This window comes from Hemicordylus capensis, chromosome 5 (genome assembly GCF_027244095.1).
Source record: "Hemicordylus capensis ecotype Gifberg chromosome 5, rHemCap1.1.pri, whole genome shotgun sequence".
Taxonomy (NCBI): Eukaryota; Metazoa; Chordata; class Lepidosauria; order Squamata; family Cordylidae; genus Hemicordylus; species Hemicordylus capensis.
In genome coordinates this window covers 250,258,120-250,402,298 of record NC_069661.1, presented here as the reverse complement: position 1 = coordinate 250,402,298, position 144,179 = coordinate 250,258,120, and the positions used below count along the sequence as shown (strand labels likewise).

The 144,179-nt window shown below is 46.0% G+C and overlaps 1 protein-coding gene across 13 annotated transcripts; it reads left to right on the top strand.

The window, feature by feature from the left end:
* Positions 1 to 52,926: 52,926 nt before the first annotated feature.
* Positions 52,927 to 138,676, top strand: GATA3 (GATA binding protein 3). Of its 13 annotated transcripts, XM_053258297.1 has the most exons (8): positions 71,265 to 71,610; positions 72,617 to 72,699; positions 72,976 to 73,298; positions 73,497 to 74,070; positions 82,638 to 83,177; positions 115,965 to 116,110; positions 129,723 to 129,848; positions 137,401 to 138,676. In XM_053258297.1, the coding sequence occupies exons 4-8, from the start codon at positions 73,830 to 73,832 to the stop codon at positions 137,683 to 137,685; spliced, it is 1,338 nt and encodes a 445-aa protein (XP_053114272.1). In that variant the 5' UTR covers positions 71,265 to 71,610; positions 72,617 to 72,699; positions 72,976 to 73,298; positions 73,497 to 73,829; the 3' UTR covers positions 137,686 to 138,676. The 13 variants fall into 13 exon arrangements, with proteins under 13 accessions (XP_053114274.1, XP_053114278.1, XP_053114272.1 ...); XM_053258301.1 differs by lacking the exon at positions 72,976 to 73,298; XM_053258298.1 differs by lacking the exons at positions 71,265 to 71,610; positions 72,617 to 72,699 and adding an exon at positions 72,767 to 72,785.
* Positions 138,677 to 144,179: the final 5,503 nt, after the last annotated feature.

Sequence of the window (144,179 nt, the reverse complement as noted above, 5' to 3'; positions counted from 1 at the left end):
TGCCGGTTCTCCTTCAGCAAGGCCTGTTCTTCTATATGTTTAACAATGTTGTCCTTAAGTATGCTTTCCATCAATATACCTGGCACAGAAGTTAAGCTAACCGGCCTATAGTTTCCTTAGGGAGGAGAGCTGGTCTTGTGGTAGAAAGCATGACTTGTCCCCTTAAGCTAAGCAGGGTCTGCCCTGGTTGCATATGAATGGGAGACTAGAAGTGTGAGCACTGTAAGAGATTCCCCTCAGGGGATGGAGCTGCTCTGGGAAGAGCAGAAGATTCCAAGTTCCCACCCTGGCTTCTCCAAGATAGGGCTGAGAGAGATCCTGCCTGCAACCTTGGAGAAGCTGCTGCCAGTCTGTGAAGACAATACTGAGCTAGATAGACCAATGGTCTGACTCAATGTATGGCAGCGTCCTATGTTCCTGGATCCCTTTTTGAAAATTGGAGCTACATTAGCTACTTTCTAGTCCTCTGGAACAGAGCCTGACTGTAGGGGCAAGTTACATTTTTGTGCTAGGAGATCAGCAATTCTCTATTTCTGCAAGGTCTATGGAGGAGGTGTCCAGCGATCCCTCTTGCAGTATTAGATTGGATCAGTTTCAATCTGTGACTCCCGAGGATGTGGACAAGCGGCTTGGGGTGGTGTGGCCTACCACCTGTTCTCTGGATCCTTGCCCAACTTGGCTGCTTCTATCTAGCAGGGAGATTGTTGGAGGTGGCCTAGTTAATATCATAAATGCATCGCTGAGGGAGGGTAGGGTGCCCCCCTGTCTGAAGGAGGCAATGGTTAGACCACTCTTAAAGAAGCCTTCCCTGGACCCCTTAGTGATGGACAGTTACAGGCCAATCTCCAATCTCCCTTGGTTGGGCAAAGTGATTGAGAGAGTGGTGGCCAACCAGCTCTAGGCAGTCTTGGAGGAAACTGGTTATTCTAGACCCATTTCAAACTGGCTTTACAGCTGGGGTTGAGACAGCCTTGGTCAGCCTGATGGATGACGTTTATTGGGGAATCGACAGAAGGAGTGTGACTCTACTGGTTCTTCTGGATCTCTCAGTGGTGTTCGATACCATCGACCATGGTATCCTTCTGGATTGCCTGGGGGAGTTGGGGATAGGGGGCATTGCTTTGCAGTGGTTCCGTTCCTATCTCTTGGGTAGATTCCAGATGGTGGACCTTGGTGACAGTTGCTTCTCAAAACTGGAGCTGTGATATGGAGTCCCTCAGGGCTCCATTCTGTCACCAATGTTTTTTAACATCTGCATGAAACCGCTGGGTGAGGACATCAGGAGGTTTGGTGCTGGATGTTATCAGTATCCTGATGACACCCAAATCTACTTCTCCTTTTCATCTTCAGGAAATGGCACTCATTCTCTAAATGCCTGCCTACAGGCAGTAATGGGCTGAATGAGGGATAACAAATTGAAGCTGAATCCAAGCAAGATGGAGGTGCTCATTGTGGGGGCTCAGATTCTGAGGGGTGTGTTAGATCTTCCTGTGCTGGATGGGGTTACACTCCCCCAGAGGAGCAGGTGCGCAGCTTGGGAGTACTCCTGGACCCAGGCCTCACCCTGGTATCTCAGGTGGAGGCCATGGCCAGGAGTGCTTTCTATTGGCTTTGGCTGCTTCGACAGCTATGCCCATTCCTTGAAGAGGATGACCTCAAAACAGTGGTGCATCAGCTGGTAACCTCCCCGCTTGACTATTGCAATACGCTCTACATGGGGCTGCCTTTGTACGTAGTCCGGAAACTTCAGTTAGTTCAGAGTGCGGCAGCCAGATTGATCTCTGGGGCAACCCAGAGAGACCATATTTTTCCTGTTTTGAAACAGTTACACTGGCTGCCGATATGTTTCCAGGCAAAATACAAAGTGCTGGTTATTACCTTTAAAGCCCTGAATGGCTTGGATCGGAGATATCTTAGAGAGCACCTTCTTCTACATGATCCCCACCGCACGTTAAGGTCATCTGAGGAGGTCCGTCTCCAGTTACCATCGGTTCATTTGGTGGCGACTCAGAGGCGGGCATTCTCTGTAGCTGCTCCTGGGCTGTGGAATGCACTCCCAGAAGAAATTCGCAATCTTAATTCCTTACTGACCTTCAAGAGAGCCCTTAAAACCCATCTGTTTGGCCTGGCCTTTCAGGCTTTTTAATTAGTTTTAATTGTTTTAATGCTAACCTGGTTTTCACAGTTTTAATTGTTCTGATAGTTTGTTTTTTTAAATGTTTTAATTGTTAATTGGTGTTCATATTTATATTTTAATTGTTAGTGGTTGTAATGGTTTTTGTTTTAATTATAAACCGCCCTGAGCCATTTTGGAAGGGCGGTATAAAAATCGAATAAATAAATAAATAATTTCACATTTGAGTTATTTGAGGACTCTTGGGTGGATGCCATCTGGCCCTGGCAATTTGTTAATTTTTAGTTTTTCAAGACAGTTTTGAACATCCTCTCTCATCATCTCAAATTGGCCCAGTTCTTCGACTTCCAAGCCTGAGAAGCTCAGTTCTGGAGCAGGTATGTGGTCAGTCGTATCCTCTCCTGTGAAGACGGATGCAAATAACTCTTTCAGATTCTCTGCAATCTCCTTATCCTCAATAATCCCTTTCACACCCTCATCATCTAAGGGTCAAACTGCCTCCCTGGCAGGTTTTCTGCTTCTGATAGTTTTTGTTATTTCCCTTGACACTTCTAGCTATATGCTCCTCAAACTTCTGCTTCCCTTATTGTCCCTTACATTTCTTTTACCAGAGGACTTCCATTTTTTGAACGAAGTCTTCTTCCCTTTTATAGCTTCCCTGACTGTACTTGTTAGCCATGCTGGCATCCTCCTGAATTTATTTATTTATTTATTTATTTAACATATTTTTATACCACCCAAAACTTACGTCTCTGGGCAGTTTACAACAAGATAAAAGCAACATTAAATAATTAGTTAAAAACAAAAACAAGAAATTTTAAAAATGACAATTTAAAATTTTAAAATATATATTTTAAACAACATTTAAAACAATCAAGACTATCAGTTAAAAGCCTGGGTGAACCGGTGAATCTTTAAAGACTTTTTAAAAATTGTCGGAGATGGAGAGGCTCTTATTTCACTAGAGAGCACATTTCAAAGCCTCGGGGTAGCAATGGAGAAGGCCCGTTCCTGAGTAGCCACCAGACGAGCCGGTGGCAAATGCAGATGGACCTCTCCTGATTATCTCAATGGGCAGTGGGGCTCATAAAGAGGAAGATGTTCTCTTAAATACCCAGGGCCCAAGCTGTTTAGGGCTTTATAGGTTATAACTAACACTTTGTATTTTCCCCCGGAAACATATCGGCAGCCAGTGTAACTCCTTCAATACAGGAGTAATATGGTCTCTCCTAGATGCCCCAAAGGTACAACATGGTTGTACCTTTCCTCCTTCCTGGTACTGAGCTTATTTTATTGTGGTTTTAAATAGGTTCCATGCTTTTTGGAGTAATTTGACCCTCCTGACTTTCCTTTTCAGTTTCCTATGATATCTGCTAGCAAACTCCTGTTCGCAAAGTTCCGGATAGCAAGGCTCCCCTGTTCTGAGCCTTGTCTTCTCAAGAGCTGCTTCCAAACTGAGCTGCCTCAGATATGTGGGCACTCCCACAAGCTGTGTGACTCACCTGCAGCTAATTCCCACTGACTGTCTTCATAGGCACAACTGAAATTGAAACTGAAACTGCATTGTCAAAAACAAGCCCTGGGCCAGTCAGAAATCAAACCCTAGAAAAGACTAGCCCTAACAAACTTATCTTATCCTTCCCCCCTTGTTTTCTTACTGAATTATTTATCTGTTTGTTTGTTTGTTTGTTTGTTTGTTTGTTTGTTTGTTTAAATAAGTAAGTAAGTAAATATGTGGCAAGCATGAATTGTACACTTTGCTAAGCAGGGTCCACCCTAGTCTACATTTGACTACATGTGAGGGCTATAACATATTCCCTGTACATTTGCCCTGTAGTTTACCTATTTGGTTTTTTTCTTTTTTGTTAGTTACTTTAGTTTTTAATTTAGATTGTAATTATAATGTCTTGCTTTGCATGTTTCTGTACACCACCCAGAGTCTTCGGAGTGGGCGGTATATTAAATGTTTCAAATAAATAAATAAATATATTCCCCATAGGGGCGGGCCATAGCTCAGTGGAAGAGCATCTGCTTTTCATGCAGAAGGTCCCAGGTTCAGTCCCTGGCAGCATTCAGTGTAGACAGTACTGAGCTAGATGGACCAATCGACTGACTTGGTATAAGGCAACTTCCCATGTTCCTATGGCTGGCTGGCTGGCTGGCTGGCTGGCTGGCTGGCTTCCTTCCTTCCTCTTCCCCCTTTTGCCATTAGGAAGAGAAGAGGGACACAGAGAACATAGGAAGCTGCTGTATGCCGAATCAGACCACTGGACCATCTTGCTCAGTATTGTCTACCCTGACTGGCAGCAGCTGTCCAAGGTTTCAGACAGAAGTCTTTCTCAGTCCTACTCGGAGATGCTGCCAGGGAGGGAACTTGGAATCTTCTGCATGCAAGATTGCAGATTCCCTTCCACTGAGCTATAGCCCCATTTCCTAAGAGGAATTTCTTACAGCACTCACATGTAGTCTTCCATCCAAACGCAAACCAAGGCAGACCTGCTTAGCAAAGGAGGGGGATTCATGCTTGCTGCCACAAGACCAGCTCTCCCTGCAGGGGAGGAGAGTCACTGTGGCACTCTTGCCTTCTTTCCTGTGGAGGAAGTGGTGGGTGGGCTGCCCACAGCCTGCCTGCTTCGCCTTGTTTCGTGATAAGGTTGACCCTGCTTTACCCATGAAGGTGCAATTTTATGCAATTTGATTGTAAACCCCTTGGGGCAAGGATTGTGAAACTCTAAACAGCTTGTGCTTGTGAAACTCTAAACAGCTATGTATGTCAATGGTGCTCTAGAAATAACAATGATAATGATAATGATAATAAAATAATAGCAGTCTATGTGCTAATTGCATTTGTCACATGATCAATGCAATCCACAGTGACTCACAGCAAGGCCATTTTTTTCATCAGGAACAGCAGCTCAATGGTTACCAGCCTCCCACCGGAAGATGTTCTTAACAGGGCATTGATGTTGGGGATGGTCAGGTTTGTGCGATCTCCTTTGTCTTGCCTTAGCACAGGGAGCCTGGCCCATGTTGGAGACTCAGGAGGCGGGTCTGTTGCACTCCATATAAAAGTACAAACCGACATCTAAGTTGACTTCAGGCTTCAGGCAGAAAGATTTCCAAGCAGAGGCTGGATGGCCATCTTGTCAGGGAAGTTGTAGCAGTTTCCTGCTCAGAACACAGGGTTGCCAAAGAGGACCTTTACAGTCCCTTCCAATATACATGGAGGCTGGAACTGGGCCACCTCCCATGTGGGGTGTGCCAGCAGGGCCAAGTAGGGGTGCCAGGGAACCACCGCCGTGAGAGCCAGTAAGGTGCCCTCTTGCCTGTCCCCCAACCCATTTTTAGATCTGGAATCCTGCCCGGCCCCCTTTGCTTGGAAAGGGAAATCCTTACCAGATTCCCCTTTACAAGCAGGACAATCAAACCAGGTTGACCCGGTTCGACAGCTTGAACTGAACCGCTGCTGGTTCTATTGAACTGGCTCACGGACCGGGCAGCTCAGTTGGAGTTTGGTTCGAATTTGAACTGAGCTGTTCTGGTAGAGGTGTGTACAAAACCAGTTGGCCAGTTCAAATCAATTTAAGTTACCGTGAAAAAGCCCTATTATGCCACAGCATGGACAATTTTTGGACACGTGCAGCAGTATTGAACAGCCTGTGTTTTGTGTACGGTATGTAAGTCAATATTAATAATAATAATAATAATAATAATAATAATAATAATAATAATAATAAATAAACAACTCTTACTGCCCAATGGAAGCAAGATCAAGAACCTGGACGAGAAAGAACCTTACAAATACTTGGGCATTCTCCAGGCTGATAACATCACACACATTGAAGTTAAAAGAAAAATTGGAAGTGAATACATCAGGAGATTTAGAAAAATCCTCAAGTCCAAACTCAATGGCGGGAACACCATACAAGCCATAAACACCTGGGCTATACCTGTTATCAGATACACTGCAGGAATAATAGACTGGACCCAGGCAGAGCTAGAGACGCTAGATCGTAAGACCAGGAAAATCATGACCATCAATCATGCTCTGCACCCCCACAGTGATGTCGATAGGCTATACCTCCCTCACAGCTCAGGTGGAAGAGGAATGCTGCAAGTCCATCAAACAGTAGAGGAGGAGAAAAGAGGCCTTGAAGAATATATCAAGGACAGTGAAGAAGATGCACTTAAAACGGTCAATAATGCGAAACAAGTCGAAAATCAGACATCAGCAAGACCTGGCAATGGCTTAAGAATGGCAACTTGAAGAAAGAAACAGGGGGTTTAATACTGGCTGCACAAGAACAGGCACTAAGAACAAATGCAATAATAGCCAAAGTCGAAAAATCCACCACAAACAGCAAGTGCCGCCTTTGTAAAGAAGCAGATGAAACTGTGGACCACCTAATCAGCTGTTGTAAAAAGATCGCACAGACTGACTACAAACAAGGGCATGACAAGGTAGCAGGGATGATACACTGGAACATCTGCAATACCAGGGGATAGCAGAATAGAAGAAAAACAAATAGAAAAAAATCACCAAATACCAAGATCTACAAATTGAAATTGAAAGGCTGTGGCAGAAAAAGACCAAAATAATCCCAGTGGTAATTGGCACCCTAAATGCAATTCCAAAAGACCTTGAAGAGCACCTCAACACTATAGGGGCCACAGAAATCACCATCAGCCAATTACAAAAAGCAGCTTTACTGGGAACAGCCTATATTCTGCGACGATATCTATAACAATTGACAATAAAATTCTGGCATCCCAGGTCCTTGGGAAGGACTCGATGTCTGGATAAAACAAACCAGTCAATAACACCTGTCTGACTGTGTAAACAAGAAATAACAATAATAATATGGTGAGACGTAACTTTGGACCACCTAATCAGCTGTTGTAAAAAGATCGCACAGACTGACTACAAACAAAGGCATGAGAAGGTAGCAGGGATGATACACTGGAACATCTGCAAAAAATACAAGCTACCTGTAGCCAAAAATTGGTGGGACCATCAAATTGAAAAAGTTAAAAAAATGAAGATGTAAAAATATTATGGGACTTCCAACTACAAACAGACAAACATCTGCCACACAATACAGCAGATATAACTGTAGTCGAGAAGAAAGAAAAACAAGTCAAAATAATTGACATAGCAATCGATATCTATAACAATTGACAATAAAATTCTGGCATCCCAGGTCCTTGGGAAGGACTCGATGTCTGGATAAAACAAACCAGTCAATAACACCTGTCTGACTGTGTAAACAAGAAATAATAATAATAAAATTTTATGAGCACTTATATTTTGCTTTTCAAAAGGACTCGCAGTCTAAAAATTAACATAAGGTAGACACCAGCAACAGCCACTGGAGGGATGCTGTGCTGGGGTTGGATAGGGTCAGCTGCTCTCCCCATGCTAGATATTAGAAAGCCTCCACTTTAAAAGGTGCCCCTTTATCCAGTTAGCAGGAATTATTTTCCTGGCCTGGTCCTGCACGGGGGTCCAGGAAGCAAAGTGAGGCAAGGCTGGTCTTCAGGACCACGGAGAGCTCAGAGGAAGCAAGTTGGATCCCAGCTCCAACTGACCACTTTTCTCTCCCCTGGCCCCAAGTGCGTTTCCAGTAGGGCAGTGGTGGTGGGGGAAACTTGACTGAAGTGGGGGGCACTCCATAACTTCTGCAACAAGGGCCCCATGTCTGTTTTCCATGAGGCACCACATTTAATGGGTGGTAGGAGCACCTCTCATTGTGTAATCATCCCGGTATGGCACTCCTTTCATGCCACGTAGCATCCTGTTGACGAAGCATGTAACTTACAGTGGGCATCCACCAATGTCCTTCTGTCTCTTTAAATGCTTTGTTTGGAGGGACATGGCATCCCTGTTGCCAGGCAGCAGTGGGAGGAGAAAGGAGAAGGCAGGGGGTGGAGCAGAGGCTCTTAGAGGGGGCCAGTGAAACGTGCGGCAGGCATGGAGCGGATGTATTTCTGGGCTGATCTGAGCCGCTCCCTCTATGGTTTCAGGAGCAGCCACGGCACAAAACCCAGGTTACAATGGTGGCAGAATTCAACACCAAAGTAGTGATGTGCACGGAACCATGAGGCGTGGTTCAGTGCCAGCAGGGGTCTCCCTTTAAGGGCGGTGGGTTGCACTTACTCCTCCTGCCACTTTTTCCTCTCCGGCACTCTGTTTTTAAAAAATGTTTCCAGGGCAGCAGCATTCCTTGCTGCCACCCCTGCCCCTGTTGTTAGCCAGAAATACTGGAAGTACGGGCTGCCCGTGTACGCCTGCCTCGCACGTTGCACGGTGCATACACGTCACACACACAATGTGCGCATGTCACGCACACAACATGCACACGCAATGTGCAACGCACATGACAGGGGCGCACACATAGCCCATACTTCCAGTATTTCTGGCTAACAACGGGTGCAGGGGCAGCAAGGAGGAATGCTGCCACCCCAAAACCTTTTTTTTAAAAAACGGAGTGCCGGCTGGGGGGGAGCAGCGGGGGGGGGGGGGTAAATGCAACCCCCCTGCCAGCATCGAACTGCGAACCAGCACCAGCACGAACCGGTTTGCAGGCCCCTTGCATGGCCTGCAGACCAGTTCTTGCACATCCCAACTCCAAAGCTGAGGTACAAGCAGCAAAACTCGCTACAAACCAAAGGTTCAGTTCACAGCTTGGGAAGTGAAACCTCGGGTCACTTTGGGGATGAAACCAATGGTTCCATGCATTTGGATGGCCACGAAGTCGATCCTCTGCCTCGCTCACCTCCCATTGGGTGTTCTGTCCGAAGGCGGCCATAGAGTGTGGCTCCTTCAAGGGGCAGCCTGCAGGGCTGGAGCCAAGCACTCTGCGGCCGCCTCTCAGCCACCTCACACCTGATGTGTTCCCTGCATTGGCAAGTGGATGCTGAAGGGAGGTTTCCAGGCTGTTTGGATCCGACCTCTCAGGTGAGTCCATCTCAGAGGGGACAACCTCTGGGGCACCAGGTCCGGCTTCTCCTGCCTGGTTTATCCTAACAGCTGGGGTCTAGGTCCTGCACAGTGGCAGCCGCTGTTGGTGACAGGGATTTGCTTGACTGCTCCCGCTCAGGGTCTGAGACCTGGCGGTCACTCAAAATTGGGGCCATGGCATACATGGCTGAGAACAAGGATACTTAGAGGGCCACTCTCTCTTGCATGAGACAGTGGTCTCATACCTGCCTGTTTCACTGAACACCTCCCATTAGCATCAGAGTCTATGTATTTATGTATTTAAAATGTTTCTCTCCTGCCCCTGAACCATAATAATGCCCAGGACACATAACAATAGTAATAAATTACAATGAAACACCTTAGAAATAACACCAGCCTGGCAGAAGAGCAATGCAAACTAGCTAGAAACTGTAAGCAAGCGAAAACCAAGTTTAAAAGCCTATCAGATTCAAAGAGCACATGAAAACACCAAACTGTCTCTAAAGAGGAGGGTCTTAAATTATTTGGGGGGACCCTCAGTGAGGGAGCATGGCAAAGCTCCTCTGGGAGGACATTCCAAGCTGTGGGGCCACAGCTGAAAAGGCCATGCCTCTAGTTCCTGCCAACCAAATCTCAGCCAGAGGCACGGCTGAAAGTATGGCCCATGAAGTCCAACTGATACTCTGCCCCCCAAACCATGTAGGGCTTTAAAGATCAGAGCTCCCTCATTAGTGTAGTGTTGTAGGTGGTGGCCCACAGCTATATTTTTTAGTGGCTCCTGCCACTGCCACCACCACTAGCCTCTCCCTACCTGTCTGCCTTCTTCCCTCCGTAGTCTCTGCTCAGCCACAGATTCCTTGCCTGTCGTGGTGTAATGACATCACTGGTGTGTGGCACTGGGCAGTGATGTCATTTAACTATGTCACTGCCGCTAAAGAGAGGCAAGAGAATGTGCCGGAGGAAGGGAGGCAGACGGTTGCAGAGTCATGCAGAACATAGCTTCCCCTGATCTTGCCCTACTGGGTGGCCCGTGTCCTTTGCACATGGCTGCCCAATGGTAGATCTGCCTCTGAAGCCTGCTTAGATAGGTCCACTTCACCCTTCTGTCATCAAGAGAAGGGCTTTTTAGGCAGATTTTTGGCCCGTACACTGTTTCCATTTGTCTGCCAACTGTCTCCTCAATTGAGTTGCTGCCGATTGAGTTTATCTGCTGTCTCACTTTTGTGTTTTGTAATGCTGTTTAAATATTGGTTGGTTGTGTTGTGTGCATTTTTAATGCTATTTAAATATTGGTTGGTTAGTAGTGTTGTGTGCATTTTTTTAATGTGGTGAGTGCCTTGAACAGTTTAATGGAAAGGCAGGATATACATATTTTTATTTAATTACTCGCAAGTCATCCAAGCCTCCAACCAGCCAGCATGATGCATCCTACGCCACATTTCCCAAGAGCCAAAGGAGGGGGCGCCCATCCAAGATGCCAAAGGCGCTGACAAGCCTCTGCCTTTGTGAGTTCCTCATCCTGCCAATGCTTGGGCGATGATACCGGTGCCTGTCTTGGCAAGGGCCCTGCACAGAAGAACACTTTTAGAGACTGAAACAATTTGGAAAGAAAGCGCATCACCACCTCCAGGCTGCACAGCTGCCAACCCTGGCTGTGTGCATGAGAGAGAGTGTACACCGTCTCATGCATGGCAAGAGGGCTACGCTTTGTCCGTATCTGGGTCTAGCAAGGCAACCTCTGGAACAAGAGCTCACGGAAAGAGCTGTGGACCAGCAAAGGCTAGCTGCAAATGGAGGGGAAATGGAGGGCCCCTTTCCAGAGACTAGGCTGGCCCTGATCCGAAGCTGGTCTCCTGCTCCTCCTAAGTAGGCCCATGGAGGCCCCAGGTTCGCTTTTAAAATGAATGCATGGACACTCATTCACACAAATTGCTGCTGCTGCTGCTGCTGCTACTAAGAATATCCATGGACATGTATTCAAACATATGCACACAGAGTGTAATGTCTGAATAGGGCTTTGATCTGTCTGTCTTCTTCCAAATGGGCACGGAAAATCAACTTACAGATGTGGAGTATCTCAACTCCACAAACTCAAACTTGTTTGTTTTTCCTTCCACCTTCTTGAACTGTTTTGTTTTGTTTTGTTGTTTTGTTTTGTTTAGGCGCTGGTGATCTCTAACACAATTCTCAGCTCTGTTACAAAAACACAATTCCTATGGTTCTTTGGGTCTAGGGAACAGGGAGCTATGACAGTTAGTAATACAATAGCTTGAATCATCCCCTTTGCTAAGCAGAGTCTGCCCTGGTTTGCATTTGAATGGGAGATTACATGTGAGCACTGTAAGTGATTCCATCTCTTAGAGGATGGGGCCGCTCTGGGTAGAGCATGCATGTGCTTGCATGAAGAAGGTTCCAAGCAGCATCTCCAGATAGGGCTGAGAGTGTTAATGAACCTATTCCAAAGTGCTGGCTAAACACTCCAATCAGGCTTTGGAGCTAACGTAGGGAATCAGCGTGACTAAATGGGACAGTTTATTACCATGTCAATTTGCGCAAAGTTTTGGTCTGGAAATGATGAGAAGAGAGAAATCTGGTACAATCAGATGTATTTAGGGATAACTGGGGTACAGGAAAATAAAAGGATTGGTTAGGTGAGGAGGCAATAAAATCTTAACTCACAGTATTATCTAGAGTCTTACGTAAAGGTGTTTTAGCTTAAGGTCTGAATTGGCCATTAAATCAACTTAAGATTTTACTTGAGAAAGGACCAAGATGTAGACTTAAAGAGTTGTGAGAAGGGAGCGAGGAGATTTAAAGGGATAGATGGTTAGTATTACTGGTCCCAATCCATTGGTCCGTTGGTGCACTTTCAGGTTGGCATGCGTAGGTGGATTTCCTCACAGGGACAAAGCAGAAAGGCAGGAAAGAGAAGAAGCAAGTGGTGAAGAACCAGCGTGGTATAGGTCCGTGTAAGTGTGGGAACAGGATCCTTTCTCCTTGGGTCCAGGGTAGGTTCTGAGAGTTCTCTGGATGTTCTGAGTGCTTCAAACATGTGCTTGGATCTAGGATACCAAGGCAAATTCATGCCCTGGGACTATGCATAAGTCAGGCGCCCTTACTGAAAGGGCTGAAACCCATGTGTAACAAAGAAGTTCATATTTGCATGATCCAATCAAGTAGGTGTGATCTTTAAAAAAACAAAAGCTGGAATGGCTGATCCAGTGGCGTGTGTAGAGTATGGATGAACTCAAAAGCTTGATCTGAGATAGATTTTAATTCCCTGTTAATGATCCTACCTTGCCAGCTCATTAACGTTGTGATAGGAGATTGGGTGTGTGCCATGCTTATCTGGGCAGTTGTGGGAGCAGTTAGCGAGGCGAATCCCATTGCAAAGGGAGTTAGCTGTTTTGCTTGTGAAGCTCTCTTTGACCTGGGTCTGCTTGCTAGCTTCATCCTTTTTACAACAGAGGCCATGGTGGGGGGTCTCCCTACAGTCATTTGTTCTTCTCACCTTGGGAAGTGCTGCCCTATGTTTGCTTGTGCCAATGACCAAATTGTATAGTTTGCCAAACAGGGGCAAGTGTAGAGTTCACAATCCCGTGAGCTCAGGAATCCAAGATGGAGGTTGCAAGCCTTCAACTCCAAATCCCATAGAGGGGTGCTATTTGCAGCCCCCAGACAAGCTGTTTCAGCAACAAGAGCCCCCAAACAAGCTTTTTCCCTGCCTGCAACCTTGGAAAGCCCGTTGCCAATCTTGGTAAACAATACTGAGCTAGATGGACCAAGAGTCTGACTTGGTATATGGCAGCTTCCTCTGTTCTTGTGTTCCTAATACCAATATATGCTTGCAGTATGGATCTCTAGTATCAACTTGTCAAGCCAAGGTGATGGAAACCCGTGCATCGAGGTGCACTTATATAGTCAGATGCAAGTCTAGAATTCTGTTCTGGGCTGAATGTCCTGTCTGAAGTTTGAACAGGCCCATAGCCAGCCTAAATTTTAGGGGAAAGTGGGGGAGGTTTTTCCAGGTTGGTTGTTCTCCATTGCATTGCACTACAATACAGGTGGCCCTGGTTATCCGTGGGGGTTCCGTTCCTGCCAATGTCCACAGATAATGCAACCACAGATAACAAGACCTTAAGTCAATGGCAATTGGGGTGGTTAGGTTCCTGGAAGGCAAAAAAGCAATAAAAAGGGAGAACTGGAGAAATAACATACCATGCCATGCTCTGCTCTCCAGCTGTCCAGCAATGCCCTGCTCCCCAATCCTGCAATTTTTCTGCAAAAAATCACTGTGTTTTTCTTTTAAAAGAAAGAGCCACAAAATGGCTCTGCTCAGAAAATGGTGGCCAGAAATGACCTTGGAGGTTATTTCCAGCCACCTAGGAAATGCAGATAGGCAAAATTTAACCCTTCTGTATCCACAAATAACGAGGTCGGCTTTCAATTGCCTGACTGCAGATACACAAAAACATGAGTGTCAAGACAGTGGATAATGAGGGCCACCTGCACAGCAGTTCAAAAATTATCTGTTTGTAGAAACTTGCATGCTGTGGGGAGGCAGGCAGAGAAAACATTAGGGGATCCTTGGTCACGGCTTCTAGCCCTGCATGTGTTACATAAATGGTATGTAGGCTATGAATAAGTGCCACATTCCCACCCCCAAACTATTATCATTCTTTGGGCAATGAAATCAAGTATTATTAGTCTGTTTATCTCTGCTCAAGGTGTCCTTATGACTCAAATGCTCTTGCTCAGCTTCTGATCAGATTATCTTTCTCACACTTTTACTAGTTCAAGAAATACCAGTGGGATCATTATGCTTAGTCACCTTCTGGAGACGCTCCCTCGGGAAGAACCAGAGAAACTGTCATTAATCCATCTATCACAGTTCTCTCTCCTCTGACGGGCAGCAACTTGTGAAGGCCTCCGTGGTGGTGGTGTTTCCAGTCCTACTATCTGTGATCGTTAGCCAAAGATGCCAGAGATGCTTCTGGAAAGTTCAAGCCAGATGTTTCTAGGAAGTTCACAAGCAGGAGATGAAGGTGTGCCTTCTCTCTTGCTGTCGCTCCCTGCTGCAACTGGTATTCAAAAGCACCTTGTCGCTGAACCTAGAGGTAGCCCATGGCCATCAAGACTAGTGGCTATTGCCCACCACGAATTTGTCTAAGCCCCTTTTAAAGCCATCCAAGCCGGTAGCCATCACCATGTCCTGTGACAGAGAATACCATAGACTAATTGTGTGCCGTGTGGGAAAGTGCTTCCTCTCGTTGGTCCTAAAATTCCTGGCCATCAATTTCATAGGATGACCCCTGGCTCTAGTGTTGTGAGAAAGGGAAGAAAATGTCTCTCTGTCCACTCTCTCTACTTCTTGCATAATTTTATTTTTATTTATTTCATACGTATAACCCGCTCTTCCTCCGGGGAGCCCAGAGCAGTGTACATGGTTATGTTTACCCTCACAACTACCCTGTGGGGTAGGTTAGGCTGAGAGAGATGTGACTGGCCCAGAGTCATCCAGTGAGTTTCATGGCTGAACAAGGATTTGGACTTGGGCCTCCCTGATCTTTGTCCAACACTCTAACCACTATGCCACACTGGGCAGAGGAATTGTATAATTCCTTTTAGCTACCAAGGCTAATAAGCCTATCAGTGGATCCCCACCCTGAATTTGTCTACCAAGGTCTTTTCACACTTATCAGAGCTGAAGGCCATCACCCATATTAAGAACATAAGAACATCCCTGCTGGATCAGGCCCAAGGCCCATCTAGTCCAGCATCCTGTTTTGCACAGTTGCCCACCAGATGCTGCTGGAAGCCACAGGCAGGAGTTAAGCTAGTGAAGGGCCTGTAGCATATGTTATAAAGGGGCTCTAAATTTTAAAAAATGCACATAAATATTAAAACATAAATTATTTACTTGCATAGTAAAGTAATTCAATTTTTTCATTTGCTATATTTTGGAGTATGGGAGACCAAGCCACAAACTCACACGTACTACAATCGTGAACATTTATATACCATTTTCCAATCAAAATTCTCAAAGTGGTTTACATAGAAAAATAAAGATTGGATAGATGATTCTCTGTCTCCAAAGGGCTCACACTCTAAAAAGAAAAATGTGGTAGGCAGCAGCAACAACCACTGGACAGATGTTGTGCTGAGCCCTCTCTTAAAAGGCACATTTAGCAGGAAAGGGATATTTAATGGAAGCCAGGTGTGCGGGGCTCTCGAAAATGCGGGGCCCATAGCAAATGCTGCTTTTGCTACTACGTTCATCTGCCATAGCTTCCTCCTGCTGTGACTCCCCTGAAACTGGTACTCAGAGGCATCCTGCCTCTAAGGCTGGAGGTGGCCTTTAGCCCTCCAGCTAGTAGCCAATGATAGACCTCTCCTCCATGAAGTGATCCAAACCCCTCTTAAAGCCATTCAGGTTGTTGGCTGGATATTGTGGCAGCAACTTCCATAACTTCATGATGCATTTTGTCAAGAAGCATGTGCTCTTGTCTGTCCTGAATCTACTGCCAACCAGTTTCTCGGCACTAGATTCCCTCCTCCACTGAGCTACAACCCACCCCCCTCCCCAGGAGACTTCTGTGTGCTGACTTAGGCATGGTAAGAACAAATCCGATTCATCCATGCATTGTCCATTGGTTCACTCAGTCACATACAAATGAGCAACCCATGTCATCAAGCAAAAGAGTCCCCCTTACAATCAGATTTCAAATAATTAGCTTTTGTCTTTTGGGTTGCCGGAGTAAACAATGCTACACATTAGGAAACTCCGGCATCATGGTTCCTGACAGTGCATAACTACCTGAGCAAAGTAGATGGAGCCTATCACATGGATTTTCTCCCCACCCCCCAGACATCACCTTTCTAGATAGCAATCAACTGGAAAAGATCCATGTAAGACACCTGTGCCCAAATGGTTAGAGGACTGACATATTTTGTGGTCATGTTGGATTCCAGCATAGGGGTAGGTCCAAAGAGGCTGGGTGTGTATTCAGGGGGCCTAAATCAGTGGTCAGTCATTAGCACATCTTGTGGCAGCCAGTTCCATAAGCTGATATGTGCTGTGTGAAGCTCTACATTCTTGAAATTGCTGCTTATTGTGTGTTTGTATTTAAAATATTTCTACCCTGTTTTTCTGTGAAACTATCTGAGGCAGTTGCCAGTTTTTCAAAAAGCATTGCAGATAAGTGGTGAAAGCCCAATTAAGCAATTTAAGTAGAGGCACTGAGAAGAGGCCATCTAAAATCAATTTTAGGCACCTCAAGGCTTTCTGGGTTTTTTGTTTAAAAAGAAAGGTAGAATATAAAATTTTAAGCTAAATAAATAAAATAAGCTCAGGAAAACAGTCCGAAAACAAAAACAGTCCAGTTTGCGGGCATTCAGAGGATGGAAGACTTCCCCCAAAAGCAGAGTTTGCATTTCAGACATCATCATCATATATGTTTCTCCAACTGCTCAAAATGACATCCATAAAATGATCCAAGACCTGGGGAAAGAGTTTTGCCTGGAGCAGGGAAGACTCTGGGGAGATCTCATAGCTGTCTTCAAGGGCTGTCCTGTCAAAGGTGGAGTGAGCTTGTTCTCTGTGGCTCCTGAGGGCAGGACCAGAACCAGTGGGTTGAAACCAAGTCAGGCTAGATGCCAGGGGGTGTTTCTTAAGTGTAAGAGCTGTGGGACAGTGGGACAGTCTGCCTCATGCAGACATGGGCTGTTTGTCACTGGAGGTTTTCGAACAGAGGCTGTTTAGCATTGTTATGTCTATGCAAGGTTGCAGCAGCAACCCCAAGTCTGGAGGGCAAGACCAGCCCTCAAGTTTCTGGTGCCCTAAACAAAGTATGACTTTGCCCCTCGCCTTCATTGAGCTATGCATGTGCCCAGAAGGGCTGAATGCACATCAGAAATAAGATTTTAGAGTCGCCTTTCCCCTGACATGCAATTTTTGAGTGTGTGAGAGAGGGAGAGGAAAGAAAAAGAATAGAGTTTCATGCCATCTCAGTCCTTTTTGGCACTTCCAGTCTAAATTTGAATTGATTTCCACTCTGTCTTCCGATGTGAAGGAGACAGCATTTTCATCATAGAGCTGCCAAGCCAGAGAGATGCACACTCTGTGCCTATAGGCATGAATCATGGCCAGAAATATGCCATTCTAGGTGTTTTCCCCATCTCAGTTCTTTGTGGTCAATAGTTGAAGCATGTTCCCATCTCTATAGTTAATCTATCCCCGCAACCCCAGTTTGTGGCTTACTCTGAAGATAGATATGGAAAGTTAAAGCTTTTGTGTTTAAAGAATTACTCTGATCATCACAACAAAAGGAAATACATTCCTTTGGCTCTGGGGTTGGAAAATGATGTTTCTTGCTTCAGTTTCCTGTTCTGTCCTATATTATACAGTCGGGTGACCAATCAAGGGGTTGGAGTATTATTTATTGCATTTGGGTCTTGCCATCAGTCATGGGTGGGGGGGAACCTTAACAAAGACATGATTTGGGTTTATCTATAGGCAGCTAAACAAACATGTCTTGCTCCTCTGTTATCTTCTTGTTAACAAAATGCTATCGGGAGGCTCTAAACATCAGCGTTTACTGCCCAAAGGCCCTTTATCTAGGATGATGTATAGTGAGGCCGTCAATTAGTGCAAGGACTGGTAGATACATGCCATATATTCTCTTCTCCAAAGGCCCCTGGCTTATTTTTTGCAAACAATGCTCCAGTCTATCTCATACTCCGGGTGGCTAAGCAAGGAGATGTTTTCTTTATTCAGTGACATAATACATAAGGATACATCTCATCTATACATGTAAAGCTGCTTGGACCTCACTCACTCACTCACTCACTCACTGACATGAAACTCCCAGACTAAACCACGAAAGATAGAAACATGCAATTTTCACAGGTAGGTTCCAGACCTCGCACACACCTCCAGGAAATTGCAATTCTGACAACATCTACTTGTACTCTTTGCCACCTAATGGCAGCCATCTAGGGATATGACAGGTTGCTGGTTTGAATCCCCACTGGTATGTTTTCCAGAATATGGAAAACACCTATATTAGGCAGCAGCGATATAGGAAGGCGTCAGTGGTCAGTTTTTTTCATCTCTGTGCGGAATGAGTTTTGTTCTGGGTGGCAGTATCAAGGCAATGTGTGCGCACCTACATTCAGAATGGGGCCTTCCTGATTCAACTTGAGCGGGTCCTAAAATGAACTGAGCGGACATCCAAAAACTTGTCCTTAGAGGAAACAGTGGAAGGTGCTGAAAGGTATCATCTCATACTGCACGGGAGATGGCAATGGTAAACCCCTCCTGTATTCTACCAAAGAAAACCACAGGGCTCTCTGGGCACCAGGAGAAGACACTGACTTGAGGGCCCAGCTCTTTGTACTACTTATGCTATGTTCTGTGTTGTTCCTGTGTTGTTGGGTCAAAGACCATAATAAAGTATTCGTTCGTTCATTCATTCATTCACTTCCAGGAAAATCAACCACCCGGAAAAAACGGGAAAACTCTTCCATTGGAAAAGCATGGAAAGTGATGCCCTCCAACAAACTTTGTCAGTTTTCCTGGATACTTTTAGAGAAAGACTGTCTGGACTTTCACAGAATGACGAAGAAACAAAACAAAACAAAACAAAACAAAACAAAAAGTGATATTGTTTCAGTTCAATGCCTTCCAATCCGTGTTGGATTTCCATGAAACTTGCTTCAGTAATTGAAAAACACGAAAAATTTTGCACTAAATATCCTTGTTCATCCATCTTATACAGTCTCCTAGATTTTGTATTTTTCAGGATTCTTGGCAGCAACATGGTTACATCCTCAAACCCAAGCTGCTCTCTCTGCCATCAACTAGCAAGGCGTGAAGGGCGGGTTCATGGACATTTCATGGTACAGGACGAATGCTTGCAAACTGCAAGCCTGTGGGTGTGTGGGTGTGTACACAGTTATAGTTATTTGGGTACCTCTAATGATATAGACCTAACATGAACTAGAAAACAGAAATTTAGTACTCATATAGTCCAAGAAATTGATTCATAGAAACATTTGGATCCAGATGTGCACCTATCTTCCTCAAAATGGGGAGGGGAGAAAATGTATTTCATTTATTGATTTCAAACACGGAGATACTGCCTTTCAAATCTCTCCCCCAGCCCCAGGAAGTTTGAAGTAAAGTTGTGCCCTCAAGTCTGTGTTGACTCCTGGCAACCACAAAGCCATGTGGTTTTCTTTGGTAGAATACAGGAGGTCAGAGGCGTAACTACCATTAGGCAAGGGGAGACAGTTGTCTCAGGGCCCCACTGCCTCGAGGGGCCCCCTAGAGGCATGTCACATGACTCCCCGCCTGCCCGTGTTGCACCCCCTATGAATTATGTTGAGTCTCTTGGAGATCGGCAGTAGCAGAGAATAGCAGAGAGTAAAAAAACTAGATTCAAAGTGAACTAGATATTCACCATATTCATAGTGGGGATGTGAGTGTGAGTGCACTATATATTGTGAAGTGTGCTAGCATGTGTATATCAGCTAGGGGCCCATTTAAAAACCTTGTCTCTGGGCCCACTCCAACCTTGCTACGCCCCTGGGAGGGGTTTACCATTGCCTTCTCCCATGCAGTACGAGATGATGCCTTTCAGCACCTTCCTATATCGCTGCTGCCCGATAGAGGTGTCTGGGAAACATACCAGCAGGGATTTGAACCAGCAACCTCTTGATCTCTAGGCAAGTCATTTCCCCACTGCACCATTAGGTGGCTGCCAAGGAAGTTTACAGTTCGCACAATGCAAATGTGTTGCCTTGTATGACAGGGATAAAGTAAGCACACAGACTGTGTCTCAAAGTTGAGAAAGGGGTTACTGATGTGATACAAAATAAGATGGGTTTCCCCTCCCCTAACTGTTCAACTGTTTCTTTTTTATGGAGAATGTATAGGCCAATTCTCCATATGGGTCTGTGAGACTAAAGCCTTATTCGGATGATATGAGTGCCAGCCTTGATCACACTTATAACTGCAAAAGCGGGGAGAATGTTCTGCCCCCCGAGCAGTGACTCACCCCCTCCACCTGGCCCATTCATGGCCCATTCACGCTTATGGTCCCAATTTGTCTGAAGTGGAAGGCACCATAAGCAGGATGGCCGTTGCTTCCATGAGATCACCTGAGGTTCTCTCATAACATCTGAATGGTGCTTAAGGGTTGCCGAAATCCAACACAGCAAGGATCCAATGCATGGTCTGCAGTGGTTATAGGACCAATATGAGCATTACTAACTGAAGGCCATAAAGATGAGGTGCGAAAACGTAATCGAAACAAGAATACAAGTCTGGAATCTAGGGGAGAAAAAAGCACAACCCAGTTCTCCATTGTATCATCTCCAGGTATCTTCTAGATGCAGGATTGTATAATCTGCTGGAATTATTTTCACTAAAACGTTAAAAGCTAATGCAATGTAGGGATGCTAATAATATTCTGCACTTGGAATGCAATTCAGTGCAAGGCCAGGTTTGATCTCCAAATGGCTCTCCTGATTCTTCACACCCTCCAGGTCTAGATTCAAGCACAGCCATCTAAGGCACCAAGGTTCCAGAGCACAAGCTTGCCTTAGGAAGCCCTGCCTGCACATCCCAGAATTATTATTTCTTTCTTTCAAACTTTCCCTCTGCTATCCTTCAGTACCGAGGGTGGCACACACATTAGCAGATAAAGCACACTATGAAAAGATCACCTCTAGGAAATGACAACCATCACAGGAGCAGCAATAAAACCAGGAGGCTAGATTAAAACCAACAAATCAAACACAGATTAAAAGCCACTACATTACAAGCTCAAATGCCCGGACAAATAAAAACATCTTTGTCTGGCACTGACAGGACATTGCGGTTGGCTCAGGCAGCTCCTCAGGGAAGAGCATCTATATACAGGGCACTGTAGAGGGGGGAAGGCTGTGTGTTACTATGGTGACTCAGCGGGCAAAGAAAGGCACTTGGCACATACCTGTCTCTCCCAGAATTGATCCCTGGCATTGGAACAGGGTTGCCAACTTCTGAATTTAAAAATGAGGCTGTGGGGCATGGTGCGGGGGGGGGGTGAGCCTGCAAGTCTAGCATGGAGTCCAGCAGCTTTGGGCATGTTTGAGGGTGAAGCCTTATGCAAAAACAGAAAAATCCCAGGTGGTTTTCTCTATTCACCTAAAGTGCACACGGCAGGGGGGGAAACGACTGTGGGGAAAGCAACCTACCTTGGAGTATGGCCGGCCTTTCAGTTATTCTTAAAAATCTCCTATGGGTCAGTTCAAATGAGCAAAACAACAGTGGCTAAACCAAAAATTGAGATCATGGCAGCACAAAAATGTCCACGTTCACATGACACGATCCGTGAGAAAGTGTGTGCTGCCAGGATCTCAATTTCTTGTTTAACTGCCATTGTATTGTTCATGCTAACTGGCCCTATGCGATTAAACCAATGTGCTTTTATCTGTTTAAATAATGGCATGAATTAATAGAGAAGTCCAGGGACAGGAGGCAGCTGGGCAGAATCCCGCCTGCAGGTCTGTCTTTATATCTTTATAAGCAAAAAAGCTGAAAAACTCAGCCTTTGGAAAACTTTTCTACCTTTTGCCTTTTTGCCTTTGAAAAAATCTGACATTTCAGGGAGAGCTTTGGACTCTCCTGAGGGAAAGTGGCTCCCAAGTGCCCAGGCCCACCCACCCTGGCCTCTAGTTACAGTTCTGAGTGTGTGAGGGCTCATGTCTGTGTGTCCATTCTATTTCCAGTTCAGTATCTTGTAGCATGTAGATGTGATGGTAAATGGAAAGAAATAGATATGGAGGAAATGACTTGTTTTCCATGGTTCTTCTGTAACGAGAAGGACTAGGAACTTGCTCTTCCATTAAAATGAAATGGAGATTCTGGGCGAGTGACTTGATTTTTCATTCAAAAGAATTTTGTATCATTCTTGGCATAAATGAAGCAGCAAATGCAGATTCTTCTCTTCTCTTCATTTCTGGAGGTCACCAATGGCTAATCCCAGTTGGCAAGAAGTTGTCATCTGTCTTAACAGGTGATTGATCCATCATGAGGACATTGCCAGCAGGGCACTTCTGGTTTCTGGGCCTTAGGCTCATGACCAATGGGCATGTCCCTCAGTTTGGGACTTGCCAATCTGGGTCATGGACGGATCCTGTTTATATATGCCAATGCAGATCACAACAGAAAAGATTACGCCAGGAATATATAAGCCGCTGGTGACAGATGTCCTCAACATCTGTGTCAGTTTTCAAAACCTTAGGATTTTCACCCAAAAGTTGGCCTAAAACTTGTTTGTACACCGCCCTGAGTCTGTGGATTGGGCGGTATATTAAATCTTTTAGTAAGTAAACTGAATGGCTGGACTAATAGTGTGCCCTAAGATCCTTACTCTTTTGTATCGTGAGGTTGATTCAGGAAAGTACAACAATGTCAGAAAAGCTGGGGGGGAAACAGGGCCGGCCTGAACATGGGGCAACCTGTGGTGGAGAATGGTCAGGGGGCAAGGGAGTGCCTGCCCCCTCCCACTTACTGCCTTTGAAAAGGAACATGGGGTGGAGCCAAAGAAGAAGTCTAGGAGAAAAGAAAGGTGGGAAGACTCTTCCCCCCACCACTTGTTTCATCTGTCTCTTCTTCTGCTCTGTACGCCTCTTCTTTTTCAAATCCATCAAAAAATCAGGAGAATGGGCAGTTTTTTCTGCCTGCTGGCATGTCACGGAGCAAGCCGGGGGTGCTATTTGGTACACTGCACCACCAGGTAAAAGGGCACAACACTCGATGTCCTGCCTCAAGCACCCAAAGATCTTGGACTGCCCCGGAAACAACAGAAAAAGTTGTTGATTATTCATCCATCCTTCCACCCACCCATCCATCACATGTGTATATATGTCTTGTTTTATGAAGAATTCTTCAGTACAAAGAGAGTTGCTGTGTTGGCTCTATCTGTATGATGCATGATCACCTTATTCTCCTGTCCTTCTAGCTCTGATCAACCCTGGTCACACTTTGTTAATCTCTCTCTCTCTCTCTCCCCCCTGGAGTTGCATGTATGACAACTGGAGTTGCATGTATGACAACTGTACCAGTGACTATCTTATTGTTTTCTCCCATCAATCTCCACCCCTGAGGCCTCAGGTCTCACCAGGCTCTTCCCCTGATCCATTAGATGAAGCTATCTACCTACCCTGGACGCCACCCCTCTCCAGCCAAGCACATCCCCTGACCTGGCAGGCACCACATTTGCACCCTGACTCTGCTCACTAGGGGTCTGAGCTTCAGGTAACACCAACAATGCGACACACTAGTCCGGGGGTCCCAACCTTAGATCTCCATTTTGTTGTATTACAACTCCTGTTATCACCAGCCACAATGGAAGAGCTGGTCTTGTGGTGGCAAGCATGAATGGTCCCTTTTGTTAAGCAGGGTGCACTCTTGTTTGCATTTGAATGGGAGACTACATGTGTGAGCACTGTGAGATGTTCTCCTTGGGGGATAATGGGGCCACTCTGGGAAGAGCACCTGCAGGTTTGCATGCAGAAGGTTCCAAGTTCCATCCTTGGCATCTCCAAACAGGGCTGAGAAAGACTCCTGCCTGCAACCTTGAAGACGTTGCTGCCAGTCTGTGTAGACGATACTGGGCTAGATGGACCAAGGGTCTGACTCAGTAGAAAGCAGCTTCCTATGTTCCTATGTAAAGTTAAGGTAAAGTTGTGCCCTTGAGTCAGTATCAACTCCTGGCAACCACAGAACCATGTGGTTGTCTTTGGTAGAATACAGGAGGGGTTTACCGTTGCCTTCTCCCATGCAGTATGAGATGATGCCTTTCTGCACCTTCCTATATCTCTGCTGCCCAATATGGGTGTTTCCCATAATCTGGGAAACATACCAGCGGGGATTTGAACCAGCAACCTCTTGCTCCCTAGGCAAGTTACTTCCTCGTTGTGCCATTAGGTGGCTATGTTCCTCAAAACCCGCGTGAAAGCATTGATCCAGTTGCTTCATCTGTGTGGGGGAAGCACTGCGCCTTATGCTATCCCTTTCTTTCCTGCAATCATGAGCCATAGGATCAGATCTTAAAGTGATATCAGCTAGGGGGTGAGAGAGGTGACCTCCTTATAATCGCCCCCACTCTGCTGTTCATGCTGATCAAAGGCATGAATCTCCTCTTGCTCTGAATCATTTTTTTTTTTTAAAAAAACAACAACATTTTAATATCCCTGTTTTTGTTTTTGTTTTTTTGAAGTTTTCTATTGTCTAGGACAACAAAAGGCAAATAGACATCGTTGATGTGAGATCTGCCCATGTAAATATGATCTGTTTGGCCTCCAAGTTCTTGAATTTTTTTTCCCCCTCTTAGTTTTTTCCTTCTTCTTTTTTTGGTGTGTCTGCAATTCAGGAACAATATTATCTGCTCCCGTTATTGTGGTCTATTTTGCAAAGCCTCTCCTTCTCCCTGAATACAAGTGCCAACTAGCTTCTCAGTTAGGAAAGCGGGGTCGGGGGTGGGTGGGGAGAGAGGGAGAGAGAGGGGGGGAGGGAGGGAGAGAGCAAGGAAACAAAGAATAAAAGTTTAATAAACGTGTGCTGTGTTGGGGATGACTTTGTGGCGACCTTTGTTGCAAATGGCCTATGCACGCGGAATAATGGTCTCCTTGCAGAGAGGGAAATGGCTTAGCACTATCATGGTTGCCTCGGTAACCATCAGAGTCTCCATCTAGCAGAGAGAAATGAGTTATGAAAAGGCTTGAGTGAAGAAGGGATTAACACATGATCCCAGGGACAGCATGTCAATCAAAATCAGCGGAGAAATTACACTGCTCTATTTGAGACATTTCTCCGGAAAGGCAGTCTTAGTGGGTTATGGAATATATGTATATATTACACACACACACACACACACACACAAACACACACCCCTCAGGAGAAGCATCCACATGTGTAGGCAACCATCTCCCTTTGCATCATGTATGATTACATGAGAATATGTGGAGACCCAAAAATTTCTAGGAATGTCTTTCCATCTTGAGATATGTAAATGTTGCTATGTTTTTATTATAACCTAGCAAAATGCCCATCACTTGATGGGAAGGTTGTCTGTTTCAAGGACCTGGTAGGCATTGCTGGGGGTCCTGCATAAAAAGACATGTGTACACACACACACACACCCCCTCACAGTCTGTCAAGCTGGACCACCCCGTGTCTGGAACAGAGGGCAGGTTTTGCTGCCATATCAGCATTGCCCCCATAGGAATGAATGGTCACCATTTGCTTATGTTGGAGAAAGCCAAAGATGTGACTGGGGACATCATGGGGAGGATATACTGCTGTCTCCTCCCCATGATTTCAGATTGTGAATCAAGCCTGTGATTTTCTGTATAGGCCCATCCTGGGTTCTCTTTCCTGGTCACACCCAAGTGGGGTGTGTGTGTGTGTGTGATGGGAGGAGGGGGGGAGTAGGAGAGAGAGAGAGAAAGAAAGCAGTGAACACATCAGACTAGGAATAGGGAGAGAGACCCAATTGGGGTCAAACCCTACCTCACAGAGTTGCTGTAAGTATAACATAGGGAGAAAACATTAGCGGCATTTGCACGTAATGCAGAACTGCAGTTGAAGGGGCCAGAGGTTCCACAAGTGTTACATCCAAATGCAGGCAACTGTGGTCCCAAGTGGCAACATACCCAAGGTTTCAATTTTCTGCCTCCAATCTGAACCCTTGGGTTGTAGTGAGTTAATTTCATCACTGCAATCAGAGTTTTGTGTTTCATTGAATTTGGAACCGCAGGCTGTGTCCCCTGGAACGGGAATTGAGGGAAGAAGCTCCTCCCTCAACTCTGGCCATGATTGGCTGTGTGGGCTGTTCTTCACTGAAGAAGGAAGCCTGCAGAGCCACTTCCCCCTCCTCTCTGCCGTCTCACTTATTGCAGAGAGGGTGCTCTCAGTTATGTCCAAATTCAGAAAGGAGAGCTAGGGAAGCGGGAAGCAGAACCGCAGGTCCATTGGACCCACGGTTCCACATTACGTGTGAATGTGGCCATTGTCTGCTGCCCTGACCTCCTTGGGGGAAGGGTGGGATAAACATCAGAGATAGATAGATAGATAGATAGATAGATAGATAGATAGATAGATAGATAGATGATGTACACATGCACAATTTTCCATATAATTCCATATAAAGCTATAATTGAGCGAAAGGGTTCAAAGAACACGGGCCCCCAGCTCCTGAGTGCCCTCCATCTCCACACCTCCCTATTTTATTCATGATCTCCCTCACTCTGGGGGTCTGCCAGAGAGAGGGATGAACACGGGCCCCCTCTCCCCTAGCTACGCCCCTGAGCTCAACAGTGTACAATTCCATATACATATCAGTAAAAATCACACACAAGAACAACAACAGAAATCACACACAAGAACAGAATGCATGATGGAAGGAGAACATAAAAACAACAGTACAGACCACTATATATGTGCTGCCACAGGGTGAGGGCTGCATTCTGAGATCATTCATGTTGGAGCAGGGGCGTAGCTATAATTGAGTGAAAGGGTTGAAAGAACACTGGCCCCCAGCTCCTGGGGGCCCTCCAGATCCACCCCTCCCTATTTTATTCATTATCTCCCTCACTCTGGGAGGCCGCCAGAGAGAGGGATGAACACGGGCCCCCTCTCCCCTAACTATGCCCCTGTTGGAGCAATTCCCACTGAACTCACTGGGATTGACTTTGAGGTGCAAGAGCGCAGGATTATATTATTATTATTATTATTATTATTATTATTATTATTATTATTATTATTATTATTATTACATTTATATCCTGCTCTTCCTCCAAGGAGCCCAGAGCAGTGTACTACATACTTGAGTTTCTCTTTCACAACAACCCTGTGAAGTAGGCTAGGCTGCATGCATGTGAACTGGCAAGTCCCTGTTTATATAAATGTGTAAACTGCTTGGCCACCAACTCAATGGGTGGCCTTAGTCAGGCTCTCATTTTCAGCTGCTTTCTTGCAGGGTTGGAGTCATCTGTGCTTTCTTTTATGCTCTTAGCTGCAGTTCTGGTAGCTTTAGTAGGGAAAGCCATTATGATGGGTGAATGGCCACATGGTCTGATGAACAAACTATTTTGATGGCCCGGCCCTGTGATCATTCACAGTGTTTCCCCCTATGGAGGTTACTAACAGTTTTTGCACACAATAGAAATTGGGAACCTGTGTTATAAGCACACAGGCAGGATTAGCACATATACAAGATCTGTTAGTAGTCCCCTGCTAAGTGAGCAAAGAGGCACCTTTTTAACATGGTGATTTCCTTTATTTTGTAGGAGGAGAGCAACTGGCCCTATCCAGCCCCAGCACAACATCCCTCCAGTGGCTGTTGCTGGTGTCTAGCTTATGTTTCTTTTTTAGATTGTGAGCCCTTTGGGGACAGGGGACCATTTTATTTATATATGTGTAAACAGCTTTGGGAACTTTTGTTGAAAAGTGGTATATGAATACTCATCGTATTCGTGTAACAGTTCACACCATCATAATAATGTACCCTAAGATCAATGCAAAGGCTGACACATTTATATGCAGTCGATAAGGTGGTAACACACCCACAAAAAACAAAAGAGATCCACCCACCAAACTGAACACACACAACTTAGTACAATAATTCTGTTGTGAAAAATATATGTAATCTATAACAAGACAAAACCATGAAAAATGATATTGGGGGGAAAATTGTAAATCATAGGCGAAATAATAAAGCCCATGATGTGGAGAATGGTAGAATTATAAGTCCACACAATGGTGACCTGGTGGCCTCTGTTTCAAAATATCTTTTTCAAGTGAAAGTTTGCCCTGGTGAAATTACATAGTCCACATACTTCAATGTCCAGTGTCCATTTCTCTCTTACAAACCCTTCTAGAATGTTCTCCCACAAGCAAATTCTCATCAGATACAAAGATACTGATGAGAATTTGGTATTGTTTTGCAATCATCTGTGTCTCATGGTGTGTACCTGTTACATATTTTTATGTATTTGTTGTTTTAAAAATCCTAGGATGCCTTTCCATCAAAGCTTCCACAATAGTCAACAAAGCAACAAATTTTAAAAACAATCACATCCCTTCTTTTTGAGAAAGAACTTTCAATTAAACAAAATTCAATGATAAGCCTCCAAATTAGGTTTAAAACAACTGGAGCCAAATGTTCTCTTCCTCCAAAAGAAAGAGCTTCCTCTAGAGGAGGGGTTCTGAGTTTTGGATCCCCAGATGCTGTTAGACAACAGCCATTGTTCCCTATAACAATGTTGTAGCCAGTGTTGTGGCAGACCACATCTGGGGATCCCTGTTACAGGGAACACTGACTATAACTCCCTTCATGCCCAGCCACAGAAGCCATTGTGGGAAGAAACCCCTGCTTAGAAGGAAGGAGAGCTTCTGTAGACAGAAGACAATTTCCATCAGCAAAAGATTCCTCCTGTCAGGCGGAGGGAACCTTGGGAACCAACCCAATAAAAGCAGACACGAAGAACAGAAGCAAAAACAATAAAACTAGAAGGGAGGGGGAAGCTATCTATTTAAAGTCCAGCAGAATAGAAGCAGCTTCACCTGGTGCCAAAATGTTCACAAACATGGTGGCAGTCATATGGTCCTGGGAAGAGTGTTTTGCAGTGGGCACCGCCACTTTAAAAGGTCCTCTCTGTGGTTGCCACCAGTTGTGGCTTGGTAGATGGTTGCACCTGAAGCAAAACCGCTAATGCAGATCTGAATGTACAGGCAGGTTCATATGGGGGAAAGTAGTTGTTCTGATATCTGTCAGTCGTGTGTGCTTGAAAGAGCTTTAACCACAGACTTTCATTTTCAGTTATTGTTTGCTTCTCTTTCTCCTTCTCCTCCATCTCCATCATCAATCAATCATCATCATCATCATCATCATTGATAGTGTGATTTAGAGAGCACTATCAATCCACATAGAGCTTTGGAGAATGGCATAACAAACAAACAAACAAACAAATAGAAAGATCCTTGCCCCAGGGTCCTTACAATCTAAATTTTGACATAGAAAGAGAAAAAGGAAGGAAGGGTCCATAGGGCAGTATGGATAAGAAGGCGTGAACATGAGCAGGTGCTGCCACGTGTGTCTTTTGTCTGCTATGACTCTATTAGACTATGTTGAAAGAACTTCTTTGGTTACCAGTCCATTTCTGAACAACGCTGAGGATGTTGGACTTGACAATAGAAAGCCTTTAATGCAGCAGTACTCAAATTTTGGCCTGTAGACTGGGGCCAGACTATCTTGGAGAGACCCAACACACCAACACCCGTTCGAGACTCCCCATACCTTTGGATCCTCTGATGAGGCTCTGCTCCATCATATCAGGGACTGAGGTCTACTAGGAGCAAGGTCCTCCCACCTGTGACACCCTCTCCTTGGAACATCCTCTCCCCAAACTTCCTCAGGGCAAGTGTATGGTGGATTTTCAGGAAACACAAGAAGCCTCTGTAATTTCACCAGCCTGGTGGTGATGGGTGGGGGGCTCTGGTTTTTTGAATGAATGAATGAATGAATGAATGAATGAATGAATTTTACTTTATGCTGCCTAATATTTTTTAGATTCATGTGTAGGTATACATCCCGAATGTTCTCTCAGAGTTTGTATTCGCTGAAACCTAACACATTCTACCCTCAGTGTGAAGTTTGGTGAAAATGCATCCAAGAAGAACAAGGTTCCAAAATAGTGGAGAGGTAGTAGATTGCAGGCTGATAATTAAAAATAAGTAAATAGCTGTATTTGCATGTAATGCAGAATCACGGGTCCCCCGCTGCTTTCCTGTCTGAACTCAGACATAGTGGAGAGCATCCTTTCTGCAGTCAGTGAGACTGCAGAGTGGCGAGGTCTCTGGCTGTGCTGGCTTCCTTCTTGACTGAAGGACAGCCCACACAGTCAATCAGGGAGGAAGAGAAGGAGGAGTTTCCTCCCTCAACTCCAGTCTGTCCTAATGCAGCCTCCAGTGCTGCATTCAGACTAAATGGAGGCTCCCTGGAACCTCAGTCTGGAGTAGCGAAACTCACTACAAATCAAGGATTCAAACTGGAGTCTTGAGAGCGTGACTTCGGGTCACGCTACAGATGGAACCAGAGTTGCATGCGTCCAGACATAATGGCAAGGAAACCACGGGTCCCTGATACTCTGGTCCTCTGTTACGTGCAAATTCGGCCAATATATCTGTTGTTGGAGGTCTCCTGCTAGTGTTACTTATAGGCTGATCATGTGTGCTAAACATCTTCCACCTAATTTGTAAGATGGTAGAGGTCACCCTGTAAATGTTTCACCAAGAGGGATATGTGGAATCAGCTTGGAATGAGATGGAAAAGTGCATGGAAACAAGCAAAGATAATCAACTACTCATCAACTCCCCCTGCCCATTGTATTTGCAAAGGGACTGGAGGGAAATTTAGAAAAGAAGATGACTAAGTGTACAAATATGAATACATATTTGTATTCGTAAATGGAGGGGAACATTAAAAAGGGTTATGAATGGTATGAAGAAAGTGCGGACAAGGACACTGATCTCCCCCTTGCATAGCACTAAAATATGGAGTCACCTAATGAAGCTGTTGACAGGCAGTTCAGGACTAAGAGGAGGAGCTTGTTTGTTTGTTTGTTTGTTTGTTTGTTTGTTTTATAAACCACCTAACACCTAGATCTCAAAGCGGTGTACACAACTTAAAACAATAAATAAAACTCCATAAAAACAATTCTAATGCACACAACATGTAATTTGCTTCTGAAATTCACAGCCTCAAGGTGCATAGCCATGAACTTAGTTGTGTTTTAGATAGGATTATGATAAATCCCTGGAGCACAGGTGTCCTCTTCTGAAATCAGAAACCTTCAGGGCAGGGCAGTTCATGCTGCAGTACCCTGGAGAGCTCCCAGTAAGCTCCAACAAAGGCTCAGTGGTTTAGCATCTCCTTTGCACACAGAAGGTCCCATGTTCAATCCCCAGAAGCATCTCCAGGTAGGGCTGGAAAAGACCTCCAAAAGACCTCAAAGAGCTGCTGCCCATCAGTGCAGACAATACTGAGCTGGATGGACCAAAGGTCCAATTTCATGGAGGACCAATGGATGGAGCAATTTCATGGAGTGACCCCTGGTTCTAGTGTTGTGTGAGAGGGAAAAGAATTTCTCCCTCTCCACTTTCTCCACACCATGCATGATTTTATAGACCTCTTTCATGTCTCCCTGCAGTCGTCTTTTTTCTAAATTTCTAAACTAAAAAGCCCCAGGTGTTGTAGTCTTGCCTCATAAGAAAGGTGCTCTAGGCCCCTGATCATCTTGGTTGCCCTCTTCTGTACCTTCTCCAGTCCAACAATGTCCTTTTAAAGATGTGGTCAGGGGTATGTCGTCCAGCTCCTTCCACCAGTGTCTGAATGAGGCTAGTACATCTATCTCTAAAGACCAGGTGCTGGTGACAAAACTGCATTCCTGGATTACTGCCATACACTCAACTTGGGGCTGTGCTGATGAGTTTTCTTCTGGTGCAAAATGCTGCTGCCACGAAGGGGCCGCCCAAGAACTTGCAGCACATGCAAAAAGCTGCCTTGCCTCATGTCCCTGGCGGGGGTCCCAGCCCCCTTCCAAAACCAATGCCAGCAAGCTTTGCAAACGCATGGTGAGTGGGCAGGGAGGGAGGGAGGGAGGTTCTCTTCCTGCAAGCTTTGCAAAGAGCCTGAAGGAAGGGGGGCGTTCTGCAAAGCTTCCAAATGTCAGATTTGCTCCAGTGGCGGTGACAGGGAGCATCTTGCTGGCCTGCTGGTCCCCCTCTAATCTGCCACTGGAGGCAACTGCTGCACTTTGCCTCATGAAGGTGCCGCCCCTGCGGCCAGGCTACTATCAGGAGCTTGGCATGTGGAACATATTACACACAGACAGAAATATAAATTTAAATATTCTTTAAGGCATACCTGTCCCTAATCCCATGTGTGGCAGCTCCTGCAAGAGTTTGAGAGCAAGCTGCCGGCAGGGGGAGAGGAAAGCAGAGATGGACAGGCTTACAGGTGAGGTGGGAAAGATGGCGGGAGGAAGAAAACAGTGGCAGGGGTGGGCAGGCGGGGAAAGAAAATAGCAGTGGGGGCGGCGGCAGGCAGGGAGGGGGGGAGAACTTGAGGTGCAGATGCTCTGTACCCAGCCCAGCTGGTATCAATTAATCTGTGCTGGCTTCCCGTTTGCTTCTGGACCCAATCCAAAGTGTTGGTTTTGATCTTTAAAGCCCCGTGGTCTGGGCCCCAAGTACTTGACAGCCTTCCTTCCTCCATATGCTCACTGCTACCTGATATCATCTGGAGAGGTTCTGCTCTGGATTCTTTTGCAGGCCGAGCAGCAGCTGGTGAGGACCTGCGACAGCACCTTCTCCGCTGTTGAACCCAGGCTGCAGAACACTTTCCCATGAGGCTCTCCTGATTTCCTGTCTTCAGAAGGTTGGGAAGACCACCCTGATTTGATAAGACTAAATTGAAGTCTTGGGGATGATGGGAGTTGTAGTTCAACAGCAACAGGAGAGCCTCAGGTTGGCCACCCCATCCTAGGGGCATATCTACAGTGCAAATTTAGATAGGTTTGTAATTGCCATGGCTTATTTTATTTTATTTTATTTTATTTTATTTTATTTTATTTATTATATTTTTATACTGTCCAAAATTCACATCTCTGAGTGGTTTACAACAAAAATAAAAACAGAAAATAAAACACAAACAATAAATTTAAAACACAACATTTTAAAATTTTTAAACAATATTCTAAAAACAACAATCAAAACAATATCAGTTAAAAGCCTGGGTGAACAGATGCGTCTTTAAAGACTTTTTAAAAGCTGTCAGAGATGGGGAGGCTCTTCTTTCACTAGGAAGCGCATTCCAAAGCCTCGGGGCAGCAACGGAGAAGGCCCGTCCCTGAGTAGCCACCAGACAAGCCAGTGGCAAATGCAGACGTAGTCCTCCTGGATCAGACGAGGTCCACCTAGTCCCATATCCTGGCTCCAGCAGTGGCCAACCAGATGTCTCAGAGAGCTCACAAGTTGAAAATGAAAGTTACAGCCCTTCCGTTTTTCTTTGTCACCAGCATATGTATTCAAAGGGAGGAGAGCTGGTCTTGTGGTAGCAAGCATGAATTGCCCCCTTTGCTAAGCAGTGCCCATCCTGGTCTGCATTTGAATGGGAGACTACATGTGTGAGCACTGTAAGATATTCTCCTCAGCAGATGGGGCCATTCTGGAATGAGCACCTGTATGCTTGCATACAGAAGGTTCCAAGTTTCTTCCTTGGCATCTCCAAGATAGGGCTGGGAGAGACTCCTGTCCTGCCTGCAACCTTGGAGAAGCCGCTGCCAGTCTGTGTAGACAATACTGAACTAGATGGACCAAGGGTCTGACTTGGTATTAGGCAGCTTCCAATGTTCCTAAAGTCTACTGGCAGACATACAGAGCAAGGATACACCAGTGCAGCAAGAGAGCAGCCCAACAAAACTTCCCAATTCAATGCACCAGTGCAATGGGGAAGCAGCAATTTATGACACCCTCTCCTTCCCCTGTAAGTCTGTCACCTACAAATATGTCCCCAAGGACTGCACAACCCTCAAAGACATATTCTTTGGTGTCACAGAGGGCTTCCTGAGGAAAGGGAAGGCGTCAAAAACTGCCACCTTCCTGCTGCAATGATGCAGTTAGTTGGGGAGTGTCATCAACTGCTCTCTCGCTTCTCTGGTGGACCCTTGCTCTGAGGTGCAGAAGAGGGCAGCCAAGATGATCAGGGGCCTAGAGCACCTTTCTTATGAGGCAAGGCTACAACACCTGGGGCTTTTTAGTTTAGAAAAAAGGTGACTGTGGGGAGACATGATAGAGGTCTATGAAATCATGCATGGTGTGGAGAAAGTGGAGAGAGAGAAATTCTTCTACCTCTCACATAACACTAGAACAAGCGGTCATCCCATGAAATTGATTGCCAGGAAATTTAGGACAAACAAACGGAAGTACTTTTTCACACAACGCATAATCAACTTGTGGAATTCTCTGCCACAAGATGTGGTGACAGCCAAGAACCTGGATGGCTTTAAGAGGGGTTTGGATAACTTCATGGAGGAGAGGTCTATCAATGGCTACTAGTTGGAGGGCTATAGGCCACCTCCAGCCTCAAAGGCAGGACGCTTCTGAGTACCAGTTGCAGGGGAGTAACAGCAGGAGAGAGGGCATGCCCTCAACTCCTGCCTGTGGCTTCCAACGGTATCTGGTGGGCCACTGTGTGAAACAGGATGCTGGACTAGATGGGCCTTGGGCCTGATCCAGCAGGGCTGTTCTTAATGTCAGCCTCTGAACACAGAGGTTCCTTTTATCTCCCATTCCTAATAGCCATGGATCATCTATCAGTTAGTATCATTGCACTTTAAAAATAATAATAATAAGCAGTCATTAAGGTCAGATCCCTTGCCAAAGAAGTTGTGGCAAGGAGGTCTTAGGTTCTGCATGAATTGTCCCTTTTGCTAAGCAAGGTTTTCCTTGGTTTGCCTTTGGATGGGCGACTACACATAAGCAATGTTGGTCACATATATTCCCTTTAGGAGATGGGGTGAAGAACCCAGGTTCAATCCCTGGCATCTTCACATGGGTCTAGGAAAAAAGACTCCTGCCTGAAACCTTGGGGAAGCCGCTGCCAATCAGGGTAGAGACAATACTGAGTTAGATGGACCAATGGTCTGACTCGGTCGGTAGAAGGCAGCATCCCATGTTCCTGCCTGGTACCTGCGTGCATGTAGGGCTGCAGCCTTTAGGGAGGAAGGGAGCAGAATCTTGCCTGCATTTTGCTCATCTCTCCCAAAGTAAAAGGGCTAGAATTTTAAGTTCTTTAGAAAACCGACGCTGGGAGAAGCCTTCTTCTTCAGAGAAGAAGAGGGAGAGGGCCGGTTCCCCCGGGGCGGTGGTGTCCCTGGTGGCGAGCTAGCCAGTGGACCACACTGCCTCCCTCCCCTTCCCATCACCTTGGGCGGCGGCAGGCCCGTTTCTCCTGCCTCTCAGGCGGCTGCCAGAGGCCTGGCCCCCCAGCGCCGGCGGCCGCGCGGCCTTTCCCCGGCGCGCCAGCGCCGCCGCCACAGACGGTTAACCAAAGCGCCTTGACCTCGGGGGCCACCCGATATTGGCCCGGCCGACACTTCTCGCGGAGGCTCGCAGCGGTGGAGCAGACATCGGACAAGCCCAGCCTGAAACCGGAGCCCTCAGCCCAGGGCGGCGCGGGGGGAGCAGATCGCCAGCGCCTGATAGCTGGAAACTCGAGTGCGCGCCGAGAGCTCCCTGGACGGCCCGAGCCCGGATCAGGAGTCCGGCGAGCGCCAGCGAGTCGCCAGGCCGGGTGTAAACGCTAACTGTTCGCGATTTGCTCCGGGAGATTGGCCGGCAGATCGAGTCGCGCGGCCTGCGTGTCTCCGCCTCCTCCTCTTTCCTCCCGCCTCGGATCTCACAAGCCCTCATTCATTAAGCGCTCTAATAACCCTGGCGGCTAATGAGCCCCAGCCCGGCCCGCCCCCCCGCCACATGGCCAGACACGGCGGAGGCCCGGCCAGGAAGGATGGAAAAGGATCCTCCTCTCCGCTCTCCCACCCGCTCGGCCGTGAAAGTCTCTTTTCTTCCCCGGGCTTGCTTTTGGGAGGTGGGCTGTGCGCGCGCGTGTGTGTATGTGTGCGCGCGCGCCCATGTCCCTGCGTGTGGAGCAGCTCTGCCGAGCAGGCGAGCCTAAGCGCGCTTACTCGGGAGTAAGCCCCATGCCCCAACCGAGCGCAACGGGGCTTTTTCCCAACCAGTGCAGCCTGCCTTGGCCTTTGCAGACCACTGTCAAGCGAGGCCACGATCCAGCCTTCCAGCCAAGGTGGGTTCCTTGGGAGAAAGCCCCACTGGCATCGGTGACTTGCTTTTGAGTAGACCTGACGGTGTGTGTGCGTGTGTCTCTCCGCCTTCTTGGTTTCAAAGGAAGGGATAGACGCGCAGCGAATACTCAAACCCCCAGAATGCGTATCCAGCAAGGAAGTCAGCCGTTGATTTCAACAGGATTCATTTCCAAGAGGCTGGTTTAGGGTCTTCCCCACTGAAATAAATGGGACGTCCATGCATTTCGTTCTGGCTGTTCCAGTGCCCAGAGCTTTAAAAGAATCTCTGGACATTTAAAAGAGTGTTCAGTGGTCATAATGAATACACAATAGTGGTGTGATGCAAATGAAGATAACCCATTCCATGCAGAAGTGATCATCAGAGGGGCACCTAGGTAATTTTGGAGCCTGGACCTAAAGGCCTTTGGAGCCCCCCCCCTGCAAATTAAGCATCATCATGCTTGGCCGGGTGACCCCACCACCCAGGACAAACCTGGCCGGGTGACCCCACCACCCAGGCTTTAGGAGGGCCCTGGGGCTGTGGAGGCCTGAAATCCAGGGGTAAGAGCTCCTCCGAGTGGGCATCAATTAATAGGTGCATGTTGCCAGAGTAGACGCCTCTAATGGCAAAGGTTTCCTTGCTCTGAATGATGCTGGGACAGCCACCCAGTTGGGGCAGGTGCATCCTGCTACCAACACAGGCTTCTGACTTTCAAAACACGCTGGGCACAATCCAAAGAAGTCCCACTCAGTTCAGTAAGAGAATCCACACATGTTTGATCTCTCAGCTTGCAGTCCGTGGGACGTAAAGGAGTCTAGCTTTGGCCAGGCTGCACTCAACCACATTTAGGACTGGGTGCCAACTGGTTTTGAATATGCCTGGGAACATGTCAGATTATTATTTTTTAAACAAAATTGCTTTAAGTTATAATAATAGCTATATATAATATATTATATATTATATAATTTTAAAAGCCCTTTTGGTGTTTTTCCCCCTTTTGATCACCTTGGGATAACCCTAACCCAAAGTAAAACGGTGCAGAGAGGATCCGTTCTGCACTCCGCACTTATGCTGATTCAGACCGTTTTCTTAACAGGACAACTCGGGAGTAAACAAGCAACTATCGCCTGACCTCTAAACACCATAATCTGATTTAATTCTAAACTGCGTTTAGTTCGGTGAATGCATTGGGTTCACCCTACCTATGTTTAGGATTGGTGATTCCAACCAGGGCTGTCCTTAGGGCATAGCAGGGAGGGCAACCGCCCCGGGCCCCACTCTTTAAACACCCAATAGAATTAACTGGAAGGGGGTCCCACACTGGCTGATTTGTGCCGGGCCCCACACCCTGCTAGGGCTCTCTAAGGAGGACAGCCCTGATTCCAACATGGGAAGAGCCTGCTTAAGTCTGCAGAGGTGATGGAGAGGAGAGGAGAGCTGGTCTTGTGGTAGCAAGCATGACTTGTCCCCAAAGCTAAGCAGGGTCTGCCCTGGTTGCATATGAATGGGAGACTTGATGTGTGAGCACTATAAGATATTCCCCTCAGGGGATGGAGCCACTCTGGGAAGAGCAGAAGGTTCCAAGTTCCCTCCCTGGCTTCTCCAAGATACGGCTGAGAGAGACTCCTGCCTGCAACCTTGGAGAAGCCGCTGCCAGTCTGTGAAGACAATACTGAGCTAGATAGACCAATGGTCTGACTCAGTATATGGCAATTTCCTATGTTCCTGTTGTCAATTTGATCTGCAGCCTCTGTGAGCCAAATCTCTTGAGGGCACATCTCTACAGGGAGCAGATGGGGAATCTTTTACAGTCAGGTCCACAGCCGCCTTGTTGTTGTTGTTTGTTGCTGCTGTTGTTATCATGACCAAGCCACAAATGTTTCAGAAGAGAAAAAGGGACAGTTCTCTGTCCCCAAAGAGCTTACTATTGCTCTATAATTTCCCTCCCTCCCTCCCTTGTGCAAATTCTGTAAAACGCAGTAGGACGTCTTAACTCTATTACCCCTCCCTTTGGTTTTCGATTAAAGGATAGAAAAAGGATACCTTCGCTGACACCCATGCTGAAGAAAAGAGGATTCAGATCCAGTTAAGTGATGGTGAGTGTAGAATCAGTGGGTACCAGGATGTCCAGATTCATCGATCCCAAGTAAAAGAGCATGGCTTGGGGCATGCGCCTGCCTAGATCCATTTGCATCAACAAAACTAAAATGGTTGAAATTACATATACACAGTGATGTAGTTGCAAATTCAGAAGTGCAGGAGGCGCTCTCCATGACAGCCAAGAAGTACTGGCGCTCTGTCCCTGCGCTCCCCCCTCCACTCCACCCCTGCATATACGTGCTTTAGATAGATGTGGTTTAGTAATCCTTAGCAGTCATATATAACGCATGAAGATCATGGCCTACCAGGAAGTTTTTCGCTATTGAAAGGCACTTACTTCTGAGTAAATGCATTCAGGCCTGATGTGCCAGTGTCTGCTCTGGTGTGTGAGTGTCTGTGTCAAAGGGGTTTTAATCTCCTACTTCACACATGACGTTTTCCCTACAAGAGCGAACAATGACACAGGAGCAAGCAGGCCTGCCGAGAGGTTACCTGGGCCGGGCACAGCATAATCTGGGGACTCTACACCTGCACTTCCCCCCACTATGCTCTCAGCAGATAATAATAGTACTCTGCATCTGAGATGTTCCTCCAGGTAAGCAGAGATGGGAAGAGACATTAGGAAGCCGCGGCCAGTGAGAAGAGGTAGACCTGGGCTTCCTAAACCAACACGCTAAAGCAGCCTCATGTTCACATGTTCATACAGGGAACATATCAGAGGAGGCTCCTCATTTGGGGCAGTGGGGATGTTGCCCTCCTTGCCAGCCCCATATTCTTGCCCCCCCCACCTTCTCTCACTAAACATACCGTCTCTTTCTCTCTGTGAGTCTGGCCCCATTTGCATGTAACACGGAACCAGAGTAGCAGGGGCCAGAGGTTTCCCTACCATAATGTCTGAATGCGTGCAACTCCGGTCCCACTCGTCGGGCGACCCAAGCACTCTGCAGACTCCCACTTGAACCCTAAGTTTGTAGTGAGTTTCACTGTTCATAACCAAATTCCCAGCTGCGGAGCATGTCATCCGAATGCAGCACTGGAGGATGCATTTGGTGAAACTGGAGTTGGGGGAGGAAGCTCCTCCCTCTTTCTGGGCGTGATTGGCTGTGCAGGCGGTCCTCCCAGCAAGAAGGAAGCCCGCACAGTCAGTTCCTCCTTCTCTCTACAGCCTCCCTGACTGCAGAGAGCCCACTCTCCATTGCGTCCAAATGCATTGCGGACGGGAAAGCAGGCTGGGGGGTGTTTCATATTACATCTTAATGCAGCCTCTGTCTCTCTTGCTTGAATGTTGCTCTTGCATTTCCACTGCTTGCCAGTAGATGGTGCTGGCTCTTGGTCGTCGTCCCCCCACCCCCCATTCCTTTGTAAACTCATGTCCTCCATCTTAGGGTGTTCAGTGGGATCCCTTGCCCCCAAATGAAATAATTACCATACTTTGTCACTGCCCAAATTGCATATTTAGTGCCCCTTGCATCAATTAGGATGTGCTTTTCTTCCCCCCGCCCCGCAAAGGTGGGCAGGGCCTAGCCCTGCCCCTAACCAATCAGAATAGCTTATAGGCACCTATTCTGAACAACACCCAACAAACAAGACCAGCCCAGTTGTCTGATCTTTTGTGTTGATGAGTTGTTTTCTGTTTTGCCTCCCCCCGCCCTTTGGGTGATTGGTAGTAGTATTGAACGGAAAGGTCTTCAGCATAAGTTGTTTGGACAGGTTTGTGAGTTCTATAGCTTAATTTCAAATCTGATAAAGGTAAGTAAATGTTGCTTAGAACTGTAGCCAAGTCTATACTGTTTATTCCCAGTAAATCATTAATGAACTCATTGGGGCTTACTCCCATGTAACTGCTGTGTGCATAGGATTGTAGCCCAAGGACATATCCCAGAAATGTTTATATTGTGAGAAAGGGAGAAATAACGCTTGCTTTAAAAAAAGCGGGGAGAAGGATTGTGTGTGCATAGTTGTGAGAAGAAAGGAAACTAGTAGGCTCTCTATGTGGCCAAATACATTGTGGGATATGTAAGCAGTGTGAAACCTGCAAATAGGCACTCAATACTCCTCCCCGCCCCGCCCGCAACTTCAATTGATCTTCAGGGCTGGTGCTAGGTTATTTTGTTCCCTAGGCAAAGCTAAGTACTTGCACCTCCCACCCCTACACTCCATGCCCATCTGAGGTCTGCAGCGCCCTAGGTGGCTGCCTAGTTGGCCTAATGGTAGCACCGGCCCTGTTGATCTTCTTAGCCTGGTCCTGCATAGGGTGAGGAGAGAGCTGAGATTGCAAGGAAGGAGGGGAGAAATCAAGGCAATGCTGATAGAAGAAGGGATGGGGGCTACTGAGGCATGGGGACTCTCAAGAGAGAGGAGGCATTGCTACTTTCCACGTTAACACTCACAATGAACTAGTGGTGTGCACGGACTGAGGTTCATGGTCCGGTCCAAATTCAGACCTAACTTTGATTCTGCATGCTGGTTCAGCCCAAATGTGAACTGGTCTAGCGGTTCAAGGGCCGGTGAGGAGGGCTCTGGGCTGGGGCGGTGAGCGGCATCGTTAAAAGTCAATAAGCAGGTCCTTACCTTAATAAGCAGTGCCACACTGGCACTTACCTGGCCTCTGTGCGTGAGGAGCTACTTATTTTCTTTTAAAGGTGCCACTTGCCACCCGCTGGGCACTGCCCTCACTGGCCCTCAAAACTACTGGACTGGTTCACAGTGGGGCCTAACCAGGCTGAACTGGTTCACAGAACCGAGGTTCGGTCCCAATTTGGACTGGACCACGAACATAGGAACGTAGGAAGCTGCCATATGCTAAGTCAGACCATTGGTCCATCTAGCTCAGTATTGTCTTCACAGGCTGGCAGCGGCTTCTCCGAGGTTGCAGGCAGGAATCTCTCTCTGCCCTCTCTTGGAGAAGCCAGGGAGGGAACATGGAACCTTCTGCTCTTCCCAGAGCGGCTCCATCTCCTGAGGGGAATATCTTCCAGTACTCACACTTCTAGTTTCCCAGGTCCATGCACACCCCGACAGTTAGCCAGTCTGAGGGCAGGATTCCTTTACTCACAGCCAATGAAGGGGCAAATTTTGCTCTAAATTAGCACTAAATAGCCAGCTGCCAAGTGCTGATTTGAATGATGGAGATTTTGGTTGAGACAAGTAAGCAACTTTACAGATTGGCCAAATCCCTGGGCAGGTGATTATCCTTCCACTTCTTTTTAACTTAGGGTTGGACCTGCCTACTATTAGCCCCGCCTATGGTTACCCTTGGTCCCTTCCCCTCCCCTCTGCCCCCCAGCCCTAAGAGATGGCAGCCACCATCACTAGAACATATGAACGCTTCACCCATGGCTACAACATTGATAAGGACGCGTGTAAATGGGCCGTTGCTGGCTTACAATATCACCGATAGAATGTTTGTGTCCCTGTAAATGAAGCACGTTTCAGTAGCCCTATTCAGCCTTTATGTTCTACTCGTACAGTTTGTGAATAGATCTATACACACTGGTGCAGTTATCCACACGTTTTCCACACTTCTTATCTGTAGCTTGCACATGAAGGGGGGCTGTACTCAGGTTAACGTTTAAAATTAAGGGCAGGTGCAGTCACTCATATGCACGTGTACAGAAATCTGAATGTAGGTACAATATAATGTCTGTATAGGAGGACTAGTGAGGTCAGGGTGACATGTCCAAGGCCGCTAAAGGCAAGAAGTAAAGTGTGCGGCCGCAGTATGAGATGATGCCTTTCAGCATCTTCCTATATCACTGCTGCCTGATATAGGTGTTTCTGGGAAACATACTGCGGGGTGGGGGGTGGATTCGAACTGGCAGCCTTCTTATGGGGGGGATTCAAACTGGCAGCCTTCTTATTGTTAGTTAAGCATTTCCCCCGCTGTGACACTTAAGGTGGCTCCAAGGTCACTAGTCACAAGAAAAGAAATCAAGTTAACCAGCTCACCCATCATGTATGAATTTAACTCAAGTATTGAGTTAACCCCTGCTAACTGAGCAAAGAGACACCTTTTAAAGTCATGATTCTCTTATATTTAGCAGAGGGAGAGCAACTGATTCTATCCAGCCCCAGCACAGCACCCCTCCAGTGGCTGTTGCTGGTATCTGCTTTATGTTTCTTTTTGGATTGTGAGCCCTTTGGGGACAGGGGACCATTTTCTTGATGTATGATTTATTTTTCTTTGTAAACCGCTTTGTGAACTTTGGTTGAAAAGCAGTATATAAATTTTTGTTGTAGTAGTAGTACTGGTACTTGTAAAGAATCTGCTATCCTAACCCCTTAACAAGTGCCCAGCAAGCAAAAGACATGATCTTAGGTCAGCTTACATCCTTGGAAGGAGAGCATTATGAAGGATTGCTCACTGGGGCAGGTCAAAGTGAAGAATTATCGTATCTTTAGAGGTAATAGTCGAATTGACCTACCACCAATGGAAGGGATCCCATTATTACCTGTAGATACGGATTTTAAACACATTTACTTGCATGTCATGTGAAGATTGGTTCATACAAAAATAAATAATACATAAATAAGATGTATTTGAACCCGCTCCTGGCCGCTGAATGTGTGAGTTGACTTCATTCCAAAGTGTTGCTTTTGGAGGCCCTCTGAACGTTCACTGGGTGATGATGACCAGGTGAAGGTCATCACAAGCCCTTCACGAGTACCACTGGTCTACTGCTTTCCATGATTTCTCCAGAGCCCACAATTGTTTAGGTTTGCAGCCTAAACAATAGAAAATGGAGACTGAAGCCCAATGCCCGATTTACTTAGAAGTAAAACCATTGATTCCAACTGAACTTACTTCCAACCAAACAAACAGACTCCATTTTCTGTGTGTCTTGGAGTGCAGGGCCGTCATGTCTAATAATCTGACCACAAGCCTTTTTGTTGTTGAGGGAGGGGTACCCTTTTCTTCTCCCATGTTCTCATTATATTCTCCCCCCCCCCTTCCTTCTCCTTCTCCTTCTCCTTCTTTTTTTGGCAATTTGAGGTAAGGCTGTTATGAACGGCAGATGTAAGATATTTAATAACCTATGGGGGACAGTCGCAATACTGAAGATCCAAACCTGCTAGTTACTGAAAACTGCAGGCAAAACAAAAGCGGGGAGGGGAGAGCAGGAAGGAGGGGGGGGGGAAGGCTGGGAGATGCTCATCAGCTAATTACAACTGCAAATATTATGCAAATAGCGCTTGGCAGCGCAACTGAGAAGGCGAGTTTAAGAGCGGAGATAATGCGAGAAAATTGAACATCCATCTTGGCGTGGGAAGAGATCCAGAAAGCGGCGCCTCCGATTCATCTGGAAGGGAGGGAGGGGGAGGCTGCAGGGAGAGATTTTGATAAAGATTGAGATCCAAATGCGATCTAGTGGTATCGCCTATAAACAATAGGTAATCTATAACACACGCACATACATAATCACAGGCAATAATGTATGAAGATTACCGTCCAGACAGAGATACATAGATGCACACAATCGTATGCATGCAGATATCGCGTACTTTTATATCTGTAGGCACACAAGGCGTTTGATACACGGGCGCCAACCAGGCAAACAGCGCGATCCTATGCCTGTCTACTCGGAAGTAAGCTGTCCTTTGTTCAATGGGATTTGACACGCAGGCGTGTGCACAGCCCGGGTGAAGCGCTGTTTAAGCCCTATGGGTTTAAGTGGGGGAGTTTGCTCGATTTTCTCCAGCTGGTGCAAAGAGGGGCGGTGCAGCCCGATCCTATACTCAGAAACATATCCCATTGTGTTCAGTGGGGCTTCTAAGTATGCAGGGGGTCGCAGTTTTAAGCACTTGGGTTGGTTGGCCAAAGCAGGATCGAATGGTGAATGTGCATAAACTTCGGCTGCTGACCAGACATTGTGAAGAATGTGCGCAAATTCATGCGCATTGTGCAGTTCATGCGCATCTAATCATCGACCTGTCTATCTAATATCATGCATAGTGGCTATTTGAAAATAACTCCAATTAATTTGGAAAGTCTCGTTTATTTAAAGGAACAAATTGCTTAGAATAAGTTGGTTCGGATAACTCAGGATGGAGTTAACTATACTGGCGTTTTCTGAACACTGAATTTTGATCTTCATAAGGAAAGTTGCACACGATACGTCCAGCCCCTTGCTCTGCTCATTTGAGCCGAAGTGCGTGGATTTAAACCGATCTAAGCCCTGATAAATTACACTGAGAACAAAAGGATTTACTGCTGGTAGTAGAAACAGGGCGCTAGTCCTCCTGGTTTCAAGCATATTGAATTCAATGAATTGTGCATCAGGCCGACGCTTTAATGAACACGTGGACATTTAAAATACTCTTGTGAATGGCTTCTCGCGGGATTGCATGCATTGAGAAGGAGTCGTCGTATTATATCGGTAGCAAAAAGAGCTGAATGCTATCGCGCCTTAAAGATCAACAATCTGATTGTGGTATAAACTTGCGTGGATTAGAGCACACTCCCTCAGATGTATGGAAAGCATATACAAGCCACGATGAAGCGTTTATGTCGCAATGAATTGTAAGCTTTTTAGATGTCACATCTTTGTCATTTGCATGTAGCTATATTCAGTTGGATAGAGGGATGCGGATACAGTACATTCATCCATGCTGCCTCTTAAGCGGACATGTGAACACTGTGTATACGCTGGGCCGGCCCGGTGTTCAGATCTCCTATCAGAATCAGTGGGTTGAACTTTGATTGGATCGTGCCCACCTATATATTATTTTCTTGTGGGTCTAAGACCAACCCAGCGCATGCCTGCTTTCATATGTACATTCTTAAAACATACCTTGTTTGAAACCAACCCACCCACCCAAAACAAACCCCATCTCTTTTACATTCCTAGTAGGAGACTGTGTAAGTCTTTGATAGGAAGTCATAAGGAGCAACGATCAGAAACATCTTTTAAGAGATTTGATCAAAGTTGCCCAATATGATGGCAGAGAGAACGACCTGTGTTTAGGGTTAGGGGAAATAAAAGGTATGAGCGCCCTGTTTCCACTTTCCTGGAATCATCCTTGGATGGCTTTCCCCATTCCTGATGGGGAAACAGAGCATTAGGATATGATCTTGTTCTTCATTCGGGGGTCTCTGTGTCCCTCCTTACTCCCTCCGCCCCCCACCAGTGACGGCACTAGAAAAAGGGGCAATGTACATTTCTGGGTGGGCGACCTCTGTCCAGCACGCTAGATTTATGAAACGGAAGTGGGGGCAGGTGAGGAGGCAAATTACCTGTCTGAGGGGGCCCCCCCATCCAGCCACGCTCCCCCACCCCACCCCACCCCCCCTCCTCCGAGGAAGCGCCGCGTTTGACGCTCTGCTCACACTCGCATCCTTGGCCACCGGGGCGTGTGAGCAGAGCCCCCGAAAACCGTCAACCAATCAGCGCCTAATGCATCCCATTGGATGCGTTGTCGAGGGAAGCTGGCAAAGGGGCACAGTGAACGCGAGCGCCTGACACTGTCTTCTGTTCAGGCAGTCGAAACAAAAAGCACACAACCCACCGTTCGCAAGGGTGCCCCCCCCCCGCTTCAGACGCGCCCCACCCCATCCAGCCAATTAAGAACCAATCTGCAGGCTGCGTCAAGGGCAACCGAAGCAGCGACCTCTTTAAAGCCACAACAATAACAATAACAATAAGTTGACCCCCTTCCACCCGCCTTCAGCGTTTTGGAAGCGATCCGGAAGATTTTCGACTGGCTTCCCCAACGCCTCGTTTCGAACAAAGCCCAATTAAAGAGGCGAGGCGCGCGCTTCGATTTTAAGGGATTCCTGTTAGAATGTAAACCGAAGGCGGCAGGAAAATAAAGCTGTGACCTGCGGGGCTGGTGGGGGGACGTTTTTCTGTGTTGGAGGGGGAGAAAGGTAAGCAAAGGAGAGATAAATTGAGGTTGGCTGTTAAGAGCAAAAAGGAAAGAGAAAAGTCTAGGCCATTGGGATTTTTTTTAAAAAAAAGATTTTGGCTGCAACGCCCTGCATACTTCCTTGGGAGTAAGTTGCGTTTAAAGGGTCCTGTAGTCATAGGGCTGCGGTCCCGAACAGGCTTACTAGGGAGACCGTGTCATGGGATTTACTTAAAAGATGAAATTAAGGCACACTTGCTAGAGAGAGAAAGTGGCAGGGAACTCAGGGGGACCTACTCTTGAGTAAACACGTTTAGGATCGCGCTGCTGCGCAAGGGTAAAGGCTTTTTGAAGTACAGCGAATGGATTCCAATACCCTGCACTTTTCATTTCAAAATGCTGCATAAAATTTTAGGGGAATACCTCTTTAAGACTCGCAAATGAGAAACAAACAAATCTCTTTGCACTCATTTGCATACAAAGCAGCCCCAAGATTTGCTTCAGTGTGGGACCAAATGAAAAATAAAAAATAAATCTTGCCTTTAGAAAAAGGAAAAAAAGAAAGAAACTGTTTTCCCCAAATGGCTAATCGATTTTTGCACCCTTTCTGCAAGTATGTTTTGAAAGGAGTGAAAGAAAGAAAAAAATCTATAGACAATCACATTATTAAAAAAAGAGAGAGAGAGAGATGCAAATTACATCTTATCTTGACTTGGCTCTGTGGTTTCCAACATATATATATGATTAATTATCGCCCTCTCTCTTCACTTTCCATGAAGTAAATAATATAGAATTAAAACCTTCTCCTTTCTGGGGACATAAGCAAGTTGATTTTGTTAATTTCATTCTGAAATTGACACAATAATTAAAGGGAAGTGTACATTCGGGTGTTTTGCTTTTTAAAAAATCAGATCTACTTTATATTTCCCCAATTAAAAATTGTTTTTAAAAAGGCAGCAGCTTTTTGCTGTCCCCAAAATGGAAAAAGGTGGGGGGGGGGGAGAAAAAGAGCTTCTCCCCTTTTCCAGCGTTGCCCATCGCTTTCTGCCATCAGATTCATTGTGATGTATTAGATGCAATAAATTATCCCAAGTAACAAAACACTGGGAACTGAAAGGTTGATAATCTGGAAACCAGAGATAAGAATTCATTATTCTGAATCATTATGAATCCAACGTCGCCTCTGACTCCTTTCTTAATCAGCTCCTCTGATCCTGGATATGTGAGCAGCAAAGATAAGGGCCAAATCATTTATAATTCTTCACCTCGCCTAATATTTTAAAATAAAGTCAGAGGCAAGGAAACGTCATAAAACACACGCGCGTGCACACACGAAGAGAGGCAAAAGGAGATGCCAGACTCGGCATGAAAAATTACTTCTATGTTACTTGAGTCAAACAGTAAGATTTAATTAACACCGCCAACAGGCCCTTCGTTCTCCCCCTCTCTCATGCACACGTGCGTGCATTTCCACGTGTCTGACGGACTTCCGATTGAAAATAGCACGGAGGGTTATTTTTCAAGGCAGTGAGTTTTTAGCTATGTTTTTATGTGTTCGTAGGAATTATTTGTTTGTTTGTTTGTTTGTTTCGAAGCCCTGCGCGCGCGTATACATACACACACACACAGTCACACACACTTACTTTTCGTTCAGTCCCTACGCCAGTCGCAGGCATGCGTGTTAAATCTAGGCTTAGCGGAAATCATTTTCAAAGGGACAGACACAAAACCAGCCAATCGATCTTGAAGCAGAAATGGCGGAAGAACAGTGATAAGAGAACCATTGATCGCTGCGGATTTCTAAAGAGCGCGATCCCGCAAGAGAGTCTCCTGCGCAAGCCCCGTTGAAATAAATGGGACCCAGTCATTCCCGGTAGTGCTTGCGCAAGAGAACTTCTTGTTTGTTTGGGGTTTTTTTGGAGAGTTTGTTTTTGTTGTTGTTTGTTTTGGGTTTCTTGCCCCTGATGGCCAGGGTCTATTTCTGTGAAGAGGAACGTGTATGTGTGTGAGAGAAACAGAGAGGAGGGTGCGGAGAGGGGGAGCAAGAGAGAAGGAGAGAGAGAGAGAGAGAGAGAGAGATTTCCACTTAAGCCGTGGAACCTTACGCACGCTGCAGTCCAACACACAAATAATAGACTCAAAAGTGACTAACACAGATCCCTTCAAGAAATAAATGTATGTCTGTTTTGTCAGCCTCTTTTTTTAGAAAAGACAACAACCATTCAACATACGTGTATGGGGGTTGTGCGAGAATTGTTACACTCAAACTGAAGGACGTACTCGCAGGGCTTTCAGTCGCATTCCATCGAATTAGGGGAACTTCGTTGAGCGGCGGTCCGTTTGTACCGCGAAGAGCTCGCGGGAGGTCCAGTCTGGCGCAAGAAGAAAGAGACTCTGTCTGCGCCCGTTTGTGGCGGGCTGTTTTGGGGGAAAGCAGCAACAAAAAGCAGACATGGGTGCGCGCGTTCTACGTTGCGTTCTTTGCCCAGAACTGGGCGTCTTCTCTACCAGCTGATTGAGCCGAAGTAGCCGGATCTGGATGGAAGCCGGCCTCCTACGCCAAGAGAAGGAACAGCAATCATCCGGGTGTGCTTCCCTTTCTGTAAAACGTGAGGATCGGGGTTCTGCTGACCTTTGCAGTCGCTCCGAGAGTACTTATTTCAACGGGATATACACTCAGGCTTAAGGAGCCACCCTATGCCCGCTTTCTTGGGAGGAAGTGGCATACTTCCGTGTAAACACACATAGGGTTAGGCTGAACATCGGTTTTAACTTTAGGGCTCGGGGTGAACTTGATTTCTGGGTCGTGGGTTTTTATACCATTCGGTTTCTGTCCGGATTTCTTGCTTAATTGTGCGTGTGAAAAGAAGAACGGGCTGCTACTGCAACGGTTTCATTTCCACCAAACACATATCCGTTATCTTGATTTTAAAACTCTCTTTCTTTCCCCCACACCTAGCAACCTGCCTGATGTCTGTCTTTTTCTCTCACTGTCACAAGCGGCTTCACTGCTGACTCTCCTAGGTGAACCATCTGCGCGCCACTTTAAGCCGCAACAGTGGATTTGTAACCTCCGGGTCTCCTGCCAAAGTGTGTGTAGGGGCGGGAAAGGGAAGACGGGCATCCTCAGTTGTGCGGCTGCTCATAAAGAATAAAGCGTCTAGGTCGGAACGTTTGGGTGCTAAGGACACAGGAAGGATCCAAAGGGTTTTTTGATGGGTTGTTTTTTTTTAAAGTGGGTGGGCTTGCAGAAACAAAAGCGATGGAGACGAGGGTCCTTCCCTTAAGCTTTGCAAACTGGATCCGTATATTCCTGAGACCCATTCTCCAATTCCCATCCCCTGCGGTGGAAATTCCTTAAAATGTCAGAATAAGGGAAATATATGGATGTCTGTTTTCAGACCTGGTAGTTCGGCGCTTGTTGTTAGCAATGCTAGTCGAAATGAGTGGAGACTCCCGCTTAATCGTGGAGCACATCCATCTTATCTATCTATCTATCTATCTATCTATCTATCTATCATTTAAGTATATTTTCTCCGTTTTTAAGATGTCGGTAGTGGTCGATTCTTTGTCCTTCTCTTGCATTTCCCCCTCTTTGCGGGCTGTGATTTTTACGCAAATCCTGAGGTTATCCGTCCATTTCCAACGCCATTTCTCCTTGCTGGGCTCTCTGAAAGGGCCACCCCTCCCACGGGGGCTTTATTTGACTGTTAACATTATTTTTAAGGTTAAATATGTGACTGAACGGCGTCTTCCTACACTCGTTCTCCAGTAGCCGCTGCCCACAAAGGATCTTTAATGTATTACCTTAATTGAATTTGTTTGCTAAAGATAGAATTGGGCGTCAGATCACGTTACCTTTCACCTTTAGAAAGGGAGAGGAGATACTAAACTCCCCACATCAGCAGAGAGAGCAAACGAGAGACCAGGAGGGTGGGAGAGGGCATTTGTTTTTGCGCAAATGCGACCAGACCATTTACACCCTGATTTAAGGTTTTTATTGAGGGGAATAAAAACGCTTTCAAGCTTCTTTAACATGCCCCCACCCTTCCAAGGTGGAACGTAGCGTTGCATTGAAACCCACGCAGAGCCTTTTCCAAAAGGTGTAGAGCAAAAACGTACGGTTGGTTTCATCCTTGTTAAATTAAGCCTATAAGCAAAGGATTAAATTTGCATTTGAGTACCACTCCCCTCCTTTTTCCCAGCGACACTGGTGCTAAATATAATCCTGAGTCCAAGAGGGGAAATAAACAATATTAACCCGGATGCTGATTCTATTGGCCAGTGGAAATCCATTGCTAAGGACGAGTTTGTTTAAAAGAGAGAGCGAAAGGCTGCCCCCGTCCCCGTCCCCGCCCCCCCCCCCCGTGGTCTTTCCTTGTTTTTTCCGGATTGTCCTTTGCGACTATGAACCAAATTCTAGTGCTTACAATTTCTTGCGGGAGTGGAAGGAACTCGGTATCTGGGACATGGGCGAAACTTGCTTTTGGAGAGGTGGGGGAGAAGGAAGGGAGGAAGGGAGGAACCCTAGGACTTGTGTGAGTCTTTTCCACACGGTCGCAGTACTGCCAAACTTTGAAAGGGCAGGATTGATTGATGTGCGTGTGCGGGTGTGGAAAAGAAAGGAAGGAAGAATGGAAGAATCCCTGAGATCTTCCTTCAGTCCTTGCTTGGCTTAATTTAAGCGCGGGCCAGGCGCGTGGCGGAGGAAAAGGAGGGACCATGCTCGCTCTCTCAAACACAGACACAGGCTTCCTTCGCGCACACCCCAACAGCTGTATTTCCTATGCAAAACCCTCTTTTGTTCTCCCTCTCCGCAGCTGTCCACAGAGTCTCTGGTTATTTTCTTTTTCTTTTTCTTTTTGGGGATGAGAGAGGAAAAGGCAGGCGCGGAAGGGATTCCCAGAGAAAAACATTGTGGGGAACGAGCGAGGGAAATTGACAAAGCGTTTGCTTCAGGTCTCCAGCCCAATTTGCTTCAAACAAATCCACAGAATAAGCGATTACATGAAAAACGTTGATCTCTCTCCCCTCACCCCCTCCCTTTGCGGGTGTGTATGTATATGTACATATCTAACTTGATCATCAAAAATGTTCAGTGTTAAAAGATCTCTGGAAGGACACAAAAGTTGCCATCCTAAAACACCTCCTTTCTGGAAAGTAACTTCAGCTGCAGCCAGAAGGCTCTTACTCCCAAGTAATTATATTTAGCATCAGGTTGCAACGATGGGTTTGCAGATTCCAGAACGTTTGGGGGCTGGGAGCCCTTTCAAAAGTTGCAACTGTCTCGCACCTTTAAATGTTGGATGTATACATGTCTTCTTCTTCTTCTTCTTCTTCTTCTTCTTCTTCTTCTTCTTCTTCTTCTTCTTCTTCTTCTTCTTCTTCTTCTTCTTCTCCTCCTCCTCCTCCTCCGCCTCCTCCTCCCCCCCCCAACTGAGCAAATAAAACTGAAGAGGCTGGGGAAGGGCCGGACGGGGGAGCCCGATGCTTATTGATATACACAACCTTTAAAACACACACACACACACACACACACACACACACACACACACACACACACTGTTAAGCGGGTTAGAGCACAGTGGAAACGAAACCGATGTCAATTCATTGTCTACGTCTTTGAACGGTTCGGAGCAGAAGTGTTCCGTGGGAAGTCGAGGCCCTGCTGGTGCTGAGGAACGAAAAGGCTTGGTTGAGGATAATAGCTAGGGAGTTACCTCGGCAAGGGCTGCTGTCTCAGTTTCCCAAAGTGTAATTTGTGTGATGCGCCTGCAAGCGGTTTTAATATGGTCAGGGGCTTGAAGTAGACCTCTCTCTCGCTCTCCCTCTACACACACACGAACCTAGGAAGCTGCCATATACTGAGTCAGACCATTGGTCTGTCTAGCTCAGTATTGTCTACCCAGACTGGCAGCGGCTTCTCCAAGGTTGCAGGCAGGAATCTCTCTCAGCCCTATCTTGGAGATGGAACTTGGAACCTAGATGCTCTTCCCAGAGCGGCTGCTCCATCCCCTGAGGGGAATCTCTTCCAGTGCTCACACTTCTAGTCTCCCATTCACAGGCAACCAGGGTGGGCCCTGCTTAGCTAAGGGGACAAGTCACGCTTGCTACCACAAGACCAGCTCTCCTCTGTCTCACACACACCCTTCTTACAATGCAGTCAGGAAGAAGCTAATCAATGAGACTGGCTTCCAAGTCCACCTTGGGGGGTGTCCAATCGATTTCAGAACCGCTCCCTCTGCGCGCCTTGGCTGAAGGGAGCGTGTTTTGTCTCCCAACTCCTTCGTTGTTATGTCTGGCTTTGGGCGTGGGCTGCTGCCTGCCAGGGGCCCTTTTCTCTCGCCACCTTCCGCTCCCTGACGCGGCGAGCGTTGAAGGTGGGAAGAGGGAGAAAGAACCAGGAGAAGCGGGCTGCGTGTCCATTCCAGACCTTGCACTCCGGGACACAAAGGGAGCCTGCATCTCTCCCCCTCTCCCTCCCCGCCTCTCTCATATATGTGTATATCTATCTATTCACTCTCCGTTGGAATCCAAGCAGCCGTTTAGCAAATGTCGTTTCCTCGGAAGTGTTGGGTGCGAGTCCATTCAGGCGGCCTAGGCTTCCCGCCCTCGTCCCCCCCACTATCTGTGCCTGTCTTCCTTTCCCAGTCCTTCTGGGCTCCAGGCACTGACAGTTGCGCCCGGCCCAGGCAGGCAGGCCGGTCCCATGACATCACACACTCTCCAGTCGACCCCCCGGCTCCACAGAAGCCGCCTGTTCTCCCCTCCCCTTCTTCTCAATCCTCCTTCCACCAAACCCCCACATGCGGTTCGCAGGGTGGGTGTGTAAAGAAATGCCCATCATCTCTCCCTCTCTCAGTGTGTCCTTTTTACAACCCGGAAGAGCTCCCAGCTCTCTCGCAGGGCGAGGAAGAGGAGGAGGTGGTAGTAGTGGTGGTGGAGGAGGAGGAGGAGGAGGAGGAGGGGGGGGGAAGTCAGAGAGATTTGGGCTGGGTGTTTGGAGGATGCGGATCGTCCAGATTCCTCTGTCTCCGCCTGGGAGCAGCTTCAGTGATGCGCGCAGCCTCAGCAGCCACTGCGGATCTCGCTGGTCATTTCTGAGCGCAGACTTTCGGCGGCGGGAGATCCATTAAACAGATCGACCACAGCCGCTTCACAGGTTAGTCCCCGCCAGTATCTACCCCCCCACCCCGCCGCCTTTCCCCTCCTGGCGACTTCTCCAGCACCATCCTTTGCGCGCGCTCTGCTTTCTGCCCCACGTGGGCCAAGCCAGAGAAAGGACCTCTCCTCGATGCTGCTGCTGCTGCTGCTTGAACTAGGGGACACTTTCGGTTCGCGGCGCTCTCCCTTCGGTCCCTGGGTCGCCGTGGGATTCCTCCCCTTCTGCTCCGGTGACCTTGGAAGGGAGGCAGGATAGGGCGGGTGAGAAGAGAGAGGTCGGGGGGACCGGACTTCTCCTTTGGGATCGGGTCCGAGGGGGCTGCAGGGAAGAGGGTTGCGGAAGCCAGACCTGTCTCGCAGCTGGTCAGAGGGTGGGGATGAAGGCTGTGGAAGAAAGCTGGCAACGCAATGCCTGGCTTGATAGCAGGGGTTGCAAAGACCAGGGTGGTCAGTTTCAAAGCGCCGGCAGAAAGGTGGCGGCGGGAAACTCCAGATTTGCACGAGAAATGGACGAAGGGAGCGTCCAGGCGCCGACCACCGATAGGGACCTCTGCAGAGAGAGCGAGCGCGACCCTCGGCATGGGATGCTATCAACACCGATCGTGGCCCAAGAGAACGTTTCTTTTCTGTGTTGTATTTGAATAAAGGAAAACGAGTTACGTGATCCTACCTCCCTGTCTATCCTCTCGGTCTAGCTATCCGTCTGCCTAGCTGTCTATACCTATAGGAAAATACAGTTACTCGCCCTGAGTTCTTAGGAAACAGTGGGCTATAAACAGATACATTCTTCAAGATGCATTCTGTTACAACTAAATGAAACACAGATCTATGATTATTTAATGTCTATAACTTTAGGTGGCATGTTATATAAGATTAGAAGACAAACGAGAAAAATCTAGATAAAGGTATCTAGCCTCAATTTTTTCCTTTCATGGTCTGCCTTTGTCCTCCTCCATCTCCCCCCCGCCGCCGTAATATTTGCTAAGATATATGTATTTTCTCCTACAGTCTTTCCCACATGTGTACTTCTAGGTGACCTACAATTACATCCGTGGGTCCAAAGGTCCGCATCAGCATAACTGTTCTGTAATTGGGCATCTGTGTTGACCTTCCTAAAACCATTGTCTACTCACAGCTGTGTGTGTGTGGTGTACAATTCAAATTTCACCTTTCTACAATGTCTCCCAGCAGGGTGAATTATAACTGACGCCTATTGGCTGGGAGAAATAACATTACAATTGCTTTAAATACCAGGTCAGGAATGTAAATGGATAGAAATCTAATTTATGGGAGCGAAAGGGGGAATTGATCTACCGACAAATCAAATTAAATCGAAGAATTACTTTTCCAGAGTATGACTACAACCGATTTAAATTCGCGTCCTCCTTGCCTAACTGATGTGTGGATCCCAGAAATACTCTCCCTTTGGTAGGCATTATCTGGATCAAATCTGTGCCAGCCAACGTCAGAATCTGGATAGCGCCGTTTTCTCAGTTCTGTTGTGCGAGGGAATGAGGACAGAGTTGTGGAAGGCAAGCGACAAAACACTAGTCGTCCGAAATGCCTTTCTTTAAATGGTTACGGTTTAATTCGTATAACTGAAGGAAGTTATGTAGTTTAGAAAGACCCAAGGAAAAGCCGGGTCGGATTTATTGAGTAGTTCGTTGTCTGAATCGTGGGGATCGGAGTGGATTTAGCAATACTGCTGACTGACCTTTTGTTAGCTTCCAAGGTATTGCCACTTAAGAAACCCAGCTGGAATCTAGGTCATTAGATAAAGCTAACAAGAAAGAAAGAAAGAAAGAAAGAAAGAAAGAAAGAAAGAAAGAAAGAAAGAAAGAAAGAAAGACTTCATTTGTCCACTAACAAACATGTGAGGTCGTAGATGAAGACTTTTTATGTAAGCAAATCGGGCTATTAATAACCGGAGCTACTTTCGTTTTCATCAACCGTTTCAGAGCTGAGAACTGAGGCAGGGTATAAAGAGACGTCTTTGATCTAAGGAGTGCATTTGTTTGCAGAAACGGGTAGAAGCGGTTTCTTCTGCCCCTCTGCTCTCTGTGCACGATTTTGAATGAAGCTTGAAGAAAGGACGCCTGAATCAGTGATTCCGCAGCCGCTTACTCCGAAGCAGCCCCGTTTACTTCCCTGTGAAATCCACGAGGCTACGCTGGAATAAGTGGTTGGAAGACTGAGGGTAATTCTGTACAGTCAGCCCAGCTATCCCTGGTTTAAATGCTTCCGGATTCTAACCTTGGTGCGCCTGCCGGTCTGTGTAGGTAAACTGTATCGTTTCACCCCGGTTTGCTTCTCCTGTTCAATGTCTAGTGTTTTTCCCTCTTAAGGGAGAGACGTGATCATCAGATCCAAGTGCTTAAGTGGGGTGTAGGTTGACTCTCAAGGGTGTTATTGACCCCAATCTCGTGTATTTACTTGCAAAGAAGTTCACTGCAATCAACGGAATTTCTTTCCACATAAAAGGGGGGGTGGGTGTTAGAGCTTCCGTTACTTCCTTCGGCAGTAAGTTGATTTCCACGATCTCCCTTTCAGGTAGGTGTGCTTAGTTTAGGATGCCTCCACGGCCTTCCTGGTTATTAAAACGCAATCCGTAGTCCATTTTAATTATGGGGCTGCTCCGGAGGAACAGCCGCCTGTCTACTGCATATGCGTAAGTGCGCATCGGAATGGTTTGCTTTCTGAGGGTCGGTCGGTTCACAGCGCTATGATTTCCGCCTGTCAATCAAGCTCTTTCGCTTCTCTTTCTGTCCCGACTGCTTGCCTTTGCCTTATGTTGGGTGTTCTTTGGCTTTTGGTTTAGTGCTTTTGGTTTAGTGCCATTTGTAGATTTTGCCGAGTGTCTGGGCACGCACGCATACGTTTATATTTCTTTGGGGTAAAATCCCCCGGGAAGTTCTCTTGGACAGGCTCCACTGAAGTGAATGGGAGAACTTCCCGCAAGATTGTGTATTTCCTTATTTCCATGAACTTCGCTATTGTATGGGATGCAGATGTGTCATCCAAGTGTGTGTGTGTGTGTGTGTGTGTGTGGAGAGAGAGAGGGAGAAAGAGAGAGGTGGAGGGAGGGGGATGGAGCATTTAAGCCCCTGCATGTTGTTATTCCGCTACCTGTGTGTGTTACTTTGCATTTCCACCTGGGCAATTTTGGCTAATTCATGCTGTCGTCTCCTCCCAAGTGTTCGCTTCCGTCAGTTTCTCTTTTGGGCCGGAGTAACGGCTGTGGATCAATGGCTTTGCTGCCTGCCATATGGCCCCTTCGCGGGGGTGTCGCTCTTGTTAGAGAATTGTGCCCCAGTGCGCGCGCCAGAGCGCACGTCCACTTCTCCACAAGCTTGATTACAACCTCTTAAACTGCGTGGAAAGATTCGCGTGGAAACCGGTCGGAAACAGTGGCCCACAGCAATGGAGTTTTGGATCGGGTAGACTGAACTTGCACTTCCCAGAGTTGTCTGCTTGCGTGGGTTTGCACGTGTGGAGCGTGAGAGCATGTGAGATTTAAACCGGGCTGCTCGGTCCACAACCTAATGAAGCCGGAGTACTTGGCTTAAATCAATGGGTGGACTTATAGTCCAATCAGTGGGACTCGGGAAAGAAAGCGATCCCTGTGGGGCTTCGCTATAACTGGGTTGTGTCCGAGCGCTTTTGGACAAGGTCTGGGGGGCGGGTGTCACCTGTATTCACCTCGTCTTTTTCTTGATTCAAATCTGGGCCACTGAGCCATTTCACGTAGACTAGAGCCACTCTGGCTTTCAAAGGGCACCGATCCGAATCAATCCAAATGATCAGCACCCGTTGGCTTCTGATAACCGATGGCAGCGATTGGCTGGAAAGCCCCCTCCACAAACATCTTTGTGGCCTAAAGAAGGCCATAGAGACCAAAGGCTGCTTCAACCAGAAAGACACATTGTGTGTACGTGTGTGGTTGTGAGAGAGAGAGAGGTGCTGCATAGGGACCGAGACTGCGCGGTCCCACTGATAATTGTTGATTACTGACTTCAGACAAGGAGTCTATACCGGGACACCGATCCTTGTTGTAGCACCCGCCGTGACACCCCTCCCTCTCAATTCAAGAGGGAAGCCTTCCCTTTGCTCCTCCTCTCTGTAGCTGTGTAGGTGTCTTAAGGAAGCCCCAGGAGAAAAAGAGGTCCACCGAGAAGGAGAGAAGCATTGCACAGAGCACACAATGCCCTTGCCAGAGATACAGACCAGGGAATAGGAACATAGGAAACTGCCATATACTGAGTCAGACCATTGGTCTATCTAGCTCAGTATTGTCTTCACAGACTGGCAGCGGCTTCTCCAAGGTTGCAGGCGGGAGTCTCTCTCGGAGAAGCCAGGAAGGGAACTTGAAACCTTCTGCTCTTCCCAGGGTGGCTCCTCCATCCCCTGAGGGGAATATCTTACAGTGTTCACACTTCAAGTCTCCCATTGATATGCAACCAGGGCAGACTCTGCTTAGCTATGGGGTCAAGTCATGCTTGCTACCACAAGACCAGCTCTCCTCCTTTGGAGGGTATGACATGCCACAGGGGTTAAAAGGAATCCTTCCACTTCCTGGCTCCCCAGATGGCCAGCTTACTCTGGATCAGTTCCGTGGGCCTTTAAGCAAATGTGGACTGTCACAATCAGAGTCAGGATAGAGGGACCCCCCCCCCCACACACACACCCCAGACTAGTAAAATACATATACAGAATTAGTAATGGTGGCGGTGGTATCAGTATACAAGCAGAGATCTCTCTAAATAACAGATAATATTTGTATACTCCTTTGGTGTTCAAGGTGATTTATCTCTTTAAATCAGTAATCTGTACAGTAATGTTGTAAGGAATAGTACCTCCATATTGAGGATGGAGCTGAATCTGGAGAGTCGCTGCTTGCCTAAGGGCACCTGGGCAATTCATGGCATAGGCAGGATTTGAATCAGGATTTGAATTCCATTCACCCTCCCCACCCCCCTTTCCTGCTGCAAGACTCCAAAGGGACCCACTGGAAATGTCCTTCCTTCCTTCTTTCCCCTCCCTCCCTCCCTCCCTCCCTCCCTCCCTCCCAGCACAAGCCCTTTTCTTCTCTCGCACACAATATTTAGAATTTAGTTTAAATACACCTTCTTTTATTTACTTAACACTAGAAAGTAACAAACGCGGAACCTAACTTCTTTGTGGCAGTCTCACTTCTGAAGCGATTCAGAAGGTCTGAGAATAATCAATGATGTCGTTGCAAATTCAGAAGTGCCACAAGGCACTTTCCATGACAGCCATGTTCCATGGCCACTCCCATCCCAATGGCCACACCTCTCACTTAGATAGATGCAATAATGGGGGGGGGGGTTCTGTTACAAGAAGTCAAGGATCATGGGGACTCTAGGGAATGTACTAGAATGAATGACAGGGAATGCCTACTGAAATACATTGGTTCCTTCCAAATGGCCATAGGAATGCATGGAAATTCAAAGCATTCCCTGGCCATTTGGAAGGAACCAGTGCATTTCAGTGGGCATTCCCTGTCATTCATTCTAGGATATCCTGACACTAGTCCACCCTAGGACTTGCATGTTGACAGTCTCAGGTTCAATCCCTGGCAGCATCTCCAGGAAGGGCTGGGAAAGACTCCCACCTGAAACCATGGAGAGCTGCTGCTGCTAGTCAGTGTAGACAATACCAAGCTAGATGGTCTGTCTGACTCAGTATAAGGCAGTTTCTTATGTTCCTAAGACAGGGATGAATGGGTGGAATAGCAAGAGCAGCACATGATTTCCATGTAGAAAGCCAAGGGCTTTGAGTCCCTGCTGAGACCCTGGAGGGGAAAAAGTACCAGGACTGCTACTTCCCTGCAGCACTACACCATTGTCTGAGATGCAGTAGAACCCAGCAACCACACATATGCATCCAGGTCTCTCATGTTGGAGAGAGCTTACTGATGGATCCAGTAATTCCTTCACATTCCTTTCCAAGGTCCCAGTGTGTGTGTTTTAAAAAGTCCACAGACTTCTACCATTATGTCTGTCTGTCTATTGCATTTTATTCCTCTTCCTAGAGAAGAGGGAGGAGTGCACAGAAACGACTAGGTGAGAACAATCCTCTTCAGAGATGTCATATTGATTGACATCTTTAAACCATTCAAGCTTTGCCTCAAGACCACCCCTTCCTTCTTAAAGGGGGCATTTATTTCACTTTACAGTTCACAGCCAGGCTCAAAGGCCTGCTCTTTCAACATGTTTAAAACAACAACAACAACAACAACAACAACAACACCCAGAATTTTAAAGCACAGGTCTTGCTTACCCTTTTTGTCTCTCTATACCACAGCTAGAGAAACTCCAGATTGTACAAACACAAATGGAAACAGAGGACTGTTTCCATTTTGTACAAACACAAACAGATTGTACAAACACAAATGGAAACTCCTTCCTGTGGCTTCCAGCGGCATCTGGTGGGCCACTGTGCGAAACAGGATGCTGGACTAGATGGGCCTTCTTGGGCCTGATCCAGCAGGGCTGTTCTTATGTTCTTAGGACAAAGAACTGCCCCTGGAATAGATCTGTGAATAAAGGCCTCAGAACAAATTTACAGATCATTGGGCGCCGGGGAGGAGAAGGGAGGGAGGGCTTCGATATTTCCTGACTTAATACCGAGGAGGAGTTGCAAAGATGCGGTTCTTTCTCTTTCGGTCACCCTGACCGTTTTGTTTCGATTTCAAACGCAAAAGCCGCGCGTTTCTGCGTGGCAATGCACGTCTCCGATACGTCTCGTAGTTTGAGCTTGTCCGGGTTTACTCACGGGAACGACGGGCGAGATAAGCTCCTTCCACTGAATTTCTATTGAAACACCTACCATTAGAAACATGGTGTGCGTGTGTGTGTGAGAGAGAGATTAAATCCATTTTCTAGTGCTCGTTCTATGCTGTTTAAAAGCCAATCGCAACCGGACCGATTGTTCAAGCGCGCGTGCTCAAGAGGGTGTGGGGAAAAGCGCTGGCTGCCTGTTTCCCATCCTCAGGGCTCATCCGTGCAAGAGTTGGTGCGTACGCAAGTGTGCAGTCCGTGCTTGATCGAGAGAGTGCATGCGCATTGTGCGCCAGTGTGTCCTGGAGGGCGCCCCACACTCCCCCAACACTCTTTACCAAGGAAGCTCTGGTGATCTTCCAAGCTGCGAGCACTGCTGGGAAGTAGAAACCAGCAAGTGAAATCATGCGCCGAGTGCTGGGCTGAGGCTGACCTCATTTCAGAGACAGGCTCTTTTCAAAAGAGCCGGGATGCGGGTGCGGGAAGGACGGGGGCGCTTGCTCAGCTGAGAGCGGAGCAGGATCGGGAGGATTGGACCCTCTGAGAGCTCTCAAGCTGGCTGCTAACAAGACCGGCCTTTCCTCCTTTCCCGAGGAACACCTTCTCTCCCTTCGAGGGGGAAGGGTCGCCTCTAGGACTGGTGGAGCCGGTTTGGGACTTTTTGCTGACTTTCCAAACTGTCCTGGGGGCAGCAGTGGTGGGCCCTTTATCTTCAGCTTCAGAAGGAGGAAGGACGCTTTTAAGGACGCATTTCGGGAGAAAACTCTACCCTAGTCGGCACCCCCATCTCTCAACTTTGCCCCCCCCCTTCTTTGAATTGTAGTCTCTAGAAGTCGGAGTAGGGTCTCCCCCGCCGGCTTCTTTTCCTCCCTCCTACGTTTCAGGTCCGTGGGATCCTGAGAAGAGGGAACTTGGCGGTGGCGGGCGGAGAGCCAGGGAGAGATCACCAGAATCGATACACGCTGGGGCTGAGCTGTTTCGCTCTTCCTTCAATACGCACGAATTTCCAGTTTGACTCGTAAAGGAGGGAAGGTTGTTTCCCGCGCCTACCCGCTCCCCGCCTGCTTTGCAAAGACTTGGAAAGGACGGATCAATATAGGGAGAAGGAACCTTCTAGGGCCTTCTAGGGTGTGTGTGTGGAGGGGAGTGAGATAGGCCAAGGGTGGAGGGAGATCCATATAAAACTAGGCGAAGGAGGAGGGTTGAGACTAATATGGGGCAAGGTTTAGCCAAAATTAAGCACCTTCCAACCCCGTTGAATTCAATAGGAGAACTGGCCAGGTGCTTAAATCTCTTTCACTGACATAGACCGTGTACCCGCTTGCACTTGCTATCTAAATAAAACTATAGCCCCATTCAGATGTTTCATTGTACACGTATGCAGATGTCTGCACACGTATCCATGTTTTTGTGTGAATGACTGAACCTGAGTTCATTTTAAAAGTGTGCCTGAGTACAGTCCCCCTGGAATACAAGGTACAGGCCTGAAAGGTATTGCTGTATCTGTGTGGAACAAAAGGTGCGAGCAATTGTACCAGTGTACAGTTCTGTACCCGCCTACCATCACTGAAGGAGTGTTGTTGAACACGTGTGAATAGGGCTTAAGTTAAAGAAGAAAATGATTTTTTATATAGCTAACCTCTAGTCGTGCATCTGAATAATGCAAAATTAAAGTAGAATTACTTTAGCGTTTAGAGGCAGGACGGGGGAGAAAATCCACACATCAGTTAAGCCGAAGGAATTGGTTCCGTTTAAACCCTACAAAGGGTCAACAGGGCAATCGGTTGTTTAGGATCCTTAAAGGTAGGGGGAGAGATGCTCTCCCCTCCCCCTCTGCAGGTTTTGTTTAACTGCGTTTGAGTAGCATAACCACCCTCTTCCCACCCGCCTTGGGTGAGGGTCTCGGCTTGTTTGGGTTCGTTTTCCCGAAATGTTGCGTCTCCTTTGGTGTTCAGCCGGGCTGGGGCGACGTGTGTTGGGTGGTTCAGCGGGAGTTTTCTTCTCAGGCGGGGTCGTCCTCCTCTCACTGCCCGTGAAGAAGTCGCACCTATTCCGCCCGGCTTCTTCTTCCCCCCCACCGCCCCCCACGCCAAGTGGTTTGACTCGGGGCGGGGGGGCGGGGAGGGAAGAGAAGCCTTCAGATCTCTGCCCTGGGCCCTGTCCCCTCCGTAACCCTCCCATGCATAGCTCCGGGCTGTTTACACAGCTTTACCTGTGCTATACTCATTCCCTGCTGTAAAACCCCAGCCCAGAGGACGTAACATAATCCCCTCTCAGTCCGTTGCAGGGAGCCGAGAAGGACTTGGGCCGGGGAGGAAGCAAGAGGTGCGTGAGTGCGGGGGTCTGTGTGTGCGCGCGCGCGCTGTCTTACCACTTCCCCCACTTCTCCCCCAGCAATGAGCCCGAGAAATTCAGACCAGGTGCCCCTAATCAAGAGGGGCACAGAAGGCTCTATTCCAGACCAGGCGCCACCTGGCTTTGCATTCGCCGTGTACAGATGTGAACTGGGAGGGCGCGTGGCCGTCGGCAGCCCCGTGTGCGTGCTTTACCTAGGAGTAAAATTCACAGATGGGAGGGGCTGAAACTCTGTCGTAGGACCCAGAGTTTGCACCGAGCCATGGGATGCGGGGCGGGGGGGGGGCAGGGCACGGGCAGCCTTCGCCCTGACGCCTCTCTAGGGTAATGGCCTCGGGACCAGGTCGGTTCACATTACTTCCCAGTAAGCAGAGTCGCCTGATTTTGCAGCTAGCAGTCAGAGCTGCTGCCTTCCGAGGGGCCTGCGTCCCCCCACTGAGTCGCTTCCATTGCTCTTTCTTCGAACCAGGAGGGGTGAAGGAGTGGGCACCCCCTCTCATTTTCAACGCGAATCTATGCACTCATTGGCGCTAGTGGTTCTAAGCAGGTGAGGGCCCTGGCAGGTATGATTCCGGATACATTAATACGGTTTTATACTCGTAATTACTAGTGTAAACTAGGACTTCGAATCTGGCCATAAACATGCATTTGTGTGTGTGTGTGTGTGTGTGTGTGTACCATTGAGGATATAAAAGGAAGTTATGGAATGTTAAAGAGTACATAATCCGCAGCAAATTACCACCCCAGGGGCACCTAATCATTCCGGACTAATTAATTCGGAGTATATTCTGGGTGGCCTCCCCATCCCCCACCCCACCCCCACATAGATAAGTCAATAACTAAAGGGTTGCTTTAAGTGAATCAGGATTAGGCCCAGGCTTTTCCAACAGACACAACCTACGTGGCCAAACCCATTTCAGGAGAACCTGAGGCTAAGAGCCACATCCCACTGAAGCTGTTAATAGCAGTCCATAGACTGCTGCGGCTGGCATCTATTTCCCTTGCGTTATCTCTGTCTCTCGCTCTCTATCATATTTATCATATTTGTATACCGCCTGATATATACATCTCTCTAGGCGGTGTATGGTCAGCGTCTGCAGTAATAAAAACATCGCTCAGGTCTTTTATTTTGCCACCGTTGTGTTAAAAATGCTGGGCTGGACAGAAAGAAGGGGCTTTAAAATATGAGCTGGGGTTTTTCTGGCAGGTCTTAACTTGCCCCAGCTGTCAGGCTAGATATTCTAGTCGGAATAAGGTCAACACCCCCGATTCGTTGGTCACTTTTGATCTAGTGTAGTTTAGCTCAAGATCTTGGGAAGCAGATCTCAAAGCCTGTAGTCTAGTGCCTCGAAGGCCCGTGAGAGAGAGACGCTGGTTGTTGTTGTGGTTGTGGTTGTTGTTTTGCCACCTGGTGGTTTCTGGCATATCAGTGGACACCTTGGCTAAACGGGCTAGGTGGACTGGACACAAGAGCACAAGAGAGATAATTTTTATTTTTATTTTTTGGCTAGAAAACTTTGGCGACTCGTTTGGATGTAAGGAGCCTTTTTTACTTATTGTGTAAACTTCGGGATCAGGTTGTCTGTATGCAGGAGCGGTAAGCAAGCAGCGTCATCCCCCCACCCCCGGGGATTTATTGCCTGTTTCCTTGAAGCCCGACCCTATCCCTATTCCTCGGCAGTAAATCGCAGTTCATCCAGTGAGGCCTATACTCCCAAGACAATGTGAGGCTATAGAGTACAATACTAAACACGAAATAGGCCCTCTGAGTTCCATAAGTCTTACTCCCAAGTAAGTGTAGAGGAGGGGCAGATAATATTGAGTATTTAGCACTAAGGCAAACTCTACCAGTACTTGTGAACACCTGTCTAAATCAGGGATATTTGCAAACCCAGGCATTCAAAGGCCCCGGTTCCTCAAATGAGTCGCAACCTGACAGCAGCCTATGCTCAACATATCTTTAGGAGCGGATCCTAAGACGAGAGGCTTAGGAATCGGAAAAAAACCCTGCAGCACCATTATGCGTGTCTCTCTGAAGTAAGTCCGGCTGTACAGCCTTGGTCAAAGGACAACTCTCTGAGTGCTGCAAGAAAGGGAATTTATGTCCCACCCTTCATTCAAATCCATGGACCGGAGTCACCCTCACTTCATCCTCTCACAACAATCTTCTGGGGGCAGGGTAGACTGAAAGAAAGTGGCTGATCCCGAGGCAGGCAATTTGCTCCCGGCTGTGACTCCGTTCAGACGTTAGACTGTTTGTGAATATGCGTGTCCGTACATATTTGCAGGTGAATTTGTTTGTTTGTTTACACTTATACCCCGCTCTTCCTTCGAGGAGACTGCCCCCACGTTCATTTTAAAAGTGACCCTGGCTACAGGCCCCTTCAACTGCAGGGTACAGCTAGGAAGAGTCCTGCCGCTGCACCTGCGTGCAACATAACGTGTGAATGCTGCACCTGTGCGCGTAAGAACGTTCAACAGAATGTCTCATTTGGGCTCCAGCGTACACGCGCTGAACATTAAGTGTGGATAGGGCTTGAGTGAGGACTTGGATGCGTTGGCCAAACTCCACTACCCTAACCACTGCCCGTCACTCACTCCTCTTGGGAGGAAGCTCCGCCGAGGCAACTCGGGTTACTCCCGAGGAAACGCTGCTAGGTGCCCAGCTAGATCTGGACGCAGAGAAAGAAAGCCGCTCCGCGCTTTGATCCAGTGTGCTCCACTTCGGCGGAATTCAGCTCCGGCTAAATTCCCCGCTCGGGCTTCTCTGCCAGTTGGAAATCCAGCCTATCGCCGGTCCTCCCCCCTCCCCTCCCCTCCCCTCCCCACCCCACCCCCGCCAGCAGGGGCTTTAATTGACAGTTTTGCCCTAATAGGAGCCCATTGTTGGGAGCAATTAGCAAAACAACCGCGGGGAGGGGGGAGTGAAGCCTGAGCCCTGGCGCTGGGAAAGGGGCGGCCGAGGAGGAGGGAGGGAGGGAGCGGGGGCGTTTAATTCGATTTGAAGGTGAGGGGCGTGTGTCTGAGATCATGGCCCGCGCTTTGTAGATTTTTTCCAGCTGAGAGCCAGCGAGAGCGCGAGCGCCGAGCCAAACCTCGCAGCTGCCGGGAACGGTGGTCTGCAGGCAGGGAGGGGTGAGTGGGAGAGTCCTTCGCCACATGCTGATGGAAGAGAGAGGGCAACGCCACGGGGCGGGGGGCTGCTTAATTTCAGTGCGCCCTTCATTTCTTTTTCTTTTTTTAATCGAACAATTCTTTTAAAAAAATAAAAAATCATGCCCAAGCTCCGTTGCTCTAACAATCCCCAACTTGCTTAAGCCGAAATAGTTGAGATCCAGGATGCTTTGTGCCCAAAGCCGGGTAGGTGAGTAGGCAAGCGCCCACCCAGAAAAAAAAATCGTTGCCCCGCAAACCACCCTCCCTTTCTGTTTAAGAAATCTCGTATTTGGGACACAGTTCATCCACCCAGAAATGCATTTTGCGCCTTCCGTGCCCGCCCCCCACGCCCAATTCCCCCCCGCCGTGCAATGTGTCCCTAACAGCATTGATCTTATGGGCGCTTACTCCGATACAAGCTCCAGTCTGTTCAATGGGCGTTTCTTCCAAGTACCTGAGCATACTTATGCAAGTTATGCAGGCTTATATGGGAGTCAGTCCTGTTGAACACAGCGGGACTTACTTCTGGGGAAAGATGCAAGGGATGGCGTTTGCAAGCTTCGCAAAAGCAGGCACGCAGAAGTGGAAGGCGGGCTAGATCCACAAGAACGTGCATAGGACTGAAGCCTTACTTGAAAGCAGACACCGCTGGTTCTAGATTCTAAGCTTGCAAGCAAGCACCATTTAGCACCATGGGATATAAAACCTGTCCACACATCATGTTCAAGGCACCTACAATCTCTGTACTGTGTGTACACAGGTGTACACGTGTAGTTATTAACGTGTTAGGTTCAATGCATATACAGAAGTCTACTTCCTGTCTGCACCATATATCTGAGGGGACGGGTCCATGGTTCATTTTTAAAATGAGTACATGTACATTCACAGAAACACATGTACATGTATGCAGAGACACCTGTACGCACGTAGAACAATGTCTAAACAGGGCTGCAGTGTCAAGGAAATGTGCACGGTGGGAAAACAACAACCAACACCTCCGCCGCTTCGCTGTTTCAGTTTCAAGGCCGTGGTGAATCTACCTACCTGTTTCTTTCTCAAGAGGGCTATCAAAGTGATCGACATCCCGTTGTAACCCCAAAGGACCAAGAGACTCTCTCTAGAGAAGCTGTGGCTGCATCTTTGAGTAAGCAAATGTCCTTTCAGAGAAGGGAATTCCCCTTGGAACTGCTGGGGACTTGACAAGACGTTAATTTCAGAAAAGAAAAGGAGAGTGTATGAATAATTATTCAAGGCTTCAAGTTTGTGCACGCTTCCTTGCCAGTAAATTCCACTGAACTGTGTGGAACTTACTTCCGAATAAACACGTATAGCTCCGTGGCCCTGCAGCCCAATCCCCCGTTGTTAGCCGGATGTGGGACAGTGACTTCTCTCTACCCAGGAAAGCTGAACGGAACGTTCAGACTAAAAAAACTTCCCCTGCAATTGCAGAATTATTCATTGATTGTGGTGTATATTGCAAGAAATTAAGAAATCTGCGTTTGGACTACGTTCAGTCCATCACAGGTGATGATGTAGTTGATTTTAACCACCTTAAGTGGCGAAGTGGGGAAGTAACTTGCCTAAGGAGCAAGAGGTTCGAATCCCCGCTGGTATGTTTCCCAGACTATGGGAAACACCTATATCGGGCAGCAGCCATACAGGAAGATGCTGAAAGGCATCATCTCATTCTGCGCAGGAGGAGGCCTGCAACCTTGGAGAAGCCGCTGCCAGTCTGTGAAGACAATACTGAGTTAGATAGACCAATGGTCTGACTCAGTATATGGCAGCTTCCTATGTTCCTATGAGGCAATGGTAAACCCCTCTTGTATTCTACCAAAGAAAAGCACAGGGCTCTGTGGGCGCCAGGAGTAGAAATCGACTTGACGGTACACTTGATCTTTACTTAGCTGATCCTTACCTGAGAAGAACAGTTCTGTTTAAAAGGCGGAATTGTTCGATTAAAATTGTTTGATTAAAAGGCCCATTCCACACACCTGGGCAGATTAATAACCTGAGTATAACCATAATTTGGACGAAGTGAGACTTGCCTCCAAGGAAACATGCTCAGTCTCTTTCCTCTATACCCTGGGAGGAATGGTGCGTTCTTTTACTCTAGAGTAATCACTGAAGTCAGCTACGCGAAAGCAGATGGCGCTGCAAGTCAACTTGTTTTCAATTTTCTTTTCTTTTTAAAATCATTGTTTTGGTTTGCCTGTCAACGAATATAGAGTATTCCTTCGAATAAGCATCTTAAAAACTGCTCAGGTCAAGCCACGTGAGATAGAATTAGTGCGTGAACTTGCTCCCGATTGACTTCTACGTAGTGTGTTTCTACCCTGCCTATATAGGAATCACCAATTTATGTTACTTACGCTGTTAGTACTTTACGCGGCTTTCTTTTTAGAAAGAAAGTCGGAAATTAAAACATTTGTTTATCATAGCCCTATTCACACATTATATTCAATTGTGAACCGTGTATACAGATCTGTACAGTTGTTCACATGTTACACTGAACGCAGGTACACTTCGCATCTGCATCCTGCATTTCAGGAGGCCTGCATCCTGGTTCACTTTTAAAATGAACGCAGGTACATTCATTCACATAAATACAGATAGGTGTGGACAGTCATCTAAATGCAGGCACAACATAATGTCTGAATAGGGCTCTTTTGCTGGTTTACATTTCATGGTCTCGAATCCCCATGGTCTCCTGCTGAACAAGTGCAGAGCGCTTTTTCCTTCTCACACCTTCTCTCCTCGCGTCTGGGATTAAGGTCGCAATCCTTAAACTAGGGATGAAACTCTGTGAGCCTTACTTCTGAGGAAACACAGGCGCGATTCTGCTGTAAAACGAGCAAACCTCCGTTGTCCTCCACGCCTCTTTTAAACCCAATCCTAGGCATGTCTCGGATTAAGTATGAGCATGTCAAGCAAACCCCACTGGATGCAAGAGACTTACTCGCAGGTCAGTATACATGGGCTAGCAGCCTTAAAGGACTTATTGCCAAGTTTCAGCCCTGATCAGAGCGCATTCTTGCTTGGGATGGGAAGCGAAAGTAACGTCTGCAGAAGCGGTGGCACGCGTACATTCCTGCACGTGTCCAGTGCTGGGAGCCCTCAGCCCAGCGGCAGCCCGCTCCTTGTAGTCCACTCCAGAGTCTTCGGATCCATCCTGCAGCCACTCCAGGGCCTGCGGGATGGAGCGAAGCTCGCCCTGTGGCGTCAGCGTCCAGTGGCGTCGGTCAGGCTGGGCTAGTGAGGGGGCTACCAAGGTGGCGGCAGCAGCAGCAGGCGGGCGCCGCACCCCCAATTGCCATCTGTCAATCCAGGAGCACAGAGGCGAGAGAGAAGAGGGGCTAAGAGCCAGGCTTTGTCCCATTGCCTTTCCTCCTCTGTTCTGACACCTGCAAATGCCTGACAGAGGGAACCCGAAGTTCTTGGTTCGAATCTCACCTCTGCCACGTAATCACGAGAGAGCCTCTGTCTCCTCTCCCCTGCCTAACACAACACGGAGATAATAAAGCTGGCCTGCCTCACCGGGTGGTTTTGTTCCTCACGCTTGATCTAAGGCTTATATAGCTGGCCCCTTGCTCTTCATAGCAACCTTGCGAGGTAAGGTAGGTCAGGAGAGAAGTGCTCACCCAAGGCCATCCCTGCGAGCTTCAAAGAGGAGTAGCAATCTCCATGCAAGGCGATGAAGTGTCAAATTACGCAAAGCAGTCCCACTGAAATTAAAAAGACAAGTTAAGCATTGCATAACGTGTTCATTTAATTTCAATGGGACTACTCTGAGTAATTTTTCTCATCCTATCAGCCCACTGGCTCTTGCAAAATTCGGTTGTGTAAGGACTGTTGCAAGATAATATATGCGAAGTGTCTGAAGCATCATATAAATGCTAAGAATTATGTGACTTAAAGAATCAACCTCTTGTAACTACCCCCCAAAGAGCAATGAGAAATGGAATTGCCACGGAGGACCCCGTCTTCAGACAAAACAATAATTGTCCACAGTTGGTAATTGGGAATGGGGAGATAAAAAATCAATCTCAGTGTACAAAGCAATCCAACACATGTTTACTCAGGAGTAAACCCCACTATGTCCAATAGGACTTTCTCCTAGCAAGTGTGGCAACTGTAGCAAATTGATGATGATGATGATGATTGATTCGATTTCTATACCACACTTCCAAAAATGGCTCAGAGTGGTTTACACAGAGAAATAATAAATAAATATAAGATGGAAGAAAGTATCGCAGATGTAATCTACTCCAAGCGCTCTGGACAATCATATTTGACTCATCCATTTACATTTTAGTTGAGATGTAATGGAAAACGTCCAGAGTCTTATAACCATTAAAAAAAAAACACTATTAAAATTGTTGAAGTAGCAATGGATACTTATCAGTTTTCGAATATTTGCGCACAGGTGACTACTTTTGGAGAAATAGGTAGCACAAGCTTGCAATTAATCGATTAAATGAACTTTGTATAATCGACTGATTGCAACATTCCTGTGGGTGGTGGATTTTGCATAGATTTCGTCCTGTTTTATATATAAAATACACTGTAAATCGTCGTGCTCCACTGGATCTCCACTGGAGAGGGCAGAGAGAAAGTCTCACTCTCCAACAGTTATAGTTAGAATAATGAATCGTGAAGTGATCTGGGTTTCTATGTGGATTTGTAAGGGAGAAGTATCGTAGATGTGAAGGCGGCAAACAGAGTAAACGCTCTTTTAGCTGCGACGGATAGAGGAAGAAAAATAAGCACGTACCATTGATCTGTACGCTTTGGAACAGGAAAATAAAATCAGTCAGCCTAGTTAATGTTATTACTCACGAGTCGCCCATGCATGCCACTATTTCCCAGTTGCATTCCATTTCCGTTCATTTCGGGGTCAGGTTTCGTTTAGGTTATTTTTATTTTTATTTTTAAAATTTCAAACGGTGGATATTATGTGATTCTTGTGGACTGCGAGCTACAAGCCGCTGCGAAGCGCGATTCTTACTCAGAAGTAGACCCCGCTGGCTCAACGGGACTTAGGCGGCCTCCAAGAGTAAGCAAGCCTCCGTCTGCAATAGCTCTGGCTGCAAAACTGAGGGGCCCTGGAGGGCTGAGGATTATTGATATCCTCGCGCCTGAGACCGAGGCACGAATATCTGGAGACTTACTGGCAATTTTTTCCTTTGCTGTTAAGTTGCACGCTAAACACCCCGCACCTACTCCTGATCGCTGAAACAGAACAGGGCCGAGATGCAGAACTATTAATGAGAGAAGAGAAAGGGAGCCATCAAGCCGACCCACAAGCTCTTTACGCTAAAAAATGTAACCTTCATTAAAGCTAATGTGGAAATATCTCTGGTGGGCGTTCATAAACAGCGTGACTCAGGCTGCGACTCTTAGCCACACACTGAGCAAGGAACACGGCCTATTGAACGGAGCGGCGCTTACTTGTGAGTAAACCTGCCTAGAATCGGCGCCACATTACTCCTGAAAGCACTATAGTATCTGAAGGCGAACTAGTTAGAGGAAGACGTTCTTTTACAAAATCAAGTAAAATAACATTTACTTCCAGCAGAGGAGAATGGCAGATGAAGCAAAAGCAAATAAAGCCGTTTAAAAACACACACACACAAAAAAACACCTTCCCTCTGATGTGCATTGCAAAATTCTGTTCTCCCCCCCGTCCCCGCGCCCCGGCCTGGTTCTCCTAAGCATTTTCTACCCCACCCCCCACTTTGACTCTTCTCGTTCGCTCTGCTTTATGGAACGTGGGCTATGGGGGAGGGGGCGATGTGAGCTCAAGGAGTGAGGGGTTTGGAAGGAAGATGATACAACTTGTTGCACACTTGGGGGAAAGAAAAAAAAAAATAGAAAAAAACCAGACACCGAGCGACCAGCTCCTCCCGGTTCTTGTGACTGAATGAACCACTAGGGGATGCAATGGCTCAATGGACAGAACGTAGAGAGAGTAGTCAAAGTTCGAACGTCAGGCGAGCAGCCAATCCCTGAAGACTTGGCAAGCAGACTGCTCCTGTTGCTTCTTGATTGGCGGAGAGGGCGTCCCTTCGCCCTCCCCTGCCCCCTCCATTCTCAGGAGCCAGCGGCTTGCGGACCAGAGGGAGGACTTGGGGGATAAGGGCCGGTGCAGGTTTACTTTGTCTCCTCGGACCAGGTGGCTAATTATGGGATGGTCATAATTTTTAGAAACGTGGGGTGGGTGGGTTACGATTTAGAGTTAACTTTTTAGACGGACTTTCTTTCTCTCTGTTGCTCATTTTCGCTTGCAAGGAGCAAAATAGTCATGAGTTCTATCATTATTTTCATCTTCCCAGTCTTGCATTACATATCTGTTCAGTGGGCTTGCGTTGCCCCTTATTTTATTCCCTGGAAAACGTGCAAAAGGGGGCAACGCTTTCCTCTCACTCTTAAATGGCAAACTTTTATTTTAAACACTTTCCTCACGAACTAGAGACTGATTCAGCAGACCCTCCTACCAACACAAACCTGCCACATTTTAGTTAGCATATTTTAAAAACATACTCCCCCGCCCGAACCTGAGCAGGGATATATGCTAAATCTGCAGAATTCATCATATAAACACTATATCCAGGTCTGTGTTTTTAGTTATACCTTCCTATTCCTTCCTCTGAAATGTCAGCCCAATAATCCATAGGTGTGTTATGTACCTGGAGGAATGGCTGCTTTCTCAAATAATACAGAAAGAGAGAGAGAGAGAGAAAAAGAGAATAATACAGAAAGAGAAAGAAAAAAAAAATTGAGGGGGGAGCACAGAAGTGGCAAAGTGCATTTCTGGGTGGGCGCGCTGTCCCACTTATTCGATTTCTGAAACAGAAATGGGGGCGGGGGGCGTACAAGCCACTTGGGGAGGGGGCGTGCATGCCACCCCACTCCTGCCCTCTGGAGCCGCCCTTGGAGGGAATAGAGAGGGATAGTCTTTTTCCAACCTCCTCCCCACCCCGCAGTAATCGACTTTAGAAGTTCAATCCATCCTGGGGATGGCTAACTTTCTCAGAGACTTAAAACATGGGCAGGGATAGGTTCTTTCCGGCTTCGGTGGGGCGCGGGGAGGGGAGGGAGGGAAGGCGTGCTGCTCTGAGTTTTGGAGGGGGACCAGCAACAGTTCGCTTCCTTTTGCTGCGCGCTCTCTCTCTCTCCAGCCTCCGCGTTCACTGACAGGCTCCTCCCCCTCCCTGCTGATGACAGTGGAACCTCCTTAAGTTGTGTCTCGACACAGCTGTCTGTGAGTACTGAGCCGGCTGGCGCCATCCTGGTTCTTTCTGAAAGAATGCCTTCCCTTTAAAAAAAGAGAGAAAGAGAGAGAAAGAAGTAAGGGGGAGGGGGGAGAGAGAGGTGGGGGAAAGCAGGGAGTACGATTTGAGCCGATCAAGTTCTCCCCTGGGTCCTCCCCTACAACTTTCCCAACGCTGGTTCTTTTCCCCTTGCGTTTCTGTAAGAACCTCTTCCCCTCCAACTCTCCCGCGCCTCTGAAGCTGAATTTTCCTTTTCTTTCTTAAAGTTGCCTTCAGAATCATTAAATAGCAAGCCGAAGTCGCCTTCTTTTTCTGGGCATCCCGTTTTGCATCCTTTCCGATCGGAAACCCCACACCCAAAGAGCCAGATCTCAAACCAAACCACACACCAGCCCAGACGCAGCAACTCTTTTACCGGCGCTGCTTAGGTGAAATTGACCAGACAGTGGGGCGGGAAAAAAAAAAAATTCCCAAGAGCCCAGCGGCAGGACGGCGGCTGTAGTAGCCCCAGTGAGAGCTTCAGCTCTGCAGCTTCACGCCGAGGCTGCAGGGACCGAAAGAGAGAGCGGAGCGTTCGCTTTTCGGATAGGTGAGTTGCTAGGCTCTAAGGAAAAGGAGGAGGACTTTAGACACACACAGAGCTCTTTGCGCTGCCTTTCCCGCGCCTTAAAAAGAAAAAAAGGAAAAAGTGGAGAGTTTAAAAAGTTTTTTTTTAAAAACTAACTTTCTCTCTCTCTCTCTCCTCCCCTCCCGCCCCCTTTGTTTTTCTTCATTCTCCTCTTTGCAGGTGATCAAAGGAAGAGAGGAGGAAGCTTGCGAAGCAGAGGAAGAGGCAAGCTGGGAACATCCTGCGGGTGGTTCTCCCGACCTCTCGGTTTTCTCTCCCGCTTCATGGGAGACGCTTCTTGAAGCAACCCTTCCAGCACTTTCCCTTGTCCATAGACACTTTCCGACACCCCAACTCGTCCCTCGACTTTATATGCATTTTAAGCGAGTTGTTGGCGGCTTCTAGTTTTCCTGTCCCTCTGATCCCCCCCTCCTTCCCCTCCTCCTTTTTGCACGGGGTAGAGGATTTTTTTTAAAAAGCCACCCGCCACCGCTTCGTGATCGTGAGAACAGCATGGAAGTAAGCACGGATCAGCCTCGGTGGGTCAGCCACCATCACCCGGCCGTTCTCAATGGACAGCACCCGGACTCCCATCACCCAGGACTGGGCCATTCCTACATGGACCCCACGCAGTATCCTCTGACCGAGGAAGTGGATGTACTTTTTAACATCGACGGGCAAGGCAACCACGTCCCTCCGTATTACAGCAACTCCGTGCGGGCTACGGTGCAGCGGTATCCCCCGGCCCATCACGGTGAGTTGCCCCGCAAGAGAGCCAGGCTAGGGTTCGTCAGATCTGCCTCCCCCCCGCCCCCCGGCGAGATCTGACAGCCGGTAGTAAGCCCCGGAAACAGAACAGAGCGGCGCTGTGTGTGTGTGTGTGTGTGTGTGTGTGTGTGTGTGTGTTCTTTCCCCTCTCACTTCTGCACGGTTGATCTTCTCCACTGTTTGAATGCAGCCGAGAGAATCCATTAGCAACTGACATTTCTGGGAAAGGCTCTTAACACGAGGTCATGCAGACCCGGCCTGGCAGACGATCCTAACCCGCCCTCCCGCCCTTCTAGACGAGATCGTACTGAACTCGGCAGCGCGATCCAGTCCGTGTCCCAGGGTTTCTGCGCCCCGATCCTGTTGCATATTTACTCGGGAAGGAAGTCCCTCTTTAAGCCTCAGCAGTAGGACTTACTTCTAAGCAAGCGTGCGCCGGTGCATAACTCGGAGAAAAAGATCACAACACTTGCAAAGTTGCCACTGAGTTTAATGGGACGTGGCCCACGTCACGTGGGTTATTTACTTTTACACTTCCAGTGAAACTGGTGGCGCTTTCTTCCGTGTAAATGTGTGTTAGGCATCTCGGGTCCAGTTCTCGGAGGGAAATGTGTGGCACAATTCAGTCCGAAAGCTTGGAAGCCCCATCTTGATTTTTTATAGAATTGTCTTGAGTAAGAATGGAAATCTAAGTGTACTTTCTTGGGAGTAAGGTCCGCGGAACTCAGTGAGGCTTCAGAAGACATCTAGGGTCAGACTTCAAATCTGCTTTAAATATAGCTTTCAGCTTGCTTAACTGAGTTATGGATCGGGACATTGGCCAAGCAGGAAACTAGAATGGGCGCGATCCACCCCAAATTAAGCAATTCTAAAAGGTCCTATTGATTTCGAGAGGATTAAGGAGCTCATGCTCGAATCTTGCACCCTTTTACCTGAGAACAAGCCCCCTGGAACACTGTGGGACTTGCTCCCGAGTAGAAATGCTTAGGATGAAATCAAGGTGTTTTTTAAAAAAAAGGCTTCACCCTTGGGCTGGATCCTGGCTGTATTTACTCTCTCCACTTAATAATTACACCCCGAACCACAAGCCGAGGTGGAGAGAGACTGGACACCCCCCCCCCCGCCTTCCAGTGCAAAACATATTTACTCGGAAGTAATTCCTGCTGAGCTCATTTGGGCCATATTTCGGAGGAAATTGACCCAGGCCTGCAACCAAACAGTTCCAAAACTTTCCAGAAATTCTGGGTCGTTAGCAATTTCTCCTCCCTTGGAGTTTTTCTGGCTGTCGCGTCTGGTTTTTAATAACAACAATATCAATGAATGTCACAATATACTCTTTTGATAGTGTTTTCGAAACTGCTCCATTAACGTTAGGAAGAGGGAGAGATAACAAATTGGACAATAAAGAGAAAAAGCAACCGTTCTAAAATAAGGAAGGGGAAAAAAAGGTTTAATGACATTAGCCTCCGGGGTGAGATGTTGGAATTAAACCTGTCAAGGAAAAGAAATGATATGATTGTCTCATTGGGACGGTGTCCTATTAGTATGTATGAATCTGTGCTGAATATTCACAGGCCAAAGACAATGAGACCTTGTTAGGACCTACCGAGGTTCACAATGTGGCCTGTCAGTTTTCAGGTGACACAGAACTCTTCCTCTATCTATCTAACTATCTGGATGAATTTATTGGGCATGACCCAGCATTCTGGATATAATTATTGGGCACATTTTAAGCATTCTTTTATTTCAGTTGAAGAGACATACAGTAGAATGTTTCATAACTAATAAGGCCTATTGCGTTCAATGAGACTTCCTTCCCAAGAAAGTATGCTTAGGATTGCAACGATGTGCCCCAATCCTATGCCTGTTTACGCAGAAGTAAGTCTCATTGAGTTCAAGGGGGCTTGTTTCCTAGGGGCTGCCGCCTTAAGCATGTGCATAATAACCCCGTTAAAATCAATGGACACTAAAATGTCTTTAACTTTGGCTGGATCGTGCTCATTGTATTGGTGTTTGATTTTAACACGCAGCCCTGGAGGAAGGGATCTGTGTGACTCAAAAGCTCGCCCACCTCGACTACAGGGCCTATTTTGCTGTCTCTGAATTGTATTCTGTCACGATTATTAAAAATTCACATACCAAAAGGCGAAGCGTGGAAATAGATGTAGGACTAGACAAAAATGCACGCATACAGACAACTAAGGAGAGTATGATTAACTTGATGTTTGTTGTGTAATATATAACTTTTGCTATATATTATAAAAATAGAGAAATAAGATAGAGAAAATGAGGCTTTTAAAAAGGTACTTTTTATTTAACAAGATCCCTCTTGAATTGTCTTCAAAATCGGGTAATACAACGTTGTGGGGTTTTTTTTTTTTGAAGGGAATACACGGTACACCCCAAAGCACAGGCTGGTTTAGGCAGAGAGCTGAGTAATGCCGCACACAACTCTAGTGGATTGAGCAAGCGATATTACTCCCTGATTAATAATTGCCTTGCCCACCTATTAGAGTCTTTACAACATATTGCAAAAATAGTTAACCCTTCCCTTCTTTGTTGCAAAGCAATCCCTTTTGATCTCCCTTGAATATGTTTTACTCTTGCATTTCCTGCCCGAGAACGTTTTCACACGTGAAGTTTAGAGCGAGTTGCAATGCAGCCAAAAGCCACAAACCTTAATTGTTTCGAAACGCGTATTAGATTGAAAAAAGGTTCCCTTTGAATCCCGCATCGGCAACGTCTATACATGGCAGAACTGGCGTTAGAATGGCTCATTGTGCTTTTTAATGTCATGGGTGAAAGCTGCTAGGTTGGCCTTTGGACAACCGGATTCACAAAATAATCCAGCCAAAGGATTTTGCGATTCAGGCTGCCTGGTTCACCCTTGAGTTCACTGACTTTCCAAACGAGTATGTTAAGGAGAGAGGTTCTATTTATTATGTAGACATAATAAATAGGGGACTTAAAGGGGTCTTTAAAAACAAATATATTAACTTGGTTGGCTAGGGTGCTGCGCCATACTTTTTCTTTCGTGTAAGGTGGAAAATAAAACCTCTCTTCTCCTAACACCCCTCTGTATATTTAACTTCTGTATAATTCGCAACATCAATAAACATGTTACAAAGTTCGACTAAAAAGTTGCCAGTTTGACTGCTTTACCCATTAGCCTAGACTGCCAAAGCACCCGAAGTACTGTCAACCTAATCCATCAAACGATTAAGAGAAAATGTAGAGCTGGAATCTTAAATCTTAAATCTAGGCTGGAATCTTAATCACACTTAAAGAAACTAGTTTCCTTAAAATTCTGAACTTCTTTTGAGTAGACATAGTTAGGATTGGGCTGTTAGTCCTTAATTATAAATGTATTATTTGGAGGAAGGAATTTATATTTATTTCAGTGGAACTTCCAGATTACAGGCCAATCCAGAGTAGATTTACTTGGAAGGAGGCGCGATCGATTTTAGTGCGTCTTTATTTCCATCATACATGTGTTTTGAAGTGGGAGAGCTAATCTGTTAATAATACCTGGATCGTATCTTTAAAAAGTATAGAGGCCATTGAAATTTGCTCCAGAAATATATGCTAGATAGGAGTGCTAATACTTTCAGGACGATCCTGTGACAATTTACACCGAAGTAAGTCCCACTGAGTTCAAGGGGGCTTTCCCTAAGTGTGCACACGATAAAAGCCTCAGATGGGATCGGGGCAGTTTGTGGCTAATAAAATAAAATAAATAAATAAGTAAGTAAAACCAGTTCAAGATTCCCAGGAAAGTTCTGCAAATTCTTAAAAATCAGACCTTGTATTTCTGAGGAAGAAAAACGCTTTTGCTTCGGTGTATGTGTCATACTAGAAAACTGCCTTATTCATCTCGATCCCTAAGACCATTTATTTGAAATTAATAACCCTGTACTTGGTTTTAGTATGATTTGTTCCGATTTATTAGTAGCTTTCAGCTATAGACAAGTTGACTTGAAATATGACCCACTGATTCCGACTAGACTTGAGTGGAGATTCTTTACAGAGGAAAACTCCTGTGAACAAAATGCTGTTTACTTCCGAGTAAACACGCCTAGGATCGCGCTCTTTGGTTGCATTGCAATCCTTTGCTAACTTACTGGGGAGTTAACCACGTTGTGTTCAGTGATATTATGAACAGTTTATAACGCTGCGCTGCAGTTTTTTGTATACTTACCTGGGATTGTCTAATTGAATTAAGTGGAAATGTGTAATCATTTGACTTTAAAATAAGGCTGAAATCCTAAATAGTAATTTATCGAGAACTTAAAATCCCATTAAACCCACTCAGGCTTCTGAATAAACAGGTGTGCCGGGGCGGTTCTCAGCCTGTTTACTCAGAAGTAAACCCTACTGAGATCAATGAGATCATACTGAGCATGTAAGCCTCACTGAATCCAGCAGGTTTTACATTCAAGTAGACCTGCCCGCCTAGATCGAAGGAAAAGTCCCACTTACTTTCCGAATTAATATTATTTTGAGATGCGCGGGACACACAGAAACACTTTGGGAGTTAGCAGCAGTCAACAACTTTGCCTAAACTCGACTCTGGCCTGAATGGTGGATTGCCCCCCCTCCCCGCCCCGCTCTGAAAACCAAGCGGCCAAGTTTGCTTGCAAAAGAGGAAAAGCCACTTCCCAAACAGTCCTCGCTGCAGGCTTTTGTCAATTTCACGAGGCCTCCTGGTTTAAGTGGCCATGCAGGATTGATTGGGGAGGGGACTTTAATTCCGTTCTGGCCAAGGAGCGGGGACTCGTGTCGGAAGAGAGCATCTGAACAGAGAGGCATCCAGCAAATGATCAGGCTAAATACAGTTTAGTCCAGGGGGCACACAGGGCATTCACTCCTCCAAAAAAGCTTTCAAGTCGATCCTATGACCTATGCATGTTTACTTGGAAATTGCTTGCTTCCAGGCAAATATGCACAGAGTCACAGTCTTTTTACCCACCTGACTAGCTCACAGAAACAAGGCCCTCTTCACACATTACGCAGAGGAAACTCTGCCTAGTCCTCAAGGCTGCCCTTTTATGCATGCTTATGTGGGAGTAAGCTCCCTTGACCTTAAGGAGTCTGGCTTCCGAGTAAACACGCATAGGATTGGGCTGTACCTTGGCGCTAGTCTTGGCTCTCTGACCCAGTAGGTTGCGAACTGGCCAGATAGAAATTGAGCTGGCCTGCTCTTGTGCTTTTAAAAGAACTATGGCAGCCATCCACCAGGTGAAGCTTTTCACAAGCTGGAAGTCTGCAGCTGCAGCATCTGATTGAAAAGTTGTCGGTACTACTGAGGAGTGTCTTTGTAGGACACACTGTTGTATTCACACTTTACACAAGTATAGCAGTGTGCCTTAAAACCTAATGTGTTAAGCTCTAACCATCAGTTGACACAGGAGGGATTTACCTCCCAGAAAATGTATATGAATACAAAGTGTGGTTAAGAAAGTACACCCATTTTAGTGGATTTCCTTCCGGGTAAGGCTGCGGTTCTAAGCATTCTTGTCTCATTTAACTCATGGGCATATGCTTCTGAGTAAAAATATTTAGAATAAGGGATGTACTTATTCTCAAAGAAATCCTGATCATATTTACCATCAAGCAAGCCCCTTTGAACTCAGTAGATCTTACTACAGAGTATTCAGGACAGAGATGTAAGTGTGCTTGTTTACTGTCCTACTTACTTGGAATAGACTCCGCTGGAGTCAATGTGCCTTATTTCTCTGTATATGTTTAGGCCAGGTGGGTTGAAATGAGGATTTGAGTCAAAGACCTAAATGCACTCTTAATCTGGAGAAATTACTTTCATGCATTCTAATGAAATTGACTTCTGAGTCATGAACTTAAGATCTGAGTGTTCTTGGGCCTGACTCTGACCCATATTGACTTGATAATAGCTTTCAACCCATATGATGCTGTCTTATAGAGTCCAACCATTTTTTTTGTCTTGCTTAGTAATGCCTACACTGACTGACAGCAGCTCCCTACAGTTTCAGAGAGGGGTCCTTGCCAGTCCTACCTGGAGATGCTGCCAGGGACTGAACCTGGGACCTTCTGCATACCAAGCAGGTGCTCTGCCACCCAGCGAAGGTCTTCTCTTTCTTAGTGTATTTGAATGTAATTGACTCCACCACATCCTAAAGCTTTTCTTGATGATAAATCCACCTGATCAAACTGGGGTGTGCTTCTAGGCAGAGCTTAGTTTCCTTTTGAAATAGCAGCTGATCTTAAAACATATCTACTGTGTTGTGTGTGTGTGTGTGTGTGTGTGTGTGTGTGTTGTGTGTGTACATGCAATACCTGTGTTTGGTTGTTCTATTGATGTCAGCCAAGACTTGCTTCCACATAAGTGGGTAATCCCCCTCTCCCAAGAAGTCACGCAAAAACTCAAAGTGGTACGAATTTGTATTGATATATGTAAATGGCCCCACATGCTTTAATGAACATTTTTTCTGGGGCAAGGAATATTATCTCAAACATTTACTATTGAAATACATGAAATTAGGTACATGTATTTTATTTTTGGGCACCAGGTTGGGCCTTTTACCTCTTCTCTTGTTTCCTTCAGTCTCTGTGCTACATACCCCTTTTGCTTGAGAACTGAGGTGCCCATATATTTAGGTTTATGGCATAAGGAGCTTATACATCCTGAGAGATATCCTTTAAGGTACTGGGAGTACTAATGAGGTGTTCACTTATTGCAGTGGGGAATAGCAGGGCCCTTAATAAAACCCACAAGCCCCACATCCTTCTTCCCCTCAAGTTAGCCATACCTCACCTCACTCACAGCCCTCTAAAAATAATACCTGACGGGACTGTCACAAGAAGTAAGGTGGCTGGGGTCCCTTTGACCCCACTGTAATTACATCATCATCATAATCTGCATCTAACTTGCTCCAAAGTAGTTCTTTCAGAGACTGTCCCAGAGTTAACTGGATGAATGTCACCTTTCCTCTTCCTTTGTAGTTGGTTCCTTGGTTTCTGAGTTGTATCTTCAACAGGGAGGTCATTAACAAAATCAAAAACTGTGTTCTACTTGGGTTTGGGAGCTGTGTGTGCTCCCAGCTTTCGGTTGTATGGAAGCTAGAGGAAAACCTGGGTAGAAGTGATTGTGTGGAAGTAAGGTAGGAGGAAAGGCTACCCAGGTTTTCCTCCTAACTTGCTTCCACACAATGAAAAATTGGGAACACACGCAACTCCCAGACCTGGGTAGAACACAGTTCTTGATTGTGTGAATGTCCTTAGTGTCAGCTTGATGGTAGAGGCAAAGTAGGCAACTGTTTAAGGCTTCAAAATCAGCCCCCAACTCGGTAAACCTCTCAAAGAGAGTTCTACTGCCTGTATTTTCAAAGGAGGTTACATAGGAACATAGGAAGCTGCCATATACTGAGTCAGACCATTGGTCTATCAAGCTCAGTATTGTCTTCACAGACTGGCAGTGGCTTCTCCAAGGTTGCAGGCAGGAATCTCTCTCAGCCCTATCTTGGAGATGCTGCCAGGGAGGGAACTTGGAACTTGGAACCTAGATGCTCATCCAGAGTGGCTCTATCCCCTAAGGGGAATATCTTACAGTGCTCACACTTCTAGTCTCCCATTCATATGCAACCAGGGCAGACCCTGCTTAGCTAAAGGGACAAGTCATGCTTGCTACTACAAGACCAGTTCTCCTGGAGGTTGAGAGGAACAGCTTAGCAGCTTGCGGATTGGGTGATGTCCCCTGTTCCAGAGGATGTGATTGAGAACCTTCTGGTTTCTATCAGCTTCCCCGCGGCATAGGCACAGTTGTAAAGGGGAGGAAGTAAAGAAATGAGTGACAGACATTAAAATCGAAAATGCAAAAATGGCATTCTGGTTATGAACATTCAATGTGTTATACCACTCAATGTATGAGGCGATGCCGAGGGTTACAATGCAGCCAAAGTTAAGCGCTTTCAAATCTCTATTGCTTTCAATACATGCATCCACTTCTTCCACTGAAACCAATAGGATTTAAACATGCTTAACCTCGATAGGATCATGTCCAACAGCTTTCTCTGGTAGGATCATGGCCAAGGTATTTATTGGACAGAGGACAAGGTCTTCATTATTATTATTATTATTATTATTATTATTATTATTATTATTATTATTTATTATAAATTTGATTTCTATACTGCCTTTCAAAAAATGGCTCAGGGCAGCTTTACGGAGAAACAACAAACAAACAAGATGGTTTGTCCCCTAAGGCCTGTCCCCTAAGGGCTCACAATCTAAGAAGAAACATAAGATAGACACCAGCAACCGTCACTGGAGGTACTGTGCCGGGGGTGGATAGGGCCAGTTGCTCTCCCCCTGCTCAATAAAGAGAATCACTATGTTAAAAGGTGCCTCTTTGCCAAGTTGGCAGGGGTTCTTTTGCCTAGGATAGCAAAAACGCCTGGGCCAGCCCTGGTCTTGACATGTATAAGGTTTCAGATTTTGGATTGCCGGAAGATTTGAACTTGGGGGCATTCTGTGTTGGGACCAAGCAACTAACAGGGCTCTGCTTGTCTTCTGTCCTAGCAGGTGGCCAGGTGTGCCGTCCGCCATTGCTGCATGGTTCTCTCCCTTGGCTGGATGGGAGCAAGGCTCTGGGAAGCCACCACAGCGCCTCCCCGTGGAACCTGAGCCCCTTCTCCAAGACCCCCATCCACCATGGCTCACCTGGACCTCTCTCCGTCTACCCTCCGGCATCCTCCTCCACTTTGTCCGCGGGCCACTCTAGCCCACACCTATTCACCTTTCCGCCGACCCCTCCTAAAGATGTTTCCCCGGACCCCTCCATCTCCACCCCAGGCTCCACTGGATCCAGCCGGCAAGAGGAGAAGGAGTGTATTAAGTACCAGGTGTCTTTGCCCGACACGATGAAGCTGGAGTCCTCTCATTCCCGGAGCAGCATGGCCTCGTTAGGAGGGGCCCCTTCTTCTGCTCACCATCCCATCAGCACCTACCCTTCCTATGTCCCTGAATACGGCTCTGGACTTTTCCCTCCTAGCAGCCTGCTAGGGGGGTCGCCTACTGGCTTTGGGTGCAAATCCAGACCAAAAGCACGTTCCAGCACAGGTAGGGTCCTTAATGGATTCTTAATGTTTGTTTGTTTGGAGTAGGAATAAATAAATAAATGCATGAGCAAAGATTAAGGAGGAGGAGTAATCGTTTGAGTAAACAGGGCTCAGATAGATGCTCTTCCAAATGCGCTTCCTAGGCAGGCAGGCTGTGGCATGAATCAAAAACCAGAGGCCTAAGACAATAGAACATTTTTAAAAAATGGGTCAGAAGCATACACATAAGGACATGCCAACCTGTCCTTATTTTCCCATTCAGGCGAATGGAAAAAATAGGGACATGTTGGCAGGTTTGCACACGGTGATCAAACAATGCTACCAAAATTCAACAAAGAGATTAAACAGATTATCTCAGTTCCTCTCTTCCCAAAATACTGCTTCCCACTTTGATTTTTTGCATCTGACGCTTCCTTTAGAAAGATTGGATTAGTTTAAATGGTCTCCCAAACAGGCCCAGAGCGTTCGGTTATAGCAGGCTAGCACAACATAAGGCCCAGGGGCTAGAGCCGGCCCACACAAGGACTTTTTTTTACTGCCCCCCAGGTATCCTGCAGCATCGTAGGAATTGGAAACTGCCTTACAGCACCATCCTGTGCGTGGTATTTCTGCATTTCTTGGAAATACAGTGTAGCAAGCGAGCATGCCTATGATTGCAGACTGAATGCGATTTACTGGCCATTATCCTTGGTTAAAAATTATGGGTACCTTAGTGAGGGGAAGGATCAACCAGAATTGCTTTCATTAATATTTTTAATGATACATTTTAATATAATGATTAATGTGCTGAAAATTGACCTCAGCCCCCACACACCAAGTCATGGTTGGTTCTGGCCTATTGGGACATCGCATCAGGGGTCACCAGTCTGCTCATTTTTGTTTTAACGGGGTGCTCTAGAGGCAATGCTTTCTGGACTGTAATCACCTTCTCATGATGACACAGAGAGGGACTCTTTCTTAGATGTACTGAGAAAAGACAATGGGACTACTCATTTCAGATATCAGTGGCAGGAAATGTGTACAGTCTGTTTTCTATGCACAAGTACATAAGCGACACACTCTTAGATTTTCTATGTATACCTGCAAATAGAGAAATGGGTGCTCCATGCCTACAAAACCGTTAAGCTAAACTATGCTGGTTTAAACGACATCAGGGGTTCTCAACCTGTGGTCCTCCGGATGTTGCTGAACTACAACTCCCATCACCCCCAGCTTCAATTTATTGTGGCTGAGGATGATGGGAGTTCAGCCACATCTGGAATACCATGGGTTGGGAACCCTTGAATGATATTATGCTGATTAGGTTCCCTCTTCCTTCTGCTATAGGAAATGTCTGCATAAGTGTGTTAGAAAGTTTCTCTCATTCAGACAAAGGTCTGGCAGATCTAATGCAAATTAAGTCAACCGAACTTACTTCCAAGTAAGGTCATTTTGAATCTTGGCTGAAATTTTATTTAAAGCCCAGTTACCCAGGGTGACTTGCTTTGTCATAAACATGCAAACGCTTACAACCTCACATTTGCATGGGAGGAGAAAAAAGCTAGTTTCATTGATTTCAATGGAATTTCCTTCTGAAAGAGTCGTAGCTGCCAGAAGTATTGATTTAAGCAATGATCTTAGGCACACATATATGGAGGTACATGACATTGTTTGGATTTATTATTTTTATTTACCCTGCCCTTCCTCCAAGTTGCTCAGGGTGCTGTATGCAGTTCTCTCTCTCTCTCTCTCTCTCTCTCTCTCTCTCTCTCTCTCTCTCTCTCTCTCTCTCTCTCTATCTCATCTTATCCTCACAACAACCTGGAGAGGTAGGTTAGGTTGATAGATAGAGACTGGCCAAAGGTCATCCCAGTGAGCGCCGTGGCTGAACGGAGATTCGAACCTGGGTCTCTTGAGTCCTGTATGTGTGACTAGATGCATTTGCCAGGGCTTCAAGTCTCCCTTTTCTCTTTTAAAATAATGCATGTAAATTCGGTCAGTCCACTCCCTTCCCTTCCCACTTCCAGAAAGTTTTCTACAAGGTGGTACTCATTAAAGATGTTTTCCATTCTCTGAAGGTCATTCCTTCCCCTTCCCATTTTATTTTGCCTCGTGGGAAATAGGACCAGAGATCTGAATCAGACTTAAGTTTTAAACATCACCTCCAGGCCCTCTTCGCCCCCACCATTCAACAAGCAGGGCAACCTTGAAGTTCACGGGAGGGGCTGTTACCGAACTCTACAGAGTCGAAGGTGCTGCATCATGAGGGCCATGAGGCTCATGGTCCAATAAATGCAGAGATCTCCCTTCCATGTAGAAGTGGCAGGTACTTCTGCCCACACACCGTCATGTGTGAAGCATATCTGTTTTGCCACATATGTGGCATACAGCCCTGACTGGCTGCTGGGGGTTCCGTGGTGTAATGGTTAGAGTGCTGGACTAGGACCGGGGAGACCCGAGTTCAAATCCCCATTCAGCCATGGAACTAGCTGGGTGACTCTGGGCCAGTCACTTCTCTCTCAGCCTGACCTACTTCACAGGGTTGTTGTGAAAGAGAAACTCAAGTATGTAGTACACCGCTCTGGGCTCCTTGGAGGAAGAGCGGGATATAAATGTAAAGATAATAATACTACTAATAATAACAACAACAACACTTATGACTGGTTTCATCATTCCTAAGAGTGTTCATGTGGGATAGATGCAATAGGGTTGCCAATTTTTCAACCTTGTTCTGTTGCTGTGCCTTTAACTGCGGCTTAGCATGGTGCATGCAGACCTTAGTGAGGGGATAAGGTTTATGCTTTCACCAGCTAATTTCTGTTCTTCAAGCTGTCCCTCAAGGCAAAAGAGCAGACCAGGTTACTTTATTTTGCGGGCAGTTGGCAACTTGAATATACCATTTCCTACACAAAAGTAGAAAATTCATATATCTATATATTTTTTTTAAAGTACTGTGTAATCTCTACTAAATTTCATTTAGCGTAAAATAAAATTTGCAGTGGTTTTGGCAGAAATTGACACAACTGGTAGAACTTTAACTAGCATCTTCCACACTCTTCCTTCTATATCCTGTTTTTTTTTTGGTTGGATTGGTGCAAGCAGAGGAATGCAACCAGCATGCACAATATTTCCCCCCATCCTGGTTGCGCAAGTCCCATTCGAACCTTATGCGCTAACCTCGATCTCTTTCTAGTTCCCTTATGCAGAACAACCTGCTACTAACTTGAAACATTTCTGGAGGGATATAAGTGTGTGTGGTGTTGTAGGGGGACCACAAAAACCTAATGTGTTCCGGAAATGTTATTTATTGGTTCAGTGACTTCCCCATGCAAAGAAAAAGGAATGGGTACAACTCTATTCACTTTCCTCACTCAAAGGACTTTTCACACTTCCCCCAATTCTCTTCCTCGATCTCAGGAGCTTGTGCATTTTAAGTTTTTTTTTTCTTTTGAGAGGAGGAAAGCTAAGAAAAGAGGGAAGTTTTGTTTAGACTACCTGATCTGAGTCTGTCTCCTAAGCATTTCATGATCTGCATGCTAATCATTTTTGTTAATAGCAAAGAAAGGTATTTTCCCCACAGAGGCAGTGATCCTAAACACAATTTCTAGAAAGTAAATTGCACTGTGTCTATGGGACTTAGTTTAAGTAAACAGCCAAAATCCAGTGCAGGATTAAGTGCATTTGCAGTTTCTTTGCTCAGAGGGGAGCCCTACTAAGTTCAATGTGATTTACTCTCTAGTAAGATTGGTTGGAATTGCAGCTTTAATCCTCTTAGGTGTCAATGGACAGACATGCTTAAATCTGAGCGGGATGGTGTTTAGAACTGGAGGCCGCTGGCTTTAGAAAGTCAGTGCAGCTTTGGACTGAGGTGCACACATTATTAGTGGGGCCTAAGAAGACCTTTGCTGGATCAGGCCGAAGCAGGGCATTTTTTTAATGTGCCGCCAGACACAAAAACACCTCCCCCCCGCCACTGAATCTTACAGTTTTAGTGCATTTGTGCAGTTCAGGGGAAAAAATCACAGTATGCAAAAGTTGTACTATGATGGAAGATGTTAAAAATGACTGCTAACAATGAGAAAGGTAAAGCCAGCTGTTCAGGCACCTCTAGAATCAAGACCCTGATCAAGCTTCCCCTCTCCCCGCTAAATATATTCCCCTCAGGCTCCATTGCTACTCCCAGTTGTTGTTGTTGTTGATGATGATGATGATGATGATGCTATTTACACACAGTCTACCAGATATTATTGACTGGATTTGGTACTTTAATTATCGGGCCCTTTCCAAGGTTCTAGGATAACTAAAGAAGAATTAAAGATATCGTCGTAGTATTCGTACTGTCCCCAGTAGTGTGGCCTTCTGTAGTTGATGTGTTGTAATTTTATTGACGCCCAATGTGTCGAGATGCTGTTCAGATTCTCAGTTCTGGGGATTTTCTCCCACTCTGTGTGGGCTTCTGAATGCCATGGAATGTGATTCTAGGCTGTGTGCAGAGACAAGAAAAATGCATAGGTGTGTGTTGTAGTGGCACATGCTATGCACATGAATTACACTCAACACACCATTGTGCATTTCTGAATTCCCCTCTTAAAAAGCTTTGGGCCAAGCCAAGGCCTATCTAGGCCAGGATCCTATTCCCCTTAATGGCCCACCAGATGCCTCTAGGAGGCCCAGAGGCAGGAGATGAAAGCGCACCCTTGCTTTGCTGCAGATGGTATTCAGAGAAATATGCATCTCAACACAGACGTAGCACACAGCCATCAGGTCCTGGGCCATAACATTGCTCTCAGTGCAGTGGAAAAGGGGAGTGTGCTGGTTCCTGCAGAGGGACCTGCTGTTTTAAGGCATAAGAGCAGGCTGTGTGTTTTTCCTGGTCATTTGGCAACCCCAAGTGCCAGCGAGTGTACCTTCCCACCCTGTTCCTGAGCACATTTACTTGGCAGGGCATTGCACTCAAATCAAAGGGGCTTGTTTCTGAATAAACATCTTTAGGATCTGACTGTTTGCATACACAACAGAGGCCAGGATAAGTCTAAATTCCTTCCTCCCTGCCCCCCACCCTTTTCGTTTTCCCACCGAAGCTGCTGCAGGCAGAGTTGTCCAGCGTGAGTCAGATCAGTTTTCAGGGTTTTTCCAGGGTGACATTTACTCTGACTGTCTGAGCAGGGACTGTCTCTATTTAGCTGATATGTTTTAGCTAATCCAATTATTTTCAGACTGCTGCACGCGACAGTTACATTGTTTATCCAGCGCCAGGAACTTTAATAGAGTCCGGATGCGGTTAACAGTGACAAAAGAGAGAGAGAGAGAGAGAGAGAGAGAGAGAGAGAGAGAGAGAGAGAGAAAAGTAAACGCAGAACAGCCTCTTTCTGTATATGCAAGCAGACTAGGGGAGAGAGAGAAAGAAAGAAAAGAGGAAGGGAGAGGAAACAGAAATAAAAACCTACAAGCTAGTTTGGGTTGCCGCCTCTTTTTCTGGCAAGGAACCTTTAATAGCTGCCATGTCAGGCAGATATGTAATCGAAGGCGCTTTTTATACACTAACATAGGAAGCTGCCTTATACTGAGTCAGACTATTGGCTTATCTAGCCTAGTATTGTTTACTCTGACTGGCAGTAGCTCTCCGGGGTTTTGGGCAGGTATCTTGCCTAGCCATGACTAGAAATGCCAGAAATTAAACCTGGTTCCTTCTGCATGCAAGCATAGAGAAGCTCTTCCAGTGAACTAGCTCTCCTCCCTTTCTTCTTGGGGTGGGAATCATAGCCAGCATGTGGCATGGACAGGCTGCTGTTCAGCTCCATGGATGTTTAGAGAGGACCTACAGAGCTGAATCCAGATGGATCCTTAACCCATCTTCTCCCAGGGTTTAGGAGGCCAGCAGAAAAGTGGATTGAAGACCTCATAGAAACGATGGGTGGCATGTTCCTGCTTTGTGTTGGGAAGGGGCCTGATATGAGGCGAGGCAAGATGGTCACCTCAGGCAGCAGATTCTGGGGGTGCAGCCGGGTGGTAAGGGGTTGCTGCTGTGGAGAAGCTCTTCAAGACTGACCTGACCCTCGCAAGCTTTTCAAGGCATGCCTCTCCTCACAATCCCTGCAATACTTGCAAAAAGCACGAGAAGAGAGTGAAAAGAGGCTGCTGAAAACCTCCCTCCTCTCTCTATGCCACTTTCAAAGTTCTCAAGGACTGGTTTAGAAAGACCTACCGGGGCAAGGCAGAAATTGGTACCTTCCCTCAGACGCTGGAATGTCTTCCTCTGGTGTTGGGAATGACCTTCCACCGCGACTATGACGGATATTTATATACCGCTTTTCAACAAAAGTTCCCAAAGCAGTATGTATGTATGTATGTATGTATGTATGTATGTATGTATGTATCTATCTATCTATCTATCTATCTATCTATCTATCTATCTATCTATCTATCTATCTCCATATATAAATGGCTCCCTGTCCCCAAAGGGCCCCCAATCTAAAAAAGAAACATAAGATAGACACCAGCAACAGCCACTGGAGGGATGCTATGCTGGGGATGGATAGGGCCAGTTGTTCTCCCCATGCGAAATAAAGAGAATCACCACTTTAAGAAGGTGCCTCTTTTGCTCAGTTAGCAGGGGAACACTTTGGTTGTGTGTTGGGGGAGCACTGCAGGCATGGCATCTGCGGGACTTTTTCCAGGGGTGGGGCAAAGCCAGAAATCCTATCCCTGCTCCCTGGGAATATTCCCCACTGGATTCAATGGGAACTGGCTCAATCAGGCGGTGGTGGTGGGAGTGCCCCTTTTTGCCCCCCTGGACACCCACGATTGCAGATCTTTTGCCCAGGGGCCTACAAAAACTTGGAATGGCCTTGCCTGTACTACTTAAGGCCGTGATTTTAAGCACACTCACTTCCAATAAAGCTCCATTGAAATCCCTGACTGATGGCCAAGTAACCATGATAAGGCTTGGGTTGCTTACAGGGCTGTCATCTGATATTAAAACATCTGTCTTGGTTCATTGTATGCATTTTAGTCAATTGATCAGTTACGTCTGCATGCATTTGCATGTGAGAAAAACCAGTTCTAAAGTGAAAAAAACAAGACACTCAGGTAACAGCAGGGATCCTCGCAGAGAGGCATTCTGCCTTCTTTTTCACACAGGAGAGAATGCCTCTTCTCAGATATTTTCCCCCTGCAGTTTTCATTATACACATTTAAAGATCCCTTAAAACCTTTAATACTTGCTGGGAGATTAACCAGGGGGAGGGTTTTAATGGATGAATATATTAAAAGCATTTAATCGTGTGTGAATCAGCTAAACAATGCACCCCTGGTTGCTAGGAAAACTGCAGATGAGAGAAAAAGAAGTACTGTGAGTGAAGTATATAGATCTGTGTGATTCTGAGTTGCTGCTTCTAGCATAATATTGTCGGCTGCACTCTCATAATAGCGGTATCTCTAAGACTGGTCTTCTCAAACTTGGGTCTCCAGACATGGTTGGACTACAACTCACATCATGGCCTTTTGTGACAGGGGATGATGGGAGCTGTAATCCCACAGCACCTAGAGACCCAAGTTTGAGAACCCCTGTTCAGGGATGTCTGGCAGAAGTCTTTTTCTAGCTCAGCTATCCTAGTTGCTTTAATTGGAGCTAGTTGAGACCAAACTGGGAGCCTTATTAAGGTGGCCACCCCCCCCTGCCCAGTGAGGCTCCTGTGCTTTGAACATAGGTGTGACATGTAGAAATCTAGCAGGTGAAACTTTCCCAGGCATGAAGCTGATGGAAAAAACTTCACCTATTAAATATTGGCATTGCCTGGTAACTGCTAAAGCCACAAAAGCCCTACTAGAATCAAAGTTGGCAACAGCAGACCTTGAGGTCATTCACACAATCGAAAACTGTGGTCTACCCAGGTTTGGGAGCTGTGTGTACTCCCAATTTTTGATTGTGTGGAAGCAAGGTTAGAGGAAAACCTGGGTAGAAGTGATTGTGTGGAAGCAAGGTAGGAGAAAAAGCTACCCAGGTTTTCCTCTAACCTTACTTCCACACAATCACTTCTACCCAGGTTTTCCTCTAACCTTGCTTCCACACAATCAAAAATTGGGAGTACACACAGCTCCCAAACCTGGGTAGAACACAGTTTTCGATTGTGTGAATGACTTCCTTATGTAGGCAAAGCCTGTGCTCTGTTGCGGTGGTCCCCTCTCAACAATGCCATTGCAAAGACTTGGGGAAAAAAAATCCCCACCTGTAGCAATGTTGGGAAACATAGCACTGACTTTGATAGGCCTGGATCTTTCCCGTTTTCGTTGTCTGAGTTCCAAATGAACCAGTCTCCACAAAGTTGTTTAGCCAAGAAAAGTTGAGCAGAGTGGCGCTGCTGGCTGAGGAGAGGCAAAGGTCTGGACTGGAAATGGAATGAGGCACAAGCCAGATGTGATGGGGAGGATCGGGAGAGGTTGCTCTGGGCTGCTCGGGCCGCTTTCTGTCGTTCTTCACTCTCCCTGTTGCGACTTTCTGGGGTGAAGGTGGACAAGAGAAAAGAGCAGAAGAGGAAGCAGCCAGTGAACCACAGACATCTTTTGGGTTGTGGCTCAGACAGACCTAGAGAGCGTGGGCGGCGTCAACAATTGCTTTCTCATTGGGTCTTTCTTATCCCATTCACACATTGAGGCTCTCCACACGAGCAGAGTGGAGAGCCTGCAGGGCTTCTGCAGGGAGAGCGGGCTTGACCCACTCTGCCTGCAGGCGATCCATCGGCAAGCCCTGGGAGGCCAGATTGGCCGCCCACACAATTACTGGCTCCGTCACGGAGCTGGTTGGGGCTGCAGAGATCGGAGGCCGCCTGCCCCCCAGAAGTCCCAGAATGCCCCGTGTGAGTGCGTGGGACATTCCGGGGAGCCCCCTGACGCCAGGAGGCTTGCTGTAGCCTCCCGGTTGGGGGTCTCCTCGTGAGTCACTGCAGTGCGGAGCCGCGCCATGGCGACTCACAATCTGAAAAATGGGGTGAGTGGAGCACTTGCTCCACTAACCTTGTTTAAAGGGAGGGCTACTTGGGTGGGCTAGCTGCCACTGAACCACCAGGTTCTCCTGTGAGCCCAGTGGTTCTCACGTTGGAGGAAAAGTGGGCTGGGTTCCCTTAGTCTGGTTTTTCCTCCATCATGTGAATAGCCTCATGATGTCTAACACTCGTCCCAGGAGTGTACAGCGCACACAGGTACAGATCTGTGCCCAGGTTTAGTTATTCACATGTCATGGTGAACCCATCTGTGCCATGCCTTTGAGGGGCCTGCACCCAGGGTCACTTTTACGATGAATGCAGGTATAGTCATTCACACAAAAACATGTATGGGTGTAAAGGCATCTGTACCTTCATACCACATAATGAGGTCATGCACACAATCAAAAACTGTGCTCTTCACGGGTTTGGGACGATCTGTGTGTGCTCTCAGTTTTTGGTTGTGTTGAAGCAAGATAGGAGGAAAACCAGGGTAGAAGTGATTGTGTGGAAGCCAAGTAGGAGGAAACACTACCCAGATTTTCCTCCTACCTTGCTCCTACACAATCACTTCTACTCAGCTTTCCCTCTTAAGTTGCTTCCACACAAACAAAAACTGGAAGCATACACAGCTCCCAAACCTAGGTAGAACACGGTTTTTGATTGTGTGAATGACCTCAATGTCTGAATAGGGTTTCTAACAGCCCCACAACCATAAAAGAAATTTCAACAACCAGCTCTCCTGCCTGGCTCTTCTACTAGTCCTGTTGTCTGCCATTGTTGTTGGACAATATGGAAATAATATCGATCATATTTATTTAGTGCTTTTTGAGGGTTGGTCATCACATTATTGCAGTAATCCTTGTAATGACCCTGTACGGTAGGCCAGCGTTAAGTGAAGAGGGGTGGGGAAAGGCAGAAGCTAAGAGACATGCCGTGGCCTCAGACAAGCCATGGCATGTTGCTGGGAACACAGACCACACTCCCAGCTGCGTGGAGCTCCGGAGGCTGGGATGATGCACCCCAGCCTCTGGGTATCCTACAACGCACTGTCTGTCAAGTGCAGAGCGTTGGAGGATTCCCCCAGGAGATGGGCAGTCTAGGTGCCCATCTCTATGTCTCCTTGGGTTAAATCTAGCCCAAGGAGACACACAATCCCGGAGCCTGGGTTAACGGGGTGCTGGCTAAAATGCCAGGCTAGGCGGTGATGCCCCACTGGGATTGGACCTGATCCTGGTGGTTCTCATGTGCAGCCTAATGCCGGCTGGGCTTCCCTAGCCTGGGCAAGGCTGCGTATGAGAACGGCCTCAATATATGTGAAACCATTTGAGCTCTCAAAACAGCTGTATAAAATGCTAAAGACTATGCTCATTGCTGCTTTGAAGAGTCCCATTTGCCGAAGAAGGTATGTGATGGGGCAAATCATAGCTGAATCCTCTTTCGAAGGTGAGACGCTCTGAATGCCATGAAGGATTAGGAACCAATCATTTAGAGAGATCTGGGGTTCTCAGCCTTGGGTCCCCAGGTATTTTTGGACTAGAACCCCCCCCCCCCCGCTGCTACAGTGGTGAAGGCTGAAAACCAGCCTTGTAAGATGTAAAATTATTCCCATTTGACAGATGAGGAACTGAGGCAGAGAGAGAAGGTGTGTTTCAACAAAGATTTGAGGGACACCATGGTGTGACTATAAGTTTGTGTTCCACCCTGGTGACTGTGGGGATGCCGTGACTGCCACCAACAAGTGGCAAGGTGAGGGTCCACCCCCTCCTTTCCAATGTGGATTCAGCTGGGAGGGGGTGAGTGTGATGAGCAATGCCGCTTCACTCTTCTGAGCCTTGCTTCTGTGTGTTTAACAGCAGTCCCGATGCAGAAAAGGCAAGGCTCTTCCAGGCATGGAGAAAGAAGCAGAGGAAAAGTTTCATGTTTTAAAGTTATTTTATGGCAGATAAAAGGGGGTTGGCACCATAGCTCAGAGGTAGAGCATCTGCTTTGAATGCAGAAGGTCCCAGGTTCAATCCTGGCAGCATCTCCAGGTGGGGCTGGGGGGGGGGGAGCCCTGCCTGAAAAACCACGGAGAGCCACTGCCAGACAGTGTAGACAATACTGGGCTAGATGGACCAATGGTCTGACTCAGTAGCTTCCTATGTTCTGGACTGTTGCTATAAGCAGAGGAATACAAATATGACAAATATTTATATACTGCTTTTAAACAAAAGTCCCCGTGGTGGTTATTATTATCAATTCGATTTCTATACCGCCTTTCCAAAAATGGCTCAGGGCGGTTTACACAGAGAAATAATAAATAAATAAGATGGCTCCCTGTCCCCAAAGGGCTCACATTCTAAAAAGAAACATGACACTAGCAACAGTCACTGGAGGTCCTGTGCTGGGGGTGGATAGGGCCAGTTACTCTCCCCCTGCTGAATAAAAGAGAATCGCCACGTTAAAAGGTGCCTCTTTGCCCAGTTAGCAGGAGTAGGGGTAGGTTTACATAGAAATAAATAAATACATAAATAAGATGGCTCCCTGTCCCCAAAGGGCTCACAGTCTAAAAGAGGAACATAAGACAGACACGAGCAGCAGCCACTGGAGGGATGCTGTGCTGTGGATGGATAGGGCCAGATGCTCTGCCCCTGCTCAATAAAGGGAATCACCACTTTTAAAAGGTGCCTTTGCTCTGTTATCTGGGGAAGAGGACCAGGAGAAGGCTGGCAACCCTAAGGAGCAGGGTGGTTCCCTGCAAAGTGGATTTGGGGGACCTATGTGTGGATCTGTAGGTATCTATTCTCTGTGTGGAGTGTTGTAGAATACAATAAGAAACCTATGGAGCTCCCAATTTTTGGCTGTGTGGAAGTAAGGAAAACCTGGGGTTGTGTGGAAGCCAGGTGGGAGGAAAACTTGGGTAGCTTTTCCTCCTACCTGGCTTCCACACAATCACTTCTACCCAGGTTTTCCTCCTACCTTGCTCCCACACATCTGGAATCTGGGAGCACACACAGCTTCCAAACCCGAGTAGGACAGAGTTTTTGCTTGTGTGCATGACCTCATGTTCCGGGTGAGGAAGAAAGGGTTGCTGCAAGGGAAAGGCCAAGGGGGCTATTGCCTTCACCATGTACTGATGGTGGGTTTCCCAAAATGCATCTGGTGGTTGCCCACTGTGAGAAGCAGAAGAGCTGACAAGATGGCGATTTCACCTGAGTGAGCAAGGCTCCTATTTTCGAACAGATTTATTCTTTATTTTATCATGATATTTTATCCCACCCTGTTTCCAAGAAGCTTGATGAAGTACACGTAGGTCCTCCTCATAGTACCCACTTTATCCTCACAACACTGCCTAGAAGCAGACCTGCTCAACTTAGCCCCCCCCCCCCCGCTGTTTTGGAACTACAACTCCCATAATCCCCAGCCACAGTGGCCAATAGCCAGGGATTATGGGAGTTGTAGGTCAACATCTGCAGGAGGGCCAAAGTTGAGCAGCCCTGGCCCTCGAGCCTTTGGAATCTCATAACACTGCCTAGAGCCTTATTTATAATAAATAACATTCTGGAGAGGTAGCTTAGACTGAGAGAGGAACACTGAAACCTCAGAAGCTGCCTTATAGCAAGTCAGACCATCGGTCCCTCTAGCTGAAGATTGTTTACACTGACTGATAGCATCTCTCCAAGGTTTCAGTCAAGAGTCTTTCTCAACCCTATCTGGAGATGCCAGAAATTGAACCTGTGACCTTCTGCACGTAAAGCAGATATTTTACCACTGGGTTATGGCCCCATCCCATAAAGCCAGTGTGGTGTAGTGGTTAGAGTGCTGGACTAGGACCGGGGAGACCCGAGTTCAAATCTACATTCAGCCATGAGACTTGCTGGGTGACTCTGGGCCAGCCACTTCTCTCTCAGTCTAACCTACTTCACAAGGTTGTTGTGAGGAGAAACAAAAGTATGTAGTATACTGCTCTGGGCTCTTTGGATGAAGAGCATGATATAAAATGTAAATGAGAATAATAATCTGCAGGATAATGCTCAATATTGCCCAGTTAGTTTCCCAGCTGAGTGAAGATTCTAGGAGTGTTTCCCTATTCCGGACTATTACACCACATTGGCTTTAATTTAAACCCCTGTTCAGGCACTCCATCATCTGTGTGTACAGAAGTTTGTACATGTGTACATATTTTTGTGTTAACAAATAAGTGTTCACTTCAGAAGTGAGCTTTTTCAAATGCAGCAGACAATATGAGATGTTACTCTACCTGCATTGCACGCAGTATACGAATAGGGCTTTAGAACTAGAAGAAACATGCAAAAGTCTGCCGAGACACTCCTCTAGCTGGAACCGAAATTCTTTTATGTTCCCTTGAAACCAATTCATATTTTCTGAACAGAACTCTCCAAATATCCTTGTATCTTGCTCTAGGCACGACTGGGGGCCAGTGCTGAAGGAACCAACCCTGAAGAATGTTGTTTCTAAGCTTCCTCAACTTCTTTTTGCTTTTCTCAGCATTCCTGTAGATCAGGGGTCCCCAAATGGGTCCCCCCTCCAGCTGGAGAGGATCAGGTTGGTCTTCCATGATCTATAGCAGGGGTCACCAACATGTGGTACTCCAGATGTTGCTAGACTACAACTCCTATAACCCCAGCCACAATTAATTGGATGGGAGTTGTAGTTCAGTGGCATCTGGAGTACCACATAGATCAGGGATGATTAAGATCAGGGATTCTCAACGTTGGGTCCTCAGATGTTCTTGGACTTCAACTCCCATAATCCCCAGCTCCAGTGGCCTTTGGCTGGGGATTATGGGAGTTGAAGTCCAGTAACATCTGGGGACCCAATGTTGAGAATCCCTGCTATAGATCATGGATGATCAACTGTTATGTTCACGGATGATCTCCAGCTGTTGTTGAGTTACAAAGCCCAATTGTGGCTGGGGATGATGGGACTTTCAGTCCAATAACAAATGGAGAGCATCTGGTTGATCTTCCTCAGTCAATAGTTGATTCACCTGAGTAGAACTTTCCACGTTCATTTTGAATTTTGCTTTTGGCCAAGTCTGATGGTGATCTGCAGCTACTTGTGAAACCCTTGTGAGAAATGCTGCTAATTGCGCTGACATTACTTCAGCCTCCTTCAAAGTTCCTACGGATGTTTCTCATGAACACAACACTTCAAAGTCACGTCGGGTTTTGCTTTAGGTGGAATTTGGTGACTCCTCTGTTTAGAATGTATCGGAGAAAGGAGGCGTACATGCCCTTGATCTGTCCAACAGAACTCCCTGTTATGATCTGTGGATCTTTGGGCAGAAGTATTTTTCAGAAGTGGAAAACTACTGTGTGTACAAAGGGTGTGTGTGTATAATACTCACCCTTGTTTGGAGGTTTATAGGTATGCCTAGTGAATGCATGATGTCAATTTCCTTAGGAATCAAATTCAGGTCTTGGACTTGATGGTTAAAAATGAAAAACATCTTGACCCCGATTCAGAGAAACTTAGTTTCACTCTAGCCCCATTGAAATGAATGGGGCAAGTTAGTTGGGTGACAATCTTGTTCCATTAATATCAGTGCAATTTAAAGCTCAATCAAATTTGTCTGGATCAGGGAAATTTAATTTCATCTCTCTCCTGCTATATATTTTGCATTTGCTATAAGGATGGGATTTTTAAAAGCGCTTTCAAACCGAGTTTATGAGAAAATCAATCAAATGTGCGGGCAGGGTTTAATGTATGTCAGGGCTTACTAGGGCTCACCATAGCTCAATGCTTGGGTTCAAGTCTTGAATGTATAAAATCCAACCAGAATGCCCCTGAGCACATGCAGAGTGCATTTCTTCCACACGGAGGAATGACAGAATTCCCATCATTCTGGCTGGGGAGGATGAGATTTGTAGTCCAGCAATATCTGGGGGTCCAAGTTTGAGGAACCCCAGCCTAATCAAACAAATCATGTGATTAGGAGAGGTTCAGATGTTCTGTGCCTGCCACGTGAGTAGGCAGGGCAGATCGGTAAGTTGGCAGTGGACATGGGACATGTATGCCCTCACTTCTAAGTATGTGGCGGATGGGATGGAAGATGGTATGGACCAAACTAGCCCAGTGTCTCTGAACAGAGCTGAACTCCAGCCTCTCTTTTGCTAGAAATTAAGCACTATTTTCAAGCAGTCTTTTGGGTAGAAGGTGTATGTGTATCATTCTACTATTCTGAGGCTGGAGATTCTGGATTCTGGATCTGAGTCCATTTTTGGGGTGTATGACAGCTCTTCTGGACTGCCTGAAATGTTATCTCAACACGACCACATTTTTTCTCCTTGTAAGCCACCTCTCTATAGAAAAGATAGATTAGTGTGTGAGAGAACGTTAGTGACCAGACTGAAAGCACCTGTTATTGATTGCTTATGTCAGGAGAGTTCCGGGTGCATGGGAAAAGCTTCGCATAAGAGGAAACTGAATCATCTCCTAATATCCATAAGTGCTGGTATAATCTGGCGGAGGAAGAGGCCGAATTAAATAGGAGGCAAATCTAGCCTGGATCTAAGGAGGATACTTTGCTCCTCTGTTTATTTAGGTCAAATGGGAGATCAGCGTCTTCTCTTGCAAATCGGGTTGCCCAGAAACTATCCTTGTACCTTTAAATGCTCTGTGGCACTGCATGTAGCCAATGTACCTAGCAACTGATTCCTCCAAATGGAGACAGCACTTTCTTCTGTTAGGATAGTTAACTATAGTAACTCAGGCTGGTAGTTCTTCTTATGTCAAGTGGCCAGCATTTTAAATCGCCTCTTCTCCTCTGCTTTAGGCTGATCTGCAGGTATCAGGGGAAGAATACTTAGGGGGGGAAGAAAAGAGAGTGACTTTGAAGTCCACTCTGTTTTACTCATGGGAGATATCAAGCAGGTACTTTTATGTACAGATTTGGCCAAGCAATGGATTAGAAGCAAAAACATCAACTGCATGCTTTTGAAAATATTTTACTTACGAGTAGCCATGATTTGATGAGCCAGGGATTCTCAAACTTGTTCCCCCAGTTGTTGGATGACAACTCCCATCACCCTAAAGGGGACCCAAGTTTGCGAACTCCTGCAATACGCAATTGGAACGTATCCAACACTTTAGTATCCAACACTTTAGGGTAAGGATGAACAATTAGTAGAACAAGGTCCAAATCTGGATTAGGAATGTGTAGAACTGGTTTGATCATGAACTGGGCCAATTCGACCGCGAACCAGTTTGGGCTGGTTAATCGCCGCAAATGGCTGGTGGGTTTGACTGAACAAGTTTAATGACCTCTACGGTTCAGTCTGAATTTGGACTGAACCATGGCAAATGTTCTGTGCACACCCCTAATCTGAATCGTGGCCTGTCAATAGAGTTCCAACACAGAACAACATGTTGATAAGTACAGGAAAGCTGCTGTGATCCAACCCCCTTTTCAGACATTAATGAAATTTAGCAAGAACCTTAATTCTACAAGAGCAGTTTGGTATTCTCTGATAGATTGTATAGTGTTTGTGAAGGTGGTGGAAAGAATATGATTAACCTGAATGGATGCCAAATTCGTCCCTCAAGTGGTGTGACTTCTATACTGGTGTTTCATACAGTCGCCAAACACAGGACGTCATTGGACTATCTACATAGAATAAGTGCATTAAAATGTTTAATGTGACAACCCCTTATAAGGCAGGGTCCACCCTGGTTTGCATTTGAATGGGAGACTACATGTGAGCACTGTAAGACATTCTCCTTAGGGGACGGGGCTGCTCTGGGAAAAGCATCTGCTTGCATGCATGCTGAAGGCACCAAATTCCCTCCCTGGCATCTCCAAGATAGGGCTGAGAGAGACTCCTGCCTGCAACCTTGGAGAAGCCGCTGCTAGTCTGTGTAGACAATACTGAGCTAGATGGACCAAGGGTCTGACTTGGTTAAAAGCAGTTTCCTGTGCTCCTGTGTTCCTATATCTGAGCATTTCTGAGCATAAATAAATGGCAACACCACTAGTTAGTAGGTCTGGATCCAGATCAGATCCAGTTCCAAACTGTCAGGAGGGCTGACATGATTCTGACAACCCCAAAATTCCTGTCAGAATTAGCCACGATCCCAAAATGGTTCAGGTCAAATTGGAAATATGACAATTCCCGACATTCCTGTTGGATGTCAGTTAAACGGCCATGACAGCACCTCTCAGTTGAGAGGTGGTTTTCTGGCCATTTAACTTTGGTTTGGCAGGGATGTCAGAACCCCAATGGAATTCAGACGTGATCAATTGTGACTGGGGATGATGGGAGTTATAGTCCAGCAACAGTTGGAGGGCTAGGTTTGCCCACCCTTGCCTTAGAAACTGTCTTCTTTCCTGCATCACCCTTCAGTGGTGCCATCTCTTTTGTAGCAGCTTTTATTTCTTAGGTATAATATTTGGGTGGAAAAATGTTCTTGTGTTTGCAAAATAGGAAGATGTGTGTACAGAGGCCATTTTCAGACATCGAGGATATCCTGGAGCAGTGAGGCCTGTTCTATAGACATCTGAGGCAAGGGCAGGCTGGTTCAACTGGCAGAGCGCTTGATGGTTTGAGGCATTTCAGAAAGGTGCCTGGACCCCCAGTAGTTAAACAGTAGGAAGACCCACAAGACACCCCGTCTTCTCAGGCTATTAGCTGAAATTAATTTCAGTTCATTTTAACTGAAAATATTTCAAAACAATCTTATGAGCTTGTTTTTATTTTTATTTCGTGAAATTTGAACTGGTTTTTTTTACTATGTTTTATATTTGTTGTGTTTTAATTCTGTACACCATCTAGAGGTGCACATATCAGGCTGTATGAAATATGATAACTAAATAATCAACAGTAATAAAAATTGCACTGGGGAAGGAATCATGAATTTGTGGCTGTCTGCACCCCATGAGCCACTATTCTGCATTGACTCCAGTTGGAATTCCAGTATTAAAAAAAAAAAAAGTAGATCTTGCATCTTTGCCTATTCCAATCCTAAGGAACGACCAGAGCATTTGAAAGGAGCCTCAGCTAATCTTCAGAAGTTTTAATGCTTTGGGACAATGGACATTCCTCCAAAACAGGGTTCCCAACCTTGAGTCTCCAGATGTTGTTGGGCTACAACTACTATCATTCTCAGTTACAATGAGTTATAGCCTAATAATATCTGGGGACCCAAAGCTGAGAACTCCTGTTCTAAGATATTGAATGTTCCTTCAAGAAAAGGGACATACTTGGCAATTATAGAAGTGGCTGTGCTTGTTTGTTTTGATGCTGAAATGATGCCCGTTCACACATTATGTCCAACACTCATACGACAAGGGTACAGTGTACACAGGTACAGATCTGTATACAGGTACAGTCATTCACATGCTATGCTGAACCCAGGTACAGAAGTACACTCCTTATTCATACCTTGTATTTGAAGAGCCTGTATCCAGGTTCACTACAGGTACAGGTCATTCACACAAACATGTGTATGAGTTTACACACTCATACAGCATAATATCTGAATCAAGTAAGAGGGAGAATAATGCAATGAAGACCTTGGTCTTTCAAGAGTAAGGCGAGGCTTCATAAAGAGGCCAAAGAAATGAGAAAGCGAAGGGTGAAAACTGCAGTTGAAAATGAAATCAGAAAATAACAACAAAAAGAGAGAGAGGAGAGAAGGAATTGGGAGAAAGAAGGAGGAAAGACTCATTTCGGCATCTTTGGAGATGTTTTGGAGTGATTTCCATGATGGAACAGACACTGGAAATATGCCAAATAGATAGAAAATATGCATGCTTTTTGCAAGTAGCATTTTAATAGGTGAATGCATAGATCTTTCTCGAAACTTCTGCATAGAAAGAGAGAGAACATCACATAGTGTGGAATTCATTTTAAATAAATACAGTTTATTTCAATTTGTTTATCCAGTTTTGTATACTACCCAACTGATAGTGCCACAGGGCGGTTTATAATCAGGAGAAAAGCTCATGATAAAAAAATCAAGTTGCTAATAACACAAATTCAGAGCAACACCTAGAAAACCTAAACACAGTAAAACAACCAGTAGAGCTGGTAAAGTCAATAAATAAAAAGCTAAATGGAAGCAATAAAAATAACAGAAATTATAGGCCAAACACCTGATGGAACAAGGAGGCTTGAGCCTGGTGCCTAAATGTATATACAGAGGTCACCAGGCAGGTCTCCCTGGGGAGGGCATTCCTCAGGCAGGGGCCACTGCTGAGAAGGCTCTCTCTCACTCAGTGAGTAAAAGCCACCCCTTGGACCATGGTATGTGGTGGCACACAGAGAAGAGTCTCCAGAGATTATCTTAAATTTCGTTTCTGCAAATGGAAGAATTAGTTTGCAGAATTCATTGCCACAGCATATGCGGATCATCACTGGCAAATTGATGGAGGCAAGGATACCCAAATGGAAACTCCATATATAGTAGCAGAGGATCTAGGAATATTAGTTGCTATAGAAAAACAAGGATGAACCTTCCCTTCATGCTGTGCCTTCAGAAGCATCAGGCTTGCTGTTGCTGGAAACAGAATGTTTATATTTATTTATTTTATTGATCATCTTTTTATACCACCTGATCTGTATATCTCTAGGAATGTTGAGCCTTGGTTGGCTCCAGCTTGGCTGAGGAAATTTGTATGTTGGTTTAGATCCCAATGTGACTGTGCCCGCAAGTATCTCTCTCCACTGCAGTTATTCCAAAGTGTTCTCGACAGTCAAAACCTTAAGTGTGAATGAGCACAAAGAAGTTTAAGTTGTGCAGAAAACGGCAATACAGGTGCCTGTATGCATATACTTGTGTTTGTGTGAATGACTGTATATGCATTCATTTTTTTTTTTAAATCAACCTGTGTATGAGAGAGAGTGAGAGTGATGATGCCTGGATCAGGAAAATATTATGAAATCTACTTAACTGTGGAATTCTCTGCCACAAGATGTGGTGACAGCCAACAACCTGGATGACTTGAAGAGGGGTTTGGATAACTTCACAGAGGAGAGGTCTATCAACGGCTACTAGTCGGAGGGCTATAGGCCACCTCCAGCCTCAAAGGCAGGATGCCTCTGAGTACCAGTTGCAGGGGAGTAATGGCAGGAGAGAGGGCATGCCCTCAACTCCTGCCTGTAGGCTTCCAGCGGCATCTGGTGGGCCACTGTGTGAAACAGGATGCTGGACTAGATGGGCCTCAGGCCTGATCCAGCAGGGCTGTTCTTATGTTCTTATGAATAGAGATTAAGCATTCCTGGGAGGAACAGGAATTGCAGGTACCAAGTGTCTGGAACCATCTTAAAATTATCCTTTTTGAGCCACATGGCATAAAATTTGGGGAGTGCACCACCAACTGCAGCTGTCACCTTTGTCCTGTAGCATCACCCTGTGCCCTTTTGTGCCTTTTAGCAGCCCTAGAAATATCTTTTGTTGTGGGACAAATTAGATTGTGAGGTGCCGATTTCCAACTTCCCTGTGCTATTTGGAAAAGGATGTACTGCAGTTGGTCAAGTATGGGCGGAAGGCAAACGGTAAAGCAAATAATTCTTGGAGCAGCTGAATCAGTACCTGCCTCCACCTTATTCTGGGGAGAAAACTGGCCCCTTGTGGAGCCATCTGTGGGCAGAGTACAACATTTAAATAGGAGCCACAGAGTGGTCTGCCATCCACATTGTGGTTGGCAGGGGCGTAACGAGGCTGGAGTGGGCCCAGAGACAAAATTTTAAAATGGGCCCCTCGCTGATACACACACACACACACACACACACTCACTTCACATTTTTCTTGCCTTTGGGGGCCCCCTCGAGCTGTGGGGGCCCCCAGGCAGCCACCTCCCCTTGCCTAATGGTAGTTACGCCCTTGGTGGTTGGGTAGCTTCGTGTGGTCAGGTCTCGGGTTGCCCGTGTTCCAGGATTGGCCTGGAGTATCTAGGAATTGGCATCAACTTTCAGGTGAGTATCGTAAGCGGTCCTGGAAATTTTAACAGCTTGCGATTGTGAAAAATATTGGCGGGAAATATTAGAAACAGAAGCCCTCTTCAGATGTTATGAGCACCCCCGGGCACTCACAGTTACAGTGGGCAAAAGTGGGAAGTCCTGCCCGCCCCTGCTGTCAATCATGCTCTTGCACCAACAATCATGGTGATGGCGCCATTTATCTTTAGGAGTGGTGCCGTAAGCATGATTGCGGCAAATCTGATTGGATCTGGGTTCGGCTCACAGGTTCACCACAATCGTTGGCACAAGGGGGTGATTGAAAGCAGGGAGGTTGGACTTTCTCCTTGCCTTTGCCCGCTCTAACCATGAGCATCTGGAGCACTCATAACGTCTGAAGAGGGCTACAGTCTTCAGGAACCCATCCCCTTCCCCCCTCTTTCACCATGTACCTAAGGTAGTGTGGAGATGGTCACAACCAGGCAGAGACATGTATGTGATTCTTTCTCTGCAAAACAGCTGGGGGTTGTGTGGGTGTGGGTGGAGGGGGGGAAGATTGCACATAACAGGCTGACCTCTGTGGAGCACCCACCTCACACATCATCTTAGATGCCTGTTAGATGTGGTTGCAGGCTGGCAACACAGAGAGCCAACCCTTTCCTCAACTGCCACTCCACTTTTCTCTATGGTAAAGGTGTGGGGTCCTTTTCTCCTTGGTTGCTTACTGCTTCCCACAACACCTTGCCAGCTGCTCCAGCAATTTTGAAAGGAAAATGGTTCCCTGGGATGCCAACCTGGAACTCCAGTGCTGGAAGGAAGGACACACCTTCCACTTTTCCATCACATAAAAAGGTTGTGGGCCCCTTAAACTCTTGACCTAATGTAGTAGTGGAAGTTTCCGAAGTGAATCACTTTCTCTGGAAGGCTGTGGCCTCCTTGTGTAGTCCTGCATCATTATTGTAATGACAATGTTCTGTGAAGCCTTTGCCCTCCTGAACTTTAACATTTATGTAAAACTAGCAGGTTAGGCTTGTTGTTGACCAAGCAAAGTCATTTTGGGTAGGTTATTCTTATAGGAAAGTTTAAGAAACTAAATATATATAATAGATTTTTTAAATTAATGTGCTTGCAAAAGCGAAGTAAAAGAACAGTTTGAAATTTGTAGGATTTCAACTTCAAACATTATTCATTTTATTGAATAATTACCATACATAGTAAATTTGAATCATAGTAAATCTGAATTTGAGAAAGATTTTCTGCTTCTCTTGGGCAGGATGTAATTTTTGAATTATTGATCTGATTATTGAATGTTATAAATCTGCTGAGAACAATAACAAAATATAATTATTATTCAGAATTTATTCTAAAAATAAAATAAAAACTATATAAACCTATTACCCAGCATATTCCAGTGTAAAACATAGTGCATTCAACTAATTTAAGTGGCAGGATTATTTATGCAAAGTTTGGCAATTGCAAAGTATGATTTTATTTTGCACAAACAAGTCCACAAACAAACTCTTCAGAATATATGGTAGATGTCATATGCATCAGTTTCAATCTCAGCTTAGGTTGTCCATCATCTGACTAAGTTGTCCATCAAACTGACTAGGTTTAGTTAATTAGCTACTGGTTTTTTAACCAAATCAATGACATTTTAAATAAACTTTCAGATGACTAGGTGCTCAGTTTAGGTACCTTTTTAAAAATAGTGAAGAATGTCTGTGATAACTTGCAGTTTTAAAAAGCTTCCAAATATTGTTAGAAGAAAGGCATTAGTATTTCCTTTCCCACTTCCTCTGAGAGTGACACATCAGATGGTAAACTAAACAAGAATGCCCTTTGCTTACAACCCCACCTATTAAACTGAGCGCCCACTGATAAATCAACGAAAGTTTTAGTTGTTTAATTTACTGATACTCTGATTTTGATCTGTTCATACTCACCCAGAAAGAAATTTTCAGTATTGGACATATGGGGACTTACTTTCATAAAAAGACGATGTCCTATAAAGACGCATACTGGAATGCAAAATCCCAGACTTAATGGTAAAGTGTTTTCTGAAAGTGGAGGGCAATTTTCTTGCACTGAGATTGAGCAAGGCTGAGCATAGACAGATCTCTAATTAGTGACTGGATTTGGAGCAGGAATAGGAATATAGGAACATAGGGAGCTGCCATATACTGAGTCAGACCATTGGTCTATCTAGTTCAGTATTGTCTTCACAGACTGGCAGCGACTTCTCCAAGGTTGCAGGCAGGAGTCTCTCTCAGCCCTATCTTGGAGATGCTGCCCGGGAGGGAACTTGGAACCTTCTGCTCTCCCCAGAGTGGCTCCATCCCCTGAGGGGAATATCTTGCAGTGCTCACATGTCTAGTCTCCCATTCATATGCAACGAGGGTGGACCCTGCATAGCAAAGGGGACAAATCATACTTGCTACCACAAGACCAGCTCTCCTCCAAGAAATCCAAGTGAACAGTGAAAACACATTTTGGGGCATCTCAGAGGCTTGCAGTTTCATCAGGGCATAGGTGAGCCTTCACAGGCAACCAGCCTTTACTGCAGAGGCTCCCAATCCTGGGTCCCCAGGTGTTTTTGGACTACAACTCTCATCATCCCCAGCCACAAAGGCCATTGTGGCTGAGGATGATGGGTGTCGAAATCCAGCTACATCTGGGGACCTAATGCTGGGAACCTCTGCTTTATCAGATTCATGAATGGTCAACGATTGCAAATTCAGAACAAATAGACGGCCAAGTGTTTAATTTCTAAAATGAAATGGGTGGGAGCTCGGGCATGCTTGGAAATTTCTCCCTCTCCCCTTGCTTTGGAGGGTTAAACCCCATTATCCATCCTAGAAGTTTGGGGGTCACAAGCAGAATGCTGCTGGATTTGCCCGAGGGGCCCATCTAGTCTAGCATTCTGCTTCCTATAGAGGCCAACTGGATACCTCTGGGAAGCACTCAAGCAGGGCTTGATGGCAATAACTCCCCTACAGTGTTGTCTCTTGCAGCAACTGGCATTTTGAGGTATACTGCCTCTGAATATGGAGGCTCCAATTAGCTACCATGGGTAATAGCCACAGATAGACCTATCCTACATGAATATGTCTAATCCCTATATAAAGCTAGTAACAGGTGGCACCACATCTTGTGACACCAGAGATGCAGATTTTGGGCAGTATAGAAATATTTTAAAGAATAAATAAATAAATCCAATAACTTTGTATGTGGTGCGAAGCAGGATTTGCTTTGTCTGTCCCAAATCTATTCCCCATCAATTTCATCAGATGACTCCAGGTTTTGAGGCAGGGAGAAAAGCGTCTCTCTATTTAATTTCTTCATGCCATATACTGGTGGGCTTGGTTGCAGTTTACTCAACGGTCAAATAAAGACATATTGTACATACCCAGAAGCAATAGAAACATATTTCTCGCATTTGAATGACAGAGCCGTGTCATTTCCAAATGGGTGCTGGAGCTAGCTCTGGTGAGCTCTGACAGAAATTTACTATTATCATTATTGTTAATAATATTTATATGCTACTTTTCAGCAAAACAAATTCTCAAAGCAGTTTGCATAGCAAAAGAAAACAGAAGATGTTTCTCTGTTGCAAAAGGACTCACAATCCACACACACACACACACACACACACACACACACACACACCCCACCTGCAAAGCCACTGATTGATTGATTGATTAAATGCCGTCAAGTCGGTGTCGATTCTTAGCGACCACATAGATAGATGTGCCACTGGATAGAAAAGTCACTGATAAAAAAGCCACAGGAGAGGTGCTATTCTGGGCTGAAGAGGGACAGGCTAGGTGGACCAAAGTCATAACTCAGTACAAGGCAGTTTCCAATGTTTGGGGAAAGCTTAGGGGATCGAGCCCGTGCTTTGCAGCAAGTTCCAGGTTCCAACTCAGCATTTCCAGTAAAATTGATCCTCAGGTAGCAGGGCTGAGGAGTGTGGGGGTGTCTTTCCTAGTCTTCTCTCTGCCTGAGGCCCTGGAGAAGGGCTTGCAGTCACAGTAAGCAGTCAACTTGCTACAGCTAGAAATAGACATTACCAGCCTTTCCCAAAGAGGTTGAGGCACAACAGTGAAGGGGGAGAAACAACCATGTTAGTGGCAGTGCTGGTGGCTACTTCTTCTCTTCCCTGCCAGTCCTGACTCTTTGGGCGCATGCTGACTTGTGCCCACCGCTCTGAACCATATTTGTGAAGACTACTCAGAGAAACAGAGAAAAACAACAGAGAGAGCATTTGGGAGGAGGGAGTAAGGAAGCGGCTGGCTTTGGCTGTTAAGATAACTGCAAACTGCTGAGGATGGCTTAAATTCTGTCCCCTCACTGAGAATGAAAGTTACAGAGAGAGAGGGAGAGAGGGAGGCAGGGAGAGAAAGAGGGGCAAACACAACTCCTCTTTCTCTCTTATGAAATGTTGTGGGATGGGGAAGAGAAAGTGGGGGAAAGAAAGGATGCGGTGGAGAAAGGTCCCACTACAACTTCCAGCAAAGGGGATGGAACTTAAACTAGGGGAAAGTGGCCAGATGACTCTGAAGTGGCTGAGGACGGAGTGGGAGGGTCATTGGGGATCTTCACTGAATCATAAGTGCATGAGTGTGAAACAAACGGAAGAGAGAGGCCACATTCGCATATAATGTGGAAATGTGGGTCCAATGAACCCTCGGTTCCACTCCCCCCTCACTCTGTGCTGTCCGAATAAGGACCTAATGGAGATCATTCTCTCTGCAGTCAGCAAGACTACAGAGAATAGCAATAGCAATAGCAATAGCACTTAAATTTATATACCGCTCTATAGTTGGAAGCTCTCTGAGCGGTTTACAATGATTTAGCATATTGCCCCCAACATTCTGGGTACTCATTTTACCAACTTCGGAAGGATGGAAGGCTGAGTCAACCTTGAGCCCCTGGTCAGGATCGAACTTGTAACCTTCTGGTTACAGGGTGGCAGTTTTACCACTGTGCCACCAGGGGCTCCCCCCTCAGAAGAGGGGGAACTGTCTGTGTGGACTTCCTTCTTGACTGCAGGACAGGCTGGTGGAGGTGGGGAGAATGATTTGGGGGCCCCAGGGGCTGCCAGAGGCTCCAGGGGACTTGACTTCTGCCCCAAAGTCCGGGGCGACTGCCACCTCTGAAGGTGCCTCCTTGCCCAGTTAGCAGAAAATTATGCCCCGACACAGGCTATTTCTAGAGACCTTGAAATTTTTCTACCTTTAGCTCAGATATCCAGGTTCTGCCTAGCCCAAGTAGTTTATACATTCTAACACTTGCAACTGAGTTTTTGCATAACTCAAGTCTGCTATATTAATTAACTTGCAGGGAGGCTAGGCTCTTGCACAGAGTTCTAATTTGATCTATTAACTCAGGCTCTCTCTCTCTCTCTCTCTCTCTCTCTCTCTCTCTCTGTGTTGTGCAAATTTGCCTCGCTTTTGTCAACAGTCAATGAGACTGTTAGAGCCCAATAGCAGAGGCAACCCTATATGACAACATGGGAGGTAAAATGGACCACAAGAAAAGTTAAGTACCGAAAGGTAAATAAGACCCAACAGAGTAGGTCTCCTGAAGATATGGCAAAAGGCAGTGGCTTGGATCCAAATTGCGCTTCTGCTAGTGAAAAACTTGTGTACTGCTCATGGAAGGCCTGTTTTCCAATCTAATGGAAGGATGTTGTGTAGGAAAAGTGAATCCAGAGAAATTCTTCCATTTGTACAAGCTTTTTTCAAGACTCTTTTAAGGCGAAGTGAACGTTTTCCAATTTATTCACTGTGGTTTCTCGCGTGTAACGTGACCCCAATACATTGTACTACTGTACTTACTAGAAGTCTTCTGCGAGTGCTCGCAGAGTCATTCACAGAACAGCACGACTATGTTTTCTCCTTTCGTTCTTGGTTCTTTGGATCCAAGCCCTTTGGTTTGAACTATGTATGGGTAGATTAAGATTATATCTGGGGAGGAGGTGCACCAAAATAGCAGCTGAACCATAGAGAAAGCTGCCTAGGTTGTGGAATCCCCTTTGAGAGAGGCTATTACGAACATGATTGACATCTGTTGGAGCTCTGTTTAGTTAATCCATGCCCACCCCATTTCAAATATGACATTAAAACATAAAGTGATAATATAATAAAAAAAGAACAGAATAAGTGTGTGTGTGTGTGTGTGTGTGTGTGTGTGTGTGTGTGTGTGAAGGACCTTGATCACCTACATAATATGTAAATAATATTTTAAAAATGTTATTCTAAGGCAGGGCTGCTCAACTTTGGCCCTCCTGCAGATGTTGGCCTACAACTCCCATAATCCTTGGCTATTGGCCACTGTGGCTGGGGTTTATGGGAATTGTAGTCCAAAAGCAGCTGGCGCGGGGGCCTACGTTGAGCAGGCCTTTTCTAAGAAGTACGAACAATTCATTAAAATTAGACCAGGTAGCTGAAAACTCCTCCCCGCCACTCTTCTCTTTTACCATTCAGTTGAAAAAGAACCATTCAAAGGGAGACAAGGAACATCGGTTATCCAAAGTTGTGTGTCGAGAGCAAATTTGTCCTTCCAGTGTTGTATAATAATCCTTTTGGCTTCTCCTCATGCTCCAAAAATCCATAATACTTGATGTAACGATAGATGCTGTTTAGTAGGGATGTAGCTCCACCCCCCCACAAAAGATAGTAAATAATTATTTCTGTATCCTCATCAATGTACATGGTGCATTCCGGAGTGCCATAAACAGCAAAAGGCAACATTCACAACACTTCAAGAACATTCTCTCATTTGTAAGCTCAGTAAAGTTTTAGTTTTATAGTACCCAGTGTTTTCGAACAGGCAGGGTTGGATTAGATAATGTAGGATTAATTGAGAGAGAAAACACCATTTGTGTAGTGAGTTGAGGGTAAGTAGAGATGTGTTCTTATTAGCGGCACCACAGTTATGCAGTACTCTGCCCTAGTCTCAACAGTTTTACAAAGGTGAAACTTACTTGTCTGGACAGGCCTTTGATTGCATGAGTTAAGAAAACAGAAGGGCTATTTTCATTTATTATATTCAATATTAGGTTGACTAATATTTTTGCCAACCCTGAGCCGCAGGATAAGGAGGGATTTAGGCTCCGTATAGAGCAGGCGTGCACAACTCAAATGACCTGGTGGGCCGAAACAGACCATGACTTGGTTAATGGGGGCCGAGGTCAATTTTAGGGTGCTGATTATCACAGTAACACTTAATATCAATCAATCAAATTAAATCAAATTAAAGTGAAATTAATTAAAATGAATTTAATCAAAATTTAACTTTTGAAGTTCTGGCAGGCCAAGGTTAATTTAAATTAATATGAAATAAATTGAAATAAAATTCATTCTAATAAAATAAATACAATACAATCTGTATAAAATACACAATAAAATGCATTGTTCTTCCTTTCCCTCTCTGCCAAATCATCACACTTAACATGGAGCACTTTTAAGAAAAAAAATAGAGAAGTTTTTCTCATAATTTTGGATAAGAAGATTACACTTTTATCCGAAGGGAGAAGGGGAAAGAAAGAGGGAAAGGATGGGGCAGGAGGCTTGGCTTGAGAGAGAGAGAGAGAGAGAGAGAGGAGGGGGGAAGAAAGAGGGAAAGGATGGAATGGCCCCACGGGTCAAGAAAAAAGGTCTCGCAGGCTGCATGTATAGAGAAACAGCAGGCTGTCTGTTGGGTATGGCTTAACATACCTTAGGGCAGGATTCTCAAACTTGTTTCCCAAGACATTGTTGGCCTACAGTTCCCATCATTCCCAGCCACAATGGCTGGAAGATGATGGGGGTTGTAATTCAACTACATCTGGTGGAGTCCAAGGTTTGAGAAACCCTTCATTAGAGACCATCAATTTCTTTTATGTTCATGGAAGCCTTTCAGATCAACTGAGAATGACTTCATCGTGGGAGATGATTGTACCACAAGATGGTATGGTGGATTCTCTGGAGTTCTGGGAGTGGTGTTGGTGCCAATTCTCTTTGCTCCAATCTTTATTTAATCAAACAAAGGAGATCTGATCCAGATTGGTCCAAGGTGACCAAAAACACAAAACAGTCCCCTGAACTGTGCCCGGATCCCAGTTCTCTTTTGAAATCACCATTCGCAAAAGACACAGGTGCTGGATTGGATTAAACAGAATACCTTCAAAATTTTAAGTTGATGAAAGACAGATTTCAGGCAATTAATGGGTGCAGAGGTAACAGTTTTAAATAAATTGTTTTGAGACTTGCCATGGAGCACACTGGGATGGGCAGGTTTCAAGCTTGTGCAATCCACTTTGTGTTTTACTGGTACTCTGAAATCCACCAATAGTAAGAAATAGTGGCTTGGAGGTAGTGATAAGGGCATAGATTTGAGGAGCAGGTTTCTTCTGTTCACGCACTCTGCTTATGAGTTTCTTCTTGGTACTAGAACAGAGCACACGGTCCTCTTCAGGGCTGCTCAACTTTGGCCCTCCTGCAAATATTGGACTGATTGATTGATTGATTAAGTGCTGTCAAATCAGTGCTGACTCTTAGCGACCACATAGATAGATTCTCTCCAAGATGATCTGTCTTCAAGTTGGCCTTTAAGGTCTCTCAGGGGTGCATTCATTGCTGTCGTAATCAAGTCCATCCACCTTGCTGCTGGTCGTCCTCTTCTTCTCTTTTCTTCAACTTTCCCCAGCATTATGGACTTCTCAAGGGAGCTGGATTTTTGTATAATGTGTCCAAAGTATGATAGTTTGAGCCTAGTCATTTGTACCTCGAGTGAAAATTCTGGATTGATTTGTTCTATGATCCATTTATTTGTTTTCCTGGCTGTCCATGGTATCCTCAAAAGTCTTCTCCAGCACCAAAGTTCAAAAGCGTCAATACTTTTTCTATCTTGCTTCTTCAGAGTCCAGCTTTCGCATCCATAGAGTGTCACAGAGAAAACCATGGTTCGAACGATTCTAATCTTTGTAGGGATAGACACGTCACGGCATCTAAATATTCTTTCCAAGGCCTTCATTGCAACCCTACCAAGTGCTAGTCTGCAGCGTATTTCTTGACTATGTGTGCGTGTGACATCTCTGATGTTGCCAAGCAGTTGGGAATCAGAGACACTTTCTGATCAACTGCAGATTGCTCAGAGAACTTCAAATAGATCCTGATCTGTTTTCTGCCCATCCTGATGCACACGCATGGTTCTTTTGCCCCACTGCTGCATCTAATGTTTGAAACCTTGCAAAAATTATTTGGGATCATAGGAAGCTGCCTTATACCAAACCAGACTGTTGGTGTATCCAGCTCAGCATTGACTGGCTGCCCTCAGCCAGTTTCAGGCAGGAATCTTTCCCAGCCCTACCTGGAGATGCTGGCAGGGAATTGAAGCTAGGACCTTCTGATTATAAAGCAGATGCTCTACCACTAAGCTATGGCCCCAGTTCTTAGAGGAAAAAGTGGGATGAGACTGCACACCCATGAGCAGTGATTGATCTTTCAAAAATGCCATCAGCTTGGGGAGGGAGGGGTGGAAAGTAACTATGTCTGAGGAAAACTTCTGTTGCCCACGTCTGACAGTGTTTAAAGGGTTATTAAAGGCACATTTACTCACCCAAGCTTTTAAAGTAGAATCGTGGTTTTAAATTATTTTTATGTGTTTTATGTTGTTGCAAACTGCCCAAAGATACAAGTTTGGGGCACCTAATGGCACAGTGGGAAGTAACTTGCCTAGGGAGCAAGAGGTTGCCAGTTCGAATCCCCACTGCTTTGTTTCCCAGAATCTAACACCTATATCAGGCAGCAGCGATATAGGAAGATGCTGAAAGGCATCATTTCATACTGCATGGGAGATGGCAATGGTAAACCCTTCCAGTATCCTACCAAAGACAACCACGGGGCTCTGTGGGCACCAGGAGTCGACACTGACTCAATGGCACAACAACAAATATAATAAACAAACAAACAAAACCCAATGATCCCTTCTCAATTCCATTGAAGAAGGAGGTATACATTTATTCCTGTTGCCCCTACTGAACAGGAACAGTTCCTATTTCCTGGTTACTGTGCCTATTTTTGCTTTTTAGGGTTGCCTTGTTCAAAATGTGTTGATGTGAATTGCTAATGTTGCCATGCGTTAGGATTCAGCTCCTTCCTTGGGATCTCTAGAAGTTAAATATCTGAGTGGGAAACCACATGAATCTAAATGCATGCCATTGACAATAAAGCCCTATGCAATGCACAGTCTACCACTTCACAGATCGCCATTGCCGAAGAGTGTTTTGGACTACTGATCGCACATTGTAGAACACTTATATTTTCTAGCCGTTCTTTACCGCAAGGAGCAATCAATCGCCCTCTGGGATTTTATGTCCATGGAGAATAGGTTATGGCTGAGTAAATGCCTGCATTCCATTTGGAGCAGGGATGGCTAGTCTAGCTGCCCAAGATTCTCCAGTGGTTTCTCTCCAATAAATCATAGCTGGGCATGACGTTAGTTGCAGCCCAACGACAGCTGGAAAGCCTCCGGCTGGCCACCTCAATATACCGCTTTTAGCCATGTGTAAAATTGTTGGGGAAAATAGGAGTGTGAAGTGTATCCTTATTTTAATCTGTGAAATGGTGGTGTACAGATATACATTTTCTGATAAGGATTTATTTTAATCTGTGCATAATGTATATATAATGCATTTTTTTCCTTCCAATTAGTGATTTAGTTTTGCTGGCCAGTTCTGTTGGGTTTTCTATATTGCTCATATCCATCTGAACCCTGGTTTGTAGGGTGGATTAGAAATGGAAGTACAAATAAATACTATGTTAGAAAACGCTCCCCTTCTAGGGCTACTCACTTTTGGGAGTCAGCCCTATTGAGCTCATTTCAGAATATATTTGTGATATATCAGCTCTTGAGGTGGTAACTGGTCGCCTCCAAAGAGACATCATTGGTTGGTGTTACTTTCTAGGGATCTAGCATTTCACAAATTGATTAACCAATCAGAAACCTTTTGATTTAAACAGTCCCCCCAATTAATGGAACAGCAGATTTTTGGAACATATGTAGTTAGATAAATAGATATAGAGGTCGTTCATACAATCAAAAACTGCATCCTATCTGGGTTTGGGAGCTGTGTGTTCTCCCAATTTTTGGTTGTGTGGAAGTAAGGTAGGAAGAAAAGCTGGGTAGAAGTGATTGTGTGGAAGCACCTTGGAATCACTTCTACTCTGGTAGAAGTGGAACCACTACCCAGAAGTGGAATCACTTCTACCCAGGTTTTCCTCCTACCTTTCTTCCGCACAACCAAAAACTGGAGGCACAGAGCTCCCAGACCTGCGTAGAAGACAATTTTTGATAGTGTGAAGGACCTCATGTAGTCAGTTAGATAGATAGATATATAGATAGATGTTGTTCTTAATGCAAAAAGCGTGGGTGGCAGGGTCTGCCTTAGAAGAGGCCTCTTCTGTAGCAACTTGTGTATGTTATCTAAAACCAGAGAATGTATGTCTTTTCTTCAGAAAGGTTGTTTTATTCATATGCAAAGACAGCAAATTTAAGGGATGAATTGACTAAAAAGCATTTGATTAATTGACTAGAGTTTATTTAATTGGCAAAGAGAAGAAATTAGGCTGATGGCCCTAACTGTTGTGTATTTATGTCAAATGATCAGCATCTTCTAGAACAGGGGTTCTCAACTCCTTGGGTCCCCAGATGTGGCAGGACTACAACTCCCTTTGGCCACCGCGGCATCTGATGATGGGAGCGGTAGTCCAACAACATCTGGAAACCCAAGTTTGAGACCCCCTGATTTATGGAGTGATTTTGGACCACTCTTTCCCCCTCTGTTGAGTTAGATGGAGAAATCGCAAAGACCTCTGCCGCCTCCCTCTGTGTTTCTCCCCTTGCTGTCCCTCAATGAACTGTGTCCCCTCTTGTTTCCAGAAGGCAGGGAGTGTGTAAACTGTGGCGCTACCTCGACCCCACTATGGAGGAGAGATGGCACTGGGCACTATCTCTGTAACGCCTGTGGACTGTATCATAAAATGAATGGGCAGAACCGGCCCCTGATAAAGCCCAAGAGAAGGCTGGTAAGTGACTTGAACCTCAGCACTGCACTAACTTCTTATTTTTCTTTTCTTTCTCCCTCCCTGTCATGTTGTGTTTTTGAATTTCCTCAGCCCAAGATGGAGAGCTTTCTGGAGGGATTAGCACTGGGCCACCCCGCCCAAAGTCTTCTCTGTCTGTACAGAAGAGGGTTTTTGAGAGAGCCCATCCCCCCCTTTTCACTATGCCTGCCAAGTTATGTACCATTTCTATGTCTCTACTATATATCTATATCTTTTTCTTAAAAAAACAATCAAATGGTTTTTCGTGAATGGTTTCAAGAGGGTGGAGGTGGAAGGAAGTGGGAGCCGGGGGAAGCATGCGGCAGGCGTGCAGAAAGAACCAGATTGGTCTTGAGAGGGGAGGGCAAGACCTTGCAGCTCAGTTGTCTACACAGCTGAAAGCATCATGGGACTAGCATGGTGCACCTCTTTCCACCCGAGAAGGGTTTTCAGGAGCAATGAACTAGTGCAAAACCTTGGAGTTATGTTTGTTGCTTTTAACACCATTTAACACCATGACACCATTTGGTTTCTATTGCATCTCTCTCTTAGCTATCACACTTGGGGGGAGGGGGCAGGTTCACACAGAACATGGAACCAGTGGTTCGACCGAGCTGCTGAAGCCCTGGGCCCATGCGTGGGCCCTTCTTCTGTTCTCAGGAACTATATGCTGAAATGGGGCGTTACCTATGAACCCACCAGTCTCAGCATATTCTACCCTACTTGTGGCATGGAACCAGACATCTGTCACTGAAATTTGAAGTAAGGGCCAAGCGGTGGGTTCCGTGCCACAAGCAGGGCAGGATATACTGGAATTGGTGAGTTTGTGCATCACACCAAATTTCGGCATATTGTCCCTAAGTAGGGTGTCCGGGGCTTCAGTAGCTTGACTGAACTGCTGGTTCTGTGCTATGTGTGAGCCTGGCCTTAGAAAGAAGTTTGTGATCTGTGATGACCTGTGCGACCATTGTCTTTGGAAAACTCGAGTATTCCCTCTCCTCAACAATATAACACAGTGTATATTGCGATGCTTGGTGGTGATACGTTGTGGTTGGTGCGCCATTTTATACATCCATATAGAGGAGGGTCCATATCTCGGTGGCAGAGCATGTGCTTGGTATGTGTTTGCCAGGTTCAATTCCTGGCATCTCCAGTTGAAAGGATCTCCAGCGAAAGGACTGGGAGATTCATATGTTCATCTGTGCCTTTATGTTAGTGAATGGTCTTCTACATAGCATAACAGAAACAAAAGGATAAGCCCCAAGGACTTTACTGTTGTGTGCTGCTTAGAAGGCCTCAGGATACCATGTGAGAGAACTGGGAGAGCTTCAGTTTTACAGCAGAAGCCTGTGTGAGTGGTTGGGCCTGTGTAGTCTTCCTGGAGGCCTGAACAGTCCTAAACCCAGAGGGACTAGAAATCTGAGGTGGTCTGCAAATAAATTGAGCTTGTTTGTTTTTCACCAGTTTAAGTTTAAGCCTTGGGCCTGGCCCTCTACTTTCAACTGGCAATGTACAAATTAGTCCTTACTTGATCCAGGGGTGCAGCTATAATTGATTGGATGTGTTCAAAGAACCCGGGGGCCCCAGTTCCACCCCTCCCTATTTTCTTCATTTTCTCCCTCACTCTGAGAGGCTGCCAGGAGAGGGGTGAATTCGGACCCTCTCTCCCCTAGTTATGCTCCTGATTTGGTCGTAGAATCAACCACTAGAATCCAGGAGACATAGAGCTGGTTCAGACTAGCCTATACCTCATGTGATTTCTCGCTGCTCAGTTGCTCAGACCTTGCTGCATCACATGTGAATATGTATGCTCTATGTGGAAAGGAAAGGTGTGTGTGTGGGGGGGCAGTCCTTACTGAAATCCACAAACCCCAGACTCTGGCTCCCTTCAATGTTAGCTGAAGTATGGCCCCCTTGCAGCCTTCTCTAAAATGGTAGCCAAAGGGACCATCAGAAAAGGAAAAAAGGGCCAGTCACAGGAACATAGGCAGCTGCCATATACTGAGTCAGACCATTGGTCCATCTAACTCAGTATTGTCTACACCAGGGATTCTCAACATTGGGTCCCCAGATGTTAATGGACTCCAAGTCCCATAATCCCCAGTGGCTTTTGGTTGGGGATTATGGGAGTTGAAGTCCAATAACATCTGGGGACCTAATGTTGAGAATCCCTGGTCTACACAGGCTGGCAGCGGCTCCTCCAAGGTTGCAGGCAGGAGTCTTTTTCAGACCTATCTTGGAGATGCTGCCAAGGAGGGAACTGGGAACTTCAGATGCTCTTCCCAGAGTGGCCCCATCCCCTAAGGGGAATATCTTACAGTACTCAGCTGTGGTCTCCCTTTCAAATGCAACCAGGGCAGACCCTGCTTAGCAAAGGGGGCAATTCAGACTTGCTACCACAAGACCAGCTCCCCTCTTCTGCCCACCCCTTGTGATTCAAGCACCAACTCTGGCTCCATGGGAAAGCACTGCATTTGAGGTCGTGTGAAAGGTCTGTCTGTGCAGTGTGATCTGTGGAGATCTGTTCACACATGCTAGTCATCACCTGATGCTAGCAGCAATCATGGTCCGTACTAGAGCCAAGCTTGGAGACCCATCTGTTTAAACCCATCTGCCCCGACTTCATATAAAGCAGAGGGTGTGGGGGCGACTGTTTAAAGTGAAGGGGGTCTTGGCTGAAGGGAGCTTAGCTCCCCACAGCTGCTTCCCTCCCTGTATCCAAACCCAGCACAGTACCTCCAGTGACTGTTGCATGCTGGTGTCTATATTATGTTTCTTTTTAGACTGTGAGCCCTTCGGGGACATGGAGCCATCTTATTTATTTATTATTTCTCTATGTAAACCGCTTTGGAAACCTTTGTTGAAAAGCGGTATATAAATATTTGTTATCTTCCCATTGGTTTTTCTTCCCACTGGTGAAATAATATTGGGTGTTTCTTTCCCTGGGGGAGGAGGAAGCAATCGTGGGCCGATATCTGGATCAGAAAACGATTCCAAGCAGGAAGGATTAAGCAGCTCCTCACTGCTCCACTCAAGATTACAGCCCCCAGTGGCTGTTTTGCATTGGTTTAAAATGGCAATAAATCTGGACATGATTCTGTGTAGTTTGGTCTAAAGGGAGTAGGATTTTTGTTTGACATCAACCCTGGTTTCTCTAAATTGGGGGCGAGTGGGTTTGGTCCCCACATGATGTTGGACTGCAACCCCCATCATCCCCAGCCACAATGGCTGGGGATGATAGGAGTTGTAGTCCAACAATATCTGGGGATCCAAGGTTGGGAACACACTGCTCAAAACATTTTGGATGGCCTGAAAGGCTATTCAAACAACCGAGTCAGGGTGGTAAAATAACTGGCAGAGAGGTGGAGTCAGTGTTCCCTCTAACAGAAAATCCCCGCTGTTCTTGACTACAACTCCCAGCATCCTCAGCCAAAGCCCACTGCAGCTAGGGATTCTGGGAGCTGCAGTTGACAACTCTGGGATTCCTTCTTACAGGGATGGATTTGAGGGACCTTGGGTGGTGAAATGCTTCTTGCTAGGGTCTATGCACAAACAGCATGTGGCTCATAGTTGAGGCTAGGCTATCTGGTATCTAACTACTCAACTGCATCTCCAAATTGCAGTTTATTTACTTTCCCCCACAGAACTGAATGGGGACAACTGCAGTACTCTTAATCTAGTGTGTATGTCGGGGGTGGGTGGGAGGGAGGCTGCCGCCTTTTGCTCCTGACACTGCCCCACAGCTACTGTTTTTCGAAGCCTAAAGGGTGGTTCTGCTATGGCTAAAATGAGAGAGTTGCAGGTGAGAGCTTCTGGATTTCATGAAGGACCCCCTGCCTCTTCTCCCAGAAGGGCCATTGAGAATAAAGCCTGCCCTTGTGTAGACGGGCATCGGATTGTCGACTCCGGGGCTTTTAATATGGAGGGCATGAATAGCAAGATCATGTACTTCCCAAAACCTAGATGGCTATGGAGGCCCACTGGCAGTCATATTTGGAGCATAAGGAATCCTGGGATGCAATTTCAGTTCCTACAGCCCCCAGATGGGGCCAAAAGACTCAAGTGGGTGCTCGCCCCTTGCTTCCACCCCCTCCCCAGACAGTTGGTTTAGGGGATCTTCTTGTCTGAGTGCCCACACAAACTTGGATGACGATCCAATCCTGAATGTGACATCTGCGAAAGCCAGACTTCTAAGGAAGGCTGACTAATGGGCCACAAGAAACGAAAATAAAAATGTCACCTCTAACGTCTCTTCGGAGAAAGATGTATAAATTTCCTGGCCCAGCTCCATTTCCCTTCCACACAAATCACACAAAGAAAGTCGAGGTGGCACCTCGATTTACTCCAACTGTTTCCTTTAAAAGAGCAGCCATGACCCTGCTTAGTGGAAGGGCATCTTTCATCCCTTGCTGGGGAAAAAACAAACTACTACCAAAAAGAACCACTTTTGAGGCAGGGAAATGCTCACTGGACTTTCGTTTGGTGCATTTTCTAATATTTTTCCTCCTCTTTGTTCTTTTTAAATTTTTAAAAGCTAACTTCCTAGGAAAAATCTGCCGGATATGTGTGCATTGGAGATAATGCATAATAAAGAGCTCTGTTTTTTCCATCCTATAAACCTAACATTTAAGAAAGAGGAACATATCAAAAGGAAAAAGAGGCTCTCCTTTTACAAAGAAAATGCTCCATCCAGCTAAAAAGGGGTTGCATAGGATGCTGGGGAGAATTCCCTCCTTTAGCTGCAATTTACAATTAAAAAACAAATTCCTGTGCTAAGTGAAACTGCAAATTTAATGTCCTGTGTAGTTTGGCCCTCGGTTCATGCCGTAAAGAGGAACCCTGTTAGGCAGATCAAAGATCCGCTTGCTTTATTTATTTATTTATTTATTTATTTATTTAAACCATCTCCACCCTGCTTTTCCAGCATGCACATTGCTGCTCAGGCAATGATAAACCCACAATAAAGCAACAATCAGTAATAATAATGCCAGCTTGAGAACAAACCAACATCAGGATAAAATGGCAGACAGGATCAAAATTGGAAACCTAGTTTTAAAATGCTTTTTTTTAAAAGGAGGGGTTTTAGATTCTTTTAAAAACTCTTCCAGGAGAGAGACTGGGAGGGCACACCACAGATGGTCCCTGCTTCCTGCTACCCAAATCTGTGGACCCTGGCAGATATGGTCAAATATGGTCCGACAGGTGCATGAGACTAGCACCCTCTTTCCCACCCTGGCCAGCTGGATGCCTCTCGGCACCCTGCAAATGGGCCATGAAGACAGTTGCTCTCCAGCAACTGGTACACAGTGGCATGCTGCTTCTGAATGTGGAGGTTCCATCTAGCCAACTAACAGCTGCTGTTAAGCCTCTAAGAGTGTCTCTGATACTCTTTTAATGTTGCCTATATGCAGGGCCGGTGCCAGACTATTTTGCGCCCTAGGCAAGGCTAAGTACTTGCATCCCCCCAAAACAATTTCAGCTTCAATGTTCAAAAACAGATGCTTTGTAGGAAAAAATGAAATGCACAAAACTTGAAACTGCTAAATTTCTTTTAAATTGCAAGAATAGGTAATACGTCGATTTTTGATTCTCTTTCTCAAATACAAAAGAAAATATTTTGGCACACAAATCATTTTGATTGATTTGATACACTCTGCGCCCCTCGGAGGTCTGCGCCCTAGGCGGCTGCCTAGCTGGCCTAATCGTAGCACCGGCCCAGCCTATATGAACGGCCATTGCCACATCTCAAGGGAGCACATTCCTCGAGTCAGTTAGGCCCTGCTAACCTGCTGGCTGCTGCGCATGGGTCAGGGGGTGTGGTCTACGGTTCCCTACAATTCTGCTAGGGATCCCGAAGTACATCCAGATCACACATTACAGCCAGGGCACAGCTGGCGGAGTATGTTTCTGACCTGGATATTCCGGGCTCCTTGCCGAAATTGTCGACTTTCATTTTGCTAGAAAAGGAAGACTGCAATCCAGCCCCCAGCTGCATTCTTGCTTTCAGCTCTGCAGACAGGAGTCCGCAACCTGGGGGTCTCCAGCTCTTGTTGGACTACAGCTCCCATCATCCCAAGCAACAAAGGCCAAAGTGGTTGAAAGTGATGGGAGTTGTAGTCCAACAGCAGCTGGGGACTCCAGGTTGGGAGCCACGCACTGGACTTCCCTAAGCTAGGAATATTAATTTTAATAATTTTAAAACCTGTTTTAATATCTGTTTTATTCTACTGTTTTTATTGTCATGTATTTGTAACTTTTAAATATTTTAAATTGTGTACACTGCCTAGAGATGTACATATCAGGTGGTATAGAAATCTGATAATTAATTTAATTAATATAGGAACATAGGAAGCTGCCTTATACTGAGTCAGACCATTGGTCCATTTAGCTCAGTATTTTCTCTACACTGACTGGCAGCAGCTCTCCTAGGTTTCTGGGGAGTCTCTCTCAGCCCTCCCTGGAGATGCTGCCAGGGATTGAACCTGGAACCTTCTACATGCAAAGTAGATGCTCTTTCATTGAGTTATGGCCCCTTAAGGGAATATCATACAGCACTCACATTTATTTATTTATTTTTTACATTTATATCCCGCTCTTCCTCCAAGGAGCCCAGAGCGGTGTACTACATACTTGAGTTTCTCTTTCACAACAACCCTGTGAAGTAGGCAAGGCTGAGAGAGAAGTGACTGGCCCAGAGTCACCCAGCTAGTCTCATGGCTGAATGGGGATTTGAACTCTGGTCTCCCCAGTCCTAGTCTGGCACTCTAACCACTACACCATGTAGTCACCCATCCAAATGAAAACCAAGATGGAACCTGCTTAGCAAAGGGGACAATTCATGCTCACTACCACAAGACCAGTTATCCTTCCTTTCCCTGTTGGCAGACCTGCTACGCAACAAGAGCACTATGAACTGGAGGGCTATGTGTATCCAATGTTGTACATAGGGGAAGAACTGGATTGGACCCTAATAGTCATATATCTCCATTATATTTCCTTATACTCATGGAGCTATAAAGGGGAAAAAATCCAAGCAGTATTCTACCAAATGGCTTGGGGAGTATAAACCTTCTTCTGTCTTGCAATAAACCTACTAATGAACACAAAGGCACTGGGATGATTGACATGACACTATTCATTCATTCATTCATTCAATTTCTATCCTGCCCTTCCAAAAATGGCTCAGGGTGGTTTACACAGAGAAATAATAAATAAATAAGATAGATCCCTGTCCCCAAAGGGCTCACAATCTAAATTTAAAAAACAACATATTTTATTTTTAATTAAATATTCTTGTTTCAGTCATTCCCTTCAAACCATCAATACACTGAATAATTATTCGTTAAACCAATAGGATTGAAAATTCAGTACATTATGAATTAAAAAAACAACCGAAAAGCATTTTGAATAGTGTTTATTTAGACTTTGGGTAAATGACCTTAAGTCCAGATTTCTCAAACTTGGCTCCCCAGGTATTTTGGGACTACAAATCCCATCATCCCCCACCACAATGGCTGAATAGTTGGACTACAATTCCCACCATCCCCAGCCACATCGGCCTCTGGCTGACAATCTAGCCACTGCACCCCACTCACTTTCCTGTGTGCATAATTTGAATTACCTTGGCTCAGAATTCTGGTTTTTATTTTAAAAGCATGGAATATGTCTGTTCATCGTTGTTGCCAGTCATTTCCTTTTCATCTGTGCAGTTGTCCGTTTGCGAGGGAGCACTTATTCCTGCCTTGAAATTAAGCAGTCTTTCCTATTTTCAGTCTTTTTTCACTGGAGCTCTTCAGCTGAGTCTGCACAGTTGCGTACAATTATTTGACATGACAGATGAAAGCCAGAGGGTTCCGTTGTGTTGTTAACTTAACTCTGTGCTAAGCTTCAGCAGCAGCAGCAAATGCGCAATGAGTCTTCTGGCACCTTAAAGACTGATTCTGGCATAGCAAGATTGTGCCTTGATAAAATTATTAGCCTTTCAGGTGCCAGAAGACACTTTTTGTATGTGATTAGACATACTGTATGAGAGCATTCATGAGCAGATCATTGGCCATGAGCAACGCCCCATTCTATTGGATTGTATTCTAGAACAGGGATCTTCAACGTTGGGCCCCCAGATGTTATTGGACTTCAATTCCCATAATCCCCAACCAAAGGCCACTGGGGCTGGGGATTATGGGAGTTGAAGTCCAAGAACATCTGGGGGCCCAATGTTGAGGATCCCTGTTCTAGAAGGGTCATTTGGGAGAACTGAGGTCTAGATTTGAGATTCTGGTTCATCTTTTATGGACTGTCTTCCTAGCTAGAATATGAAATATTGTGTTCTTCTGCCTAGGAGAACCATCAGGTATTCACACGCATAGCCCAGCCTGGGTTAGCCTGCTCGTGTGAAGCGTCAGGATCCGTGTAGATCCTGGTGATGCCTACCCACCGCACCGAGCATTTTACCCCAGCCTTTTACTGAAGTTAAGGGTGCAAGCACACCCTTGACCTCGGCGCTAGGTCACCTGAGTGGACACAGAGATGGGCACATAGAGTGCCCACCACACAAGGGTATCCCTCAATGCACCGCACTCATCATGGGGTGCATTGTGGGATACGTGGAGGCCGGGATGCATTGTCTCAGCCTCTGGAGATCGCACTATGTGCAGCAGCACGGATTGTGTGGAAACGTGGTTTGCATTTCCCACCAATATTGAAGGATAGTCTGGGGGGAAGGTAAATTCCCCGCCCACTCTCCCCACTTCCTGGACGTGTGAATACCCTTACTATGTATGGAGTTTGCTGCGGCAAGGTATGGTAATGGTCACTGGCTGAGATGTGTTTGACAAGGGATTTTGATCAGGGATTTTGTTGTATTACAACTTCCACCATCCCTGGCCACAATGGCCTTCTTCAGGGGATGATGGGAGCTGTAGTACAACATCTAGGAACCCAGCTTTGAGAATTCCTGGATAATAAAAACACATGGAGGATATGTCCTTCAATGGCTATTAACCATGATGGTCAAATGGAGCCTCCATGTTCAGAGGCAGTATACAGCACTGGATACTGCCAGTTGCTGGGAACAAGAGTTGGGGAAGGAGCATAGCTCAGCAGCAGAGCATCTCCTTTGCATGCAGAGTGTCCCAGGTTCAGTCCCTGGCATCTCCAGGCAGGCCTGAGACATTTCTGCCTGAAATGCTGGAGAGCTGCTGTCAGTCAGTGTAGACCAGGGATTCTCCATGTTGGGTGCCCAGATGTTATTGGACTTCAACTCCCATAATCCCCAACCAAAGGTCACTGGGGCTAGGGATTATGGGAGTTGAAGTCCAATAGCATCTGGGGACCCAATGTTGAGAATCCCTGGTGTAGACAATACTGAGCTAGATGGACCAATGGTCTGACTCAGTAGTCAGCAGCTTCCTATGTTCCTATGAGGCTATTGTCTTTGAGGCCTACTTGTGGGCTTCCTGGAGGTATCTGGTTGGTCACTATGGAAATTAGGAAGCTGGACTAGACAGAGCTTTGTTCTCGTCCAGCAGATTTCCCCCCATGTCCTCATGCCATGAGTTTCCAGAACTCACCTGCCTGCATTCTTGGCGTGTATCATATGGACTATCCCAGAGTCCCAGATTTTGGACTATCCCAGAGTCCCAGATTTTAAGGGGAGCCATTTGATCAGCAACTTCCCGCCTGCTTGTTGAGACACTGAAGCGATGTAGAGTTTGAGCAGGGAATATTTTGAAAAGCTGGACAGCTTCAGACAGAAACCTTTGAAAAAGCCAGACATTCTTCACAATGCAGCATGCAAAATGTAATGCTGGGAACATGTCCCTCTGATCTCTTGTCATGAAATGACTCATCCGGTACAGGAAGCCACAGAGACACAGACTCCAACAATTGTATTGCAATGGAAGCCAAAAGTTGGGATTCCAGGTTACAGTGTTGGGGCGAGCGACATGTTGTGCTAAGTGTGTCATTGGCCTTTGCATGCTTGCTTCTTGTTTCTGAAACTGCAGCTGCTGGGGGAGGAGAGACCACAGTGAGTGTGGGAGGGGAAACAATTTAACCCTTTCCCCAAACCACGTTCTTGATACAGAAGATACCTCCAATGGCTTCTGTCTAGAAACCAAAAAACTAAGCCTAAAATGGAGTGTGTTCCTACAGGCCAAAACAGCAACAGAATTTAGCAAGTACTATAAGAAGTCAAACGAGTTAAATATGTTTATACAGGTATACATTGGCACAGTGCTTTTTTTGCTTTTTGGTTTTTAAAAAGGTGCTGGTACACTTTTAATTCTAATTTTTTTTTTTTATTTAACACATTTTTATACCTCCCCATATGTAAGTCCCTGGGCAGTTCACAGACTAAAAACACAACAATTAAAATATCAACATGATTAAAACAACTTAAAATACAGATCAAAATGCTATTCTTGATTAATACAGATATAAGCAATTAATATATATGAAGTACCTCTGACAATCATCAGCGGTATGGCTTGCAGTTGCTGCATAACCCAATGGAAAGTTTTCCTCTGATGCTCTTCCTGGATATAAGCAGTGAGCACTAACTCCATCGGCAACTTGGGTGCTGCAGTGTCCACTCGCCTGCTCGCGGCTTGTCACAAGCAAGATGGACATGGCCAAGTTCCAGAGGCATCCAGCATGGCCCTTCTGAGCTCATTTCCCAGTGGGATCGCAGCACCTGGCAGCATTTTGTCTTTGTCCCCTATGATCCTGACTGGGAAAAGGTGCCATACCTTCACAAAAACAGCTCTGCATTGGCAGAAATCAACAATTCTCATACATTTCTTTCCCCATCTCACTTCTTCCAAGAGTCCAATTTTAACTGGTCCAAGTAGCTTTGGCATGCAGAAAGACTATCCAAGTTGAAGTCCCTCTTCTCGCAGAATAGATATGCTCCACCATGAAATATCCCCGGTGAGACCTACAAGAGAAAACCAAGCTACAATGCCCTGATCAAGGGGTTAAGGCGTGTTCAGTTTCTGTATCACCCACGAGACAGTACAGTCTTTCTTCCATTATCTCCCTCTCTACCCATGGCAGAGCCAACTATTCCTTGACCACACCCACCCTCCTGAGCTAACTACAGCCCTTTTATGCGAGGTGGGGGGTGTTACATTAGCACCCAAGGGCCAATGATGCCCCTAATGCAACATGTCTTTTGGCTAGCATTATCTGGCCCTGACTAATGTTCTCATTCTATAGGAATACTATAGCACAATAGTAGTAGAGCACAGTTTACATATATATAGAAGGTCCCACGTTCAGTTCCCAGGACTGCTAACGGAAAAGTCTCTACAAGCTACGTTAGAGTCTGTTGCTGGGCAAGATAGACTGTTTGGATATCGTATAAAATAGCTCCATATGGAGCAACTAACTTCATTCATTATGGCCATGGGGTACTCCAGTTAAAACCAAAAGGAGTTCCTTGGGAGCTTGTTGTACTTCTTGTAGAACAAGGTCATAGATGTTCATAGGGGTGCCTTTGAACGTCTATTTATAGCATGCCCACACAGCATGTGACGCTTCCCCGGAGGCCCATTGTGGTCTGCCCAGGTGCCTGCCTTCCAGCTTTCAGTGCAGACAGCCAAAGCGGAAGTTTAATCAAGAACATGGTAGGCCACTCTGCACTGCGGGGTGTGTGCATTTGGCTTAGTAGTTCACCAATTTTGCAGGGCCAGTCTATAGAGGCCATGAACAGCAGCTGGGTACAGGACATCAGTGCAATGGAACCGAATTTTACAACCTCTGCAAAGAAAGAAGAAGTTTCCTACTGAAAAATACCATCAGAGTCCTAAACTCATGACATAGATGATGAGTTCTGTTGAATTGAGTGGAACTTACTCCCATCAAATGTGTTCAAGGCTGAGGTGTAGGACAGATGTGCTTTGCATTAAAAGAGTATTTGTAATATTTGCAAGACTTTTTATGGACTCATATAGGGATAAGTGGTACACACCCATCCCATTGTATATACCCATTCAGTATACAATATCACCTTTGGTGATAATATGTGAATGATAATTTAATTATCACATGCCATGTAATAAGCTGGCTTCCACCTTTTCCCCATTTGATGTGTAAGAATAAGTATATGGTGGTTTTCTCTTAGATGACAGGGGCTCCAAATCAGCAAGAAGGTTCTGCTCCCAGGACCTTCATATTATTAGAAAAGGGCTGGAAATAATGGCCATGCCATTGTGCAACTGCATTTGCACATTTTCCTGAATTTGCGCAAGAACATTTTAGGTGCAATTGCATGCACACTGTGTTAGGAGTACACAGCAATGCCCCAGATGCCCATGGGACACTGCCCACCTAACTATTATTTGATTAGGCCAGGGCTGCTGAACTTTGACCCTCCTCCATATGTTGGCCTACAATTTCCATAATCCCTGACTATTGGCCACTGTAGCTGGGGATTATGGGAGGTATAGTCCAAAAACAGCTGGAGGGTCAAAGTTGAGCCGCTCTGGATTAGGCGATAGATTGAGGGAAAGGTTCTACTGAGCCAGACCATTGGTCCATTTCAGTCAATATTATTTGTGGCTGTCCAGCATTTAAAGGAAAGGTCTTTCCTAGCCTTTCTTGGACATACCAGGGATCGACCCTGGAACCTTCTGCATTAGAAGCATATGCTCTACCACTGAGCCCCTGACCACCAGTCAGGAATGTCATGCGGGATTGAGAGTTCAGTCTCTAAAATGAAAGATGAGAAGATTTAGGCCTGCCTAACAACCAGATCCTCTAACATGGAGGGGCTGTCCCTAACACCTGATCTATGAGGAGTTATTATTCATCAGTGACAAAAAGGCACTTGCATACCTTCAGGCAAACAATTATTTACAGTATTGTTTCATACGTTCAGCGGGTCGACTTTGACTTTGACAACAATTTCTGGGGACAAACTTGGCTAAACCTATTTCTGAATTAAAGCATGGGGGGCTGGGCGTGGGTTGAACTCAATGGATCCATTCTAGTACTATAATGTTGTGCTTTTGAAATGTGTATTAACTCATCTTCGGGCCAGCCATTTTTGATGTGTAGCACTGTCACCTTTTCCTCATATTTCTGGACTGTTTATATCTCGGAAGCTTTGTCCATAACATATAGAAAACTTAAGGGCACACATTTTGTTTGTTGTAAGAAATAAAACCTTAACAGAATAAAGTAAATTTTGCATGGATTTGAATAGGAACTGCCTGGAGATGTCAGGGGTTGCACCTAGGACCTTCTGCATGCACAGCTGATGTTCTACCACTGAGCTATGGACCCATCAGTCACAGATGATGTCTTTGCTACCTTACTTAATACAATCAATAGGACTTCTGTTGGAAGAGAAGACCCTACATGATCATAATCAGCCTCATGCCACTTTGATTCGTCACCCTTAATAATTCAAATTATTAAATACCTGCAATTCTTCTGTGCTGGCAGTAAGCCCCTTGATGCACGGCTCATGATGGTGAAGGTTGGACTGTCCATCTTTTACCCTAGAAATATGCCAGTCCTGCAGGGTCTTGAAGATGCCATCTTTTAGCGTCTTTGTGACGTGGTTGTGTGCTCTCTTCTTTCTCTCCAGTCTGCTGCAAGGAGGGCAGGAACATCGTGCGCAAACTGCCAGACCACCACCACCACTCTGTGGAGGAGGAACGCCAATGGTGATCCCGTGTGCAATGCCTGTGGGCTGTATTACAAGCTCCACAATGTAAGTGAGATGGTCACTTTCTCTAGAGTATCTCCTATGGTTACGCTAAAGCCATATTCACTGCACAGCATATCTGGCTACTTCGTGCTTCAGGCCCCCTATGTTTGGCAGGTCCATTGAACAAAGTTGAATGGAGCCGTCATTGATTCAACAGATGGTAAATGAAATGGTCATAGAGTGCACTTCAATGCACATTGATGGTGTTCAGTGAACTCTATTGCATTCAGAGCAGAGATGTGGTAATGAAGTGTAAACGGATTCCAACGGGCGTTCATAGCATAGAAATGTCAAGGGAAGCCAAAGCAGTTGAAAGAAGAGTTATTTAACCAGACTGAACATTGCACTATATGCTTCTTAACTGTATCAAGGTATATCTCTGTAATTATCTAGCACCTGAAAAAAAAAAAAAAGCTTCCAGTTTCCTTCTGTGTCGGAACAGAAATGTCTGGAGAAGGTGTCATGTGTTTGCCAGGCAACCACCTTGTGCTTCGTATTTCCATCTAGTGACATAATTAGTTGACTGGAATTGAAACTCTGTGGGTGCAGTTTAGACCTAGTAACGTAGACATTTGGCCCATCATTTCAAAGGACAGACTAGCCTATTCTTAGTATGGAAGTCTAATGGCAGTGATGAGGGCCAGTTTAAGTACTGACGTACAAGAGTCAGAATTGGTGGCCATATCATTTTGTCTTACATGGACCAAGAAAGGAGTGGGTTTATTGGCTATTTGTATTTATTTACATAGAAAATGTATAAGTCTCTCTATAGCCCAGGGGTTCTCAAACTTGGGTCTCCAGATGTTATTTGACTACAACTCCCATAACCCCCCAGCCACAATGGGCAAAGACTGGAGGTGGTGGGAGTTGTAGTCAGTGACTTTTGAGGACCCAAGCTGAGAATCCTTGGGTTACACTAGGATACATTTTGAATTGTTGATATTATAGGGCAGGGGTTCCCGACCCTAGGTCCCCAGATGTTGGACTACAATTCCCATCATCCTCAGCCACAATGGGATTGCCATTGTGAATCATGGTAAATGAAATAATCATAGAGTGCACTTCAATGCACATTGATGCTGTTCAGTGAACTCTACTGCATTCAGAGCAGAGATGTGGTGTCTGCTGGTCTCTGGGGACAATCAGAATTGTAGTCCAACAACATCTTCCAACAACATCTCCCAGAGCTGCAAACCACTGTTTTAGTACAGGGCTCTCAGGGTGTAGCATCCAAATTAAAATAATAACAACATAACACAATTTATTCAATAAAAATAAGGAGCAGTGGCCACACAAACATGAGACAGAAAAATAAAATGCCGGTTAAAACCAGCTACACAATGTGTGGAAATATCTGGGCAAATAAGAAGAGACCTTGGGTTAGGGCAGTATAAAATGTGCTAAACAAACAAACAAACAAACAAACAAGTCTTTGCCTGGAGCTGAAAAGACAGCAAAACTGGCACCAGGCAGGTTTCTCTGGAGAGAGGAAATGCTAAGATTTAAATTCCATACATTCCACACCATCTTGGAAGTAAGCTCTGCTGAACACAGCGAGACTAACTGTGCATAGGATTGCAGTGTAAATAGCACTATCCTACCACCTTAAGTGGCGCAGTGGGGAAATGCTTGACTAACAAGCAGAAGGCTGCCGGTTCGAATCCCCACTGGTATGTTTCCCCAACACCTATTTTGGGCAGCAGCAATATAGGAAGATGCTGAAAGGCATCATTTTATTTATTTATTTATTTATTTATTTATTTATTTATTAGAAACATTTAATATACCGCCCACTCGGAAGACTCTGGGAGGTGTACAAAAACATGCAAAGCAAGACAGCAGTAAAAGAGCCAGCGTGGTGTGGTGGCTAGAGTGCTGGACTAGGACCGGGGAGACCCGAGTTCAAATCCCCATTCAGCCATGATACTAGCTGGGTGACTCTGGGCCAGTCACATATCTCTCAGCCTAACCTACTTCACAGGGTTGTTGTGAGGAGAAACTTAAGTATGTAGTACACTGCTCTGGGCTCCTTGGAGGAAGAGCGGGATATAAAATGTAAAATAATAATAATAATAATAATAATAATAATAATAATACATTCTAAATTAAAAACTAAAGTAACTAACAACAACAACAACAAAAAAAAAAACAACAACACCCCCAAATATGTAAACTAGAGGGCAAAAGCCTGGCGAAAAAGAAAAGTCTTCAATAGAGATTTAAAAATCAATAAGGAAGGAGCTAAATGAATCTGAAGGGGAAGGGAGTTCCAGAGAAGTGGGGCAGCAACCGAAAAGGCCCTTTCATAGGTCCTAGTGCCCCGAACTGCTCAGAAATCAGGGACTGATCATCTCATACTGCACGGGAGATGGCAAGGGCAAACCCCTCCTGTATTCTACCAAAGAAAACCACAGGGCTCTGTGGGTTCCAGGAGTCGAAATCGACTTGACGGCACACTTTACCTTTTACTTTACTCAGACTGAACATTGTCTGATGAGAAAGGCAGCCTGTCCACACATTCCCTTGCTAGAACTGCCAGCTTTTCCTCTGCTGAATGGAAACCCCCGAAGGCTTAAGAGTTACCAGATCTGCAAACATTTAGCAGGTGAAATTTCTTCTCATCACTATTTCCATGCCAAGAAAAATGGTCATATTTCTCCATGTCAGGCAGCTGCCAAAAGCACGGAAACCCTACTGGGGAAAAAGTTGGCAACCATTCATTCTCTTGCAGAACCCTGAACAAGTAAAGCACATGGGTCAGTTATAAAAATCTTTCTTCTTGTACATGCCTCTGCCTCTTCATGGGTGGGGGACGCATGAAAACAGCAACTGTAATTACCCCAAGTGACAGAAGCAATTCCTCAAAAGAAGTGAATTTGATTTAGCTGAGTGGGTGAAGGAGTCTGCCTTGGTTGTGATGGGAATTTCAAACCGTTGCTCATAGAAAGGGCTGGGAAATTAAACAAACTGTCTGTTAGATTTCAATCTTGTATTTAGGTGCAAAGTTATCTGCAGAGAGAGATGTGCCCTAAGGAGATAACCAAATAAGAGCTGGAAAGACTCTTCTTAGATAGTAATAGTAGTAATCATAAAGAGAAGTTTTTAAGACTAATTTTTATTCTTCCTTTGACATTATTTTAGTTATATATTGTTCACTCTCGCTAGCATTTTCCATTAAAATAATCCCAAAGCAATTTACAGTATAATTAAAACAACTTCATAATTAAATACAAATTAAAAGTAGAATACTACCATTATCAACAACAACAACAACAACAACAACAACAACATTAGAATAATATGAATGTAAGAAGCAGGGAGCGATTTTTCAATTGCTTTGTTTTGATGTCTCCTTGAACTTTTTCTCGTGGTCGTTTACTTTTATGTTATGCTTCAAAATAAGCAGGCTGAGTTCTGTCCTCAGCAACTCCCACACAAACCCCCTTCAAAGTCAGCTGGGGTAAGATGGGGTTGCTCTTCTGATAATTCTATTCATGTATGACTTGAAGCTGGATTAGGCCCACTTCTAAATACAAACATCCTCTCGATGAGTAAATATGTTTGGTAGAAGCAAAACAGAGCAACCCCGCCCCCCAAACAATGATGTAAATCATGTTATTTATTTTGATTATTTAAAAAGTTGTCAACCAGCTAGAAGAGGGGTGCTAAAACTTGGGCCTCCAGATGTTATTGGACTACAACTCCCATGAGCCTCAGCTACACCATTGTGGCTGGGAACTGATGGAAGTTGAAGTCCCACAGCATCGGAAGACCCAAGTTTCAGAAACCCTGTACTAGAATAGAAATTACTGCTTCAGGTCTGTGCCAATAGAGAGTATGTAACATACAACATAGATATCTAGCACATATCTAGCACCATATGGTGAAAACTATCAAAGGATCAGAAGCAGAGGCTATTTTACAGTAATTTAAATACCTGGAACATAGAAAGCTGCCTTATAATGAGTCAGACCATTAGTTCATCTAGCTCAGTATTGTCTACACGGACTGGCAGTGGCTCTCTACACTTTCAGGCAAGAGTCTTTCCCAGACCTAGCTGCAGATGCCAGGGATTGAACCGGAGACCTTCTGCATGCAAAGCAGATGCTATACCATTGAGCTAAAGCTCCATCCCCTCCCAAAAGCTTACAGCTCCCAGGATTCCCAGGTGGTCTCCCATCCAAGTATTGACCAGGCCTGACACTGCTTAGCTTCTAAGAAAAGATGAGATCAGGCAGGTTAAGGGTAATATGACTATAGACCAGTCATCCCCAAACTGCGGCCCTCCAGATGTTGCTGAACTACAACTCCCAGCATCCCTAGCCACAATTTATTGTGGCTGGGTATGCTGGGAGTTGTAGTTCAGCAACATCTGGAGGGCCGCAGTTTGGGGATGCCTGCTATAGACTGTATAGACCGGTATTTGGAGTATGTATAGAACAGCGATTCAGATGAACTGCCCCCCACTGCATGTGACAAAGGTATGCGCCGGGAAGCATTGGGACATCCTCCACCAAAGTCACAACAGGCATGATTCCTTCCTTATCACGTGTTTGGTGCTTCATATCATCTACACCACCCCAAGGTGTATAGATGGTAGGGGTGTGCACAAAACTGGCTGACCTGGTTCGGTTCGACTCAAACCGGACCAGGCCAGTTTGGTTTTGCCCTCTTGAGCAAGGGGATTTTGCCCCTGGTGTGGTTTGGCTGGGGGGGGCGGGGTCACAAATATATATTTCTATTTATATTTTTTTTTGTACTTATCCCCTCCGGGGAGCTTCTCCGAGGCCATGGGGTGTGTGTGTATCCCTGGAGATTCCCCCTCCCCTCACTGGCCTCTGTTATGGCTTAAATTGCCTGGTTCAGGTGGTCATTGGCCCTTTCTGGGCCTTTCCCCCATCATGGTGGGCATTTTGGAGGCTGCCAAGCATGCGCAATGGGCCCCTGCACCCAGTCTATGCAGGGGCCCATTGCGCATGCATGGTGATCTTCAAAATGGCCTCTGTGATGGGGGAAAGGCCCGGAAAGGGCCAAAGACCACCCAAACTGGGTGGTTTAAGCCATAATAGAGGCCAGTGGGGGGAGGGGGAACCTCCAGGGACCCCCTGCAGCTTCAGAGAAGCCCCCCGCAGTTAGTAAGTACAAGAATCCCCCCCCCATTTGTGAACCTTCCCAAATGGCCAGAGGTTTTTGGTCTGATGTTGAGTTGGACTGCGGTGGTGGGCTGTTCAGCTCAACATCGAGCTGTCGAACTGAACTGGTTCAAAGTCGAACCAGTTTGGATTCAATGGCTGATGGCTTTGTTTGTTTGTTTGTTTGTTTGTTTGTTTGTCTCGTTTATATACTGCCCTATGTAAAAACTCAGGGCAGTTTACAATTCAACCAAACAGCAAGTAAAACCTAAAAATCATATAAATCATATAAAACAGGTTAAAATCACCATAAATAAGACTTTACATCATCAGCGAAAAGCCTGATGAAACAGGTGTGTTTTCAAAAGTCATTTCAAAACAACCAGAGGAGATGGGGAGAATCTGACGTGTGTGTGTGTGTGTGTGTGTGTGTGTGTGTGTGTCCTAGAGCCCCCCAGGGCAACCCTAGAGAAGGCCCAGTTTTGGGTAGCCACCAAGTGAGCCAGTGGCAACCACAACCAGACCTTCCCCGATTATCTTAACAGGTGGCGGGGTTCACGAAGAAGAATGTTGGAGGCATTATATGGAGTGTCTCAGATAGTATGCCCCTGGATACCATATGCTGGTAGTGGGACCAAGAGAGGTGGGCGATGACCTTAAAGCCCTGCTGGTGAGTTTCCCAGAGGCATCTGACTGGCTGCTGTGGGAAGCAGGATGCTGGATTTGATGGAACCTTGATCTGACTCAGTAGGGCTGTTCTTATACTCACTGGTTAGTGATGGATGAGCTCTCTTCTACCAACATATGACATCCAGTTAACACTTGGTCTAGTCCACATTGAGATAAGAAAGCCTAAGTGAACCACAGACCTATTCTTTTCTGCAAACACACAAAACACACTCACACAAAAATGCCACCTGCAGATCACAAGAGCTTTGGTTCTGGTGTTCAAAGGCACAGCTTGCTTTGTATAGGAGACTCTCTTCCTGCGGCCCATTTAGCACAAGAGCAGTGGATGAGAGAGTGCGACTAAAGGAACATTGTCAGGGAATTCTGGCGAGGAAACTGGCCTGAGCGAGGGCAGGATGGGAGCAGGGTAGAAGCCCTCTTCAGACATTACAGTATAGGTGTGTACAAGTGCCTGTACACTTGTACATGTTCATGGTTTTGTGTGAATGACTCTACCTGCATTAATTTTACATGACATAGGGTATAGGGTGCTTGCTACTGCACTTGCGTTGAGCATGATGTGGAAATACCTGTACTTGAGAAGAGATCTGTACCTGTGTGTTCTGTACGCAGATGGTCTGTGCCTTGAACAGATCACGTGAATAGGGCTAGAGTATGGGAGTCTGCAGGTGTGTGGGAAATGGGACAAGACTCAAGTTTTGTGATTTAAGCTTGACTAACTTTTCAGTGCTTGCTGGAGTGGGGGTGGGAGGGGGAAGGGGATTTCTGCTTTTGGGTGCTGAGCTTTTGCAAATCTCCAGATTCAGATGGCCTGTGTTTCATGTCAGAAGAACAGTTTGAAAGCACAAATGCCTCATTTTTAAATGTTGTCATGTTTAGTTAAAATATTTGCACCCTGCCTACTAACCAATAGTTCTTGAGGCCACTTATAATGTAGGGACATACAATAAAGGAAACTGTCACCCTCCAACCATGTAAATACAAACTCCACATGGCATGAGCACTAGTTTGTAACTGGTACCTCAAACGTGTCAAACAGACTGATTTGGGGGAGGAGTTATAAAGGCGAGGCACCATCACAGGGAAGACCCTGCTTCTGGTTGCCACCCGCTTTGCTTCAGAAGGAATTCCAGCTTTAAATTTTCCAAATTCCAACTTCTAACGCCAGATGATTCACTTACCTCAGGAGTCAGTCCCCAGGGTTGGACCCTAACTATAACTATAATAACTATAATCCCCAGCCACGACTGAAGGCACATTGTGCATTTTGAAGGCTCAGGATGCAGAGAGTGGAATTGTTCTAGAGCAGGGATTCTCAATGTTGGCCAAAGGCCACTGGGGCTGGGGATTATGGGAGCTGGAGTCCAATAACATCTGGGGACCCAACGTGGAGAATCCCTGTTCTAGAGCCTATGCATTGCTGGTTGTAGCTTTGAAGTTCAGGCTTTGGCATCCCCCAGTTATAAAGGTCTCAAGAAGTAGGTCTAGGAAATACCCCTGTCTGCCTGAGTCCCTAAGGAGCTGCTGCCAGTCAGAGTACAAGATTAGATGGGCCAATAGTCTGGTACGGTACAGGGCTACCTCATACATTTATGTTGGAAAATGTGGAGGCATTTGACTGTGTGCAGTGTTCCATCATAACCCTGGTGTTTGGCATTGCTTTAGGGGGCCACTTCAGGTAGAAGGGCTGGAGACAAGATGACCCCACAAAAAATTAATTGATTTTTGTTCAGATTAACAGACCCCTGACTATGAAGAAGGAAGGCATCCAGACCCGAAACCGAAAAATGTCTAGCAAGTCGAAAAAGTGCAAAAAAGTCCACGACAGCTTGGAAGACTTCCCCAAGAGCAGCTCCTTCAACCCTGCTGCCCTCTCGAGACACATGTCTTCCATCAGCCACATTTCGCCGTTCAGCCATTCGGGTCACATGCTCACCACGCCAACTCCAATGCACCCGCCTTCCAGCCTGTCCTTTGGACCTCATCACCCGTCCAGTATGGTCACTGCCATGGGCTAGAGCGTGTAGGAGAGAGAGAGAGACTTCCCTGCTGAATGCTTTTAAGTTCTCAAAATGAGAGGTACATTATATACTTGCATTGTTGCAGGCGAGCGCTTTTACCCATGCAAAGCCCTGGGACACAAATGGAAAGAAAACGAAATTAAAGCTGGTTGAAGGCACATAAGTAAACAAAAATAACACAGAAGGGTGACTGTTGGCTGCTTCCTAAGGTGTCTCTGTGTTCTCAACCACCAAATTGGGATCCCATTTGTGAATAAGCCATTCTGACATGAGTTTGCTCTTGAACTGGGTTTTTAGTTCTATGAAGAAGAGAAAACAAGATGATTCCCCATCCCAGTCCCCCCAAAGACAAGCAGATTGATGCTGAACACTGTATAACTTATATTGTAAGAAATACTGTACATTTTTGAAGATGACTGACATCTGGTTAGCTGTCAAGATATGGCTTGGTCAAATCACTGCTCATGAATACCGGGAAGAATGTTTCATGGTACAGACCAAGAAGAACTAGGTTGAACCGGCAAATGGACAAACTGCCAGTTGTGTTTTTGCTGTCTTTCTCTCTCTCTCTCTCTCTCTCTCTCTCTTTCTCTTTCCTCACTCACTGGCTCCAGTTGTTTTGATGCATTAAAAAAAATAAATTAATCCAAGTTGTAGGCAAATCATCCATTCCAGGCTATGGGCCTCTGAACAATAGGGAATCTCAATGGTTTCAGGGCAATCGGTATAATATTCACTCTGTTGCCGAGACTCGTTTTCGAGGCCTATATGCATTGTGAACAAGTTCCTGTAATTGTTGTTTGTATGTATAATTCAAAGCACCGAAATAAGACAAGATGTAGATTTATTTCATCCTATGATACAGACTGAATGGTTGTACAAATTTTACTTACTGCTAGTGTTAAGAACTGCGCTTTTTGGTTTTGTTTTCATATTTTTTCCTCTTTTTTTTTTTTTTTGGAGAATAAACTAGATTAAATTCTGTTGATTTGATGTCGGCTGATGCTTCTGGTGTGAAGGAAAGTCTGTGTATGAAGAACATACCCTAAGCTATGGTGGTTTTGCAGCTCCATGAACATAACCGCAAAGAATTCTCAGGATATGATTGCCATTATCTCGGCCTAATAATACAAGGCAAGTCTGAAGAATTGTAACTGAGGAGATAGGTCTGCTTTCCTCTGCAAAGGAGCATTAAAACGAAGCAGCCAACTTGCTTGGCCCTAGTGAGTTTGCTCTTGCCTCTGTAGAAATGAACAAACGTAGTTTAAAGTTGGTGGGGCATTCAAAATGGAGGCATGGGTGGGACGTGATTCACCAAACAGTGATGCCAAGAGCATCATATAGTAGGCAGGGCAATGTGCAGACCAGGATACTGTGGGGTTGAGAGTTTTGGTGGTTCAGGTTGAAGCTTCCGCATTGTGTACTTTATCCTTGTCGCTCCCTGTGATGCGTAAAACCAGAATCAACAATGCAAAATTGTCAACGCTGCAGAATAAACCATGCAGAACCAAAGAGATAATGGACATTTTCTCACATTTTATGCAGGTTGCACATATATAAATATATTTATTTTAGTGTTGAATTTCAGTTGCCCTGGAGGACAATGTGCTCTGTCAAAAGGGGCTAATAACAGTGGTGCAACAACTATCCCAACACCTGTGAATTTCTTCTTTCCTGGGACAGGCATCATGATTGAACAATAAGAGAACTGGTTTAACAGTAAGAGTACAGGTGAAGGGTAACTCCACTCACACTTGCCAGGGTGATTACATTTTCTGGGTTTGATTGGGAATAGCTGCATGCTCCATACAGATAAACCACAGGATGGGAAAAGATTAACCGAAGAGTCAAACTTTCTGAAGCAGCCTCCTGTGGTTCTTGAAAGATCAATGCCCTGCCATCCTCTCCTGTTTCTGACAGAGGCCCTACTGGAAGGAAAACCCACCCACAGAACACAGCATGGCTTTATATGAGATCCAAAATGTTGTTTTCCTTTCCAGCTGACAACCTTCCTGTCCCACAAAGAAACTGACAACTACTCACACATTTATTTATTTATTTATTTATTTATTTATTTGATTTCTATACTGCCCTTCCAAAAATGGCTCAGGGCGGTTTACACAGAGAAATAATAAATAAATAAGTTGGATCACATGCCTAGTAAATGTCAGCTCCAGGTTTGGAACTTCCCAGAAGGGGAGAGAGAGAGAGAGAGAGAGAGAGAGAGAGAGAGAGAGAACATGATTCTGTCTTCATCCTCACCAGTACTTTGGGTTTTGAAGGAAGGAACAGATGAATTGCAGTCTTTCCAACAGTGGCTAGTCAGATGGCTCTGGAAGTTCTTGAAGAGAGCATGAATGTAACAGTTTTATGCTGTCCTTCCTGCCTTCCTGACTTTTGTCCCCAACATTTGGTTTTCAGAGCTATACTATTTTATATCTGGAGGTTCCATTGTCCTGTCCTGGTTGAGAGCCACAGCTGTCCTCCACAAATCTATCTTACCCAAAGATTCTCATATCTGGGTCTGCAAATGATATTGGACTACAACTCCCATCATTACTAGCTGCTATGGCTGGGGATGATGGGAGATGTAGTCCAGCATCTCCCATCATGGGAGACCCAAGCTTGAGAATTCCTGGTAGCCATCTAAAATAGTCTGTAATAAATTCAGAAGAATGACACTTCTCTTGGTCTGAACCACTTTAGGCTGTAGGTGTGTGTGTGTGTGTGTGTGTGTGTGTGTGTGTTTGTATTTGAATGGGCTCTCACAAAACCCCTCCCTGCACATTTTTTTAAAAAAGCATATCAGTGAGATGTCTAGTCCCTTTCCCCTGGCCTGCTAGTTTTCTTCCTCCAGAGCATATTTTCCATGGGGAGACATTCAGATATACAATGTTCAGGAACATTCAGATATGCCAGTTGACTCCAGGGCTTTATGGATTCCAAGCTAGATTGTTCAGGTGATGAAAAATGATCTCTATGAATGGACATAGGCACTTTCAGTGATTGTGTACAACCTGCCACTGCCCCTGGTGTTAAGGGGCATTAGGGGTAGGAAGGAAGTTCAGCTGTACCTTCGGCGGCTCCCAGGTGATGGGCATCTGCAATACTGCACATTGGTTAGTCATATGCGGGAATTTCTACCCTTTGTGGTGTTTGATATCTAGCTGAACAAATGCCTACTGGATGGATGGTCTTTTCAAAAGCCCACATTGTCATGGAGTTTCCTTTTGTTTGATACAACTGGCTAGACCAGTGGTTCTTAACGTGGGGTCTGCCAGATGTGACTGGGGATTCTGGGAGTTGTAGTTCAGCACCTTGCTCTTTTGGTCATCTACTCACCTCTTCTATGCAGCTCTCAGAGCATAGCAGGGTAGGAGGGCTCTCTTTTCCTCCTACCTTGGTTTAGACCAGGGTACAGAATCTGGGTTACCCTAGTTTGAAGAACCTGGGCTGGAGGAATTCCCATAGGTTCACACAACCATGAATACCAGGATATACAGCCTCTTAATTTGATGGTTTGCTGGATGGGCCTATCCTTTAAAAGTCTAACCCAGGAGGCCTCAGCACAAGACAGGCCGTGTGAGAGAAGTGGAGGAAACAGTTTTGCAGCAGAAGCCTGTAATATGATTTTTATGCTGGAGCTGTGGCTCCAGCCTGTGAGGGCAGCACTGGGGGTAAGGGGCAGTAAGAGGTACCTTTAAAAGTAAATTTAAGAGTAAATTAGCATTTACCAGCAGTGCTGCCAGCACCTTCAAGTTGCCGCGAGCAGCAGCGCTCCACATTGCAGAGGTGTGGTTCCAGCCCTCGCCTGGCCTTTGCGCATGTGCAGAGCCCAGGTGAGTGCCAGAGCTATGCCTTCCACTGGTAAACACTTTCTAATTTACTTTTAAAGGTGCCTCTCGCCACCCCACTGGCACTGCCCTCACAGGCCACCACTGGCTCCAGCCCTGGAAGTACCACTCTGCAAAGTATACTCTATGATCCAGTCTCTGCAGCCTCTTCAGCAGGGATGGGTCCACTTCCTGCTCCTCAGTAACCAGTCAGAGGACAGTTGTGATATAATGAGACCTACCAGTCTAAAGGCAGTGCAAACCATGTTGGGAAGGCCTTTTCAGTCCTTGGAGGACCTTCTATTTTTCCATCTCAGTTTCAGTAATGGAGTCTTCCGCTGCCTTACTTGTCTGTGTGCTGGGTTTGGTGACTCAAACAGAGGTTCTGCTCATCTATGGCTACTAGGGTAGGAGCTCGTTAAACTTCCCCAACCCACCCCCATACGGCTGTGTGAAAGGGCTCAATATGTGGCAAAACAGCTACCTTGTGGGCTCAGAGTTTGTATTCCTCAGTATCTCTTTTGGCCCTTCTTTGCCCTCTTAATGTTTTCTTCCTTAGTACCTCCACAATCTTTCCTTCTCATTCCTTGTTGTTATTGCAAAAGGTAAAGAAAACTTCCCCCACCCCCTTTCTTCTGTATAAGACAGGAGCATCTCACTGCTTCTGGGTGACCTTGCTCTCAACCATGCTCTCTTAAGAGTACAGCAGCTATTTGGATGGGCTGCTCCAGCTGTTGAAAGGTACAGGTGATAAATAATGCTGGAACTTTGTTTCCCCTCTCCTTCAGGCAGAATGTGAGCATTTTGGGCAAGGACACACACACACACACACACACACACACACACACACACACACACCGACCGGGCTTGCTAGTACCAGAACGTAGCAAAGGTCTTGAAAAAAAATTAAAAAGAAAAAGGGACAACTCCAGCAAATTCAGCTTTATAACTGAGTGGATTTAAATGTTTACTGCACACTCAGGAAAACCACAAGTGGAATTTTTCTGACTGTATTCAACCCCAGAGAACAGCCACAACACACATTAGACATGAAAACAGGGGGCGGTGCTTCTTCAAGCTTTAATTTGACCCAGGCTCTGAGCTGATTCTCAGTGCTCAGGACATGCAAAGCGGTAACACTGCACGTCTATCATTATCATTGCTAACGGTGCTGGCAAAGCCTAGGAGGTTCAAAAGGCCAGTGCTCATTGAAATGCACACTTGGGAGGGCCCATCACTCAATGGGCGAGCACAAGCTTTGCATAGAGAAGGTCTCAGGTTCAATCTGTGCTGCTCTTTAGATTCCTAAGGGAGGAGAACTTCCCTTGATACAACTTTGACCACACCCTGGGGTTCAGTTTCTCCTTCAGGCTTTCATGTGTCAGGAAAACACACACCCCATAATAGGCTAGATCTAGCCTATTAGCAGCCATTAAATGGAAACGGGGGCCCTTCTTCCATCACAGAACCAATGTCTGATGGACCAGGAGCAACCTCAAGAAGAGGAAGAGCTACTGTGTTCGCCTCAGCCACCGCCACTGCCGCCATTAGAAGCAGGCGCTGCTGATTGAGGAGCAAGAGTTTTGTAAGAGGTTGTTGCTTGGAATCCTATACCTGGCCTTCTTGTATGACTCCAAAAGGAGAGGGGGGCACAATGAGGTTGTCCTCATGGCCAAAGGTGCTGGGGCTGGGGAGGGATGGGGTGGGGGAGGCAGGAACCTACCTGCCTTCCCTCACATGATTGGCGCCTGAAGAGGACTTCACCCCCCAGGTGGTCAGATGAGCGGTACAGAGAGCAGGAGGCAGGGGGAAGAAAGCTGGGCCACCAGATATCCCACAGTGCACTACATGAGCAGCATGGGGGCATTGGGATATATCTCTGCTGCTGCTGGGCCACTCCTTCCCCTGACCTCTGTGGGTATGATGGCTGCTGGCAGGCTGGGAGGAGAGCTGCAGGCAGCCTGAGGATCCACACAGCTAGTGGGTGGTAGGAGGTGTATGATCCCAGCGTTGCACACAACCAGTTCTACCTGGGGGATAGCCCTGTCTTACCTCTGTAGGGATAGTCATGTGAACAACCTCAAACACTTACTGCTCCCCAATAAAATCTTCTCTGGAATCCACTGGTGTAGTTACAATGGAACAAGGTGGGGCAATTGTCCCTGGGCCACAGAGGGGAGGGGCTGGCTGCGTGGCTTCTCACTTTTCTCTGTCCCCCTCCCACCTCCCCAACTTGTGAGCACCCCAGGCTCCTGGACCACAGCACATGGCTTCTGTGTACCTTCCCCAGTGAGGAGATGTGTAAACTCATGCTGTGGATGCAGCTTGTACTTCGCCTTGCTGAGGGAGGTGCAAAAGATTGATTTCAGATGACTGAGACAGAAAAGGGTAGGGAACAGGAAGACCAAGTCAGAGACACTTCCTGTGCTCCTCGCTTATCGTTTCACCCAAAATGGCTCACAACGATCAGGGTGGACACTCCTCATCCTCTTGATGTGTTTCAATGTCACAGAGGACATGTCTGTCATTATAGCTAACCAGGGAGTGGTGGGGGTACAAGGTTAATTAATGAGTATAAAGGCCTCTGAAGGAACCCAAATGTGAAATTGCTGATCTCCTAGCAAAAATATGTAACTTGTCCCTACAATCAGGCTCTGT

Bases quoted from the DNA above. Each gene is read 5' to 3' on its own strand.
- GATA3 (XM_053258299.1), top strand. From the start codon at position 73,830: ATGGAAGTAAGCACGGATCAGCCTCGGTGGGTCAGCCACCATCACCCG. The intron at 74,071-82,637 runs GTGAGTTGCCCC...CTTCTGTCCTAG, and splicing joins GTATCCCCCGGCCCATCACG to CAGGTGGCCAGGTGTGCCGT. The intron at 129,849-137,400 runs GTAAGTGAGATG...ATTTTTGTTCAG, and splicing joins TGTATTACAAGCTCCACAAT to ATTAACAGACCCCTGACTAT.